The following is a 144,179-nucleotide window of genomic DNA, read 5'->3' as shown; positions in this document are numbered from 1 at the left end:
TTTCAAATGTGGTCATGTAAAGAGAAATGTGCGTGACCTAGTCACACAAGACTAGGAATGGAGCATGGCACATTCACATGCTTCTGAACATAGTAACTGTGAAAATTTCTTCAGCAGTTTTTTTAATACCAGGAATTTACTCACTCCACCCTGACAACTGCGCACCTATAAAACCATGAAACACAATGAGCAATGACGGTTTTGTAAAAGTGGACGGACAAATCAACACCTGTCATTATGTGAGAACTACAGTACGCTGTAGGTATAGAAGACATCCTGAAAACATTCCTTGTTTTGCACTAAATTGATATTTTTCTCTCTTTCTGGCAGCCATGGACGCACCCCTGAACCTGACAGCCAGTGAAGTGAATCACCGCAGCGCTCTCATCTCCTGGCAACCCCCAATCGCAGAAATTGACAACTACATGCTTACCTACAAGTCAACCGACGGCAGCCGCAAAGTATGTAGCACACATGGCTTGACACCTGTATCTCAACTCACACACACACACACACACACACACACACACACACACACACTGTTGACATCCTATATGCTGTAATTCCATGTATGTTAACATTTTATCTGCAGCCAAAATGTGTTTCCTTATTTACTCTTCATCTACTCAAATCCTGTTGAGTATTCATGCTACAGTTGCAAACATGTGTCAGGGAGATAAGATGTACTTTTTTTAATCCACACACCTGAAAATAGAAATGTAATTCTGCAGATACTGAAGGGCATATTGAAATCCCTTCTTGGATTTCTGCAAAGTATAAAAACATTTCCCAATTTAATCAACTTATTGTAACAGAGTTTAACAATGTTCAGGGAAAGAAACTGAATGCAGAATCAAAACATTGACAAGCCCTTCAAAATCCAAATTTTATCTTTCAATCATGTAATCCCTTGATGTTGAGCATGCAAGCATTTGGAGGAAATACAAACCCACAGATTGATGTACACACAAGGGAACTGTGCAGTGAAATTGCCTGTCTAATAGAGATATTACTTTAATGTGTCTCAGAAGAGACATTGTTTATTTTGATTAAACTTTTTGATGTGGCTGAGTAATGGTAATAAAACAGATTAGTAAGAGCTGTGTGGAACGCAGCACGCCTGTTAACGTATTGACTAGAACCATTTCCCATGATGCTCTGCAAAAGACTCTTTTATTGTCAATTAGGTGTCTTGCACACAGGCGCACACATGTAACCAGATGCACACAGACTCTCGCTTTCAATGCCCACCGTAGTGTCATGATCTTGTAAAGGAAGAGTAAAAAAAACACTTACACATCCATACTGATGCAGTGATGGTGGACAAGTCTCTCTCTCACTGACACATACACACACACACACACACACACACACACACACACACACACACATACACACTCTGACCTTGAATGTGTGGTACTGCTGTGTGGTTGACCATCGGGTGTCACTCATGCACAAAGAATGCAACGCTGAAAATTCAGATTATCCCATTTTTTTGATTTCACTCGATTCCAGTGCAAACAGACTTCTACCAGCATTGTTCTTAAAATGATCACTTTCTTCACACTGTTGATCCCATGTTCTGCCTTTTCATCCATGTCCCTAAAACAATGGTTTGTTTCTAAAGAAACATTTGTCTAGAAATATTATGGCTTTTACATATGTAATATTTAATTATTACATGTTATATGCCATTTCCTGGACATACAGTATATTTGCATGTTAAAGTCAAACAGAAATTCAATTTTTTTATAATTATGTTTCTCCTACAGCATACACATCTGCATAATACATACACAAAATTATTATTCAATACTGTTTGATTTCTTTATGGCGCGCCCTTTTTTAGCATTAAAGCATTAAAACCACATTTGCATAAACCAGTAACTTAACTGTTCTATCATAGGCAGATGGTCATACTGACTAACAACCAAACAGCAGCCTGCTACACAAAACAAGAGCCACAGACTTTGAACAACAACAAAAAACATTAGCTTTCTTGCTAATGTATCCTTTTTATCCAACTTACAAATACATTTAGCTTAACTGTCTAACAAACAAGGACACATGTCTTCGGTTGCACTTTGGGTTGCTGAATGAGCGACCAAACAAACATCCACCAGGGAAATGTTCACCGACATCAGTTTGCAGTAGTGTTAATTTCGTCAGATGAGACAAGACTAAATATGTTCGTCAACTACCTTTTTTTTCCATGACTAAGACGAGATGATGACAAGACTGCACCAATGTCCAAAAACGCTGACTAAGACTAAATGAACATGCATTATTGTTGACGAAAAAAGACAAGACTAAAATGTTTTGCATAAAATAAAAACTAAGATAAAGTCTCTCTTCATTTTCGTCTACAATCCTCTGTACTTTTTCATCATGAGATAGAATATTCAGCTGTTACTAGGTTGGGTACCGAGACCCGGTGCTAATAACGACCGTTATCTACCGGACCGAATAACAACGCAGATTTTAGTGCCACTTAAATGCCTGCGCTTCTCTCTGATGCTCCTAAACGGATGTTAGAGGCAACCGAAACCTGGCTGCACGGGACGCTAGTTAACACTACACTTGGCAGCAGGTAACGTTAGCCTACTGTTAGCTAGCAGCTGGATCAAACACTGTTAAAATGCTGAAAGCTAAACGGTGTAAAAGTTTGTCTGTATTTCACTGTAAAGGATTCCAACACTGAGACGTACGACAGTCTGTAGCTGCCGTTGTCTGAAAAACAACACATATGTTGCATTCACTTGAAACTCGCCTCGCCAGCCTCGTGCTGCATTCAAAGTTATTGTAAAATATTCCTGTCGTTTAACAGGAATTTACTGGTGAAATAAGGAAGAGGCTCGATATTTATATAACTTTATATAATTTATTTTTATATAACTATTTGACTGAAATGGTTATCAGAAATAATCTCAGAAATAATTTGTTATTTAAAAAAAGACTAAAATGTTTTGACTAAAACTTGACTAAGATATATTGAGTTTTCTTTTGACTAAAACTAGACTAAAATGACGAGACTTTTAGTCGACTAAAACTAAAAGACTAACAAAGATATGTGAATGAGTAAATATGACTAAAACTATCAAGGACATTTGGCACAAGACTAAGACTAAATTAAAAATAGGTGACAAAATTAACACTAGTTTGCAGTCAACTGCAGGACATTAAACAGCCTAAAAAGTTAACTGTGAATGTAATATTGGTCTGTTGTCCCTACTCCTCACTACTACTGCAAACAAAAACACTGTTGGCCCATACTGTAGCTATTAAGCAACAAGGGACACTGACATGGCCCTTTTAGAGGCTTAGAGGAAAAGGAACATTTTTGATAAGTCTTCAATATCTTTTTTTCTTATTTTTGTAATAAAAATATTAACAGCTGCTTATATGAATTTTCTTCATTGTTAATTACATACAGTTTCCTATTAAATTAAATCAATTTCATTTTTCATTCTTCTAGCCAACTTTGTTCCTTTAGATTTTATATACATCTTCGTTCACGATGATGAGCCGCCTCAACAAGTGCCACATTTTGAATTCATATCGTTCAACAAGAAATGAGTCATATCACAGCTCAGAGCAAAAAACGATCGCTGCGGAAGAGTGAAGTACTCTTTGTGAGATTTTCCTCTGGTTGTCTGTACCTGAGGTCTGACTTGGCTGTAAATATTCGGCAGCGTTACCTTGGCTGTAATCAAACCACATATTGGTGAGCCTCACAGGTGTTCAGCCAGCTTCCCCTCTTACAGAGATAATGGACTTTCGTAATTTACACACAGTAGCAGTGAGATTAATTTCTTATCTGATTAACATTTACTTACCGGTTTGTAAATGCATGTATCACTTTGGTTATGTTCGTGCCTGGAATAATAAAGATCTCCCCAGTCAAACACACACCAGGATAAATACACATCCAACCACTTAACCACACATACACACACACACACACACACACACACACACACACACACACACACCGATTGCAAGCTTATGAAGGTATGTATCATAAAACAGGGCCTTTTTTGCTTGCAATAAGAATCTTGACCCTGGAAACCTGGTGGCGCTATGTCAGATCCTCGGAGACCGAGAGACATCATTTACCAGCTGTCTCCCTGCATAATTCACATAAACACATTGCCCGGAAATGTTTGATTTGATTTTTTTTTCCAAACTGGCTGAATATTTCATTTTTGCTTGTTCATATTTAATGTGCATTCAGGGCAAACTGTAACACACATTCAAAGACAAGTTCAAGTTTCTGTTCATCAATTGAGCGTTCTGTCGGTGTCTCAGAATCTAATGTCACAGAAAATACTATGTCAAACGTCTTGGCTCCTTAAGACAGGCTCGATGCAAGAAGTTTTGTCAAATACAAGGGAAGTAACTGTACTATACCGTTGTGACTTCTTTACCAAAAATAGAAATGTTTGTTTCCTGATTGCTTCGCAGCTTGGCTGTCCGATAAGAGTCTTTTATCTTGTTCTCTCCATCCCCCCTTCTCCTCCCCTTCTGTATTTTAAATGGATACGTCACTTTTCACATGGGAAAGAAAACCCACAGGCAGACAGACTTGTTCTGCAGTCAGTTGAAGAGTCATTTTTACTACTTAGTTTTTATTTTTTTAATTTTTTTTACAAAACAAAAGAATGTCAATTATGACATTATAAGTTCTTCTTTATACTGTGCTACTGGAACACAAAGCAAGCTGCCATGCTTATCCTGAACAAAAATAGCTTGAAGGTTTCTTTGTTGCCATAGATCTTTTAAAAACTCACAACTCATTCAATGTTTTATCAGTGACTTGTGGGGATTCTGATGTAATTTTACCCTTAGGTTTATACTATACACATTACATCATTGCTTTTATAGAAGACAATGTCTTTATGTAATATCTTTTAACTTGTATGTGTGTGTGTGTGTGTGTGTGTGTGTGTGTGTGTGTGTGTGTGTGTGTGTGTGTGTGTGTGTGTGTGTGTACTAGGAGCTGATCCTGGATGCAGAGGACACCTGGATTCGACTGGAGGGACTGGCTGAGACCACAGAGTACACTGTCAAGCTCCAGGCTGCAAGGGGACTTGACACCAGCGCCGTAGTCTCCACTACCTTCACTACAGGTACAGTACACACACATTCACTCACATACATTACACACACACACACACACACACACATGTATTTGTATTCTTTGATTTAAGTTTGTAAAGAGATTTTAACCGGTTGAGTTTTCTTGGTCTAGCAGATATTTTTTTCCCCTCCTGCACCGCGTTTCCCATTACAGACACTATAACAAAGGTACACAATAATGGGTTTACGAAGTCAGGCATAATTTTCATCTCTCTTCCCTCTAGCATAGTGATGGTGACTTCCCATTAGGCTGCACCTGCAGGGTGGCTGTCTACAATCCTAGAGCTATAGGGTTCTCTAATCTTCAATGTGCCCAGTGTGTAATTAGATGCAGGATGTGTCACTCAAACAAGGGTTAGGAAGCATCACCTGGAGTATATAGTATGTGAACATGCCAAAAGCATATCCATCATTTCAACCCAGCAGTTGACATAGCAATAAGCTGTGCAATAAAAGTTTTGCAAGTTGTCAGTTTTACTTTCATTTAAAAGTTTCAATTGATATTTTTGACCACTTGGAGGCAGCAGGAGAAGCTGGAAGCACACTATTGGAATATTATCACCTTATACAGTTGCAAAACCTTCATTTGGAGTTCTGTTTCTGGTTGCCTGATGAATGTAAGGTCAATATTCACTCTACTTTCAGCTCAACTTTCCTGAGGAAAATATTTGCTCTTTAACAGCTAAATTATATTGCAGCTAATTTGGTTTGTCTGCTGTATAGTGCTGGGCAGATAGTGTTATTTATTCCATTGTTGATATAAACATATTAATAACTGAAGCTTTGAAGAAAATCCTGAATGTTGCCAAAGTGCCATATAATTTAAAGTTCTATCTATGCAGTCTACAGAAATCTCTACAAACTGAATCTGTTTTTGTCAAAAGATGGACAAAAACAATCATCATATTTGTCCTCATACCTCCTCTGCTTCTCTCCAGGGAGTCGTCTATTTGCAACACCTCAGAATTGCGCCCAACACCTGCTGAATGGAGAGACGCTGAGCGGCGTCTACACCATTTACATCAACAGGGACCCCAGCCAGGGCGTGCAGGTGTACTGCGACATGACCACTGATGAAGGAGGCTGGATTGTAAGTCACTGTCAAGATTACTGACACTATTTCTTTCAATAGCACTTTTGTCATATGTGCAAATGTAAGAAACTGTGTCAGTTAGGGTTAAGAGAAAGGAAGAAGAGTAGGGGAGATTTTGTTGGACCACAAACAGTACTGAATTATCTCAGCTATTTAAGTCTGAACAACCAAGTTGTATTTTTCAGAATTTTGACGCATTGTGGTGTTTCAGGTATTCCAACGTCGTCAGAACGGCCTGACAGACTTTTCCAGGAAGTGGAGTGACTATCGGGTTGGCTTTGGAAACCTGGAGGATGAATTCTGGCTTGGTAAGAATCTTAACATAATTACTCTGGAGAAAAAAACTGTATAGAGTGTAGTGTTAAATACAAAGATTTACCTACAGTAAGTCCATCACCATGTCCAGTTTTTGATGTCTAGCATAACAACAGCTGCTGTAGATCAAAATCTGTACTATCTCCCTCAATCAAATAAAAAGGTAGGAACTGGGTAGTAGTCGCTTCTTGATAAACCTAAAATGATACTTATTGACTAGTAGGTGTATTAGAAAACTCACGTCAGGTTTGCTGCTGCCTTATTTCAACTTCCTGTCACCCTAACCAATATATTTCCGCTGCATTTTATGGGCTGCGGGCTGATATCAAGCTGCAGTCTGCTTCCAATTTTGTTCAGTTTTGTGAAAGCTGTATTACCCTCTTTATCTACACACCATCTCCGTGACTGAAGTGGATTTAATAGGTGCAATCAATAGAAGGTCGTAGCTTTCACTTGGTTTCAATTGATATATCTATTTTATGGAGAGGAAAGATGTTTCCAATATCTTGCGCAGGCAGTATAGCCTTTCTTGTAAGATTTTTCACTGTGTATGAAGATGGAGAACCGTTCTGCTAGTCTTTTTTTCTTTTTTCGTCTTTCAGCACTTGACTTCACAAAGTCTATGCGATTCATTACTGGATTCTCTGAAAGCTCATCTCTTCCTGAAATGACTTGGTAATTGTTTTTAACATCACTCTGATTCAAAGACAAAACAACAGATCATCCTCACTGTTTTGATGGACTGCTGAATATTTCTTTCCCCTTCCCCCCAAATCTCATTACGAAACAATAATTATATTCATCAGAATGTGCAAATGAGTCATGTTTCTTCATGGGCCAGTTTTTTGTGTTATTGTTTTGGTGCAGATGATTAAAGGAAATATTACATGAATATTTCATTAAGTGAATCAGGACCATGAGATGAATGTTTTTGAACTTTCTGATTAGAGAAATGAAATAACACTGGGGGGAAATTTTATGGCATTGCATTATCACAGAGGGAAGGCTGCTACTTTGCAGCTGAAAAATATTGGGTCATAACATAAGATAGCTGTAGCACATTCTAGTCCATTAGTGACTAAGCACACTGTAATAGGTGAAAGCATAAAGAGATTTAAGATCCAACCCATCATGAACAGGAGCTGACAATATAATGGAGTCTGGTACAAAAGCCTGCAATTCTTGTCGAGTCTGTCAGATTTGCTAGTTATTTTTAAAGCAGTAGCTTGCGGTGTTGTCGAATTGAAAAATAATGTCACCTGGTCACAGTGAGGTTGTTCAAAGGTAGCACCTAACATTTTATCACAACAGAACAAGTTGGATTGCTGTCTGCTGGTATAAATTAATAATTTGTTTTTGTATTTCAAAAACGAGTAGAGGAAAATACTCATTGAAGCACAGGAGGCGTGATGAAAAATATTGGACTAACATCTTTGTACAATAGCACTACACACACCATATACTGTAGGAGAGAAATCCCTCCTCTGTGCACTACACAGTATAAAGTATAGATAGTGAGCTAAACTATGACAGCAATGTGTAAATGGTTTCTGACAGAGACATGATGGAATCCTGACACACATTTGCCTCATTTCCTGCAGATTTGTATTGTACATTAAAATCTAAAAGCACCAAAGCATATCTGGTTCAGTGAGTACAACATTTCATCTGACCCGTTTCCACTTCAGCTGATTCAACAATAATCTGCCCTCTCACCACTTCTGGATCTATACTAGTCGAGGGCACCTCCTTCTGTCTTTAGGGTCTTGCTTTATTTTTTTAGTGCCTCCTAGGTTGTACTTTCCCCCATCTTTCTTCTATCCTCTACTGTACTCTGTCCTCTTGGTGCATAAAAGCAGCTTAATGTAACCTCAGGGTGTGGCGCATCAAGAGCTGCTCTTTGCTCCTGTGAAAGCTTCTCTCTGTGATGCCAGATTACAGATAACATGCCAGCAGGGAACACAGCACAGAGTACAGCACAAAATGTTGAGCCTGCTGTATCAAACTGACCTGTTAGTCCGTTGATCTATGTGTTGTGAGCACTGGCACATTAACAGTGGCTCTGTTGAATTTATTTGAAATGTCTTCTGTGAAAACGGTCTATTAGAGCATTATCTTATTAAATACATGATATCAGCAGAACATGGCAAAGGGCAATTTAAAGGGGAACTATGCAGTATTTTTTAGCTTAATTTACCTTAACTGAACAGCTTCAGAGTCATTGGAATGGTTATATGACTTTTTTCGAGTTGAATGGTGGTCGTCTCGCTCCCCCCTAGCACCTGTGAGTGGAAAAACCACCCTTGCAACTTTTGGCCGGCGAGCCGCCGGCCTCAACGTCAGGAAGTATTGCGTGATATCAGGTCTCGTGATGTAACAAATTGCTTCACGGCACTGCACACATACGCCCATTCAGGAACCGGCTAACAAGGTAGCGATGGAGTTTTTCACACTATCGTCATGGCTGAGCCGGCAAAAAAGAAGCAGAAAACTAGGAAAGCATTGTCGGAGGAACAGAGAAAGAAGAAACGGCAGACTGACCGAGCGAGGAGTCAGACACAAGTAAACATAAGAGCTGCCAAATATCTATTCCGAAGCTGTAGGGGGAGCTCTATAGAGAAACCTGCGAGCAAAAAGCGAGAAAACAGCGAAGAAATGGCCAAAACTGCATAGCGCCCCTTTAATAACAAATGTGTGTCCTCGCCAAACAAAAAGCCGATATTAAGAGGCCATCACAACGGGACATTCTGTGGGTTGCACAACACAGCTAATACAATAGCTTCTTTGATTTTTAACACTTCACATTTCTTTCGCGATTTCATCAGAAAAGTCAGCACTGTCAAGACAGCTTGCAACAGCTTTGCAGCCCTAATGGTCATACAGATGGTCACTGAAACCATTGGACCTTCACGTTTCTTTCTACAGCTTAGGTCGCTGTCATAGCCCATTGAGAGCTATTATAGTGAACATTTAGCTAATCACCGCCTCTACACAAAGAACAGCAATATATTGGACAGTATATTGGACATTGATATTAAACCCACTCAAACTGAAAAGAAAAGGCCCTTAAGAGGTCAGCATTAAAGAATATGGAAATGAAGCTTTCATTATTATCTGTTACAGTTTGAAAACGGTCGTTTTTACTGCTGCTCTAGGGCAATCTATTCTCCCTAGACACTGACCTCAGCCAGTTTTCACGTTCGACACAATGTCAGTTGATGATTTAATAACAGAGAGAAACCAGGGTGGCTGTGTGCAAATATTTGATCATTATCCCATTCTCCTTTTTTTAATTCCCCCCCTTGCTTCTGTGTAAGTGAGAGAGAAAGGCTGGTAATAAAATGTGACAAGATGGTAATATTGGTTGTATAATAGGGTATGAGTGCAATAGTGTGTCAAAATGCATTTTTAATCGCTGCAGTTTGGAATAGAACAGTCTGATCCCATAAAACTGTTGGAGGAAAAAACTGTAAAAAAAAAAAAAATTAATTTTAAAGATTAATTGCTGATATTATACGATGTCAATTAGAAATGACTGAGTGTTAAACACAATTTTATTACAACAATTGCTTTTCCCCTGTCACCTTAAGTGCCGTTGGGTTGTATCATAGATTGTATCTGCTTTCCAGAGTTCCCCTGCTCTCTCGTATTTCTACGTCTTACTCCTTATCAGCGAAGGCTTGAGGATTTTTACTTTTCCTTTGGATTTTCCCAGAGCGTTTTTCAGCGTTTAAAAAAGTGTGCAAGTTTGAGGTTAAGCAGCAAAAGAGACTCTTTTCCAAATGGGTGCTTGTTGTAATCTGATAGCGAAGGCAGTTCCAATCTCTCAGGCCGGTGTGTGGTCTTATCGCCTGTCAGGGTTCCAATGAGCCTCACATCTGCTACCTTGGAGATAGAGAGCAAAGCCGCATATCTCAGAAAGTGGAGACAGTGTGGCATTTGCAGGGGGGGTTGGTGGTGACAGTGTCCACTGCTCTCGATAATGTCAATCATACACATCCATACAGCCAGCTGACAAAAACGTCCGACATAGTGCTTATCAGGATTCAAACCTTTAACCTACAGAGCTGCCGGTGGAAACAAACTATCTCTGTGTATGTACAGGGGGTAGAATGTCACTGTGTCACAAAAATCAATATTTAATTCTTTGTGTAATGGTGTTATGTCTTCTTATCAATATTCTTATACTGTATATGTTTGCATTTTATTTACTTAATATTGTCATTGTCATATTGTCTGTCCTTCCTGAAGTCTCTTGCTTTTCTCCCCATGAAGGGTAGTTTTTTTGTTGAGTTTTTCCTCATCTGAATCAAGGTTCTGTAGATAGTTTCATAATGCTGAAAAGGCCCTTTGAGGAAAATTTGTGATTTGTAATTTTGGGCTGTGTACATTTTTGTAATCTCTTGATGTTTGTATATGTTGTAAACCTTTCTTGGGCCAATACAGTCATCTGTGCAACAACAATATTTGAATGTATCTTAAAAGGTGCCTTGTGGGGCTTTCTTCAATTACTATATGAGGATAATGACTTTCATATCAGTATGAGTGTGATGACTTTTAAATCCACTTTTGGAGCTCTAACAATATATTGTAAACCCCAGATCTTTCTTTGGTTATTAAATACAATATGATGTGTGTTGTTTCTCCACAGGTCTTGACAACATCCAGAAGCTTGCTGCTCAGGGCCGTTATGAGATGAGAATTGACATGAGAGACGGACAGGAGTCAGTCTACGCCAATTATGACAAATTCTCCATTGGAGATGCAAGAAACCTCTACAAGCTCAGGATAGGAGAGTACAATGGCACTGCTGGTACGTGGTTAAATACATTACATTGACTACAATACATTATGTTTACATTTGTTTAAGTTAACATTCATTTTTTTGCATTTTACTTGGCTCTTTGGATGACAGCCTTGTGATCAACCCATATAAAAATGGCCTGTGAGGATATCAACATCGAAAGCTTTTTGTGATATGAATCGTTTTCTGAAGTCAAATAACTACACTATATGCTATAAGTGTGTGCTTTCCCCAACCTTTAAGTGAAAATGCTCTCCCATCCCTATTCTGCCATCTGCTATTTTTCCTGCCTCTTTTCCCCTCTGTCTTTTCTTCTCCCTGATGTCTGAAAGCCGCCTCTGCACTACTCCACATTTCCACTTTTTTCCTCGCTCTCCATGTATCTCTCTGTCTGTCAACATGACCATATACCAGAATTACCTGTCATCCCCTCATGTTTATAATTATAATTTTCTCTCCCTAAATAAATTCAGAGAGCCTGTAGCAGGACTTCTTTCCTCTTCCCTCCCTCTCATGTCAATCCCATCCTGGTCGTTTATGTCCCCTCATTCACCGCAGCCTATGCGACTGTTGCCCAGCATACCCTAATGTCTCTCTCTCTCCTCTGATCTCAGGTGACTCCCTGAGCTACCACCAGGGCCGGCCCTTCTCCACAAAAGACAGAGACAATGACATCGCTGTCACTAACTGTGCCTTGTCTTACAAAGGAGCCTGGTGGTACAAGAACTGCCACCGGGCCAACCTCAACGGCAAATACGGCGAGTCCAGACACAGTCAGGTCAGTCATCCAATAAATACGCTAGTTGATCAAAGAGTGAATGTGACACATAAAATAGTCAGTTAATCTATTTATCATTGATTCAAAGAGCTTTTGTGTTGCAAGTTAGAAAAGAATTATTGGTTTGTTCATCCAAATTCCAGGATGGCTGGATCATGGATGGAACATGGCAAAATACACAACTGTCCCAGGACCCCAGAGCTCCAGGCTTGTGCTAATCAAATTCAAATTTTGTTTGGGAATATGCAGCACTAAAGCACAATATCAACTGACATGATAAGGGCCTTACACCCGGGCCACACCGCCTACCTGTGCGTGACGGCTATCTCGCTGAACTGCTCCGGCTTACACACGTGTGGTTTCCACTCAGACAGTGTGCTGCGGTGCTGCCTGCCAGCCTTATGTTTCCACATTGAGTTTGCCTTTGATCATGGCCATCAATCATAGAATAAAAGCCTTGTGTTACCAGACGAAGGGATTCCACAGAAAGGGCTTTTAATTTGAAACGGAAAAAGTGTTGAGTTAACATTTATATTGTTTTCGTGTCTGCAACATATTCTACATATGAAAGGTGTAATGTTGCTGGTATGACGTCAATATGACTATCAACACATAATTTGTACTGTCTATTTTTGCTGAGAACCGTGCAGGGAAAATAGGCAACTCTCCAAATCTCTAGATGAGCTGCAGCTAACCTGTTAACATGGGCACCCAAATAAACAGCAAGAGGTCGCAATGCACTCACGCTGCTCAGGTAGGCGGTGTGGCCCTGGCCTTAAGGTGGGTGAGCTTTGTTACCTGAACTTGTGGTCCAGGGAGTATTTCATCTTAAAAAAACTGTAAGCACAGCACAGACAGTGGGAGGAATGAAGCTCATTTTTGCCCCGGGGTCTCCTGGATAGTTTTGGTTGATTTCGGCCACCACCCCAATACAATAGGGGTGAAATTCATCTGTGGTGTTCACATGACTAAAGATTTACATTTAAATTAAAAATTCCACAGTAATGTGTCTTTTCATAAACAACGTCCATTTGTCACCTCACGATGAACTCTTCAGTGGAACTACTTCATTGGTAGAAAGTAGTTCCAATGAAAATTGCTGACACCAATTTCTAAGGATTATTCAGAGTAACGTGACATTGTTTCTGGAAATACACATTGATGTTGAATTTGCAATTTTTCAAACCGTTGAGCACCACAAATGTTCCATTCACCTCCGAGGTATTGATGTGCCAGCAGGATGCTGTCACTTGAACAGGGTGGCATTTTGGCACTGCTTTTTGGCATAATTTACAAAATTCACATAAACTGGCTCGATTATGACAGTATGATTAAAGGTTAACATTTCTCACTTTTAAAAGGCTAATCATTTGTAAATTACATTACATGAAACTTCCTACAGACATCCATCTCTATACTTGGTACACTGATTGGCCAGCTGGAGGAGCTGTAATGAAAGGCCAAAAAACAAAACATAACTGCTGCACCAATTATAATCAAACTTAGAGATAGAGAGAAAATTGTTGGGAATGACACTTATTCAGCACCCATTCTCACATTGAGAAGTGTTTTTTTTTGTTTGGTTTTTTTGCTTACTGCATTTGAGGTGGGAGTGAGTGTTGAAGGCTTGTCCGGTCCTTTTTGACAAGTGTGATGTAGCTCTCTCTCAGCGTGATGCTGTAATGGCTCGACAAAGAGAGTGAGGTGTTGTGTGAAGCTTTGATTAGGGTGAACTACAAAGGCTTTGGAGCCTGCTTCTCTCTCTGTGCTCTTTACCTTTCTCTTTGTTGTTTAGCGACATGAAATGAGACCAGGTGGGAGCAGAGATGGACAGGCACACAGAGAGAAACTGCCTCTCAGAGCAAAGCTGCAAATGGGAAGGTTTTGACAGGGATTAGCAGGGCTGGAGTGAGATTATAATTACACTAAATCCATGATTGTGCCAGCTATTAAGTCAGTTTTTTTCCCCTCTTGCTTTGAATGCTTCCTTCGGTTGAAATGTACTTTAATGAATATATAACATTTTATTTTACATTTTCTGTCATTTTATTTCAAATGCCCTGGCCTTGCCTAAAAAGATTGATTCAAGCTGCTTCTGAAATCACACGTTTCACTCTTACAGGGTATTAACTGGTACCACTGGAAAGGCCATGAGTTCTCTATTCCCTTCGTGGAGATGAAGATGAGGCCATTCAACTTCCGTAGCATCAGCAGCAAGAGGAGGCGGTCTGCCCCTGTATAAACAAAGCGCCTCCACCCAGCCCAGAGTCATAGATAGATGAGTTCGGACAATGTTCACTGATGAGTTTCTGCTATATGTGAGCCTCACTGATGTGCTCTTTGTAATGCCTTTTAGTGAGGCTGCAAATAAAAAGAGGGTTGTAACAAGAAAGCTACTAATATTTTATTAATATTCAGTTGTAAAATAATAAAACCTATTATTATTAATATACTACCAATACACATTATAACCATGGATGAGATCATGAAATAGCAGAGAGGGTGAAACAATGTCCGAACTCAGGTTGTCTCTGCAGAGCTTTAGCTGTCTTTCCCTGCTGTACTTCTACCCAGATGATAGAGGACACTGTATGTAATTTATTAAATACTTTGAATGGCAATGGTTTTATTTCCTGAAAAAAAAAAGAAAAATGGAAAGACAAACCAAGCTTTTTTTCTCTCTCCTTTAAGTCTGTGATTTGCCTTTCCCTGGGATGCGAGGAAATGTGCTCAGAAATGCCCTTAAGACTGCGATAGCTAACGTTATTTTAACCGTTACGAAATAATAACACTTTTAACAAAAACTATACTGTATATGCCCTTAAAACCCTTACATGTAAGATATATATATTTTTATAACTGATATTGTGACAAAAGTCCATCTATTTAATATGATTTGATGCCTTGGTTTGTGAGCCCATATTAAGGTAATGTTATCGTAAAACATGATGACAAATACTGGACATACGAGATTAAATTAACATCAAAAAGCAAATTGAACATCCAGTATCATCAATCAAGCCGCTTTCCGACCAAGTAATTACAGGAACGTAGTTATAGGAAAAGTCCACTTCTAAACAGATCTATTAACTACTTTCCCCCAAAACCGTTTTTCCAAATGCATTCGCACTGGCCAAGTGGCCATAGGGACTATAGGAGGGGTAAGGGAGTGATGCAAGCATGGCAACGGTCTATAGCGTTAAAATCAGAAAACAAATACACCAAAAAAAGTATGAACTAAATACTAAATCTAATGTATATAGCATATTTGTCATAATTTAAACAAATCTCCCAAAGAGAAACGGGTATCTCTCTCTCCCCCGCCTCTGCCTGCTGCGCTGTGGACGTGTGTGTGTGTGTGTGTGTGTGTGTGTGTGTGTGTGTGTGTGCGTGCGTGCGTGCGTGCGTGCGTGCGTGTGTGTGTGTGCGACGGCTGGCCAGCCACAGGACACACTTGTGGAGTTAAACTCCGAAAAGACACAGGTTCCCATTAATGTTATGATGGACATGTGTTGTGATATTTAAACAAACAAACTGTCAATGGCGAAATAAAAGCCTCTTATTTACGAGAGCGGTCTGAGAGACCTCCAGCTTACAGCGGGGTCTCTGAGCATGACTGGCCGAGCGACAACCTAGCGGCCGGGGCAGGCACCTGTCGCCTCACTTCATGGAGCTTCTCAACTCCGAAAACTTTGAAGCAAATTGTCAATTCAGCATAAATTTTCGCAAGACTGCCGATATTTGAAATCTAAAAAGTTCATTTCTCGCCTAAAACGTTGTCAGAAGTGAAATTAGTGATGAATAAGATGGCAAAAATTGTTAAAATTGTCCCGCTGTTGGTCTGTCTGTACCGGAAATCCGACCCTCGTTGACCTAGGTTCATATGCTGAAAAGGGAAAAGAGAAAAGAGCCTGCCCTGAAGTAGTAGCTGAAAGAGTTACAGGAACTGCGGCCAGAGGGACTTAAAAATCCCCAAATTGGTCCAGTCAGAACACGAGAAAAAAAGGGTTCTAGGAATTTTATGTTCTAGGAACTGCAAAAATCCCTCTGGTCGGAAAGCGGCTATTCACAAAGCAAGTGCACCAGCAACAGCTTCATTACCATCTATTTTATTTTTCAACGTCTGTGTTATGTTGATTCTTTTGTGTTAATTATGAAATCATCAATTTTGAACTTTATTATTATCGGTAGCCACACTGGGACAGTATTTGCACTACGAGAGGGAGCACAGCAAAGCTATTGTTGTACATTTAATTCAATTATTTCTTTAGTAGTTCATGGGCATTTAAATATTTCCTGGACTTCGAGAAAATTACAAATGCTTAATATCTGTGTCACCCCTGTTGTAGATGCTGTGATTGCTTGCAGAGATGGTGCTGATAGATGTACCATGTAACCAAAGATCTGCGTAATAAAGAAAGTGGATGGAAAGATGCCAGTAAGTTCTGTCACCAAAGTCACTGAAGCATCTTTTTCCTGAATTAATAGATTCTCACTTTTCAGGGACTTTTATGGTAATCATGTCCCCTGGCGTTATGCGTTTTATGCAATGTGAACACTAAATTCTATGCTAAAGAAAGTCAGGGTGGGCATAGTGCATATTTTATTCTGGCCTCCCCACACACACACACACACACACACACACACACTGCTAGCTGAAGTGAACTTAACAAAGAAAGCAGAACAGTTTTTGGAGTGGAGCCAAGTCTTTCTTCTGTGCCCTTTTACTCGCTTCGCTATTTAAGCTCCCCAGTGAAACAACAAATTCAGCAAACATGGCAGAGAATGTATTCTTTTAGTAGGGCAGGCGTAATCTGCAGCATGCCCACCAAGCATTTTGTTCCATTCAACGTTCACACTGAAAGTGTTCAATGCCAGTGTATTTAGTTGACTGCAGTTTTCTGGAAATGGTTTTGTTTTAGTTTCCTGCCTCCTCTGTTGGAGGAAAATTATCTCTGTGGAGTCAAACCACATACAACTTGCTAAATCTCCTCTCTGGCTTCATATTATCCATAAAAACTAAATGTCAATGGAATTTAATACAATACAATGGAAATTAATGCCACCATCACTGCAAGCAACATTTGTTCTCCTATATATTCAAATCAAATTGAAATCTCAATCTCAGTTTCTTCATTTCAGTTTAATGTTTGAAGCAAACCAGAAAGTCTGGCTTGTGTCATTGGACTGTGTATATTTTTAGTTTGTGTTTTTTGTCCTTTTAGACTTGAAAACAACGGTGACTCTCCCCTCTATAAACTACTAATATACTCATGTAGATATAGAGTTGAAGGTAATGTGACTATTGAAGTGTTCCCTCCTTAGAAGTATTCAGAAACTTTCCCCCTTTAACCGCTCTATTTTTAACCATTGTTGTGTTAAAGGGCAGATGGAGCCTACCGCATGTTGACTGAATTGCAATCAAGAGCCTGATAGTGAATGACAAATGTCATAAGAATGTGTGACATACTTCTTTGCTGATCTGGATAAAAGGTGCTCTTGAAATAGTTTGTAAGATAGAAGATGGAGATAATAGAGATTAACCAGGCCTCTAAGCTGTTGTGGAGACAATAAAATTGCCCTCAAGGGCAAAATAAAAACAACATACATAACCTAAAACATAATTTATAACAAACTGTTTCAACACGTAACCTTTCCCAGGTCTGATTTATGTTTCAGTGTCAAAGTGACTGTTTCAGAGCCTCTCATGCAATCCATCTCCCACAGTGACTTATAGTAGACTAGGGAATTCTCCGTGTACTTATTTCATTAACTACGTAGATGAAGTTTGCCTCGGTGCATTTTTGTACAAGGAACAAATGTCATGAGGCTTTGTAGAAAAGCAACAGAATGTTATTTGTATTGTGAGGGATTTCTCTCATGGCAAACTATAAAGGTGCTTTTAAATCTTTCAAGAGGAAAGAATTTATTTTGCATATTTTTCCAATCATCATTCATGAATTCAAGCTTTTTCTGTCAATCAGTGAGAAAACCACAAGAAGAAAATTGTTTGAGTGGAAACGTCTCTATCCTGCCTTTCATTTCAGGTTAATCATTTTAATGTTAATCATCTTTTTCCATTGGTAAAAAAAAAAAAAAACGTAACGCTTTGAAGTTGAGCAAATGCAACTGTCTTGTCATGGAAACAACATGCTGGAAAATTACAGAGACAAAAGAGCCTGAATCATTTTCTTACATCAAGATAGATCAAGTAATTTGTTTTCCTCATTGCAAGCCAACTAAGTACTTTAAAAAAAATCTTTTTTGGAGGGAAGGAGGTTTGAAAAGAGAATCTGCACCATTATTTAAAGTTAAAACTTAATCTGTCACTGGAATACACACACTGTATTACTATTTATTTCTACTGAGCTTCTTACAGTAAAGGAAACTTGTTACACTTATTTCACCTGTATTTACTTTATTTTCCAGTTACTCTGTGACTGACATTGCAAAGAGAAATTACATAATGACACATGGTCCTCTATGATATGAAAAGAAAAAAATGCTTTATTTCATGGGTTTACTTTTACAAGTAAATGAACTAATTTAACCACCGTGTTATATAAGCCAGAAACTGAAACTGATTTGATTTGAAATCTTGCCATGAAATGTAAATGTTGACAAATGTGATCTTGACTGTTTGAAAAGCTCATAAATGCTGAAAATAAGGATTTGTTGTTGGATAACCTTGGATATTACTGTCAAATTTAGCTCTAGTTTGACTTAAACATGTACTATATAGTTCCTTTTTTTAATACATTTTCTACATATTAATAAAATATTCAAATAGTCTGATTTGGTGTATTTTGTTTCCTTTTGTGTAGTGTGCATGATTGCATGCTGTTATATGTCAAATGTATGGTGAACTGTTAAGATGTGCAACATCTTTGCATAAACAAAGCCTTAGTTCAGTTTATTCACTTTTGGAGTCAAGTTATTATACAATTATATAATTATTTATATAAAAGAAGTCAAGCTGTGGTTACTGCAACTACTCCCTTTTTACTCCTATGAAAATATAGAGTACCAAGTGCCAACTGACTCCACACACTTTTCAGTATTTTCACCTCTAATTGGAGGCCATTAGAAACCGAAGTCAGGCCAGCAGCAGTTCAAGTGAACAGTAAAGTACAGTCATAAAGGTCTGCCAGTGTGGTTCCAGGACCTCCAATTTGTGCTCACACGCAGAGACATAGCAGACCTGCAGACATGAAAACTTTTCTGAATATATTGGCTAAATTGGTTAATTAATTCTACGTATGTTTTCATCTTCAAAGAGAGAATATTCTGTCGGCAAAAGCCCGATTTTAGGTCAATCCGACTGTCAGGATTACAGAAAATGCAGAATTTTAATTCATGAAAATAACATTAATTGGCTGAAGAGCAGATAAGGAATTCGGTTTAATGGAATAGTATAGTATGTCGGAAAAACATTCATAGTATAGTATGTCAAAAAATTCATAGTATAGTATGTTGAAAAAAGTGATAAAATAGTCATAGTATAGCATTTCGAAAATAGTAATAAAATAGTCATAGTATAGCAAGTTGAAAAAAGTGGTAAAATAGTCATACTATAGTATGTTGAAAGAAATGATAAAAAAGTCATAGTATAGTTTGTTGAAAAAAGTAAATAAAAGTCATAGTATAATATGTCAAAAAAAAGTGATAGATAAGTCATATATAGTTTGTCGAAAAAATAAATAAATATGTCATAGTATAGTATATCGAAAAAGTGATGAGAAAGTCACAATATAGCATGTCGAAAGAAAGTCATAGTATTGCATGTCGAAAAAGTGATAAAAAAGTCATGGTATAGTTTGTCCAAAAAACTGATAAAAAAAAGTCATGCTATAGTATGTAGAAGAAAGTGACTGATAAGTCATATATAGTATGTCGAAAAAAGTGATTAAAAAAGTCATAGTATAGGATGTTGATAAAAGTAATGAAATATTTATTCTATATATAAAAAATCATAGTACAGTATTTTGAAAAAATCATAGTACAGTATGTTGACAAAATCATAGTATAATATGTTGAAAAAAGTGATAAAAAGTCATAGTATAGTATGTCAAAAGAGTGATAAATAAATCATAGCATAGCATGTCGAAAAAAGTCATAGTATAGTATGTTGAAAAAGGCATAGTATAATATGTTGAAAAAAGTGATTAAAAAAAAGTCTTAATATAGTATGTCCAAAAAACTGATAAAAAAATCATGCTATAGTATGTCGAAGAAAGTGATCGATAAGTCATATATAGTATGTCAAAAATAGTGATAAATAAATCATAGTATAGGATGTCAAAAAAAGTAATGAAATATTTATTGTATAGCATGTCGAAAAAGTCATAGTAAAGTATGTTGAAAAAATCATAGTATAATATGTTGAAAAAAGTGATAAAAAAGTCATAGTATAGTATGTCAAAAAAGTGATAAATAAATCATAGTATAGCATGTCGAAAAAAGTCATAGTATAGTATATCAAAAAAAGGCATAGTATAATATGTTGAAAAAAGTGATAAAAAAAGTCATTGTATAGTATGTCGAAAAAAAAGATAAAATATTTATAGCAGTATGTCTATATAGTATGTCGAAAAAAGTCATAGTATAATATGTTGAAAAAATCATAGCATAATATGTTGAAAAAAGTGCTAAAAAAGTCATAGTATAGTATATCAAAATAATAATAAATAAATCATAGTATAGCATGTCGAAAAAAGTCATAGTATAGTATGTCAAAAAAAGGCATAGTATAAAATGTTGAAAAAAAGTGATAAAAAAAGTCATTGTATAGTATGTCGAAAAAAGTAATAAAAAAGTCATGCTATAGTATGTCGAAAAAAGTGATAAAAAAGTCATAGTATAGTGTGTCAAAAAAGTGATAAATAAATCATAGTACAGTATGTTGAAAAAAAAGATAAAATATTTATTGTATAGTATGTCGAAAAAAGTCATAGTATAATATGTTGAAAAAATCATAGTATAATATGTTGAAAAAAGTGATAAAAAAGTCATAGTATAGTATGTCAAAAAAGTGATAAATAAATCATAGTATAGCATGTCGAAAAAAGTAATTGTATAGTATGTTGATAAAATCATAGTATAATATGTTGAAAAAAGTGATAAAAAAGTCATAGTATAGTATGTCAAAAAAGTGATAAATAAATCATAGTATAGCATGTCGAAAAAAGTCATAGTATAGTATGTCAAAAAAAGGCATAGTATAATATGTTGAAAAAATCATAGTATAATATGTTGAAAAAAGTGATAAAAAAGTCATAGTATAGTATGTCAGAAAAGTGATAAATAAATCATAGTATAGTATGTTGAAAAAGTCATAGAATAATATGTTGAAAAAAGTGATAAAAAAGTAATTGTATAGTATGTCAAAAAAGTGATAAATAAATCATAGTATAGCATGTCGAAAAAAGTAATTGTATAGTATGTCAAAAAAAATGATGAAAAAGTCATAGTATAAGTATGTTGAAAAAGTGATAAAAAAGTAATAGTATAGCATGTCAGAAAATGTCATAGAATAGTATGTCTAAAAAAGTGATAAAATAGTCATAGTATAGTATGTCGAAAAAAGTGATAAAATAGTCATAGTATAGTATGTCGAAAAAAGTCAGAATAGTATGTCAAATAATATTTGTCTCTTTTACTTAGCATATTGGACCTCAAAACATACACAAGTTTAACACTCAACCTTCTGTCCTCCAATCACTCTCTTATCACTCTAAGCTATCTGACCTGACACACACTTTCATGTGTTTGTCATATTTGTCTCTTTCACTTAGTGTTTTTGGACCTCAAAACTTCTTAAAAAATATAAGATTTGAACACTCAACCTTCTGTGGTCCAATGATAATCTTATCACCCTAAACTATCTGACCTAACACAGAGTTTATGTTTTCATAAAACGTGATAGTGTCGTATGGCATAAAAGTTATAGTATAGTATGTCTAAAAAAGTGATAAAAAAGTCATAGTAAAGTATGTCGAAAAAGGTGATAAAAAAGTCATAGTATAGTATGTTGAAAAAGTGATAAAAAAGTTATAGTATAGCATGTCGATAAAGTCATAGTATAATATGTTGAAAACATGATAAAATAGTCATAGTTTAGCGTGTTGAAAAAAGTGATAAAAAGTCATAGTATAGTATGTCGAAAAAGTCATACTATAGCATGTATGTGGAAAAAAGTGATAAAAAAGTCATAGTATAGTATGTCTAAAAAAGTGATAAAAAAGTCATAGTATAGAATCTCGAAAAAAGTGATAAAAAACTCATTGTAAAGTATGTCGAAAAAAGTGATAAAAACTCATAGTATAGTATGTCGAAAAAGTGATTAACAAGTCATAGCATAGTATGTCGAAAAAGTCATGGTCTAGTATGGCGAAAAAGTGATTAAAAAGTCATAGCATAGTATGTCGAAAAGAATCATAGTATAGCATATCGAAAAAGGTCATAGTATAGCATGTCAAAAAAAGTCATAGTATAGCATGTCGAAAAAAGTCATAGTATAGCATGTTGAAAAAAGTGATAAAAGACATATTTTAGTATGTTGATAAAAGTGATAGATAAGTCATATATAGTATGTCGAAAAAAGTGGTACAATAGTCATGGTATAGTATGTCGATAAAGTCATAGTATAGTATGTGGAAAAAGTCATAGTATAGCATGTATGTGGAAAAAGTGATAAAATAGTCACAATATAGCATGCTGAAAGAAGTCATAGTATAGTATGTCAAAAAAGTGGTTGAAAAGTAAGAGTATACTATGTCTAAAAAAGTGTTAAAAGTCATAGTATAGAATGTCGAAAAAGTGGTTGAAAAGTCATAGCATAGTTTGTATGTGGAAAAAGTGATAAAATAGTCACAATATAGCATGCTGAAAGAAGTCATAGTATAGTATGTCAAAAAAGTGGTTGAAAAGTAAGAGTATACTATGTCTAAAAAAGTGTTAAAAGTCATAGTATAGAATGTCGAAAAAGTGGTTGAAAAGTCATAGCATAGTTTGTATGTGGAAAAAGTGATAAAATAGTCACAATATAGCATGCTGAAAGAAGTCATAGTATAGTATGTCAAAAAAGTGGTTGAAAAGTAAGAGTATACTATGTCTAAAAAAGTGTTAAAAAAGTCATAGTATAGAATGTCGAAAAAGTGGTTGAAAAGTCATAGCATAGTTTGTAGAAAAGAATCATAGTATAGCATGTCAAAGGAACTGGTAAGTGAGCTTGGCACAACTTTTCTCTTAATTTCATTATACTCTTCATCGTACTGTAATGTAGGCCTTGAAACTACCTGGAGCCTATAGGATTTGAACACTCAACTGTCTCTCTTACAAGGATTCTCGCATCACCTGAAGCTATCTGAACTGACACAGATGGTCATGTTTTTGTCATATTTGTCTCTTTTACTTAGTATATTGGACCTCAAAACTTACCAAAAGATATAGGATTGGAACACTCAACTTTCTGTTTTCCAATCAAGCACTTATCACTGTAAGTCACCTGACCTGACACACATGTTTATGTGTTTGTCATATTTGTCTCTTTCACTTTGCATATTGGACCTCAAAACTTACTGAAACATATAGGATTTGAACACTTAACCTTGTGTCTCCCAATCATTCACTCTGATTCACACTGATTTTGGCAAATTGTTCTTTTTCGCTTGGTATATTGGACCTCAAAACTTCTTGAAACATATAAGATTTCAACACTCAACCTTCTGTGGTCCAATGATAATCTTATCACCCTAAGATATCTGAAATGACACAAAGTCTATGTTTTTGTAAAATGTGATAGTATCGTACTTCAAAAAAGTCATAGCATAGTATGTCGACCAAAGTGAACAAGTCATAGCATAGTATGTTGAAAAAAGTGATAAAAAAGTCATAGTATAGTATTTTGAAAAAAAAAGTCATATTAAAGTACGTTGAAAAAAAGGGTTGAAAAAGTCAGTTTAGTATGTTGAAAAAAGTCATATTATAGAATGTTGAAAAAAGTCTTAGTATAGTATATCAGAAAAAAACATATTATAGTATGTCGAAAAAAAGAGATAAAAAGTCATAGTATAGTATCTCAAAAAAGTCATAGTATAGTATCTCAAAAAAGTCACAGTATAGTATGTCTTAAAAGAGTAAAAAAAAGTAATTGTATAGTATGTCAAAAAAGTGAAAAAAGTCATAGTATAGTATGTTGAAAATGTCATAAAAAGTCAAAGCATAGTATGCCAGAGAAAGTCTATAAGAACTTGCAAACTCCACAATAATAGGGCTTGCCTAGACTGGAAATTGAATCTGGGTCAGAGTCTGCAGTGCTTGCTAGTTGGTACAAGTGGAAGCAGTGCTGACCACTGAGCCACTGTGACAAAGTGATAAAAAAGGCATAGTATAGTATGTCAAAGTAAGTGATAAAAAAGTCGTAGTATAGTATGTGGAAAAAGTCATAGTATAGTATGTCAAAGTAAGTGATAAAAAAGTCGTAGTATAGTATGTGGAAAAAGTCATAGTATAGTATGTCAAAATAAGTGATAAAAAAGTCGTAGTATAGTATGTGGAAAAAGTCATAGTATAGTGTGGTAATATAGTGTAAAAAAGTGATAAAAAAAGTCATATATCGAAAAAAGCCATAGTATAGTATGCCACTATCAGGACAATTAGCATACAAATCGCACTGATTAAGTGTGGCATAGGGCTGGACTTATGTGCAACGTTTGGTGAGTTTTCATGCATGGGAACATGGATTGCTTAGGCAGAAGAAGAATAATACTGGCACAAACAATATAGGCTCAGCCCCTAAAAAAGTCATAGTATAGTATGTCAAAGAAAGTCTGGAAGAACATGCAGACTCCACACAAAAAGGCCCAGCCCATACTGGGTTAGCTCTGACATCATCCACACTGAGCAGCCCTTAAAAACAGAAAAAAAGAAGAAGACGCACTAAACTTAAACAGTGATAACACAAAAACTGTAAAAGATATCAGATATAAGTTTGAATGACATCTGTAGGTGAAAGTGGGAAGAGCAGCATTTACAAGTGGAAGAAGCCTGAAGAGGATTTAAAGATTGCTCTATTGACTTTCAATGTAAAAAGAAAAAAGCTTAATATTTTAAAGAAGTATAAATGGTGGAGAAAAGTTAAATACAAGCACAAATGTCCTTAAAAATTGAAACATTTTGATATTTGAATGATTTTTGTAGCTGAAAGTATGTAGGTGACTGAACATTGTACAGAAGAATCGGATAACAATAATGTGAATGCTGCTGAATTCACACAATTAACAGTTAGTTACTTAAAATGATGCTGGCTAAATTGATAGCTCGGCTAGCATGATACAAGATAACAGAATTAATTAATTAATCATAAAACATCCATATAATACTCCAGCAAGAGCATTTGAGGAGCAGATAAAAGATGCCTTTCAATACGTACCTGGTCCCAGAGCTGACAAAATGGTGAACGTAAGAATGCCAGTTTAGCTACTAGAAGGGGTGCCAGAAGGGGTTGCTATAGCAACAAAATGTTCAACTCATGGACTGTAAAAATAGGTTCAACTAGCGCTGTGCAATTAATCGAGTTTTGCTCGCGATTTCGGCTCTTAACAATTACAAAGACAATGTAATCGAGAAAAACAATTATTTTGCACAAAAAGTTTAACGGGAAAAGTATTAAGGGAAATTTTACAGTTCAAGGTGTTTTCACTGTTGATTTGTTTAACTGTTTCACTGTTTTTGAAGTTCAACGACTGCACACAACATTTCCAAAAGTCAATGAGTAATTGTGTTAAATAATCGTGATTTCAATATTGACCACAATAACTGTGATTATGATTTTTTCCACAATCCTTAGGTTCAACTGCATAGGTTGTGTTTGGCTAAACTTCAGTTGTCAAATGTAGGCCTTTACTAAGAAAGTTGAACACATTTGATGTTAAGACTGTTGGAACAGTGCCCCAGTTTAAACTACCAATAGTTAGTCAAGCTTGAATAATAATAATAATATGTTTTAATAAAAAAAAGGATATACTGTACAGGACTGGTGTGAATAAACTCATGCCTTAAAAATATGCAAAACTACACACACATGCATTATAGCAGCTGCAGATATGATCACAAAAAAACAGAAGACAAACCCTCAATTCAGCAGTTTTTAGATTTATTGTTTAATTACTGCATGTTCAAATTATCCATTAATTACACATTCAAATGTCTGGTCAGCAGAAAGAACTTGATAAATAATGAGCCTGCATGAAGTTTGTGAATATATTAGAGTCAGACCCTAATGAGCAACACAGCACTACTAGTGTAGTAAAGGTCAGATAGATAAACTCATGTTCAGCCTTCATCAAAACAAAACACTTCCCATGAACGGCTGCGTCATGAAAACAATGCTCACAGTTTGGCAAGGTTCTCTATCAGGCATGTGGAGGAACATGTTTTTTTCCTCTTTCTCTGCAATGTTATAAAACTTTTTAATAATTGACCCCACGTTCTGCTAAACACAAATGCACACTGTGCCTAACTCGTCCTTTAACCAATGCCAGAGCTGCATCGGAAGCAGTGGTTTGAATCTAAAACTGGCCACATTTATCAGGATGCCCAACTGAAAAGACACAACATGATTACTGTATAATTCATTTATGAGACTACAAACCCTGCTGTGTTTATGCTGCCATGGTCTGCTGGGTTGTGTGGGCAGTGCAGGGAAGGCTGTGTTCATGACAGATATCGCACACCGTTGCCTGTGCATAAAGAGTGCTGTTCAACTTTTTCCATAAAATATATTATTTTCTTTTCTTTTCTTCATGCAGTTATCATAAATTAGTACACATGGACTACAGTAAGAATATTGCCTTGTATTCCACCCAGCAGATGGGGTAAATTGACACTTTCCTCCCTTCTTCTCACTTGCTGTAGCCTGAACGCGAACCAAGTTTTTTATGTTGATCCAGGGTAATCTAGTAAACCAGATGAGACCTGGGGCAGCTGACCCTGTCGGCATTACAACTGTTTAGATTAATTCTGTTCAAATAAATAATGTATTGTATGTGTTTTTGTGGTGACTGAGCATGCAACTTGCTGTAGTGATATTCCACATTACAGCTGCCAGTAATTAGATCTCAGACAGCAGGAAGAACATGATTTTGAAACAAATCCACAGAACACACAGTCAGCTGAACCTGCTTGCGTGGCAAAAATGACTTGAACCTGTAATCTCATCTCGAAACAAATTAGGAGAAGTTGATTTGAACGTGAAAACAATATGTAATACCACAAACTGCATAAAAAGATACCTCTTACATGTTGATTTTCATTAATTACATTATATTAGTTTACATATTTATTTTGTGTAATTAATTTGGCATGATACAGTATGAGTGTCACCTACTGCCATTTACAGTACAACGGCTGTCACTCACTGACCAATTAAACAGAGTTGAAACTAAAGGTGTATTCTGTGTTTTTATTCTGTTAACTCAAACTATTCACATCTGATATTATTAAGAGCAGCATTTTTATTAATTTGAGTCCTTTAACTATTTACATTTTACACTATTTAAAACTTTACTTAACTTATTTCCATTTCTACTTTTAGGCTATTTGGAACTACATTAATCCCTTATGGGCTTAAAAGAAGATTGTTCAAAGAGAAAGTGTAGCTCGACATAACTGACAGTGACAGAAGTATCTTAATAACAACATGATTTCAACACTGTATTTTCTATGGTTCATCATATGAAAATCTTGGCCTACATTGAAGAGAAATATAACACTTTGGTTAAGAATAAAGGTGAGGTTAGACTGAGGTTTAATCTGCAGTCTATTCAAATCTGACCATTGTCATACAGTGCTTGTACATTAGCAGCAGTAATGTAGTCTCTTAAATCATGGGTAGTGAGATGTGCAACAATTGTTTTGTAGGAAAGCATACAAATTATATATTTTAGTATCATTATGTAAACATAAGTGGGAACATTGGCAGTGACTGTACTCCAGAAGAGCTAGAGCTACAATAGACTGAAGCTACTATACCAGGGCGTCCGTGCCATCACCGTCCAAATCTATAACATGATTAGTTGACTCCAGTAAGTCAGCTTTCTCACTCTGCTAAATGCAGTGTAACCTTTCTCTGCTTCATGGTTTTTATTTTTTTGGTGCATTCGTGGCTTATGGTGGTTTCTCTGCAAAATCGCCTGAATCATCTCTCCAAAAATGCTTTAGGGCTTTGTTGTAAGTCTCCCAAGCTGCAAAACCTACTCATTTTCTATGAGCAAATGAAGTACAAAAATTACTTTTTTTATTGTGACAAAGGTACATCCAAAACTATAAACTCATGTAAAATAAATAATATGTTTCCACAAAGATGAAGTAAGATTCCTTACATACATTAAAAATGCTGCACAAATGTCAGAAAATGTGATTTAGTGCAGCTAAACACCAGTATTTCCCTTTCCATTGCCTTCCTCATTGAAAGAAGCAAAATATTTTATTTATGTTATTTACATATTTTTGTGTATTTGTTTCATCTCAGCTCAGTGGGAAAAGTTTACTGGGTTTTGCTCATTAGGGTCACACTAGTTTCTCTCATCTTCTCTGCTCTCACTGAGGGCGGGGCTTAGTCCCTCTACTCACACACAAACAAACACACACACACACACACACACACACACACACACACACACACACACACACACACACACACACACACACACACACACACACACACACACACACACACACACACACACACACACACACAAACACACACACACAGAGCGAGGCAGAAGACAGGTGAAGTGAAGAAAATATCACTCGAGTTGACAACAACTCGTTACGTTACTGTAACTTTTGTACTGTAAGTGCAACAAAATTAGAAATGGAGAAATGTCTACGTCTAAAACCAAAGATGGACAGACCCCATACGTCTGAGAACAAATATAAATGGAACGTCGTCGACACCGATACATACACACATACATGTCACATACATCTCTCTACAGGATTAAGCACAGAGCTGGTGACGGGGTAAAGCTGATGAAAAGCAGCGTTGTGAGCCATCCCCAGCCTCCCATGCGCTCCTAGAGCCTCTTTACATCTCACTGAACCCAGAAAGTTAACAGGCCCTGACAGGCATCTGAATAAGAGGGAGGTGCAACCCAGATTTCCCAGTTACACTCTCTCTGTGATGGGGTTGTAAACACTGGGGCTTAATAGGGAAACCGGTCGGTGAGCAGCTTGATTTTCATCAGCCATTTATTGATGCTCAAAACTCAGGGCCTCATAGAGGCTCAAAGACTTAACTATTCACAACCTCAGCAGAGTCGAATGTGAGGTAAGACTTGATGTGCTGGTTGAGCATCACATTCTAAAACTTAAGCCGTTTTTTTTGTTTGTTTGTTCATTGTAATTAGAGGATCCCAAGTGAAGAAGAGAAAAACGCCTATTGTAATAATCTGTCCAACCATTCATTATGGGTTTTTTTAGCCTTCTGGAACACTTGTAACGGATGAATGAATGCATGAATGGAGACTCTGTAGCCGTAATACGGCTTAATGAGACTTCTTTGTTGTACTCGACTAATACTGATCGACCAATTAACCCGTACACTTACATATATTTTAGATTTAATCTCCCTTTGAATAATTATTTATTTTCTGCAGATGCTCAGGCTTTATCCATCAACAAACCCAACCAGTACAGCAACCACTAAATGCATCACACTCATGACTCTACCTCTTGAATGGGCCGGCCTGTAAATGTAGATGTGAGTTGACATGGTTCAGATGTAAGTTTATGACTAGAAAATCAGTCAGACTGACAGCTGGGGGGACAGAAATTATCCAAAAAATAAAGCAAAAGCAAATGATAAAGAAAAAAACTGGTTACGCAGTTAATGTTATTTTAAGATGATTTTAGAATCCTAGATGTGGTTTTATTTATTCTGTTAAACATTGTTAATAATCTTCTTCTTACATTTTGTATGTTGTTATATTTGATTTATAATTTATAACAGGGGTTTCCAACCTTTTTTGTCCAACATACCCCCATGCCCTATCAAATGGGCCCAAGTATCATAGCCTTTGAGCTATGGTATGGCTTCAGTAAATAGTTTGATAGTATTTCCCCAAAGATAATAGTTAGCCGTATGTGAATCCATAGCTAGACATCCTGGTATTGTTGATGAGGCCTGGTCTCTCTTTTTTCTTTAGGTAAAGTGTGCATTTGTACTTATACCATTTGGAGAGCAGCAACTGGATATTCCCACAATTTACAGCATCTATTACTTTTCTAGCTTTGTGTTGTCTTTTCTCTCTTACTTTTCTCTAGTCTTTGTTGTTTTAATCAGCTTGCAACTGTCTTATGTTGTGTAGTCAGACTACCTTAGTCGATAAGTTATTGTGAATACTTTTGTAATCCTATTTGTGTGATCACTTTTCTCCAAAACACAAATATGTGATTATATATGATCAAATCAAAATATCTATACATCTCCACAATGTTACTGTGAACTCCTTGGTTACTGCAGAAGTACCCTCTGGTCTCACTGATTTATCTCCACAGCGCTGCGGAGGAAGATCTGGCTAAACCACACAACATTACGGGATGGGTGAAAAACGTACTCTGGTTTATTGGCGTTTCTTTAAACCAATCACAATCGTCTTGGGCAGCTCTTATCGTCGGATGGAGCAACGATGCCTCTGCAAAATAGCCTCGGGAAGGAACTTGTTTTGGTGGAACGTGTACGTTCAAAGGTTGTTTTAGTCGTGCAAGAGAAAACTCAGATTGGTATTAATATTGATAGTCTAGCTTGCTGTCTCTATATACCCTGCAAAAAATCTGAGGAGCAGTTAACCGTAGTCAAATAGTAAATGACTGGAGTTTAGAATGCCAACACAAAGAAAGCGGAAGGTGAGGAACATCCGGCCGAAAATGAGGGACATCCGGGAGAACCTTCTAAATAAATGGAACGTCGTCGACATAGACTAACATAAAGTCAAACTATCTCCTGCTTTGATGTGGTGTGTTTAGCTAACTGTGTTCACCTTCTGGACTATGTTGTGAGAGTTTGTCTCCATTTTGTTTGCCATTTTCTATTCATGATTTGAGGCCAAATGGGAAATGGAGTTTGATTTTTGCAGTGTGCCAGCAGCGCTCCTTAATGGCCCCCCTCTGCATCAGCTGAACTACATTGAAGTCCTCAGAAGCCATTCAGATATGAGAGCTGACACACATATGACACTGTCTCTCAGGGCTGCAGTGACCTGAGGGTTAAGCTCAGCAGAGAGTCTGTACTTTATCACATCACATGTTACATGCTCAAGACTTTGGGATTTTTTTTGCAGAAGGGACAGCGCAGGAGTGTGTGTTTAAATGTGTGTGCTTTTGAGAGAGTTAGATCACATTCGCTGTTTGAGAGTGCATCACAGCGTTAATTCAATGCACACACACGCATTGATGCACAGTTTGAATTGAATGTAACTGAATGGAAATCATGCTGTAATGGTATGTGAGTAAGACTGTCAACTTTATTTGTTTTTGGAACCTGGAATAAACAAGGATGGCAGGAATGTCAGTCTGAATGCTTAAAGGGAAAAACTCTCGGCAAAAAAAGATTTATCTCATCATCTTAACTTCAACCAAAACCACGTGCATAATCATGGCTATCTTATGCAAGTTAAAGTGTCACACTGTTTGGGTTGAGAAATTTCTTCCTCGAGGCTTAGGACACTTTTTTCATAACTATCAGGGAAAAAAATGTAAAAGCAAGTTTGTTTTAATGTTTCGGTTTAGCTCAGTGAGTAAAAAGTCAGGTTTTCTTCCTTACTGGAGCCACTCATACAAACTGAAGCCCAGTGCTCCGGCTGAAGGCAGGCACCAGTCGGTTTTGTTAACAGGGGACATTGATTAACAGCAATTACCTGGGAGAGAGGGGCTACTGAGAAAACACAGAGATGAGAAATTGTAACACAGTGAGGAGAATAATGCAAGCAGAAGATTTTAAATACTGCCATGTTGATATGAATTGAGGTTGAAAAGTTTTCTTTTTTCTCACTGCAAGGGGAACTAATTAGGCTTGTTTGCTGTGTCAATAATATGCTTCAGACTGAATCATTTCTGTTATCGTTTTTACTTAAACGGCTGTGACACTGCATATAAGTCATTTCAAAAACTCACAACAACAGAAACGGGAAAGTGCACTATTGTACTTCTTGGTTACCCCATGATCACATGCCACTGTCTGTCTTGTAAGATTATTAGACATTTCTGTTAGGAGGAAACAGCAGTCAAAGTCTGTTTGTAAAAGATAATGACATAGCAAATATTATGTAGCATTAATCTGCCTTAACACGCAACTGTGCAAATCCTGTCTGAACTCAGAGACTTCTATCTTTCTATCTATCTAACTTTCTTTCTATTTATCTATCTATCTATCTATCTATCTATCTATCTATTTATCTATCTATCTATCTATCTATCTATCTATCTATTTATCTATTTATCTATCTATCTATCTTATCTATCTATCTATCTATTTATCTATTTATCTATCTATCTATCTATCTATCTATCTATTATCTATCTATCTATTTATCTATCTATCTATCTATCTATCTATTTATCTTTCTATATATATATATATATATATATATATATATATATATATATATATATATATATATCCATCTATCTTGCACTATCATGTATATCACTCACTCTTTTTAAAAAAAATTCCACATTTTGGAAAATATGTTTTTTTACAAAGGTTAGATGATTAGATTGATACCACTCTAAGTGAGTAAGTATATTTCCCAGAATTGCTTTAACACTCAATTGTCCGTGTCCTGTTTGAACTCAGAGACTCTCTCAGCTGATTCTATCAGTTTATTTATGAGTCATCTATTTTTTGTCCTGTGTATTTCTTCCTGTTTTTTTCTTCTTCTAAATGTTAGCTAGCTTGAGTGACTATTTTTTCCCACAGTGTCTCATTTTGCTATGTAGTGTAAGTACTGGAGCGCAAAGAGGAACTTAAAAGTCCCCACTCATTAAATGTAAGCACTTTGGAAAATACCTCATTTACTACAAGCTTACAGTGTCAACCTTTATTTATTCATGTAGCAGACTAATTTAAGATAAATTCTGTTCTTCATAAGCTGAGAAAGAAATGTTTTATATAAATGTCTTGTCCCAGAATACAGCCTGCGTCATATGATAACTATGCTGAGATTATTACATAATTAAATGTTAAAATAGTTCAGACTGACCTCATAGCTGGAATGTGCAATTAGGTGCTCTTGTAAAAGCTTTAAGTTTACATGCCAACCAATAGCTCTTGTTGGCGTTTCTTGAGGCAAGAGGCAATTCCTTATATAGACTAATCAAGTCTTCGCCCGTCTTGCTCTCTGCCTGTTTTCACGGCACTGGGCCCAAACATTTCACAGGACTGAATCACAGCTAAGGGTTGCCTCTGGGGGGGGGGACTGGTTTTATTAGCAGACTATTTTTGGACACTTGTCAGATTCCACTACAGCAACCCTTTAGTCACTTTTCATTAGCGCTCACATTCAAGAAGTCACAGAGTACACTGTGTTAGAATCATACCCACTCATATTTCAGTGTGTGTTGGCAGAACCAGTAGGTCGTAGCGATTTGTAATGCCCTTTTGCACAGTTCAGTAATTCCATGAGGCTTTCTTTAATGCTACTGGTAATGTCACAGTCACTTTTTTTGCTGTCATGATTGTATCAGTGATCCACTGTGAGTTCACTGATCTTTCATGCAATTTGTTCAGCTACACACCAAGCTGGATAAAGGGATATATTGTTTGAGCTTTCCTTCATAGGTGAGCTCAACTGAGAATAAGGTTCTTATAAACCAGATGGGAGGCTGAGCTACGCCCATTACAGTACAACTAAGTATGTATTGAGTAAGGTTTCCATGGAGGAAATGAGACGCACACAAGGGTCACTGCAGTGTAATTTGAACACAAGGCATACTTAGAGGAAAGGGAAGGTATAATAGGGTCCTTATAATGTACGAACAAAATAAAGTCAGACCTGAAAAGGCACATTGTTGCATAAAATCCGACAGCTTTTTCAGATCATTCCTCACGTCTTCTCATAGTTGAAACTCATGCAGGTATGTTTGCAGAAGCAATCAAAAGCAGCAGGTGAAATATATAGTGAAATCATTTTCATATAAACTACTGTAAAGAAGGATTTCCATCAAGGAAAGTGCTGCAACACTGAGGTCATTAATCAACACTTGCTCGAGGTGACTGGACATTGTAGTGCCTCAACAGCAGCTGTGATATAGCTTCACCGTGTAGCACTATGCGCCCTGCCAGTCTGTCTGTGTGTGTGTGTGTGTGTGTGTGTGTGTGTGTGTGTGTGTGTGTGTGTGTGTGTGTGTGTGTGTGTGTGTGTGTGTGTGTGTGTGTAGGCGGGTGTAAGATGGCACAGATACACCTGCAGACATGGCAAGGCTTGTCTCATCAATTTTCATGTAACTGGCATCACATTTCATTATTATGAAAAAAAAAACCTAACTACATTTTTGAATAGTTGAATTTGGAGGACGACTCTGTAAAAGAAAAAGCCTGACCTCCTAGAAATATGAATGACCACGACCGCTTAACACAGTATCATGTGGTGGTGGCACAAAATAGGTTTAAAAGAAACATCAGAGAAGGATTTTACAAAAGGAAATGAATAGTGGTTACGTGACCTGTCTATAAGTGCCCACATATACCACTTTTTAAATTATTATATGTTCACAAGGACACATCCTGTTGTTTGTGAGTACAGTATTCAAGCCAGTGCACTAAAAACGTCCTCTTTTCAGAAGAGGAGAATAAATAGACTGCTACTTAATGTCAGTAGAACACTTTTTTTCTTACTTGAATAAAAATCCTCTTTTGCTTGACTGAACTGAAAGGGCACTGACCACATCGCCACAGGCATGGCAAGTGTGTGTGTGTGCAGTTCACATTACCTCACTCTTCCATACCTCAATTGCATCTTAGGCTCTCACACCTGGTGGTACTCACAACACACACACACACACACACACACACACACACACACACACACACACACACACACACACACACACACACACACACACACACACACACACACACACTTTAACAGCTTTCGTTTCCCCTTTTCATCCCCATTTTGGGACTCTGAGATGGGTGGAGTAGTTGTTTGCTGTAATTTAGTGTTATTATGTAAAATGCTGCAACCTTGCCTGCAACTTAGGCTGGTGGTGCAGCCGGGTTTTCAAATCTGTGCATCTACTGTTAGAGGAGCCTTTCTATTAATATCCTAGCCAAAGAGTTTGTTTTGAGACACAGTTAATAAAGGCTTCTTATGATTTCATTTCATATTCAGTTTACCTAAATTTCCCTCGCTCTCTGACATCATTCAGTGCTTGTGTGAGTGAGGTAAAGCAACCACAAGAATCCAGTTCTCCATGCAGGAAACACATAAGCAGAGACAGAGGGCCCATTCTTACACAGAAGTGGGCTGGGTGCAGTGACGCTGTGACCAAAACACACACTCACTCAGAGAGAGGAGGAGGAGGGGAAACAAGGGTAGAGAGGGAAACAGGAACAGAAAGTGAAGACTTGTCAAGATGTATGGGTGAGGGGGACCAGATCAGAGCAGAAGCCAGATGCCAAACCAGAAACAGTAGAAGTTTGAGCAGCCGACTGGATTAAACAGGCGGGGTGAGCTGACCTGCCACTTCACAGTAAGGTAAGCTAGGTAAAGAGATCTTGAGTGCCAGTAACTTGAAATACTCTGAAACTGTTGTGAGTGGTTCATATAGGCTATTGATGCTTATTGTTGTGTAACAAGTTGAAAAAATAGAAGCAAAAGGTGCTGCTACTGTGACAGACTCTTATTAAAAATGTGTTGTTTTGACAGTGATTCGATTTGACAGGATGTTTGACAAGTTACAAAGATATGGAGATAACTTTCTTCCTGCCTGTGAGTGCTGCAGAGTGTCACTAAAACATACTCTTCTAGTTATTTTCTTGACTTTTTAAAATAAACCATTTGATTTAAATTTTAGTTCACAAAATGAAGAAGTTTCTCACTTGTCATAATCTCTAAATTTGCTGCATCAATCACTTAGAATAACTTTCCGTTGCTCCGTTCAGTGGTTCTTGTTTGGCTTAAAAATTTGCTGATGTTGGTTTAAGTTTCCTCCTCATGCTCAGTCAGGATCGAGTTGACACAAGTCTGAACTGTAATGGGCTTGTGCACTTGCACTTGCTCACTGTGGAGAACTGCACTCCTCCAGACTATCAGCAGGCCTGTAGCTATTCAAGCAAAACAGCTGCACTTATGAGCCAAGACATTTTCAGCAAAAAACAAACAGACAAGTACGGCTTTAGTTTTGTTGGTGGCTGACTCAAGTCAAACTGAATGTGAAAGTGTTGTGTATTAATGTTGACTGATGATGCGGGATCTGCTCTGACCGTGTGCTCTGGGGCAAGTCATTAAAGATTGCTGCCTTGCCTTCTGTCACAACATTGTCTTTTGGGTCGCACATGTTCCTTAAAAAGCAGCAGGGGCTAACTAAGTGCAATCATAACATTTTTCTCAGCCCCTTCCTGGCATTGTGTGCCCCAGGAGTGGCCTTTTCCTGTATATAGATAGTTCCAGGAGAGCACAATGTCATGAGAAAGTGAAGTACCCCGTCAGTCTTAGAATGTCATCTCAATGAGATAATATGAACCAAGGAAATATTTAAATGTATTTAGAGTCAATGTTTTTGCATTATAACATGGCTATACTGACTTTAAAAATGTTCTGCCATAGGGTAAACACCCTCTTTTACTCTCACAGTACTGCAAATGGCCTGCTGAGAAAGAGACTCTTGGCTGGCAATCAAAGTGCTTACCTGAAGAAAGGTTTGAACATAGTTTGAAACCACCTGAGCCGGAACATATTTTATTTTAATACAATAAAAAACATATTTTTCTTGCCTTTGTATGCGAGCACATAGCAAAGATAAAATTAGATTATAACATGCTCTAACATCCTGTTTCACATTTTCTCTGCCGGTGAGTGTGAAAACGTTTTAGACATATCTCACAGTGATCATTCTTTCTGGCCAGAGACTAAAATTATCACAACACTTGGTGAGTTATCCATTTCATTTGATGACTTAACCATTGATGCATTGTTAGTCATCTCTAGATCACACCTCTTTGCTGCCCCCAGCCTTTGTCTCTCTCCTACAGACTTATTGCTCAGTGGCTCTGGCTTGTCGTGCTGACATTGTTTTCTTAATGTGAGGGAGATCAGAGCATACACGTAGGCGCTGCTGCTCAGCCAAGCTCATCACAACAAGATGTACCTACAGCAAAGGAAATTACCAACGATAATGTGATAGGGCCATTATGGCGCCCAAAAATGTGCACAGTCTTCATTATAGTTTATAGTCACGATTCTATCCAAATTTAGCGCAAATTTTAATGGAAATCTGCAAAAGAAAATTAATCAATGCCCGTTTCCATCCACTACTGTTAATTCAAGTGCATTCAAAAAGATGATGGTCCACACATATCTGATGTTTTTGTATTTTTTTCTCGATATTTAGATTTAGGGGGGGGGGGGGGTTCCAAGTTGTGAGCCTTTCAAGCTAAGAGTAGCTGTGAACCCAAAGTCATGTAAGGATTAAAAAAGATTCAATGGTAGCTTGCACCTGAAATCCAAGAACAAACATGTACTTCTATGGTTTATGAGGCCCGGCGATGCTTGGCCTAAAATGCACAGCTGTGTATGTGCCCTTGTTTTTAACTTTAATATAAAATAGGCAAAGAGAAAGCACAGTGTCAAATGTGGTTATTTATTTTAGATCAGTGAGACAGCTATTTCTCAACTCTCACTTTGACATTTCAAATGACTCTTGCCTTCTTAGCTTTAAGCGTTCAGCTTCCTGTTGAGCAAATGAACAGGATGGGAAGTTAGCAGGCTGTCTGCGGGCAAACCAATTTCACACATGAGACGCAACGCACACCGACAGCCACACCAAATCTATTTGCTCTCCACTTGCAGGTGCATCTTTTTCTCTCTCTCCCATCTCTCTGCCTAAGAAGCAGCCAAATGTGAGATGAAAATCTTTTCTCCCTCCTGCATCTAGAATACAAAGAAGCTGTAGCCGTGACTACAGAGAATCTAGGGGACATACTTGAGTCAAATGATGTTTGAAATCATTTGAAAAACTGCAGATGTTTAACACCGTTTAAATAAAGACGTCGCCTCAAGAACTCAGACTTAATCAAACAGTCTCAGAGAAAAAGGAAACAATACGACTTAATTTTCTTTTGCAGACCTACTTCTCCCACTGAAGCACCTCGCCTCGTGTATTCTTCTCCTGGAGAGCTATTAGGAGGAGATTTCATCCGAGGCCAGAGGAAAATGTTACAATCAGACATTTATGAAAACTTAAGCCAGACCCCATCTACAGCATCTCCTCCAATGGGAGCCATTAGCCAGGTATATTTAGATGAATCTCCTGCAGCAGGTCTTTCCCCATCCTACCTCTCCCCTGTGTCTCTTTTTTTTCTGACACTCTCCATCTTTTAGAAAGATTGGTTACCTCTATCTCGGTCTGGCCTTCCCTCAGACACAATCTCCCTCTCCCCCTCTTCTTCTTCTTTCTCTCGCTGCCCCTTTCTTTCTCAGGGGGACTCTTAGACTGATCTGCCCTGAATCCTGAATGACTCCTATGCAGTATTAATGAGGGGAAAGCTGAAAATCTAAAGCTGACACTGACAAGAGGGAGAGAGAGCAGGAGTAGAGATGTTAAAGACAGAGACAGAAAGATGGATTGGAGGCAGGGAAAGCAGAGAGGGAGGGAGGAAGAGCTGTCTGCTGGAAACCAATGTTCACTTTCTCTTTCTTTTGTTCCACAGACACACCCAAATTGAACTACGTCTCTACAAAATCATACTGAAAGCCAAAGGGCAAGAGGACAAGTGAAGAGTGAAGTAGACAACCAGAAAGAAAACAGTTAGAGGAATGCTAAGCAGCATAAACAAACTTGGCTAAAGTGCAGATTTGGGCTTTTTCATCTTGCATCAAGATCATCACAACTGGGCAATTTCAAAGAAAACCTTGTTATAAACAAATGAGCTTTTGGTCTTTTGGATTTGTTCAAAGAACGCTCTGGCTTTGTAACCACCTCACAGGGCATTTCAAGGAAGGAGGCGTGCATGAAGTCAGCCTCCATGCTTCCAGTGTTTCCATTTAACATAAACAACACAAGCCTGAGCGCATACACATGCCTCATCAGATAGTGCCGTAAACTCTGATCTTTAGAAGGAGAAAACAGAAGCACATGAAAGTTCAATGTCAAGTCACTAAAATTATCTGACGTGTGACAGCTGTTGGCTTGGTGGATGTTTGAGGTTTTCGTAAAAGTAAAACTTCATAACATACAACTTTAAAGCTGGAACCAGATTCCGTAAAATTACTTAAATGAACACCATATCTTAATTAGCTGGGTGTCTGCAGCTGCCTAACAGGCACATTTACCGACTTGCAAACTTCACAACCCTCTAAAGGATTTATTAAAACGTTACAACTGCCAGACAGACTCAACTGAAAGGATTCACAGCTCCGTATCCGAACGCCATGGATGGAAGAACAGACAGCATCCAGGATTTTTTCAACCAACTTTGGAGTTTTGCTACAGAAAAACACAACCAGGGGGTGTACAACACAGTCTGCCTGGTGGTCCTCCTAACTCTTCCCCTGCTTGTCCTCCTCACCACTTTGGTGGTGTGCTGCCACTGCTGCTGCTGTCGCCATGCCAACAGCTGCTGTTGCTGCTGTGGCAAAGATGCCATGGCAACCGCAAGGTCAGAAACAAAGAAGAAAAAGAATTCCACTGAAGACTTGTGGATCTCTGTCAAGACGGGGCCGTTGACACCTGACAGGGTCGCCCTGGCCATGGAGTAGGAAATTATTTTTCTTTTTTTCTGATCCTGGGTCAGTTGGTGCAGTGGAGCTGATGGAGTGTCTCAAGAGTGTACAACTCAAACCAGCTTGGACTCAAAAGACATTCCAGGGGTTGATGCATAGACTGTATAAGTGAAGCCAAAACATCTTGATCGTCCCCTGGTGGCTGGCTGCAGTATGGGCGGGATTTTGATACCGTGGCTCCACCGCCGGATAACTAGTGCGCAGATTCTGGCTCCAAAATAATAAGAAGGCACTTCCGTACAGTGGGAGGAAGTGGAGATGCAGGGACCATTTTTATATACAGTCTATGGTTCAAACCAATGGGACGACACATTGTAATGGGCACAGATATGGTTGAAACATATAAACAGTCAGTGTACTTGTCATTTTGTATCCATATGATGTTATGTGTGGAGAATGTTTACAACATTTTGTATGAGCTTTTTAGTGAGTGGTACATAAAGGAAGCATATGCAGAGGCATATATACATAACTGAAATGTGTTTGTTTATATGAGTGAGTTAGAGAGAAAAAAAGAGAAAGAGAGAGAGAGAGAGAGAGAGAGAGAGAGAGAGAGAGAGAGAGAGAGAGAGAGAGAGAGAGTGTGTGTGTGTGTGTGTGTGTGTGTGTGTGTGTGTGTGTGTGTGTGTGTGTGTGTGTTAGAGCACCCATGTGAAATTCATTGCGTCTGTATTTGGGAGAAAGAGCCAGTGTAAGGTCTGCCCAGTGTTCTGATGGCTGTAAAACTGCACATTGTTTACATTCAGGCTGCAATCTAGACTCATGATTCACTCTCACTTTCTAAAAAAAGCCACTGTCGTCCAAAACATTTAAAAGAAAACTATAAGTTTGATTTCTTTCCTCTTTCCTTACTTTATTTGCTTAATATAATACAGTCTAGGCCACAGGACTAGTTTTGGTTTTTGAGTGTTGCAGTAGGCCTATTCAGGTCAAGTGTGCCTTAAAGGAACACGCCGACTTATTGGGACTTTAGTTTATTCACCGTATCCCCCAGAGTTAGATAAGTCCATACATACCCTTCTCATCTCCGTGCGTGTTGTAACTCTGTCTGACGCCCCCACCGCTATCCTAGGTTAGCACAGATCCTGGAGGTAACTCGCTCCATCTAGCCTACTGCTCCCAATAAGTGACAAAATAATGCCAACTATTTCCTATTTACATGTTGTGATTTGTATAGTCACATCGTGTACAAATAACAAGGTCACATGAGACACAGACATCTTCTAACCGTATACAAACTGGGAACTATATTCTCAGAAGGCGAAGCACTGCTACTTGGGCGGAGTGATTTGCTCGCAGCACTTGAGATGCCCCGTGGTGAGTAGCAGAGAGTAACAACCGTGCTTTTCAGGTGTTGCGCTAATGAAGGGTATGTATGGACTTATCTAACTCTGGGGGATACGGTGAATAAACTAAAGTCCCAATAAGTCGCCGTGTTCCTTTAAAGGCACAATTCATAATCTAAATGGAAGGAAAACCAAAAAAGTAAAAAATAAAAAAACTTGGAATATGTTATCCTTCCCACATTGATTGACATAACTGTTAATGCACTGATTACCACTAGACAGCAACCATATGGAAGTCAGTCATGTTTTCTGGGCCTGTATTTATTAAAGTTTTAGATTTAAGTAAAATAATTGTCACTTTTACTTTACTTTTAATAAACTTAAGAGTAAAAGCTATTTATCAGATTTCTTACAACTTAAATGCTCTTAACATTGTGTGTGTGTGTGTGTGTGTGTGTGTGTGTGCGTGTCAGCGTGATCCTATATTGTCTGATGTACATTTCCTATTATTTCACCCCTATACATCATAGGATTGTTGTTGAGTTGTTCATTTCACATGTTTATTGTTAATAGAGATATTAAGGATGTTAAATATATCATATCACTGAGTAAAATGTAAAGATCTTTTTAAACAAAGAATAAGCAATTTGACAGATCCTTGTCTTTGAGTTCTTGAGTTAACTTGTCTCTAGAGAGCTTTTGAGCAAATTCTTAGAAGTTTGATTAATACGGGTCCAGGTTTTTTTATATCAATAATGTTTACAGTAATTATGTTAATTTGAGAAAAAAACACAATGATAATTTTATCTCTAAATCAAAGTTAGTTATGTGGTCCAAAAAATTTGGAACTTATTCAACTAAACATTTTCAAAATATTCAAAGAGAAACCTTGAAATAATCAAAGATTTGGGCTTCAAGTGGATCATTGTGATTATTGTGTCTGAAGGCTCATATTTTGTGTTTAAGTGCGTGACATCTCAAAGCCTCTTGACGTTCAGGCATTCAGGCAGCTTACACTGGCACTAAGTTGATTTTGTTGCTCAAGTGCTGCTGGGAAAACAGGCTTGCAACACATTTCATTACTGCTAAGACAGACACAGTCCCATGTGGAAATTAATGTCTGTCTCTTCTGCGTCATGTTCAGAGAGAGAAACTGTACTTGCTGAGCTTAATTTTGAAAAAGCTTCCCCTGCAAAATAAAAGCCTACAGTATGTAGTGTATCACTAATAAGTGGAATCACCCACACTGAAAGGTTTGCCAAGAAATGACATCATCAACATGTTCAGGTGTTGGCTGAACATGTCAATGTGGTTTGTATGTGCCAGAGAGAAATTTGCAGTCAGTTAACAGAGTTTCTATTCATCATTACCAACAGTGACAGGCTTTCTTAACAGCATAACAATAATGATAAAAAAAATAAGGAGTATGAAAGATTAGGAAATACTCTTCTTTGCTTTCTTGGCGAGAGTCACATAAGAAGCTTAATACCACTCTCATGTCTGTATTAGTGGTGGGGAATATATCAATACTATATCGATATTGTGATATGAGACTAGATATAGTCTTGGATTTTGGATATCGGAATATGACAAAAGTGTTTTTTTCCCCTGGTTTTAAAGGCTGCATTACAGTAAAGTGACAGTAACTGTTCTAGCTGTTCTATTATTTGTCATTGTATCCACATAATACTGATGATTATTTATCATAAATCTCATTGGGTAAATATTTTGTGAAAGCACCAATAGTCAACCCAACAATATCGTCGCAATATTGATATTGGTATTTGGTCAAAAATCTTATGATATTTGATTTTGTACATATTGCTCCGCCATAGTCTGTATGATAAATATAACTGGTTAGCTTTGTTTAGCACAAAGACTGGAAACGGGGAGAAACAGCTGTCTGGCTCTGTCCAAAGCAAAATAATAATTAATAGCTTAATTACCATGTAACATCTTGTTTGTTTAGTCCAGTGGTTCTCAAGTCATGTTTACGACCCCCTCACCCCCCCCCAATGAGAGAAAGAGCGCTGCAATCCGGTGTAAACAGCTGTTTCTACACGCCTCCTCCCTGCTGATTTTGAGTGATTTTTGTGAATGCTCTGATAAATACATGTAAACAAATAATGCTTTGGTTTAACGACAGTTTAGTTTTAGCAGCTAGCACCTAGCCTTGTCCAATCTGCTTCAGGATCTGTCGATTTTTTATGCGTTTGTGACTTTTTCTCTCTCCCTGACCCGCCCTTATTTTCTGTGTTCCAGGACCTCCTGATTTACAAGTGAAGCTCTACATGAAATGTACCAAGCTAACACAGTAATGTAAAAAAAATAAAAAATAATTCCCTAGACTAGAATATGGTATTACATTTGTTTCTCCCCCCCAGAAATTATCTCGCGACCCCCAGGTTGAGAACCACTGGTTTAGTCCATAGAAAATCGAGAAAAAAAACGAAATTTTCCATTATTACAGGGATTATGTGATTTTCTGTTTTTACTAAATACATTCAACTAATATTCATACATGAATGCTTGTATTTTTTTAATTCATTTAATCTCAGTTGCCTCCCTGCTGCAATCATTTACCAGCTGACCATGAGTTACTGACACTCATCATTAGTTTTCCAATCCATCATACAGCCCTGTGATATTAATGTGTATCCTGCTAAAGTGCTGGTTGCATTAAAAAGATCACTTTGTTTTCTGTTAACACGTTGACACCATCCACACTTTTCTCTTAACACCTGTTTAGCAGTATTCGACATGTTGAGCCTCGCTATGTTTTGATTTCTCTCACTTTGAACAGATTATTATATATTTTCTAGAGGAAGTATGTAAATCCGCAGCAGGGGTCAAAGGGTAGAGAATATGAAAAAAACTAAACATATTTTGCTTTTTCCCTTTATCAGTTTGCTGTGATCAGAGGGAATGGAGGTGGGAGGATTTGTCATCTGTTTGAACAGCAAATGTGCCGTCCTTGTTTGATCCCATCCAATTATGCATGACATTGTATATTTAGGCATGTTTTCTGTTGTTCCACAGTTGAAAAAATGCTGAGGTGATTCTTTTTTTTTAATTATATGCCTGGCTGGACTTTGTTCTGCATGCATAATTTATCCTGACATATAGATAAACAATGATAAAGAACAGCACAATGTGGAAGATGAAAGGGAGAGAAATAAAGTATTTTTTTAGTTGTAAAATTTCATCTTTCTGTTTCTGACATAAAGTCATTATCTTTGTGTATGAATATATCATCCATATACTATTGCACAGGCGTCTTCATCCAACGTGGCTGCCAAGACTCAGACAACATGCTCACAAAAATGCAATTTATACAGCCAATGCAAATAGGAGTCATTTTTGCAGAATGGTAAGACACTGTGCTTATTCAGACCACAGGGACTGTGACTGACAATGAAATGTGAGCGAAAAAAACAACAAAGAGACGCAATTGTTTGTGGGGCCTTCAAATACAGCAATTCTACTGCACTAACATCCACGTTTACTGCAGTGAATTATGGAAAATGAGTATATGAAAGAGGCAGAGGAAGGTTTCTTATGGTACAAATTGTTTTAATAAACAAAACTGAAAGCTGCAGAGGCAATGCAATTAATAAGCACTTGTGCCTCTAGTGATCTTCATGAACATGTCATTTTCATCATCGCTTTGATGGCCGTAGCAGAGCAATATTTGATGCAAGTAATCAGTTTGGCTTGGGGAGCAATTCATCTTTGATAATTTCAAGGCTCAGACATGTACTTTGGGAAATGGTTTTGTCTCACGGATCCTGATTCTTAACCTGCGTGAGATATTTGTCAAAGTATTAGCATAACTTACATCTCAGCATGTAAATGTGCGTTTCTTTAATTCTTTAAGGCCTGGGGTGGGAAAATATTCTTTCACAACTTGTCATCTTTTCACTGTGACGTGAAAAAAAAGAGTATGGCATCTCACATTCGATAGGAAGTGTATCCTCCTCCCTGGCCTGACGTGCTTAGCCCAGGTGTGATAAATTGTAAACAACAATCAATGTGTTGACTGCATTTTTAACACTTTGAGTTGCTTTGCTACTGCATAGGCTGCTTGAAGATGTGCTACTTGCAAGGCATGAAAGGAGAACTAACTAAAGAAGAGGGGGAGGGAATGCTGAATACTGATATATGATAATACTGTTAAATTAAAGAACACCCATAAGCTACACAATAAATTGCATTAATGTCAACTTATACACAAATGGAACAGCATCACACCACAGAGCCCTCATGTCCAAACACCAACAGTAAATTCTCTTCTATAGACAGCACTTTACAGCTGATGATCAATTATAAATACACAACCAACTTCCTCTGTATAGACTCTCAGAATTAACCATAAGAGAGGACAAAAGCCAAACAGTTAAACAAAAATGCAACAATAAATAAAACGTGTAAGGACACCACGGCGGGTGCGACAAGCATTATTAAGCCACATAGATTCGATAACCTGACATTGAAACATATATATAGCAGAATAAAACATCACCAAGGCAGAGACAGAGATGTACAATAAATCAACAATAGGCCTATAGTCCACAATCACAATTCCATTTAGGCAAAGGAGAAACTGTGAGTAGCACACACACACACACACACACACACACACACACACATACACACACAAAACGCTATGATGCTATGCAACATAGTGGTTGCATGGGTTTGATTTGGGTCACTCAGCTGGGTGGTGCATTGAACCATAGACAGTAAAAGAAATGGACCAACAGATCCCGTTGCTCTGGACGTTACTGCTCCAACTGAGCTTTAAGACGTAGATGTGACGTGAGCAACCTGTCTTAAAGTTGTAAGTCTTCTGGTAGCTGTGCCAAGAGAAATCTCAATCATTCCCAATCTTGCAGAGACGGAGAGCGTAGGTATATGTAAGGAGATAACATAGGCACAGGCTAATTATTGCTAACTAAAATGCTAGTTAACATTAGTAATTACACTTAAACAGCTAATGTGAGACGAAACTGCCTGCAAGCTTCTCCTGTACTGTACGGTAATTTCTCTACCGTGCGACAGTAAGTCGCGTGGTTATGACACAATCGTTAGCCTATTTTTACAAAAACGCCTGCTACGGAGCCATAACGTGAGGTACAAGGTAATGGAGCCTTTTATACATTGTCGTGTTTCTTTAGAAATAAACAATGGACAAATAAAGTCTTTAAACGCTTCAGATGGCGCCATAAGAGCTATGCATTGTGGAAACAGGCTTACCCCCTTGCATTAAACCAGTGATTAATTAAAGTAGATGCAACATTGCTAATCTTAACCCATGACACCATCCTTAATTTGATTGCATTGTTATGCATTGATAGTACTGTTCATTAACTGCAAGCCCCAGCCTAGGTGCGACTGCAACCCCCGACACCCATCCATGCCCACAAGCCATATGCCCCTAACACTTGTCCATGGATGTATAATGAACATGTTCAGCGAACGTAAACATTTACATTCGGCCACAGATGGTTTAGAAGATCTTTGATTTGGCCTATAACTCTCTGGAGCTCTGCCCTCATGTGGCCAATCAATCAATCAAACAAAAAAAATCAAGACAAATCCATAAACATACGGTAGGCCTATTTATTTCAAAAAGCTCCCCTGCAATGCCGACAAGGGCCACTAGGGGCGCATGGATCTGGTTGAGAAACTTTGTTTAAAGGCCCAGACACACAGAGCCTCGAGTCTGTTCGGTGCGTTCCGTGCCGTCGTCCGTCCGAGGGGCCGTCGGCCTTCATTTTGGCCGATTTGACATGTATAATAGATGGGGCGGGCACTGCCGGCAGTCGGACTCAAATGACCCATCTGATTGGTAGAGTGCTAACGTCTCTCAAAATCTGACGAAAATCTTTTAAACTGACCTATGTTGATCTGAAATGAAGACAGATTCAGCAACTGCATGGCCTATTTCTCGCTTAAAATGTTTTCAGAAACACGTTTTGGTGAACTATTTTACTACAATATGAGATCGTATTCTGAACAAGCTGCCATGACAGTCTGGCTTTGAATTTATGGAGAAACCAGACCCACGTGACGCGTTCGTCCAATCAGCTGCTGGTTTTCACTTTTGGGCGACAATACAGATTAGCGCCGCCTGCTTTTATGGAGACATATTACGTCTCGTCGCTTTGGTCTGTTCCGAGGCACTTTTTTGACCAATTTGGGGAGACTGATCAGCCCAACTGCCTTTTCTGCTGACGTTTGGCCGTCGGCTCTGTGTGTCTGGGCAAGTAAACTCACACCTGACCTTGTCTATAATGCAAGACTTTGCACCATGATCTTGAGGTAAGTCAGTGGTATCTGTTTGTTTGAGTGACAATTTTGAAGCTTTAGCGTGTAACTTCTTGATATTAATGAATGTCTGTTACATTCAAGCCATCGCCAAATGAGTTGCTACAAAGCTAATTAAGGCTATCAGCTCCACACAAATCTCTAAGTATTTCTCAGTATGGCTATGTTCAGAAGATTGTGGCATCTGGGGACTTTCTCGCGTAGAAACTCGAGTGAAGATAATTTCCATCATGTTTTTTTAATCCTCCATGTCCTCCTTGACTACTAGCAACTGCGTGGAGGAGGTGGGGCTGTGCCCGATCACGGAAGGCTTGTATCATGTGCACGTGCTGACAGTTTTGTTGTCATATCTTAGAATTCCTCATGGGGGTGGAAGAAACTAAGCACTATAGCTTTAACAAACAGAAGTTAATTCTAAAGTCTCTTCTCTTCTGTCTGGTCTGTACTTCTCTCTTTCCATGAACAGCTTACACTTCACCCCTTAAAACAAACACTCCCTTGTTACAACATTACCAAGTTCTCTCATGGAAACACCACATCACCCTGAACCCAAGGCTAGGTGTCCACCAAAGTGACACTGGCAGACAGATGTGTAAGTCTGCAAGCTTATACTGTACTGTCCTGTATGTAGAGGAGACTTACAGACACTAAGAGGGCTCTTTGTGCCCTCTCTGTTTATGCTGGTACTAAGCAAACCACTTGCCTTGCAGAGCAATGGCAGGAACCAATCTCCTTAAAGTAATTTGCCATCACTGTGGCTAAAAAATGCCCTTTGCATTAATGAGCTTTGTGAAACATTTCATGTCAAAGTTGAAAAAGAAAAATATTTGCTGCCAAATTTTAGGCATGCAACCTCCTCACACTCTCACTTGATATTGATGAATAAACACACACAAAAAAAAAAGAATGTGAGAAAGGAAGGCAATTTCAGAAGTGGTGCAGTGTTTGAATAGATAACTTATATTTGTAACTTATTTTATGTTATAAATTGTGTAATTTGCTTTTTACATGCTTTTCATACACTTTTAGCAGCTGTGTAAAAATGGTCCCCGTCCAGACAGCCAGTGAGCTCATCTACAGATTATGAGATACAGAATTCTGCAAGTACAGTTGCTCAATTCAGTATGATGAAAGTGTTGCACGGTGGGAACACTGCAGTTCTAGATAGTGAAAATCAACTAAAGAGTGTCAGCACCCACTGAGCAGTTTTATTGTAAGGTGTCATCCAAGTTTCATAAGAGATTATTAATGTGAACTCAAACTGAGCAAACTGCTGATAGATACTGGGATGTTGTTGAAATATCAGACAAAAAGCTAATAAACTGATGATTTTGTCAAATTAGTAATGCAACTGAGATTTATGAGGAGACTTTGACATGTAGATCATTGAACTTTAGATATGCATAGTCTGTTAGTCCACCACTGGTGTCAAAACTGTAATAGTTGGACAAACACAGATGCAAATGTCATCATGGTCCCCAGAGAATGAATCCTAATGAATTTGGTAACTATTGGATGGATTGCAATGCAATTTGGTACAGGTTTCTTCCCACAATAACTTGAATAACTTTGAGGATCCCTTATCTTTTTATCTAGTGCCATCATCAGGTCCAAATTTCAATTAGTCCAAATAATATTAAATACTTGCAAACTAATGACATCCATTGGCTTTAGCTGATGCTAACACTAAAGATGATAAACATAGTAAACATTGCCTGCAATCAGCATATTATAATTGTCATTGTGAGCCATGGATGTATTAAAAGATGGACTTATATGTAAAGTACATCAAAAGGGTTACTGGGTGCTGTAATTGCTTCTCCTGCCCTGACTGGCTGTGAAGAGATCCCTTCTTAAAGCAGTTTCAATGAAAATGATTGGGGACAAAATTCAGTTCAAGTACAACGGAAGCTAATATGAGGCTTTCAACAGTCTACAGTTATGTTAAAATTGCATAAGGAAGGAAACGTGATTCTATTCTTTAAGAGAGCTCTCATAATAAAAGGATGTTAGCCTTTAGCTCAGATTGCCTATAGTGCAGCCTCACAGACCTGCTAGCATGTCTGTAGATGCTTAGTCTTGTGTTATCTCAAGATGGATCAATGTGGTGATACAGTAATATAGCACCACAGTAGTAGTTCATATATAACCCCCCCCTCCTCCGGACATTCCCATGGTAAACGTTTAACTTCCACCTCTGCAAAAAGATATTTGCTTATACATTATTTTGTTTATCCTGTATCCCTTAAGGCCCAAAAATGACAATGTCTTCATATAACAAAACCTTTATTTTCTTATTGTGTGAAATGTGTGGCACGAATATGAATGACCACCTATAATGTTAGTCGGACAATACAATTAGTAAAACTAAAGTCTCATATACAGGTTTTTAAATTACTTAGTGACAGTCCTCATTTCTGACTGAAACTCCTGATTGAGGATTTGTTGGAATAAAACCTTATGGGCTATGAAGGTTTAAATAGACATTTTAGTGAACACAAAATTTATGAGGAGCAGGGCCAATCAATTCTGGCAGATCAGCAGAAATGTTGATTGATGTACTCCATACTTGTCTCATAAACCAGCAGTTCGTAATAAAAGTGTAGAAAAACGTAATTAAAGTCAAAGTCAAAGCAGTATTAATAACCTTTTTCAGCTTTCCATATTGAAAACAAGAGTTTGGTCATTAGATCCCTGGAGATGGGGTAAACATCATCCTTGTTGACGTTTGATGTAGGCACATCACATTGATTGATATGCTCTGTCCCTATAATATGAATGTAAAGCAGGAGCAGTATGGCCATCCATTGTTATGCTCTGGCTTGTCTGACACACACTAATTTGATGTGACCGTGTTTGCCACAGTGACAGCTGAATGAGACACAGCCAGATAACTTCATAGTCAATAAACTCACACTAACTGATCTTAAAACAAAACACACAAGCCATTTTCACATTGATGTTGTTATGACAATACTACTATACACAAGAAAAGCTGCTACTCAAATTCTTCATAGGACATAAAATAAACAAATATAATACAAATGACCTGGGCTGCTGCCCTGAGGTTTAAAAAAGAAAGTTAAAATGAATGCAGGTTTCCAATTTAACTTAAATCTACGGTTTCCTGAATTAATAATTGAGGTTACTACCAGAATCAGTGAAACAGGAATTAAAAAAAAACAAAAAAACATTTGCATTATAACTGATAAGACTAAACTTGTTAATGTTCAATTCAAAACCACTCCAAGGCAATTTTCTATTCACCACTTTCCCACAATCACACTAAACCAAGGAATTTCTGATGAATTTCATTGTATACAGTACAGATAATAAGTTACTATTGCTTATGAGTATTTCTCTCCTTGCCCAAAGAAGTGTACATACTGTCCAATAGTTGAGACACAGAGGCATGTAGACCAGTGGGGACATATACATATGTACAGAAACACCAAAATCTAGCGTGATGGCAGGTTAATGGGACTTATGACGACTGTTGTGCTCTAAGTGGGAGGTGCTCCATTATTTCTTTTGGAGGTTTGTGGTTCTGCTCTTCTCTCTGGCCATCAGCGATCGCCTCTTCCTGCTGGACAAGGCACCCACAGGACGGATCTTCATCTCGGTGAAGTCGAGGGACACCAGGTGGCCCTTCCACGGTTCCCAGTTCACTCCCTGAGAGCAGGACAGCAGATTTAGCGAGAACGAGATTGAAGAGAGGAAAGCAAAGTATGGTTAAAAGGAGACGGAGTGATGAAAGAGGAGGGAGAGGGGAAATGAGAAAGACAAGAAAAGGGTGAGGGACAGAGTCACAGAAGAGGCAGGTGGCAATGACAGACAGGCAGAATGACAAACACTAATAAACACCAGCCTCAGGCTTCATTTCGTGTGAGTACAAACTTGTTTTGACTGTTATTGCATTTCACCACCAAACAGTGCGGGAGACATCAGCAGCGGCAATATTATGGATGAAATCAGAGCAGAGAAATCCCCTGGCATTTTCTTTAGTAGCACACTCTCATAATAACTGTTGTTGTTACCCTATCATCCTGGTAAAAAACACTTATGGTTTATAGCTGGTGTGAGAAATGTGTTTTCTTATCACTGCTGATGGATTCAGGTGATTTCTGCGACAATCTCGACAATCCAAAACAAAACAAGTAAGAGTGGGCTGGGGTGAAGATGTCTTTGATTGCAGACCAGGGAACAGACTCTTTTTTAAATTGTTTTTGTAAGAAAGAACCCCAAATAATGATGAATTTATCTGACTGTGATAATTTTAGCAGTTTCAAATGAATACAAGAGAAGCAATTTGTTGTGAGTGGTAGATTTACAACTACTAACTGTATTTCCTTTAGCAGCTAGAGGTATGCAGAGTAAAAATGAATAGAAAAAAAACACAGCAGAACTCCTCCTTGAAACCCCTAATGACTGCTGAATTAATTAAGAACACTGAAAATTTCATTTGCTACATTGACATTTTGAGCTGAAGGGGACTCAGCATGGCAAACACAGGGGATCCACTTATTATTCACGGACACAAAGTCTCCAGTATACGGTAAACTTAATGAAGCAGATTTAAACTTTAAATTAATTCAATAAATAAAATAATTTACTAGCAAGGATGGAGTGAAGGCATGATGTTTGACAGCCTATAGCCATCTCAAGGATTCAAAGACTGTTAACTGGTAACTTGGGTTAGTATAAATCTGTCATCACATAATACTGCCAGTGCCACCTATTGGTGAGAAGGCACATTACACCAGAAGAGTTAACGTCAATACTTTGCCCTTGATGTTAAACCATCAAGAGCAAGAAAGAGCATTACTGTCAATGACAGAACAGTATGACTGAATACACTTATAATTCATTGTGTACTGGATGAACCACTACTAGCTGCCCCTTTTTAAAACCACATTGGCAGATCCAAAATAATGGCAGGATAGCACCCTATGACCATCATGCATAATCCAATGCAGGACTGCCTTCCTGCTCACTCACCAAACTGTGCCTGTTGTCTCCCCATTTTCCGTTGGGGTTGGCCAGGTGACAGTTTTTGTACCACCAGGCACCGCGGTGGGTCAGGGCACAGTTACCCAGGGCGATGTCATTATCATTATCAATAGTAGTCCAGGGTCGGCCTTGGTGGTAGGTCATAGCATCACCTGGGGATCATTAACAATAATTAACAAGCAATAATCATGCTCATTTTCAGGTTCATACTTGAATTTTTGGTTTCTACTTTTGCTTTGTTGTTCAAAAAGCACATTATTTTTCTTATATTTGTCTGAATATACCCTATATTCACCCTCTGTCTGAAACACCCCATTTTAGCGCCTGTCTATATAAGCCCCCCCCTCCTGAAAAGCATGCATTAGTCTGCTCTGATTGGTCTCTTTAAGTGTTTCCAGGTCTTCTGTCTCTGCACCATCATTGCAGCCAGGGAATGACTGTAACGCCACTGTAGCAGCACTTTCTACCTATATATAGTATAGTTATGACATCACAACCGTATGGAAGACCTGACAGATCGTTTAAAGGCACAGTTTCTGAATGCGGGCTGTGGAATTTCTCTGTGGATTGAACATTTTGATACTTTCAGTCTCTATAGCATGGGCGTCGGAAGCAAAAAAAAAAGTGGGTGGGTCCTCCCTTGCTAGTCAGTGAAGATTACCATAGAGTAGCAGCTTGGCTTTAATATTAACACATAGCACTGGTACATCAACTAGCTTCTCTCATTGAACAGGATTCAAAGAGCTGCTGACACTGGTTGATTGATGTTAACATTACTGTACCTAGCATAAATGTCAGATAACTTTTAACTTTTATAACAACATCTGTAAGTGTACTGTAATTCAATTCTGCACCTAAGACTACATGATGCCTTCAAAAGCAACAGGCGAACAAATAATGAACATTCACTTAAATACCAGCATGTTTACAGGGTTTTTACTGGCTCAGAATTGGCCTCTAGGGGAGACAGAATGAAGTGGGGGGTCTGGTGGCCCTCCCACATGAAATTTTGAGCGTCAAAGACTACATTTCCAGGCACACATTTATGGGGAAACGTCTTAATTTATGTAAAAGAAATTTTTATATTTAATGGAATATAACGCATTAAGGGAAGGAGTCTTCGCATTTGACTACAATTGACCACAAAGTCCAGTTCCTTTGATTAGTATGAACAGGGCATAACCATATCTTCTTCCCAAGCAGCACGCTTTGCTCCTTAGTTGAAAAATGTAGGAGTGACTTAGGTAAGGTAACTGCTCTTACTGTTGTAGCTAATTTGTACAATAATACAAAAGTGTTATGATTACAAAACATATGAATGAAGTGTAATGTTTTCTATTTTTAAATATTGATCAAAACATTTCAGTGATGTTGAATAGCCTGTAGGCCTACGGTGGTGTAACGGACAGCCCCTACGGTTCGGCATGCATGTGAACCCAGGGTCACTCTGCAAACGGAGATATCATTAGCTCTATACAGTTAATATTTCAGTTTCAGTTCAGATCCAGTCAAATCAGCGCCAGCCGCATGTGTAGATACAGTAGTGGCTGTAGGTGAGAGGGAGGCTGGCTGCTGGAAATCTAACTTTTTACAATATAGGAACTTTAAATGTTAAAGAATCTGTATGCAATTCAACCTTCCTCTATCAACAATATATTCTTAGATTTTGCTGATCACTTCTTTTTCTTCCAAGTGTTCCCAGATGGAAGAAATTTAACAAAAGACCAAAAATAGAGAGATACTGTATATGTTGTGCAGCACACTGTGGTATATACAGACACAGCGCCCCACTTGCTGTGTGTCTGTATCTATTTGGCTCAAAAGCAAACTAAAACCCTGCCTTCTTCAGAGACCACCTTCCTTATATAGCTCCTGTCTATAACTGACTGAACAGAAGTTTCTGAAACAAATATCCCACCTACTGTTGGTGTGTATTAGCTTTCTCAGCACCCTTGAGAATTATGGGTGTCCTCCATTCCCACTCCGAGCCTGTCTCCTTACCATTCTTGCCCTCTTTTTTTGTCTCTATACCATCTTCTATTTGAGTAAAGAAAATGTAAGTTTTGAAAGCTACACATGCTGTCTATTGTATTGCTGGTAGTTTGGAAAGACGTTAGGGGCAAAAGGCCTACCTGCTGTCCCACTGTATTTGCCGATAGTGAGTTTGAACTTCTGCTTGACCGGTGCAATCTTAAAGTTGTCATATACAGCATAGGCTCTCTCTGCGCCCAGTCCCAGGTCAAACCTCAGCTCATACTGAGTAGGAGTGTTGGTGAGCTCATATATCTTATCCAGACCTGAGGGAACAGCCAGACAGAGAATGTGAAAGCAAGAATAAATACTTTAGTACTGTTCATATGTTGATGTTTTAATGTCTGCAGAGAAACAGTGCTCACCAATCCAGAACTCATCTGTCATGTTGCCAAAACCGACTATGTACTGTTTCCAGCGTTTCATGAAGTCCAGCTTGCCAACAGTACGTCGTTGGAGAACCTGAAAGCATCGAACACAGGATGTTCACTGACAGCTGTTACTCAAATGTTTCATACTATCTGCTTTGGGATGTTGGTTATCATCTACATCACTAAAATTCCAGTGGCAATAACTGTCATCTACAAACCCCAATTCCAATGAAGTTGGGACGTTATATAAAACGTAAATAAAAACAGAATACAGTGATTTGCAAATCCTTTCCACCTATGTTCAATTGAATACACTACAAAGACAATATATTCAATGTTCAAACTGATAAACTTTGTTTTTTGCAAATATTCACTCATTTTGAATTTGATGACACATTCCAAAAAAGCTGGGACAGGGGCAACAAAAGACTGGGAAAGCTGTGGAATGCTCAAAAAACACCTGTTTGGAACATTCCACAGGTGAACAGGTTAATTGGTAATGATTGGGTATAAAAAGTCCATACAGTCCATAATATCATCAAATAGCAAAGTTCAAAAGCCAGCATCTGTGATGGTATGGGGGTGTGTTAGTGCCCATGGCATGGGTAACTTATAACACATCTGTGAAGGCGCCATTAATGCTGAAAGGTACAACTTTTGGAGCAACATATGCTGCCATCCAAGCAAAGTCTTTTTCAGGGATATCCCTGCTAATTTCAGCAAGACAATGCTAAGCCATATTCTGCACGTGTTACAACAGCGTGGCTTCGTAGTAAAAGAGTGCAGGTACTAGACTGGCCCGCCTGCAGTCCAGACCTGTCTCCCTTTGAAAATGTGTGGCGCATTATGAAGCGCAAAATACAACGGAGATCCCGGACTGTTGAGCAACTGAAGTCGTACATCAAGCAAGAATGGGAAAGAATTCCACCTACAAAGCTACAACAATACGTGTCCTCAGTTACCAAATGCTTATTGAGTGTTGTTAAAAGAAAAGGTGATGTAACACAGTGTTAAACATGCCCCTGTCCCAGCTTTTTTGGAACCCGTTGCAGGCATCAAATTCAAAATGAGTCAATATTTAAAAAAAAACAAACAATCAAGTTCATCAGTTTGAACATTACATATCTTGTCTTTGTTGTGTTCAATTAAATATAGGTTGAAAAGGATTTGCAAATCATTGTATTCTGTTTTTATTTACGTTTTACACAACGTCCCAACTTCATTGGAATTGGGGTTTGTACTTTCAATAACTGGATAATCCAGCAATTACACTGCATTGCTATACAGTTGGGGGCCTCAGACTTAAAAATGGTCAAAATCAAAGCATCAGAGGTCGTTATCTTGACTTTTAGTTATTAGCTCCAAAAACAAAACTGGATCCTACATTAACCATGTTCTTGACTTTTAGTTATTAGCTCCAAAAACAAAACTGGATCCTACATTAACCATAAAGCAACCCAACAGCATGTGGACATCATCAGGATAAACTTCTAGACTTTGAAAAGCCAAAGAAGACATTATATAATAATTGTTTTCACAGGAGGAGTGCTCCTTCATTATTTACTGATATAAATTCTGCCCACATAATAAACATTACTGTAAATAATAATACAAAAATAAACAGTATTTATAATATCCTGAAACCTTATTTAAAAGATAGTTTTCCATATTTTGGTCTGTGCAGTTTATCAGTAATTTGTACCAGCCAGCCGCCTCCATCAGTCTCCATGTCGCAGTAAACCTCAATTGGTTTGGAGCGGTCGTTGTTAATATAGACGGTGTAGATAGCACTCTTCTTATTGCCATTCTTCATGATCTGAACGCAATCCATGGGGAAGGGGTACATCAGGCCAACTAGGAAAGAGGTGTGACAGCATTATTATTGTTGAATACTCATGTGATGCAATGTTACAGCGTAGAATAACATAACCTAATAAATGTCAGACAAAGTGACACAATGCAACGATAAAAAAAGAAAAGACCGTATCAGGAAAGAGCAGAGTAGTGCACAGACCTGTTCTGAAGATAGTCTCTACCACCTTGCTCCTCTTGTTCTCCTTGTAGGCGATGATGGTGACAATATATCTCTTCCCCATCTCCAAACTGGACACAGCAAAACTGTTCTCGCTGGCTCCAAGCTGCTTTTCAACCATCTGAACCCAATAAATATCAATTTCAGCTAATCTTACTGAACACTTACTGCATGAGAGATTACATCGTCTTGAGCTTCAATTAAAGACAGGCATTAAGTGTGCTCCTCATTATTTATAAAATCTTAAAAAAGGTTTCCAGTAAAAGATCAATCACCTCATCTATGTACTTAAAATACAGTACTTCCAGTAGATTCATTTTAATTCTGACCACAAGAGGTCAACGTTCTACAGAGCTTAAATTGAACATACACCTTTACTGTCACCTCAATCTATTTTAAACAGTAAAAAAAAACAGTTTTCCAGGCTGCATCTGTATGCTTGTAAAGACAGGACTTAAAACCCTGCACTGTATAGTTCAATATCCATATAATATATTACTCAAAGGAACTGCAGTTCTACCTAATACAGAATAAAAGGGTTTTGCATACTCCTACACAGTCAAACTCAGTTTTCCATATGAGGGTGTTCTTCATAATTTAATGTAACAGCTGTATAAAAAAATAAATGCAAATATACCCAGATACAGAATACAGAAAGCTTATCTCTGTATTAACAAATTGTAAGACAAAGAGCTTAATACTTCAGTTGTGGCATATGTGAATACATTTGGGTGAGAAAATATGGCTAAGTTACCTCCATGTTCCCATCCTCATCTCTGTAGCTGAGGGTGTACCCCTCAATGTCAGCGAGAGGAGGAACCCAAGTCAAGAAAGCAGACTCCAGCGTCACATCTGTCGCCTTCAGGTCCTTAGGGGCATCAATATCTATGGATTGGAGTGTAAATCGAGTAGATTACAGCACAAGAACATGTTGTATACTGTATGTTCATTAATACATCTTATCAACTCGGGTCTAGATTGGGTAAACAGAGGATTTTTGGTGCTGATCTTACTTGAGTTTGTTCACAAAAACTGGGGCAAATAATCAATTGTGAGTGAATATATTCTCTTTAATTAAACAGATGTTTTAAATGTTTTTGTTAAATCATGATTTTAATCAAACACTTTATTTGTGCTTCAGTACAAACCGTTGTCATACTCACATGCAAAAGCAGTGTTTCTCAAACAGACATAACTTTGCGGGGAGTATTCATCCCTCTTTATTCCCTTTCTCTACCTCAATTACAAGGCCAAGATTCATGTATCTGACACTAGCTTTTCAGCCTCTTCACCTGAAGCACGACACCAGATGACTACCAGCCGCCTGCAAAGTTACAATTTGCCTTTGCAGATAAACTGGCAGTTATTCCTCTGCCATATTTAAATGCTTAGAGGTATGACCTGAGACACACGCTGAAATAATTTGTCTGACACAAAGACGGCTGCTGTAACAGTGGGAGCCTTAACCTCCCATGGCTCAAGAAATTAAAGAAAGCATATGTCACCATGAAGTACAAAATCAGCCCAAGCAATTTACTATTTATTAAAGTCAAGACTCATACTTTCAGTCTACTTCTGGTAGAAACACTGCCTTCTGTTTATATTCAGGAATCGTCCAATTGTCAGTTTTACTATCACTGAAAAAATTAAACCTCTTTATCTAGTAATTACAAGGTAATGGGAGAAAAGTGTGAAAAGTGACACATTAGTGCATATCGTGGTATCATTAGTGGAAAGCAATGCAGCTGTTTGTTTGAAACAGTTTTAACTGACGCATTAATGGTGCTTGTTACAAGGTCCAATAAAATCTCAATTGTAATAACACATACTTTTATGTGTCCCAGATGATATCTTTTGACACAATGGCTTTCCTATCTGAACCGAGCACCACGTTGGTCTGTAGCTACCACCGTTTCTAATGAGTTACGACGGGACAAGTTTATAGATCAAAACTCGGCCATTTGCTGCCTAACTGAAAAAGATCCAGCTTTCACTTCACCAGGTGATTTTACAGATCATCTGGCTCACACAAAGATACCCTGTTGTAACCCGTTCAACATGTGCTGCCGCTGCTATTTTTACCCCACACTAAGTTCACAGACATACCCGGTGACCTGGGGTGGCCTATGGGTAACATTTCCTGCCAGAGCAGGAGTTTTGGTGCTTTTGAAGTTTAGAGTAAACAAATTTTGACTTTGTAAGACATTCACAGTTTAATAAATCAAAGGTCATACGACGTAAGAATGGATTGCTGTTTTGTGTGCAAACATAACATTTATCAATAAAGTGAATAAAAAAGAAATTTCCAAGTTAGCTTAGTAAGCAGGTGTCTACAAAATGTCGTAGATTATGACTGAAGTACTATCAGCCGTTTTGAAAGTTATATTGATATATTAAAAAGCTCCACATGTAACTTTCTGTCCCAACGAAACAAGCCAGATGTATTCCCTGACCTCTAATACTTAACCCTCGGCCCCTGGGAATACCAGTGTATCCAGTATTGTCACATAAAACAATATTAAAGTAGGCTAATATACACCCACAATTGCAGAAATCCACAACCCAATTCAATGCCGTTTATCAGCATTAATTAAAATAATGGGATTCTTTAACAACTCTAAAATATAACTGTATTCTTGTCCTCTTTATCTGAAAGGCTACAACTTTTCTATATCTGTACATAACACTGCTCCAGATAGTGACCCGTTACTGCTGTTATAGAACCAATAGTCCCCCAAACTACGGACGCTTGTACAGTAGGAGACCCTGACTGACAGAAAGTTCTTATCAGCATTAAGAATCTTGGAACTCGTTACTGTTAGACAACTTTGGGCTAAGATAAAGGCATTTTTAAAACACAGTGGTGGTGCTTATGGGCCATGCACAGCATTTTTATGCTTAATAAAAAAGATAAATTCAAAATCTGTCCAAATGACATTTTTTGTTACTTACGTTTGGTATGTATGCTATATAAGATTTCATCTAGACTGCCACTGTCAAAAAATACCTTTTATATGATGTTAAACTGCCATTTCCAGAGAGAGGAGAACTTTATTATTTACCAAAAGAGAATCCTGCTTATTTGTTGTGTATTAACCTGTCTCAGCTTTTGTTGAGCTCTTCCTGCTGGCTTTGCTCCCCTTGATGGCCCAGATGTAGACAGTGTAGAGGACACCAGGCCTCAGGCCAGTCAGCATGTAAGACCTGCTGTCAGACCCGACTGGGATTTCCTCACTAAAGCTCTCAGAGGAGCTGTAGGTTAGGATGTAGCCATCAACTTCTGCCTGGACTGGATCCCATGATAAGCTGAAGGTGGACTCTGTTTCATCTCGGGCTAAGAGGTTAGCAGGAGCGTCCAGTTCTAGAGGAAGATGTTAGTGTAGGTGGTTAATATACTACACATGCAAACTATAGGAACTACTGATGAAAACTACAAAATGTATTGTTTCATTTCTCACCTAAAGGCAAACAAATGAAATCTTTTGGCATGCATTGGCTGAAAACATTCGAAAACATGATGGTAATTACAAGGAGAAGAATGATGTTTACCCTCATATATCGCATCATAAAAAAATGAGATACCCTGCTTATATATACGGCATATGAGATGCAATATGTTTAAATCTTCCCACTAGCCTTGCCCACCCTCACTGCCGAAATGTAGATGATGTAAAGGACACAAGGACTCAGATAGTAAGCTTTTAAGAGACAGCATGGGATCCAAGAGGTGTCTCTGTGCCTGAACTCTCATCAGAACTGTAGCTAAATTTATGTCCATTAAATCTAGTCTTATCTATCCTGGTTTCCCCTGGTGGATGGAGTCTGGTGCACTTGAATGTTGCAGGGAGGAAAATTAAGATTGGTCAGAACATTTGGCATTCTGGGTTTGCTAAAAAAAAAGGCCTGGTATCTCTGTCCAACATAACACTAGGCCAAAATTTCATGAATAGGTTCTATACATAATGAACACTGTGTAAATCCCTATCATGGATGCAGCTGCAAGGAGCTGTGGTTAGAAGGTGAAGAGTGCTCACCCCAAGAAACCTGGTGGACAGCATGAGTGAAGAAGGCTGTCAAAATGAGGAAAGAGTCTTTCAAGGCCTTCACGTGTCCTCTTCTGGTAAAAGGTGTCTTGTTATATTCAGATAATTAGGCAGTTGCTCTAAGGATCCAGGTAAATTGTGATGTTACACACAAGTTAGATTGTAGGGCAACAACAAAACAGGGGAATTGAGTGCAGCAATGCAGACAATATATCAGATCATGAAGAGACAGCTGAGCCAAAGAGTCACTCTTCAAGCCATCTTTCATCTGTGGCCACAAACGTTGGTTGGGTGGTAAAAAACAAGAAACTGAACTGATCATATTGTTGGATGAGGTTGAGATGAGGTTCCCTGACATGTTGGCTGATCTCAGTCTGCATGACAGAGAGAAGACTCTATTGATCTGAGAGAAATATGAATACAGCAGCTGCTCTTCCAGAGTAGCAGGTAGAGGTGTTTTGATCACTTGAAAAGAATGGCCCTGAGTGCCTCCTCATGTACAATTTATTAGAGGCTGAGGGGAGACTGCAGGGCAGTCGCAGGACATGCCGGAGGGATTACAGGGATTACACCTCGAAGCTGGCATGGGACTGCTCAGGAAGAGCTGGAAATGGGCTATTGGGGGAAAAGGATGGGCTGCTTTGCTCGCTGTGACACGCATAAGCAGTTGGCAAGAAGGTGGATGAGGTGGGGGATGAATACACTGGAAAACTACTTTAAACAAACAAGCTGATTGGTCTACCAAGTGAATAACACATTTTTCTTTTGGCGTTTACAAAAATAACTACAAGATATGATGCTAAACATAAACATTGCCAAACAAAAGAATATGTGAGATGCGTATTTCAATCGAGGCATGGCTTCAATTGGTGGGTTTAACAGACAATGGTAGATTTGAGACCTGTCTGAGCTTGCGTCGAGATCTTCCTGCTGGCTTTGTTTCCTTTGATGGCCCAGATGTAGACAGTGTAGAGGACCCCAGGCCTCAAACTAGTCAGCATGAAAGAGGTGCTGTCAGGCCCCACTGGGATCTCCCCACTATAGCCCTCAGAGGAGCTGTAGGTTACGATGTAGCCATCTATTTCGGCCCGTGCTGGATCCCATGACACGCTGAAGCTGGTTTCTTTCACGTCTCGGGCTAAGAGGTTAGCGGGAGCATCCAGGTCTAGAGGGAGATGTTAGTAGAGGATATTAATACATTAATGATGCAAACTACACACTACAGACCAGTCCATCAACTTATTCCAAGAATAAATATATAGAGTTGTGGTGTTTGTAATAGACTTATAACACAATGGTTGAAAGCTACATATCATTTTTAGGCAGCACGGTGGCTCAGTGGTTAGCACTTCTGCCTCACAGCAAGAAGGTTCTTGGTTCGAATACAAGTCGTTCCGGGCCTTTCTGTGTGGAGTTTGCATGTTCTCCCCATGTTTGCGTTTCCTCCAGGTGCTCCGGTTTATACCCACCATAAAGACATGCATGCTAGGTAATTAGGACTACAGTTGAAAATTAGCAGACTGGCTAACACTGGCGCATTTACAGAAATTTTGATTAATATGCATTGTCCTAATCAAATAAACTTACAAACTTAAACAACCAGGTGTCATGTTACCATCTAAGAAAATAAAAAGGTTTTGAAACATATGGGTTAAAATAGTTTTAAGATGCCTAAACATACTATTGCATGTAGATGAGCATGTAATCCCAATCGTTGGCATTAGCTGGCCAGATAATTAAGTGCTTTGGATTTGAACAGAATGTCATAGATTTGAGACCTGTCTCAGCTTTTGTTGAGATCTTCCTGCTGACTTTGCTCCCCTTGATGGCCCAGATGTAGACAGTGTAGGGGACACCAGGCCTCAGGCCAGTCAGCATGTATGAAGTACTGTCAGACCCGATTGGGATTTCCTCACTTGAGCCCTCAGAGGAGCTGTAGGTTACGATGTAGCCATCAATTTCAGCCTGGGTGGGATCCCAGGACACCCTGAAGCTGGACTCTGTTTCATCTCGGGCTAAGAGGTTAGTAGGAGCGTCCAGCTCTGCAGGGGAGTTATGATTAGTATAGAATACTAAAGAACATTACTACATCCAGTGCAAACAAAAAAACAACTACACACAGCTGATCCAATTCAGTAAAATGTGGTTACCACTTACACATAACCTTCGGTCAATGTGTAAGAGGGTAGAAACGTCAAACTTGGATCAAGGTGTTGGAGGGGTTTGACTGTTTTTTTTTGTCTTTTAATCAAAATTAGTAATTTTCTCTCTCTTTCTGTTGACAAGTGATAAAAAAAAATCCAAGTTTGATGTCTCATCAAACACATTGTTACGTAAGCAGGGCTACTACAGTATGAGTATACTATGAGCTATGTTAATTAGAACATTAGAACATGCAAACTACTATTGCAAACAATAGATTGTGACAGGACACCATACACTTCAAATCAGAACCATTGATGTTGTAAAATACTAGATGAATCCCCTATGTATCTTGTGTCTTTGCTGCTCTGAATGTTCGTATTCTCCCAAAACAAGTAAGGTAGCGTCCACTTAAAAAAGTGCAACCCATTCAACACTGAAAATGTGTATACAGCCAATAATCTGACACATCTGTCCCTCATCAATAATAATAATAATAATAATAATAATAATAATAATAATAATAATAGTTACTCTTCCCCATATCACTCATGTTATAGGTAATTGAGATCACAATTGCTAACATCACCAGCTAGCAAAGTGAGTTTCAAGCCACTTCAGATATTTGCGTCCAGAAGCACTCCCACTGGTTGATGTATGAGTGAGGTTATTGGAGCTAAAATGTCTGCTTCCCTCATGAAAAGAGACCAGGAGCAATGAAAAACAAATTTAAAATGTGTATAAACATGAAGAAAAAAATGGAAAATGACGTGTTTGTTTGATGAATGAGGTATATTCATCAAACAAAAACTCAAAGCAGTAAACCATTTTTACCCATCTCTCTCACACACACACACACACACACACACACACACATAATAATAATTTTTCATAATAATGAAATGTGATGCCAGTTACATGAAAATTGATGAGACAAGCCTTGCCATGTCTGCAGGTGTATCTGTGCCATCTCACACCCGCCTACACACACACACACAAACACATCTCAAAACACATCAAACATTTATACTATTGGTATTTAACAGTCACATCAATACAAATGTGAGAACTATCTCTTCTTTTACTGCCGATATATAAATGTCTCAAAGGTTTTGGTTTCTAAAGCAATTTGGATATGCGCCAGTTGGTCCACAAAAGCGTTCTTCTGCTGCCTCTTTTCAGGGACATAAAGGCAAGCAGACAGCAACAGCTGCTACCCTTCGCAACAGCAAAGATGAAGAGACAGGAGAAGCAAAATCGCTGCCTTTGTTAAAGCAAAAATGGCTCATCTCAAACTTCTTTTAAGACATTCAGCCCCAGGCTAAACTAAATGCCTTAAAATGAGGTGCCTAATTATGTTAAATAGTCTTTTTTGTGAGAGTTCAAGTTTCCATGTTGGTAGATAGCACACTTACCCCTCTTTGCCTAAGTGTAAAATGTCTATTTTACTTTTTGCTACCACAAAATAGACCAGGAAAATGTGTAGAAAACCAACGCACAGAAGATCAAAGGGAAATGATTGGTTGCATTGTACAAAAGGGCTATTTGAGATAAGAGCGTTAGCTCAAAGGAGCGTAAGAAAAAGAGCCCTTTGCTCGAAGGCTGTAAATAAGAAAGAAAAAAAACACACTGCCTAGGAACACTTGAGATATCTGAGAATCACAGGTTAAAATGTTTGCTTTTTACATCTACAACTCTGTTTAAACAAGTGTTAGTAATTTATCTCTTCATCTTATTTAATTATAGACACACAATTCCCATTCAGGGTCCCATTCAAAGTTTACCTGTTTCAGCTTCTGTTGAACCCTTCCTGCTGACTTTGTCTCCCTTGAAGGCCCAGATGTAGACAGTGTGGAGAACTCCAGGCTTCAAGCCAACCAGCCTGTACGAGGTGCTGTCACGTCCTACAGGGATGTCGCTGCTGGAGCCCTCAGCAGAAGTGTAGCTCAACATGTAGCCGTCTATTTCTGCCTGGACACGATCCCACGAAACTGTGGCAGTGTCCTCTGTTACTTCAGTGGTGACCAGGTTGGTAGGAGCATCAATGTCTGAAGAAGAAGAGATTAAAAAAAGGAATAAGAGAAAAGCAGACAAACAAAAAACGAGGACTTCTCTAGAAACTCAGTTGAGCAAGAAGCACAATCTAACAGCACCCACGGTACAGAAAACAGAAACTAGGAAACATATCCTTCTAATAATGTACGGAAAAGATCATGGGTTGGGTTAAATAAGTACTTAGTTAAGGTTGCCGAACCAAATGGTTTGGGTTAAAATGACTTAGTTAAGGTTACGGGACCTTCATCCTTATGGTTAAAATAATGATCACGTGGTTAAGGTTCGGGGACAATCATGTTCAAGCAAAATAATAATACTAAGGCCACCCGTGGGCTTTGTCACTTGAACATAAACATACGTTGTTAGCTAAAAAGACTGATGCAGTTGTTTCTCATGCCCCGCATAGGGCAGGATGAGCACATTATAGCAATAGTTTAATGTAAAGTGTGGATAGAGTGGGTCTGAGGTTGGACTCTCGCTTACACAACATCATTGAATTGGTGTGTTAGGAAGAAGCAAGTGAGGTGAGTAAAAACTAGAACCGCAGTTGAGCGTAAGCAGTAGTCTGCAGCAGTGTTTGGCATGAAGGAACTATGGAGAACTTTGAAGAAATGTCACTGATTGTTGTTTTTCTTTTTCAATCAGCTGTCAGAGTGCATATGCGTCAAGTTCATTATCAATATTTTCTTTGTATGGACACTGAAGATGACAAATGAACCAATGTATCAAAGGAAGAGCTCTGTGAAGCTCTTCAAAAGAACATCACCAGCACCCAGCCCATGGTCTGGTCAATGAGCTGCACAGGATGAGCTGCAGTGGGACAAGGACACAGGAGCACAGCAGAGAACACAGAGCCCCTGTTTGTACAGACAGTGGACTTAAAGAATCACAGGAGACATATGGAAGACACAGGCGGAGCAGTGGGTGGTGCATGTGCATGGATGGGTGTTAGTCTTTGTCGAGGGAATCTCAATGAAAGCGAAGAGAGAGAGCAACAAAGAGAGGAAGGGAGAGAAAATAAAAGAGTCAAAGAGGCATAGTACGAAACACACAGAGGAAGTGAAGAGCAATGTAAAAGCAATCATCATTTAGGATCATTCCTCTGTGGCAGCGGCTCAATGGAGGTCAGTCTTGTGTCAGTGCGCAGTCTGCATCATGAAAACTGATTGATGATGCATCCAGCAGAAGAAAGGAACCATGCAGCTGTCTAACTCTATACCCCCTCTCTGTCTCTCTTCTCTTTTCCTGTTGTCACTTTTCTGTCCTTGTGGCTGCACTGCTTGACAGTCTGTCATGAGCTAAACCACAGAAAGAATTTATAATAGCCGCATTTTATTAGGGTTGAGTGTTTCTTCCAAAGCCTAAAAATGAGAGGTCAATCAGTGGTCTAAGTACCTTAAAGGTCCAGTGTGTAACGTGTTTAGTTGTTCATTATCAAAATCTGTATTGCCCATTCACAAACTTGTCCTTTTTCATGAATATTTACCACCAGCATCAATTCCAAGTATTCCTATTGGCTTGAAATTTTACATTTGCATTCGCATGAACTGGGGTAGACGCTCCATATTCATGCGCCATCTTGAAATACGTTAGCCGGTAAGGGACATACAGGACATGCTGCGCCACCTTTCGCGTTTTTGCTGTCACATGATAAACTCACAGGATCTGCTAATGCTGCTAATGGGTGTCGTAGCTTCCCGGCCCTGGCAAGTTTGAAGAAGGAAACATGGAGGACCACACGTATTCAAAATCCAAATTTCAGGAACAGGAGTCTTCTTCGCCAAGAAAAAGAAAAAGGATATTGAAAAGAGCAAGAGACCGGCTTTTTGAGGTGTGAAGGCTACCGTAGCTGTAATACGTACTTTGAACTGCGTGGCGCGAGAGAGTTGATTGCGATATATAATCTCAACGCTAGATGAGAGAAATTCCTACACATTGGACTTTTAAGTGAGTGCTACTAGGGAGCCCAAAAAGTGTCTATCACTACACATACACAATGACACAGCATATATGCATCCATCTATATGTTTGGTTTCTTTGAATACTATACTGGAGACTATAAAACACAACATTACCTCTCAATATACAAAAAGTTTATATCACGTGTACCAAATCAATCTAATTATATATAATTTCAGTGGCTTTGAGATTATATTTAAAACTTGCACACGTAATAGTCCAATAGCCAATATATTAAGGCTGCCAAGGCAAAACTTGCCCACTTCACATTCTAACAGTCGAATCACCACACAGTCTTGCCCGCAACATCCATAGTGGTATCGTTTTTTCTATACAGCCAGAAATAGTACATCCACCAGTGCTTTCTGTCTGTATGTCCCCAGTGAAGGAAACGCTGGACTGAAACAGGCCTGAAAACAGCAGACCATTTTAACAACCACTGATAAATCTTAACATTTTACTACAAATACTGCTTTGCTACAGTCAGTCTGAAGAGCATGATCCCTGCTTTTTATTTTTTACCCAAAGCAATGTTGGCTACTCTTAATTTAATAAAAGTAAATTCAATTAGTGGGCTGTAAATTGATTTGCAACAGTCAGACAACCCAAATGAACTATAAAAGTTAAAACCGTTTGACAGTTTCAAGGACAGTCTGCTAATGCTTTTTATCCCTCACTACAAATTAACTTAAATTTGGTTAGTAACCATCTGAATAAAGCTTGTATGCCTTGTTTCCCTCTCCCTCTTTGGTGCTACGTTGTTACCCTCTGCAGTTCCTTAGGCTCTTATAGGCAGTATAGCTGCTGTCTTGGCTGTCTGATATATTCTATATGTTATATTCTATATATTAGATGTTTTTTCCAAGCACCATTACTTTCTGAGGGCGCCTTGCACTTGCTCTGAAGTTACAGTGTGTGATGGATTGAGTTTCTCCAGACGTTCTACCCCACTAGCTGCATAGCGACAGTGGCTACCGGTCTACAGAACACGAGCTGTGGCTTTGGTCATTTGGAAAACAGCGTATCCATTATGGGTGGCATGTTTAGCAGAGGCATCGACCACAAGGCGCACAGCAACATGCCATCTTTCATCATTTATAGCCTCACTGTAAAGTGGAAGCCAATCAGTATGTCTGCGGATGGAGCCGAGGGAAAACATGTGTTAATGGACGCCATTATTTTAGACACTACATTATGTCAGGTGTGACATATGTTTTGTTGTGGAGTCCTCTGGCTGCCACGGGCTTTTGGTTATGTTTATCAAACAATCTATTTGTACCGTAAGCAGCTCATAATTCTTTATGACAGAACTGACGTGTCTATTTTGCCACATCTACATTTAGAAGTAACATACAATACGGATGATATGAAAGGCCCCCTTTGCCATCATAAATTATCTGCTCATTATCCATTTACTGTACTATCAGGCATGCAAATTTTGTTTCTTTTTTCAAATCAAACCATAGTAATGCTGTCAAATCACAAAGGCCAATCCACATTACACAAACATTGTGTGTCTTCACAATTCAAACATTCATTGAAGCATGTTAAGTTTAAAAATGTAAGTATATTTTGTTGCATTTATTAATAACTCTGGGATTAGAAACAGAATATTTTATTTTACTTTTAAAATCTTTGTGGGCCTTAATTTTAAGAGAATAATAACGAACAGCTGTTGTAGTAAATTCTGTGGAGGACATGGTAATTTCAATTTTCAAAATGAATGTGTATTGCGATACGTATCGTGGCCTCCATATATCTTGAGGTTATAAGCCAGACCCAGCCCTAATCAATATATTATTACCTCTGAAAAAAAACAATGCAAAAAACTAACTTTTGAGGAGACAGAGCTGTTACAGCGTGTATCCATAAAATAGGGCAAAAATGGCAGAGCCTCCTCCAAATGCCACACACGAGAACATAATCGCTCCTGTACCTGAACCTTGCTAAATACATATAGATGTACATCTATATAAGAACAGGCCAATAGAGCTGTCTCTTACCACACCAAATATAATGAACAGACAAAGAAGGGTTAGAGTTCTCATCATTAGTTTTTTTAAAAGTCCCTACTCACATTTTCACTTGTCATTTTTTTCTGGCACCTAGTCTCGGAAAACATTGATGGACAAGTCTGAGCAGACAGGGTACTCCCACTGGGCCACATGAGGTGCTAAAGTCTGTCCAGATAACATAAAGGCTAAACATTCAACTCCTCTACCAAAGACAAGTCCATCTGCTTTTAGTTATACAGGCCTTGGTGGGGACTTTACTGAATCTGAATCAGCAGTAGCAGCCATAGTATGTTGTGTTTATACGCCTTATAATCTTTTGGCAGGTTAGTGACTGTTAAACGTCTGCTCCAAGTAGAGATCCATTTGACTGTTTTTCTAAATGTTAGCTGTCATTGAATCATTTTACTTTGGCAGTTAAAGGACACCCACAGAATCACACACACACACACACACACACACACACACACAAAATTACTACACGAGTAGATGGCACACTCACACACAGAAAGATTAGCTGTGACAGGGGCCCTTGAATACCTGACCGGCTGCAAAAGAAGAGAGGTGAGTTTTGAAAAAAACCAAGCTAACACTGATGACTAAAAACCATTATATTGGCTGCCTCAGGGTCTAAAAACGAAGAGCCATCAACCTGGAGACTGCTTTTGTGCTGAGTAAGCTCTGAGGGTGGATGAGAGCTAAGGTAAAGGAGGCGAGGAAGAGAGATGAAAGGCAGAAAAGTAAAAAAATATATATATATAAAAACAAAGCATAAATGAGCAGAATAATGGAAGAAACTGAAGACCTGTCGTGCCATTGTGGACCATTGGTCAGTCACTTAAATAATAACTTTAAAGCAACAGAAAGTCATGACCAGCTGTTTAAGTGAAACTGTAAAATGAATTTCTCCTCACATCATAAAACCAAATATTAGACCAAACTCAATGCCACACCGCTAAAACCCAACGTTACCAGATGGACTCTGTAAATCACGGACCTTCTCACCTCAACCATCAGGAAGCATCTTGTAGTCGTTACACCATTCATATCATGTTTCCTCTTGGTGAACCAGCTCACTACAGCCATTACAACCCGTCCAGATTAGGTTATAAATTCAAGCACTCCATCATTAACCCATAATCGTGCTCCTTGTTGGCTGTATTCATTATGCTATTATCATTGGCTGTGTGTGGAAGGTAATACCAGGTTGTATCATACCATGTCAGTATTCTGTATGACAGATTATGTGTTTTTCCTATTAGGTTTCTGACCACTGGTTAATTACTGGCGGCTTGACAAGAGCTAAGAGCTGTCTTTGATGCTGCACCCAATTCAAAAATAAATGGAATATGGATATCCTCGCTGTTTCTTTAATGTGTTTCACTTGCACAAGTCGCTGATCTATCATTTTAAGTGTCGTCCTATTCAGACACAGTCAGTGGTAGCACAAATGCAAGTCTCTGCAATTTCTGTCCAGCGGTAGTCCATTTGAGGAAAGTTTTGTGCTTACTAGGGGTGCAACGGTACACAGAAGTCACGGTTCGGTTCATACCTCGGTTCAGACATCACGGTTCGGTACAATGAAGGGAAAAGCAAAACAAAAATGCAGAAGTCAGTTTTTTTTATTGTGCATGTCTCAGGCTGTACCACCTAGTGTCATACAGTCTCTCCCCTGAGCTAGCTGCAACAGCCTGAAGTGTGTAAAGTAAGATGTAAACAGTAAACAATAAGTACCCCACATCATCTCCAGACTCCATCTGTAACTTGTAAACAAAATAAGACAATCAGCTATAAAACTGAAAATACAGCATCTCTTATTTATGAAAGTGCAAATTACATAGAATAATAAAAAAATAAAAAATTCTACTTAGGCGAGACCTTTCCCCACAAAAGATAAAAGAAAGTATTCTTGCTATTAAGTGCGACAAGCATACCTTTGCCAACTGGCCACGACCTCCTGTAGCTCCTCAGCTAGGTGTTTGTTTGTGTGCTGCTCATACAGGGGCAGCGTCTGTAGAACTGACGCTTTCATTTCCCACTCAGAGTCAATAAAATGAGCAGTCACCGTGAGATAGCTTTCAGTAGCACGAGAAGTCCAACCATCAGTCGTTAGTGAAATGGAGAGTGCAGCTGACAACTCGTGCTCCATTAACGTCCGTGTTTGGTTGTATATGGAAGGGACTACAGTTTGCCTCATGTGTGGATGCGATGGCATGTTATAACGAGGTTCGAGTACATACAGCAAATACTTGAAGCCAGGTTCCTCTACGAGTGAATACGGGCGCATTGAAGATGACATGTAAATTCCGATTACTTCAGTGATTTTTTTGGCCCTATTTGTATATAAAGGCTGGTTAAGCCCTGTAGGGAGGAGAAGTTGGACAGTTTTTTTTTTGTCTCGTTCCAGTGATTGGCACATCTGGGTGATGGCGTCAGATATGCGTTAGCATGTTAGATGTATTTCCACTCACAAACCGGACAACTGCTGAACAATGACGACACACGTCTTATCCACCACTCTCTCGCCTGTACTACTGTAACTGACTGGAGAACCAAAGTCTTCCCAAACTTGCGATCTTAAAGAGGCTGGCGGGTCCTCTAACTGTTGTGGGTCACCACCACTCGCCATAGGCTAGGCTACTTGTCCTTAGTGCTGCTAGCACTGACTCACTCACTGGACCATCGACCTGACAAAAAACTGCATGTAGGTGGAGGTTGGGAGCTTTAGAGCTAAGGCGGGGCTACAGATTAGGTGTCCCTAAAGAAACGCGTATCTAACAGTAGTTCCGCATTACATTAATTAATTTTCACACAAGTTTTATTTATTTTTATACCGTGTATTCTCCGTGTAAATTCATGTACCAAACTGAGACGCCCGTACCGTTTCGGTTCAATACGAATACATGTACCTTTCCACCCCTAGTGCTTACTGATAATATACAGAATTTGCACTGAGTAACACATGAGGTTAAATTGTTCATGGATGCGGATGTGTTGACACTGACCTGTGGCACCAGTGACGGAGGAAGGTTTTCCCTCAGTTGTTCCTTTGATAGCCTGCACTGAGATTTGGTACTCTGTTCCTGGAAACAGACCTGCAGGATGACACATTTTTTAATCTCCAATATATTTCTGTTACAACATTATACCACGTTTACTTTTCTTACTTTTATTCCTTTGCAAAAACTGGATACTTTTATCTGGTCAGGCCTAAAAATCCATCAAATGTACTATCTGAGAAGGAAATTCACTTTTTGGTTAACCTGATCATAACTTGTGTCCACACGGCGGACATAATCTATGATGAAGACTCTCAATAGACATTGCTTTGTTTTAAGGGCTAACAAGAAAATTCACAAGTATATTCAGGGGCTTCAGGGTTTTTGCGTGTATTTAAAACCCCTTCTGTGCAAACTTGTGTTCTATCTATTACAACACTTACCAACAATAGTGTGTTTGGTGCGGGCCTCTTGGCTCCTCTTTACATTCAGCTCCTCCTCCTGTCCTGTCGGGTCAGTATGTTTGAGCCTGAAGTGATCCACCTCAGCTGATGGGTTCTTCCAGTCCACCTGGATAGAGACTTCTGTCTGGCCAAGAACTCGGATACCATCGATAGCGGAGACATCTGGGAAGGATACAAGTGTTGGACAGCAAGGTGGAAATGAGAGTAACCTACAGACGGGACCCTTAAACTGGAAAGCCTGCATTAAAGCCCCTGTAATCACAAGCATCTTCCATGCTATGCTACTATGTCCATGGGCTAGACAATGAATCCCTTTTACCCTGAAATGTGACCTTCCAGGGGAGGTTATATCATAACCAAACGTGATAATAGAAAATTTGTATTTTACTATATAAAAATTAGGGCTGTCAGCATGAACGCGTTAATCGCGATGCGATTAAGGGCCGAGCATAACGCGGCAATTTTTATTTTTTTTTTAAATCACATTAATCACACGCCGCCATTTATTAATTTATTTTACACTTCACTCTGCTTCGCATCGTGCCTAACAGGCTACTATTTTGACCCTTTGCCGCACCTTTACTTATCATCAAGCTGCCATGCATCTTCGTAACACATCCTGCTGTTGCAGGCTGCAGGCATGATGGAGACAGACAGCAGAAAACACAATTCTGAATGGCGCTTTTTATTTCCCGTCGAAAGCCACATGCACATTGTGTAAAGCCAAATTAAAATGTCACCGAAGCACGTCAAGCTTGAGCTACCATCTACAGAGCTAAGCATATTAACGTGACTCAGGTTGATGCTAGTGGGCTCAGGCAAAGCACTATTTTGGAGAGTGCTACTCGCCAACCTGTTGATGAAACCAAATCCAAAAAAATTACTACAGCTCTTGCGAAATGGGTGGCAACTAACTGCAGACCTGTCAGCATCGTAGAGGACTCGGGTCTTAAAGACGTACTACGGTTGGCATGTTCTGACCCGTTTTATACACTGCCATCGAGGGGGACAGTAGTTTCACCATGTACAGCCTGTATGACACGGAGAAAGCAGCCAAACTGGAACTGCTGCAAAGTGCAAACGCTGTCTCATTAACCGGTGATCACTGGACGTCAGTGAGTAATCACAATTATTTAGAAGTTACTAAACACTATATTGACTCTGGTAAGGACAGGGATTTTTAGTTTTTTAGTTAGGTACTTGGAGGAATTGTGCAATAATGACAGATTCACACATTGTTCTTTTGTTTACAGTAAATAAATAATAAACAAATACAAATCTTAAAGTCAAGTTCATAAAGTAACTTTCTTTGCATTCATTTGATTCCCACTCAAGATACACTGATAAGAATTGCTTTCCATTGTTATTATGTACTTAAAAACAGTTCTGAAACGCAAAATAGAATTTTAATGATGTGATAAAACATGTGATTAATCGCGATTAACTATAGAACTTCAGCAATTAATCGCGATTAAAAAAAAATTAATCGTTTGACAGCCCTAATCAAAATAAATAAATCACACCTTGTCCTACCTCATACTGTGGATAATATATTCACTTAAATTTCAGGAAAACTGCACACTGAAGTTTATGCAAGTATGTAAAACAAATGCCAGCACAGAACGACTCAATTATTAACATGTTAGATTATGGAGACATTGTGATATAGAATAATTATGTAAGCATTGCACATAAGGATGTGAGGAGAGACTTAGCTCACGAGATGAGACACAAGATTGGGTTCACGAGAACGAGACAAGATTTTAAGAAAACTTAAATGAAGAAATATGACAAATACTCATTTATTCAATCGAAAGTCACAAAATGAAAAAATTAACACTGTGGAAGTTTTTGCCACAAACTCAAATGGCTTCTCTCCTGTATAACTAACCTCTTCAGACCTAATAACTGCAGCATCCCTCTCTTCGCCCAAAACCGTCCCTACAACCTATTAATCAAAAAAATATTAATTTCTTACACTGCATTGTCACTTTAATTCTTGTATTTGTTTATTCTTTTTTAGCCTGTTTTATTTTCATGACCGTTTTTAATTGCTCTTTAATGTTTTATGTAAAGCACTTTAAATTGCCTCATTCCTGAGAGGTGCTATAGAAATAAATAGTCCAGTCATTTTAAGCAAAAATGGGGGTCAACCTTGAACAAATTGCAACAGAAGCAAACTCAACTGATTCTGTATCCTCAATATGTCCCGAGTAAGGAAAAAAAGCCCCGAAGAATCCCATTAGGGGAAAGTAAAAGACTTAATGGTAAGGTCTGAATGGAACCCATTTAGGCTACCCATGAGCATTAATACATAGAGGCAGGAAGAAGTACTTTAAACCAGCCTTTATTAATTATTATTGCAGAGATGGGGAACAGGACCTACCTTTTGTCTTCTGCATTCTCCTTACCCTTGTCTCCTGTTCTTCCCTCTAACTCATCCCCCAGAAACAGTCCCACTGACCCAGCCCCAAACCCCATCTCTGCAATAATAATTAATAAAGGCTGGTTTAAAGTACTTCTTCCTGCCTCTATGTATTAATGCTCATGGGTAGCCTAAATGGGTTCCATTCAGACCTTAACATTAAGTATTTTACTGTAAGATGTCAACAAGATTCAACAAGACATTTTCACCTGGCTATACCCAATGTTTAGATCTGTTGTGGTATTTATGCAAATTAGCACATACGTAATTAGATTATGCACCGTTTGCCCATGTTAACAAACAATTTAAAAAAACTTGTAATACATTTTTTGTCTGTCTTGGTGTAAATAATCAACTCAGTAATTTTCATGGTGATATCTAAAGGTTAACATTTTTACCACATTCACGTGAAAAAAGGAATGAATAGGCGTGTATGAATAATAAGCTATATTTGGGTCTTTTTCTAAACTTTCCCCTAATGGGATTCTTCGGGGCTTTTTTTCCTTACTCGGGACATATTGAGGATACAGAATCAGTTGAGTTTGCTTCTGTTGCAATTTGTTCAACCTTTTTTCATAAAATGACTAAGTTGCCTTGCTCTACAACATCAGCCTGTCAGTCTGTCACCAGGACATATAAACACTTTTGTCTTGTGCCTGTCAGACAGTCCCCAGGACAATATGAGAACACCTGTCTGTCTCGGAAGTTAAACAAACTGCACGGTGATCTCGCTATTATTCTATATTGCAGCTCGTGGAACGAGATCTCATCACACCTCTAATTGCTCGTCTTACATGATTTAAAAAAATACTCCATCTCGTTTAATAAAATTCTTAAAAACTGTAATAGCATAGACAGTGTAAATAATAGGGTTGGACATCGAGAACCGATTACTACTTGGAATCGTTTCAAAAATTACGATTCCATCGGAATCGTTTGGAGGATTTGGTTTCAAATCCAATCATCACTTCCCAATTTAATATGCCCAAGTTTTGGTTTCCGAAGCAGCCAGGCGCTTGTTGTGTTGCAGCCTTGGAGCACAGTAAGCGGCGCTCTAGTGTGGCTTTATTTTACGTTGAAAAAGCTGTAAAACTGCAAACCACCATTGAATCAAAATAAAACGTTCCTCTTATTTGTGAAAATAGGCATGTGACCCGTTTCAACTCCACCCCTCAAAGAATCGGAATCGATAAGAACCGGAATCAAAAGGAAGAATTGGAATTGGAATCAGAATCGTTAAAATCCAAACGATGCCCATCCCTAGTAAATAATGCACTTGTATTATTGTTTTTCTGCCATGTTTTGGCCCATGTTACTAAAATTAAAGTCAAAGACGTGAAAAATATGCACATATTCTAAGCACAGGTTATGTGGTATAACACATTACCACTGGTTTAACCTATCTCTATGACACTGTGAGTCAGAGTTATTATACATACTGTACCATACCCAGACAGGGGTATTTTTCTAAAGATTAGAAACACTAAAGGCTTTTTCACACATATGCCATTTGATAAATATTGATGAAATACATGTAACTGTGTGAACAGATAGGTACCATTTAGGATACTAGCATAGCCAGGAGGGATGAATTTCAGCACATGGTGAAAAAAGACCAGAACCATCAAACAAAGCAATTGGTACCAAATGAAAAGGGTTAGCAATTTTTTATACCAGCTATTGGGTTTTTCCAAGGGAAAAAGAAAAACGTTCACTTAAACCCTCTTTTGAAGTAGATCATCTTTTGAAGTTTAACTATGTAACAGTCTGCATCATGCTGTGTACTACTCACACAACCAAAAGCCAGATGATGGCGTGTTTTCGCATGGCCATATGGGAATGCCATGCTCTGTGAGGTTTTCCATGGCTAACCAGGCTAACCACACATTAGAGTCAAACTCAATCTCGCTCACGCCCAGCAATGACGTCTATTAATCTCTTTCTCTTCACATCTGCCGCTACCACATCTGTGAGCATGTCCAATTTCCATTAAACACATCCGTGAAGTCATTTCCTTGTAATTACCTTTAAATGTAATGGTTAACAAACCAGCGCTTAATGAAACACTTAGTAATGACAGGCTTCAGTTTGTTCTTTGCTTTTTAGCATTGTATTTATGTAAAAAAAACATTTACCGTGGATTTACATACAGGAAAAAAAATCTTCATCTTGCACAAGTCACTGCAAGTAATTTAGCTTAAGTGGAACAGACTGTTCATTTATGCATGAATATATAGCTTAAACATGTGACTGCCCTTATCAAGCCTCAGATTCTTGTCGTGTACTTGCCTCTTTCCTAAAATCTAGATTCTTAATCTGCAACACCTCCTTCCTCGAAACATTTAAGTGTTTTCATGCCTCAGGCGTCATCACGAGTGCACTTAAATTTGACCTCAAATCCCCCAGACCTGCAGACCATACCTGGCCTCCCTGCCACGAGTCTTAATTTTAAGGCCTTATTGTTGTTTTTTAGTCCTGCTCACAGCGGTCTGTGCTCACCTGTGGTAGCTTCGATCGTGTCTGCTTCACTTTGAATTTCTTTGATGACAGCATACACCTGGACAATGTAGGTGACCCCAGGAGTGAGTCCTGTGATGAGGTAGGAGTTCTCTGTGTTGGGAACCCGGACCTAGGATACAGTGGGTTGAAACAAAGGTGTTTCAAAATGAAAAATATGGTTCTACGCTACTTCCGTTATTCAATACACCTACAGATATAACAAAAAGGAAAAACAAAAACCTACCTGCTCCAGGGCACTCTTATCATCTTTGGGATGATATGTCAAAATGTAATACTCTGCCCCATGGACTGACTCCCACTCAACCAGAAGAGAGACGTCGGTAAGCTGGACCAACCGCAGACCCTGAGGGCCGAGGACTGAGATAGAAAGAGAGGTAGTCACAGACAGAGAAAGGGACAGAGAGAGACATTTTAAATTGCTTTCTTGACTGCTTCCGCTGTCATTTTCTCTGTTGTAAGTCTTTATGTCTTTCACTTAATACATTTACTTTAAACCGTGACAACCTATGTTCTCTGTAACACTTTAAGTCCCCATATTAATCACGTATAATCAGTATGTAAATGTAATAAATGTAATAAATGGAAAGGGAAATGTTGCTGTTGCAGCAGTACAAGAACAAACAAAAAAATACGGATGAGTATGTAAAGTAACATACTTCAATAGACATATTCAAGACAAATAGAGGGGACAGCACTGCTGTGAGTCACTGAATGAGGCAACTATGGTTAGTTATAGTCTGTAACAGCAGGACAGTCAAGTGTGTTATCTAAACTGCTAAAGTCAGTTGTGTTGCATTGCCAGACCTATCTCCACAGCGCTGATGGATTTGGTGATTTTAGCTGAGCTAGACCAGAAAATATTCAGTTAACACAGATCGGTGATGCTGTTTTGTCTGTTTTTCATCTCAATTTAGTGGAAATCAGCTTGTATAGACTTGAAACCTGCTTGAGATACTGTAGGTAATACATCTTAATAAACAATCCTTAAGTTTCTGGTCACAGTTGGATCAATATTGTTATTTTATTTGGCAAGGCAGTGCAGCCTTTTGGGAAAAAGAATATTGCTTTTTAGTGGTTATAAAAGGCCAAAGGGCTTCAATGGAGACCATGGAAAAAATATGGCAGGGGTGCGAATCGGAAGGTATAAAACTATGGTGGAGTACAATAACAAAACAGCAGCCAAAAGACAGCAGACAGACAGAAGACAGCAAGTCAGCAGTGTTGGGGAGGGAGGCTTTCCACAAACAAGAAGAACTTTCTGTGGGTACTATGAAGGGAAATAAATGGTAGATGGTGGTACATTTCGAGAAGTACACACAAATGTAAGCAAATTTCAAGGGGAAAATGTGAGCTGGGTGGTGAGGGAGGCCACCATAACTTTGGCAGAGAAGGAATTCACAACAGGTTCAGATGCCGTTCCACAAGGCGAAGTCAGGAAGCTTAATGTTTTTTCTTAAATGTAGCAATCCTTTTCCATCCAGTAGCAGTTAATATCCCCCTGTTACTACTCTAGGCACAACTATCAACAATCTTTACCCTCAAATAATATCTCAGAACAGCTGGGGTGAATATATTAACATATTAAGATTGGAAAAAGTAGAAACTAATAGTGATTTGTGTCTTCTCTGAGAAAAATATGACTGAAACAAAATGTTTGGACTTCTTGAATCTGCAGTGAGCAGGCACAATGAAAGTATCAATGTTAATGTGGACAGATGGAATAGTAATTCAGTCAACATTTTTGTTGTTCCTCTGTGTCCTATTATCTATCCCATCCATTTGTAAATGTTAGACATGTGAATCAAGTCTCTGAGAAAATTCACTTACACACAGAACTTGAAAACAGAGCCAAATATGGTTTTGAGACAGTCAAAGGAGCTACAATAAGAACAGCAAAAATAGCATCTGCATTGTGTTGATAGAGCTCTAAAGAAGTTACTATGTACGCTTTTAATCCCACCCCCTTTATATGAAGATTATCTCATTAGATGCAGTTTCTGCTTCTACTTTCCTCTTTTTTACTCTAAGCTGACAAGAGTTCAGGCTACAACAATATTTTCATTGTTAAAGCCTCACTGATTCTCTAAACCACATGGCATCTGCCTTTGATAGTAGAGATCAAAATAAAGATTGAAGCTATCTCAACATTCATGGCATGGAATGAAACTTCACTATACATACAGTATATATAACAGTCATGTCATCACCCAGGGAGCAGATTGACATCCATCATCAAGGTGCTAAAATGGCAAGTAGCCACATAAAACAAAAAAAATGTCTATTCTTCTCTCGGTGCTTATTACCACTACTATTACTAACACCTAAAAACAACACTTAGGTATTTTTCTTACCTCCCACTTTTCCTTCCTCCCTGACTTTTCCTCTGACTTGGTGCCACTGTTGATGTTGGACTCCATTCAACAACACCTACACACAAAGCTACAGAACTGTCTCCAGTTTTGCTCTGCCTGTGCAGAGCAAAACACAGCTTGAAGAAACTAAATCACAATCGAGGGTTTGACATAGCTGACCTGCTACTGTGAAGGACCTGAAATTGGTTGTGGAGCTTTTTTAGTTTAAAAAGCCCTGCTTTAAAAATGTGCTCTGTACTCTGGGTTAAATGTAGAGGAAGAAATGCCATAGACGTATAGCCAGAGGTTGCCATATATAGATTATCATTTTAAAGTTTCTTCTTTGTAAAAGCAAAATTTTGTCTCATTCACCTGTACTGAATCTTCAAGATATCCTTAGAAATAACTGTCACAGTATGAACTCAATGAATTAAACTGCCCATGCCTGGCTGCTGCTGCTCAACTTTCTGCTTGCGTGGCCTTAAATTGCCATAAAATGCAATTTTCTACTCTGCTCCTGAGGCAGTCCTGTAATAGCAGTTTGGTGAGCAGTGCATTTAGCAGGAAAGGTGATGATTCTTCTAAGGGGTCAAAGCCAGATGGAGCCCCAAAAGACTAATGGGTGTTTTTGTATTCCTGTGGTATTACTGTATGTGACCTGATGTCATATGTTGCCCAGAGACCATAGCAGTCAGTGGTCATGGTCCGCCTACTGAAAAGGCCCCATCAGCTGCTCTATCTGAAATAACTGTTGGAGCGATTCTTTGAATGTCCCAGAAGTAGGTCACTATAGCCATCATAACTGCCATAACTTTAGGTTTAGTCAGAAACACTTAGGACTGCTCTTTGAGGGAGATCTCAAAGTAATTGTATTATCATAATCATTATATATTTGCCTCAAAATATAAGAAAGAGTAGGGGTGGTGGAAAGCAGCAGCAGTATTATTGGTTCAGTAGGGTTCCAGTAGCGCGGTTCATTCTGGATTTATCTTCCACTGGGCAAAATACCCACTAAGCTTGGATATTTTATTGAACCTTTTATCTCTCCTTGTTCTTTTTTACTTACAAAGAGCAATGTACAAAACAGTTAGGCTAGATATAGTGTAGCCCAACAACACAAACAGAGGGGCAACTCTTCTCTAAAGAAATTATAGAGCTGATCGTATTTCAGGTGAGACTCCCAGTTTAACTTACAGTATCTACATCATATCAACATTTTAAGCTTATTATCTTCGGTTTTTCTCTTTAAATGTTGCTGCACCTCCAGTATTTGGAGCAAGTAGCTTATTAAACTAAGGTGTAAAAATAAGTAGGCTTCAGCTGTTAATTCAATATGTCTGAAACATTTTTTCAGCATTTTATATCTTATGCTTTTGTTTATGTTCATCTCCTTTGCAGATTATCAACATTAGTTAGACTCAAAACTGTAATGTTTAAGCAGATTATAGAGTTGTAGTTATTTATATGTTATATACTTGCAAATGTTAAAAGCAAAACCTAAGTGGATTTAATAAAGGCTGAATAGAATTTCAGTTAGCTGCTTTGGTTTCAGGGTTATGGTAGCGAGCAAGCTGGCCCACTGGGTCATTGTCATGGCTTACTGGAACACTTGAATAGAACGGAGCCATCATTAAAGTTATTAGTAACACTTTTCTACTATGAAACTTAAATGGCTGCTGTAAAAGAGGCCTATTGCTGATCAGTTGATAAGCCAAGGTTGTTGCATGAATCAAACAAATGATAGCAGATAAGCTGATACAAGCATGAATTGATTGCTGTAAAGGCCGTTTTACGGTTGTGCGTAAACTCCACACCGTCACTCCTACGGCGTTTTGACCCTTTCGGAGTTCTGCGTCGGGGTTGAACGTGTTTCTTTGCATCGCGGTGCATTTCACCGCCAGAACACTAGGGGGTGTGTGGTTTCTGGAGGGGCAATCGCGAAACTCTTTGTTTACTTGTGCTTTGGTGTGTGCCTCGAGCCAGCATGTGTGTGTGTGTGTGTGTGTGAGGGTGAGTGGGTGATAGAGCGGGGAGAAAGTGAGAGAGTGACGGAAATTGTCGTCGGAGCAAGCTGTGACTCTAGAGGCATAGTGAGAGAAACAAAGTGTCTCCCCTGGGCTTTCTGACCACGGTGGTAAATCTGTAGCAGGAAAAGTTAACCCTCTCCTTGATTTCATGTTGTTTATGGAGAAGGAGAACCAGGATATGAGTCGGGGAAAATGCAACGCTACCAAGCCACGGCCGAGCGACATGTGTGGCTGCGACGTGTAGTTACATTTTTTCGAGAGGTGCGCGTCAGGCTACGGCGTAGGGTACAGCAGATGGTAGACGTAGATGGGTCTGCGGGGGTACGCCGTCGATTCTACGCAAAACCATAAAACGGCCTATAGTCTTTAGAATGAATTCCGGGAGATCCTAAAAGTTTTTACTATATGATATAGGAAGAATATTTATATGAAGGTGAACTGGGCTTTAGGGGCAAGTGTTATATTGTCAATGGTCCCAGAGCTCCTTGTAGCATCTGTGTTTTCCATTAGATGGCAGTTAACATTCACAGCTTAATGTCAGCATAGCCATAGAGGTGACTAAATAAAAAAGATGAAATGTGAATCTTATTCTCATGAGAAACACAGTTCAAACTAAATGCAAGAATGGGTCATAAAAAAGCATTATGCTGCCTGCAGCCCAGATATATAATCCACCCATAAAAAGACTATGGTGGAATATGCTTACTCAGAAACCATTCTTTTCTACGGGACATATCTGAAATGTTGCTGGTAGCTATGATAAGAACAAAACCTGCAATGTCTGCAGGTATCAATTAAATGGGCTGCGAAATATGCTAGTTCATTATGATTTTTCCCCCAAAGTGCAATGCAAATTTAGTCCACTTTAAGACCCGGTCACACCAACATATAAAACGGAAAAATGCATGATGAAATAATTTTTTCATTTATTTATTTTTTATTGAATTTCATTCACACACAAGGGGCGAAGTGAATCTGCATGAATATTTCAAGTTCAACTTCAGGAAGCGCCATGTTCTTTGAGTGAATAGATAGCCCAAAATGGAGCAGCTATCATAGTTTATAAGCTCACTGTGTTGCACCGTTCACTTTATTTTGCACCATTCACTTTATTTTGCCTAACCCTCTTCGTCGGGGTGTTCCACAAAAAAGGTTTGTTGATAGTAATGAGACAGGATTCGATAATAAACATAATGTTACGTTTTTTGAAGTGTGAACGTATTGCCCATTAGCGACCCAGCTAACTTAACATTAATGACCTTGCTAGCTTAACTTTCAGTTAGCAAGCTAACCAAACCTGCTGTTTGTCTCCCTTTAATAACTCTTTATTGAGTGAGTTTACTTAGCTACAATCCCGATAACAAAATTGAAGTAAAATGCACAATACAGAGAAAATATAGCTACGCTAACTGTTGCGACGTAGCTAACGTTAAATTATTGTGACTGACTATTGCTAACGTTAGCATGTTTCTGTCTTAGCTAGTGTATTAGCGCGTGAGTTCTATCAAAGAGTATATAAGTACCTCTACTTCTAGCTATACTTCTATGCTCTTTGGTTTATAACGTTAACGTTAGCTAACCTAGCAATAGTTCACCAACTAGCTAGCTAGCTACCCCTGCAGTACTCCCTACACATTACCAAGCCTCGAAAACACCAATTTCACAAGTTAGAGACGTTTGTGTTATTAAGCATTTAATAGCTTACCTAATGAACAGTCTTCGCCATAAAAGCCTTCTTCACAGATGCACTGGCCGTCCACACACTGGCCATTACCAATGCAGTCATTGGGACACTTCTGGACGCTGCAATCCTCGCCGGTGAAGTGCGGGAAACACACACATTTTCCATCCACGCATTGTCCCTTGTCATTGCAGTTGTCTGGACACATCAGCTGGCTGCAGTCCTCTCCTGTGTAGCCCTGATGGCACACACACTTCCCGTCCACACATCGGCCGTTGTCATTACACTCGTCAGGGCAGGAGGACACTGAGCAATCTGGGCCTTCCCATCCTGGGTTACAGAGGCAGCTGCAGGTGTCGGGTTGGTAGGTACCATAGCCACTGCAGCTTGTGTCCACTCCTTGAGGAAGATAAGGGTGAAAAAGCTGTATTTGAATTGTTATCAGGTGAATTATTTATAAGGTATACTTTATTAATCCTGCAAGGGGAAATTCAAATTTGTTTTATATAGTATAGGATATAATCAATGACTCTTATAAAATATACTGATATCAGGATGTAAAATAGGATTGCTTGCAGCCTACTGCAAACTCCTCTTTCCACTTGTTTACCCTATGACTTGTGGGTCAAGCACAGCTTACCTGCAGCCCCACCACTTCCACAGCATCCCTGAGTACACTGGGTCTTTAGGTAGTTGACTTCTTCCTCCAGCCCGTTGACTCTGTACAAGAGTGACTTGAAGCTTTCTGATTCCGCACAGTCACACATCGGTGTCTGCAGCCTGATGTTATGTTTGAAGATGATGTCGTTCTCTCCATTCATAGTGGTCTCTGTCTGCAGACCTACAAAATACGAGATATATTCAACCTTTTCATTTGTAGATACTGCCACGGGTCACAAAAAGGGTGAACCATAACTTTTACAGTAATGTGCACCTGTAAAATTACTAGTAATCGGTAAAATACTGTATGGCCAATACCAAACTACATTAATTTAACATAATAATCTTCCCAATGAAATACATAACATTTAATTGTATATCTCTGTGTTGAAAATTACAAAAACAGTTAACTTTTTCCACTGGTTCTTTTCAGATTTTCATCCAATATTCTGAGCTTTCTGCATACACATTCTCATGCACCACTCAATTCCCTTCTTTAATTATTCTCAGTTGCATTCTCTCTCCCTCTAATTCTCATTTTTGTATATGACCTGTTTCATCCTGGGTTGGCAGACGCTCAAGTTTACAACTGGAGCTTCCAGGGATGTCGATTTTATAGACGTGGCTGAAGGTGACTCCCTGCTCTGGGGCTGAGGGGTCCGGGTGATTGGTGGCGGAGCCGAAGGGTGACACGGTGCAGAGTAGGACCAGCAGGCACAGGGCCCTCCACAGGAGTCTCGTGGTCATGGCTAGAGGAAAAGATAAGATAATTGTCAATCTTTCTGAAAAACACAATTCTTTGGTGTGGAGGGGGGTATTTTCTGAGCCACAAGGTTTTTTTCAAGTGTAACTATGTAATGCAATAAATTATATCTGTCTAAAAACACCATTTAGGTAACCTCTTTGTAATGTCTTTTTAAATTGGACAGAATCTCTGAGCATGCAGATCACTGACTGGAAGGTAATCCTTTAAAACTGTGATAACTCAAAGAAAGTAGGGACTGGCCCCTTTCCAAACTAAAAAAAGAGTATCATAAGTTTCCATGAAATAGTAAAAAGGAAAGATGGGTAGTTTGTGGTTTGAACAGCAGTTATTGTTCCAGGATAGAAAACAAAATTGTGGTTGAAGGTAAGCTAAGCTCGGCTAAAGAACTGCTCACCTCATAAGCACATTTCCCAAAAGGAAGGTTTATTCATTTAGATAAAGTTGTTTTTACCTTACACATTAGAAACATCAATAGGAACAAAACTAAACTCCTCACTGCTGACTGTCAAATGAAATTCACTTTCAGATTCACAACTTCTCATATGGAGATGAAATAAGTATCCCATCTGTTTTTTTAGTGTGAGTTCATACATTTTGTAGAGATTGGATCTTTGGCATCAACTATGTGTAACAGACTACTGAAACTGTAGATGTTTGTCGTCACGGCTGACTGGACCTGAGTCTCCGGGTTGAAAGAGGGTCATGTTTGTACTTTCCAGTCAGTTTTATAGGGTTAGCGCTGAGGACAGAATTACAGTCTGGACAATGCATAAGTTACATTACATTCATTGGGGCACGCTGCTGTATACCTAATCTCAGGAAACCTGAACCATTGTGTCACTGTGGTGTGTCTGTGTGTGCATTGTGCTCTCATTCCTCAGTATGGCAGCAGAAAGTGAGCTGTCATCACTTTGCCAGAGATCGTTTTGCTCTAAACCATAAATTGTGCTCAGTCAGGCGTTTCAGAGCTTCAGAAACTTGTCCTCGGTGATGATGTCATTGTGTCTAATGACAGTGATGTAATGTGAACTTAAAACCTTTCAGCAGTAAGTGGCTTCCCCGAGAAGCCAAATTACATGCTTTCAAAATAGTAGGCCTGTTTAAACCTTCAGAAGGTCTGTTTTTGGACTTTGGTCTGAATTTAACATTCTGGTGTGAAAGTTTGAATTGCGGCAGAATCAACTTCAATCAAGTGTGCTGAACTTGTGTGGTCTATGAAAACAAACCCTAATAGAGTGGCTGAGACGAAAGCTCACTACTAAAATGTGGTCCCTGCTGTGATGCTTGACAGTTGGAAACTGCATAGCAGTAGCAGTATACAGTAGCATACATGCTGAAATAAATATGTTGGATTTGTTTGAAATCATACACGATTATATGCATGCTCTGCAAAACCCCAAAGTTCTAACAATATAGCACACATACTGTATATAACCATAGAAGACAGAAACAGGAAAGAGAAACAGTGTTATCCCAGACGTTATTAACATGACATGGTGATGAAAGACGAAATCATTTGCTCATTCTTTCTTATTTTAAGCAAATAATGTTTCAGTGGGAACTACAAAAGTTGAATAAAATAGTTTTGTAATTAAGTAAAATTATTCTGATGTTTGCTGACAAGGTGCAACTTTGAAGAGTAGAAATTGACCAATTGGAAACAAAAACATTTGCTCGTTGAGCATCAAAGACTAAAACAGATGGAAAAGTAATGTGCAGAGAGAGACATACATTTTAAAAATCCCACTAGACACAGTAGCATTCGGCAGAACATTAAAATGTCAACAAGTAGATCTAAACCTGCCAATCCTCCAATGATACCATTATCAGATTAACAGAGATTCTGAGTAAGTGAGAATACCTGATCTTTTGAGTATGCAAAGTTTTTTTTTCTCTACATAAGGTGGAAACCTACTTAACTTACTCAATTGGACACAGTTTGTATTCAGTAAAATAATCTTTGGCTTATGAATCCTCTCTCTGATGAATTGCACAGGTTGTAACTCAAGTAGTTCTGTGATTCAAAAGTCTTAAGTCCTTTAAATAGACATGTAATTACCATGACCCATTTCTAACTTGTCCAAACTCAATACAGCTGACCTTGTTTGGTTATTTTAACTGTCTATTTGATTACTGCTGGTCAAAAGCTTGAGGTCGGAGACTGGTGCCTGTGCAAGAAATCCAAGCTATGACATCACTGGGGAATTGCTTTTTTGACCCTATATGTGGTGGCCAAAACTATAGTGGGTGTTTTATCAATAGCCAAGACTTTGGAGGGCAAACCAGAGATGAGGTAAAAGAGACATTAAGAGAAGGAGATGGAGAGAGACAAATGGAAAGTAAGGGAAATAGAAATGAAAAAACTGTAAAGTGAGAGAGATTAAGTAAGTGAGAGAGAGTGAATAGGTGAGAGAGGGAATGATGGAGAGACTGTGTTTGAGTCAGTGACAGTCGAGCAGTTATTATAGACAGTATACTATAGCCATGTGAAATGGCACTGAGCACTGGCGCACAGAGATGCTTAACAAGCATGTTTATAGCTCCCTGTCAAGGTTTTTATTTGATGCTTGCCATTTTCAGGCCCTTTTCTTATTTCTCTTGGAGACGATAGCACTGTGAGCTTCCAAGCATAGCACAGGGCCGCTACTGAGTGCTAAGTATGTCCTGGTGTGGAAAAGAGAGACAGATGGAGGGATTGATGGAGAGAGGAAATGGGGAATAGAGAGTGAAGTGGGGCAATCACATTTGAAAGTTACTGCCAGAGAGATAGATGATGGCTGGATGGGTGATGGATGATAAATGGATGGCAGATAAATGTATGCATAGATAGATAGATAGATAGATAGATAGATAGATAGATAGATAGATAGATAGATAGATAGATAGATAGATAGATAGATAGATAGATAGATAGATAGATAGATAGATAGATAGATAGATAGATAGATAGATAGATAGATAGATAGATAGATAGATAGATAGATAAATGGCTGGATGAGTGATGATGTGTAAAAGATGGATAAATAAATCAATGAATGGGTGGATAGATGGAGGGCTAATTGAATGGATAAATATACAGTATGGATACATAAATTAAGAGATTGATTGATGAATACGTAGATAGATGGATGAGTTGAATAAATAAATGGGTGGACGTGGGATGGATATATGGATTAATAGTTTAAGGGATCAATGGATGGATTAATTAGAGGAAGTATGGATGGGTACATGGGTTAATGGCTGATGGATGGATGGATTAGCAGAAGGGTTGATGGATGGATGGATTAGAGGAAAGATGAATGGATGGGTTCACGGCTGGTGGATGGGTGGATGGAATGACGTGTATCCTCTAGTATATTATGCATTCTATATTCTTCTTGAAAATATATATTAAAGGATGAAGGGGAGCAGATGGTGTTTGGACAGCGAAATGACATGAAAGATTAGGTACCACTGAATGAATGTATGCAGCATTAATTGACTGTCATGACAAAGCAGGACAGAAGGTTTTCCCTCAATTATTATGAAAACAGAAGGCATTAACTGGATGTTCTCCGAAGGACCAGTAACATAAAGATGTTAAACTCTGGTTTGGCATCAGTGTCCAGCACATTCATGATCTAAAAGCAGTTGACTGTCATTAGTCACTCCAAGTCAACATGCAGAAGACTAAAGCAGGAAAAATAATTGCTTCAGTCCAAAGGACGCTCTCACTCAGCACATCCATCCAGATAGCATTTCAACCTGGCTTCCAAACTCTCTCAAGTAAAATTCAACATGTCCATAAAGACATTTAAAAATTCCTTCCTGACAATAACTCCTCTATGTCAAAGCAGAGCTATGTCAATGGGCCTGTAAAATGTTTGTTGACTACCTAAGATGTGTTCAGTCTTTTATATGGAAGAAAGAAGCCCATGTGTGTACAGTATTCGTGGGAAACCTGTCATTTATAGCTTGCAGACGAGGGGGGATTGCCTCCACATGCAACAACAGCAATTTAATCACTGAGAGACAATGCTGTCTGGATCCAGACACCTTTCACTGAAGGCTTCTTGACAAGCTGTAATTGTGTTGGTGTGTGTTTCTAAAAATCTCTGTATTCTCTAAGAGATCTGGAAACAGTAAATGCACTTAACATTAGGTTGAGCTAAAAAGGGAATGGAGGGGATGACCATGAGTCAAAGCAGCTGTAGAAAAAAAAATACTTGTATTGGGAATACAGATACGCACAGAGAGAAATAGGCAGAAGAAGAAGACTTGGTCAGTCTGGTCACATTTACCCTATCCTCTCTAGAGAGTCATTAAGCCTCAGACAAAAGGCCGACTGTTTCGCCATGTTCCAACTTGAGACAAATCTCATTGGACCAAACCAACAAGCCTGAGGATGAAAAGAAGGGAGTTTTAAAATGAGGAGCAGCTAGGTCGAGACTTTACGTGCGGTTGCAAACTTGTGGACGTTCCTTTCCCTTCCTCTTTTCCTTTCTTTGCAGCAGCTTGCAAACAGAACAGGGAAACTAAAATGAATAAAACAAAGCTGAAAGCAATTATCGTCTGAGAGCAGAGCTCATATCTTCACAGTTCTGTCTGCCTCCCGCTGCCTTACAGACCACAAGTAGCCCTTGATAAGGCCCTCGCTTCATCAGAACCATAGAGGCTCCATACCCCTTAGTGGGGCTGTCAGATGAAAACCTAACCAACTGAAAAGAAAAAACAATAACGCAATCTGAGCATTAATGAAACCTAAGCCTAAGACAGAGATATGTTTTTAAAATAATAAAAGTGTGTTTAGAGTAGCTTTCATGTGCCCAGGGGCCATTTTCAATCAGTGAAAGTAAATGAAAAAACTGGAGTTGTGAGGTTTCCATGAAAGCTGTCTCTCTCTCTATCTCTCTCTCTCTCTCTCTTTGTATCCCTCTCTATCATTTTGCATGGCTGAGGGCCCACATCTGTAGCTCATTTTGCGAGGGCTTCTGTGTATTCCCTGAGCCAGCACAGTAGCATTAAAGGTAAATCTACTGGATCGGCAGTCCTGTGAGAATATCTATCACCCCGGCTCATAGTTATTATAAATATTTATGTTATTATCATAGAGGAAAATTAGTGTTGGTAGCTTTGTTGACAGACAATATAGGATTATCTACAATGTGGAACTGGATATACAAATCATAAATAACTCAAATACATGTTTGCAGAAATTAAAAGCTGTCACAGCTGCTCCCAAGGGAAAATAACTCAGTTGATTTACGCAACATTGCCTGAACATTTATGATTAAGTTCAAACTAGATTTAAACTGATCCAAATTTCCAAATGTTTTCAGAGTTCCTAACTAAAATTGAAACTTTTTAAAATACCCATTTGTATTTTCCTTATTTTAATAGTCTACATGACTCATTCAGCAAACACACTCTTAAAACAACATCAGTGGTGAAGGAACTATTATTATTATTTATTGCAGAATGTATTACTAATGCATTAACAGGTAGTGGTGCTTTAATGTTGTAGTTGGTTGAGGTTGAGCAAATGTAAAGTGTTTCACACTGTTGAGTAGTTTAATCTACAACAAAACATATTTTATAAAATAGTTTTGTGTTTTGTAAAGTAATTAGTAACTACAGCTGTTAAATAAATGTAGTGGAGTAAAGAGTACAATATTTGCCTCTGAAAGGTGGAATAGAAGTATAAAGTAGCATTACACAAAAAAGCTCAAGTAAAAGTACCTCAAATTTATACTTAAGTGCAGTACTTGAGTAAATGTACTTAGTTACTTTCCAATCCACCCCAGAACAATATATAGCGCTTTCAGTGGATTTTGTGCATGCAGAAAAACATGTCACACTTCACAACATTACACTTTAACGCTCACATCATTTCATTCAGTGTGTCAAACTCCATCACATATCAATATTTATCATTGACCAAGAGTTCAACCCAAACTAACATAAGAACAGCTTCAGTCCCTGGACACTTATCAATTCCAGGTGTCAAGTTAAACTTTAGACTGTCATGTAACTGACGGCAGAGTCAGGGCGAAAGGCTGCAGATATGGACTGTTTCATTCAAGTGCTATCACCCATGTGTTCAAAGCCCGGTAGATATAGAAAAAACGAGGTGAGACATGGGATGAAGAGAAAAAAGGGAGAGTGATAGATGGATGGAGATGGGAGAGAATGAAAAGCTGAGAAAAAGCTGAGACGGAATTTGTAATGTGAAATAAATGGGAAGAAAACACGTGATTGGTCCTTTTGGGATAAATAAACAAGAGCACTTTCCTAGCACAACAACACTAACAACTCTGAATTAACAACTGTCCGCAAAGTTTTTTTATTTTCTCTTTATAGTCATTGTTTCCATTTGGTCTACTGCATGTTTAGAAATGTCATCAAATAAATGACTTTAAACCTTACTGTACATTGAACTAAACAAAACCTACCAATACAACTTTAAATCGTCACACACCTACAGGTTAATTGGACTAATAACTAAATCCTTCAATTAAAAGACATATTGAGGACAGTACAAATGAAGTCCCATGCTTAAATCACTGAGAAAGACAAAAGGAAAAGGTTGCCTTACCCTTGAGGGATTTCTTTAACTTTCTCCTCCTCTGCTCTCTTTCTTTCTCTTTTCTCTGAAGGACTGAGCGTCACCAAGCCTCTCCTTCTGCCACCTGTTGACAGGCCTGGGCCAATGATTCAAAGACTTCCACGCTGCCAGTGACTTTTGCTCTCTCCCTCCCTCTTCTATTGCTACAATCTCTCCCAAATGCCTATAGGCCAATGGGCAGTTAGTTTGGGAGTGTCTCTTCTCCTCCTCTTCTCAAGTGATAGAATGAAAAAGGAGAGAGATAATGAGCAGCATTTACTACTCTTTTTGCCTCTTACTTTGCTTCTTCATTGTAACACTTTTTAATATTATTGTTTTATAATAATAACACATTTTCCCCTCCCTGTTTGTGTTTGGTTACTGTAGCAGAGGATGTTGAAATGAATGTATGTAGCAGAAGGAGTATAGGGTCTTAAACACAGTCACTGGATAAAGGTTTGATTCAAGGGAGCAAGACTTAAGCCAAGAAAAACGCAGAGTCTGCTTAGGATGGAGGGGACCATTGGGGAGTTATATTTGACAAAATACATTTTAAAAATCTGCATAGGAAAACACATTTGATAAAAATCACATTTTTTTCCTGGAATAAAACCTTCTGGGGGTGTGGGTGTTTTGAAAATGGTGATAATTATCATAAGATTCCTTTGGAGCCTTTATTGTTTGGTCGGATGAATGGCACTGAGAAACCAAAAAGTCTTAATTTGATTTAATAATATTTGCGTACTGTGATATCAAAGTACAGGCCACCGCTGTGGGGATGCAGGCTAAGTCCTTTAAGCTATGAGAAAAACCACCAACCTCCAAGCGTCTCGATCAAAAATCCCCTCAGACTGCATTGTATGGTCACTTTAAAGCACGCAAAGAACAAATATAGAAACAAATATTCTACCATCATGACTATCACCAAAGATGTCAAGGTTTGCCATACTTTACGCTGACAGCGGCTGTTTGTCTCTAAATATAAAAGGTTTCGGATTTCTGTGGAAACAGAAGTGAAACTGGAGCTGAAGCTGAGGGGCCATGTACAGAACAAATGCTGCTTTAACTTTTCACTTCACTCTTTGACATGTTAGTCCATGTGTCATTTTGTCATTTGTGGCATAGAATTGATAGGTCATAAATACAAATGAATGCAAACTGGTTTACTTAATAGGGCACTTGGACATTTTAGAAAATATTCTTGTTTGCCTGTCTCGAAAGATGGATCTTTTCTAATGGCAGTACCCAATGATAATTATTTAAACCTGAAATGATCCATTTTTTGGCCACTTGTGGGCAAGGCAACAAGCTGTTTTCACAATATTCACACACTTTCACAAAGATGATACTGCTGACTTGTTGGCAAACTGTTGCTCATTTAATGTTAATTTGAGTCCTATTTTTGTCCAATATTCACTTTAGGTTTAGTTCTGTTTGGTCTTTGACTCCTTTGGGAAGTACAAAGTATTTGCCTCTTTGCAGCAAAATGCTACACTACTTTGACTAGTTGCTAACTTTATCTGTCTGCCTTTTGGTGTTGGGCAGACGTGATGATGGGTAAGTCATGGATTCAATTTGTGTTTTAATAGTATATTTGCCAGTTTTTTTTAAAAAAAGCAAAAAGAGCAAGGATTATATTGTTTGCACTGAGAGGCAACATAACTCCTGAAAGATAACATCTGTCATTCTGCTAAAGTGTCTGCAGTGATTTTAGACGCAAACTGCTCCTTGGACTGAGGAAAGAGATGAATGAATCACCGGATGCTCCATAATGACACACTCATTACAGAGGTTTAAACTTCCTCTAGAAGTTAAGCTATAACCTTGGAACATTAGTGCATGTAATGTTCAGCCTCAGATTTGGTGTTGCAGCAGAGCTTTCTACCCATCCTACTAATGTCCATGATCAGAGAGCTATGAAACTAGGGCACTTTCAGTTATGCTGTACTGAGAGAATACAGACTACAAAGATTAATTCATTTGCCTTGAATTTTCATTAGATCTAGAGATTCTTCTTCTTCTTCTTCTTTTGAACAAGTACAAAGCTCGTTGGTCTTTCTCATTAGAAAGATGAATGTGGAACTGTATTAATTAACTTTGACAAATTGGAGGGTACAATCACCTGGAATCAGACTTTTATGAAAGAAAGAGAAGAAGAAAGGAAGACGACTGATCTGATATCCCCATTACTTAAGCCTCAAAAACATTTTCAATGACTGAAGTTATATGGCATTGCATTACGTGAAAACTGCTTTCATGTCTGTCTGAGGCCCATAGCCCTCCCATAGAGACTTTGAATGGGAGTCACATTGTACATTAACAGAAGTATGCAGTATTTCTCATCAATACTATGACATCTACTACTACTACTACTACTACTACATAAATGCTACTACATGCAACAGTAGGAGGTATACTGATAGGCAGCAAGAGTTTGCATGTCCGGAATGTTTGTATGTTGGTTTCATGGTCGGCTTGTCTTTTTGCCAATACCAATGTCCTTCATGTCTGTGTGTGAGAGTAGAGATGTGAGATGTGTGTCACTTGCTTATCTGAGATCAGCTTCAAATGTTTAGACCCAATTACTGTCTCTTTTTGATTTGGACATAGGCAAACTGATTCCAGCACAGAGGAATGCAATAACACACACACACACACACACACACACACACACACACACACACACACTGACCAATTACTCAAATAGCAAAGTTGTCAACATGTTTGTCACAAATGTCAACGAGCATTAAGTTTCTATTTCAGCTGACAACTTGTCCACAAGTGTTTTTACTAATTTTGGGACCATTCGGTACATCAAAAGATCTGTTACTTTGGCCCTTTGTGGATTGGTAGAAAGTATCGACCAATCACAACCTTAAAAAAACAACATCCTTCTTTCCACCTTTCTTCCGGAATTACAACTTCACGACTGTAGTTTAATAGTAACCCAATCCTCACTTGCTTCATTCATGCTAAATCAATCCACCTCTTCATCGCTTAGGGCATACCTATCCATTCATCTCTCCTTCCTCATTCAGACTTCATCATTGCTAACAAAACAAGAATTATATCATCTCAGTGAACATAAAGGATACACAGAATGTGAAATCGGCACATTGAACTTCAATCATACACTCGTCTGTTGCTACAACATGCTGGGTGGGAGGTGATGACATTGGAAACTATCTCATGCATGTTACTAAACCTTTAGGGGAATGGGACTGTTTCCCATTGTTGTTGGTTTCAGCCCATGTCGGGAAACATACCCCACATTAGCAGCAGATGTAACAGAGCTCCCACAGAACTCACAGCAGGTTGAATTTTATGTGTACTGTAAAGTGATGCATGTCTGTACTCTGTTCCCTCTCGCTGAACTCTTTTTAGAAGTGCCCACACACATTCAGTTCATTCACTTTCTGTATATCTGGTCTACTTCCATTGATCTGGCCTGTACCTAATAAGCAGGGTGTGATTTCAACCATCTTCATCTGTCAGTTTATTTTACTGTCTTTTGCTGGCTTGGAGTCCTCATTAAAACAAAGTTATAACTATCAGCATGTGAGACAGAGTTGGATCTGCTTCCTCTCCCCTGTGACGCTTTCCTCTAAAGTTGAAATACCTTTACTTTGCATCAGCAGCCTATCTTACTCTTTGTGATGGATAAGGCTGCCTTATTTTATTAGTATGCATTTGCTGTTACATGCTGGATGGAAAACATCTCCATATAAATTAACACTTTCAGTAAGAGAACTTTTGGTAATAGATATTGACAGATTTACAATGCACACATTTAGGAAAATGTCTGGAAATTACTGGTGGGCTGACAATGACAACAACACTTTATTATGATATATTCCCTTGGTTCTTGTGTTCTCTTGATGACAGTGGAAAATATTGGCTCAGACAACACTTCAGCATCTACTTTTCAATTATGTTGGGATCTGGTTAGCAGGGTTGGTCGGTTGTGGTTTACATTTTTCTCATGTTCTTTAGTGAACTCAGTAAATACAAAGCCATGCTGGATGTACACCAAAACCCTTCAGTTGCCTGTAAACTGCAGATAGCTTCTCATAGCTGTTGTCTTTAGGTATTGCTGCTAGCTGTTTGCTATGCTACAGTTTAGGAAGCATCCTGCAACGCTGAGTTAAGACTTTGTGGTAGGGAAACAATAGTTACAAGGTTGCTGAAAACCATCGTTAAAATCCTCAACATGCCACATTCTTTCCTATGAGGCTACGAGGAGAGCAACATCAACAGTTACAATAAAACTAGAAGCTTCACTTTAACTGTACAACCTCATTACAAAAGGGCAATGCTATTTTCAAATTATTTCCATAGCTTCTCGGTCATTTTTGTTGTGTAAAAGTGTAATAACATTTTACAGTGCATTCCTGTCTCAGTCATCATGAGCTCTAATAAAAAAAATCTCAACAAAGTTACATCAGACTCTGTTAATATTCTCAAATGACTGTGCAGTGATTATGATAGAATTAATGAAGCGATGAGTATTGCTGACATACCTTGATCTTCCCATGTTCTCTTCAGCACGTTTTGGATTTGAGTTTGAATGCTTGCTAAATAAAAGAAGTAATTTATTGTCCACTCCTCTTCGCCTGCTGCAGATCTTTGCTATCCTCTTGTTTTTCCTGCCAGCTAGGATAAATAGCAGCCCTCCTGATGCTCATATATTTCTAGTTAGATCAACCATGTGTGAGAACTTGCAAGCATTGTTTACAAAAGGAATTTTAGCTGCCTAATGTCCTGCCGTTATTAACATGATACTTTAGTACTTGGCATTACCGGCTACGCCAAAGATGTTATTAACAAAGCTAACAACTGCATTATTTATTACTGTGTGCCATTTATAACAAATGTGTGTTATCATTATGAACTTTTACCTTAAATGGGAACTATGCAGTTTTTTTTAGCTTAATTTACCTTAACTGAACAGCTTCAGATGTAACAAATTGCTTTACGGCACTGTACACATACAGGAACCGGCTAGCTATAAGAACAAGGTAGCGATGGAGTTTTTCACACTATCGTCACGGCTGAGCCGGCAAAAAAGAAGCAGAAAGCTAGGAAAGCATTGTCGGAGGAACAGAGAAAGAAGAAACGGCAGACTGACCGAGCGAGGAGTCAGACGAGTAAACATCGGACCTGCGTTTTCAGAATGGGGAGAACTGAGACAAACAGAAGCCTGCAAATCTGATGCTGACCTGGCGTTCTGGCTGTTGCACATGTAAGTATCTTTGGGATAAATTGTCTAATCTTTGTATTTCTTGTTATAGTGACAGGATGTTTGCTATTTTCTGTAAAGGTTTTTATTATGATCGCTGTCTGTTATAGGCTTACCAGCTAGCTTACTAGCTGTCTACCTCAGTGGACATGGCTCCGTGCGTTCACCGGCGTCTTTGAAAACAAATGCACATGACCAGAGGGAGAAGATGGGAGGGGGGAGAGTCGCCAATGACTTTTTACAACTGTGTTGCCAAATATCTATTCTGAAGCTGTAGGGGGAGCTCTATAGAGAAACCTGCGAGCAAAAAGCGAAGACAGCGAAGAAATTTGCCAAAACTGCATAGCGCCCCTTTAATGTTACTATCTCAAAGCTCTCTATTTAGTTTTCTTTGGCGGCACCTAACGCGATAAGTGGTAATTGCAGGTGTGTTTTTGGATCTCACTTTTTTTGAAAAGGGGAGAGAGAGGAGAAAGACATGCAGCAAAAGGCTGTGGGTCAAAATCAAACCCGCGGCCACAAGAACTGAGCCTTTGTACGTGGGGCGCACGCTCAACCAGGTGGGCTACGCCAGATAGCCAAACATGTTGTCTGTGTGACATCAGTTAGTTGTGAGTTGAAGTTGTTTTGCGGTACCTCCGCCTACTCTTTCCGGCAGACCAACCACTGCCGCTTGTGATTTTTCCAGGGAATGTCGCCCCAGACACCCAGTTCATTAAACTGCAAATGCAAGGGCTTTCATCACTGACCCATAGGCTCAATCATCATTGTGTTAACTCCTTCAGACATTTGTTAATATTACAAACTACTTTAAAGAATTAAGTTTTCAGCATTTTCTTACAAATATCTTAATTTGTACAGCAAGGTGCCGCAGCACCTGCATCTGTCACACACAAACCTGAATCGTTGCAGTTTATTATGTAAGTTACACATTTGCAAACTAGAAAACCTATTACAATTTTCAAATAGACATTATGGGTTAGAAAAAAGTGTTGTCATAGCCTATTTTGATATTTCTGAGTCTGGTATCAGTTCTCAGGAGTACTTCAACATTTTGAGAAAAACACATTCATATTTTTGCTTAAATAAGATGATTGATCTCTCATGTCTGTATGGTAGATAAGAAGCTACAGACAGCAGTCGGTTAGCTTAGCACCAAAACTGGAAACTCTTCAAAGGTACTGTAACACAATTTTGATTGCATCAACTATACATACAGAAACTACTGAATGTCTACTGTATATGTGCTCAAAGAACCACTTTTAGTAACTTAAACATGAACCTTCATTGAATCCTTTCACGCAAACATGCAAAAAGCACATTAACTCTTGAACCACATGGTATATTTAATCTGTGGTAAGGGGAACTGAACATTACTGATTGCATGTTTCCTTGTGGATCTGGAAACTGTTGATTGAGAGGGCTGATTTGATCTGAAAGGGAGCTGCACTATAAGGGGCTTTGTGCGAAATGGGAACTGACGGATGGATCCAAATAGCACTCGCCGATATCTAACACATGAAATATGTTTAAAGACTAGATGTCTGGCTCGTCTCGGGGTTATTAGGCTAGATTAACACAGCACAACTCAAAGCTGACACTTTTCCATTATTGTGGTAAAAAGTAGATTTTTTTCCATTCCCGTCTGAACATTTAGAAAGAGGGACAACATCTTTTATCGTTGTTTACGTGGAAATGACAAGATCAGATCAGTGGAAACTGGGCCAAAGCTGGCGTCAATGCTACATTCTGCATGTTTACACTTGTGAAATGTCTTGAAGGCTGTTTTTATTTTTTACCGGTGTAAGCTGAACATGTGTGACCTTGGTGGAAAGCAGATCAGATTGGAGGCTGCAGTGTAGATAAAGCCTAAAGTTATTTAGAGAAAACAAACTAATGCCACATGGAGGTTTGATGAATGTGTTTCAAAGCCCTTATGTGTGTGTTTGGCGTTCTTTGATGCCTACTACACTGTGCACATACAAACAAAGTTGTGGGCACACACACACACATACACACACACACGCACACACACGCACACACACACACACACACACACACACACACACACACACACACACACACACACACACACACGCACACACGCACACACACACAGATTATATACATGTTCATAAATTATGCACTGTTGCCCTGTCACTAGTTGACTTTGATGCAAAATACGGTTCAGATTTTCATTGTTTGTTAGTTAACCACACAGTATAAAAAAAGGCAGAAATTGTTTGTCTATGTCGTGATTATCTGCTAATGTTGTTTAACTACTGTGAGCGGTCAACACATCTGGCTTTCAGACTTTCAAAGATCATTTTTAATGTGGGCTATGTTTTGTTAGACAGCATATGGTAAAGACCAACAACAAAAAAATATGACTGATATGAAACAACGGCTGTGGTCTAGGGTCATTAATACAGTACACATCTGCTTTAGATCACAACTTTAAAAAGGTACATATACATTTGTTCTCTCAATTTTTCACACGGAAAAATGAACTACAGTGAAGAATTAAGCCACTTAGTTAGGCATTTATATACACTACAATTCACAAAATGAGATGAACCTGTCATCACAATGATAATTAATGAGTCCTTCAATTTGTGTGCATGAAGTCTGTGCAAGCACATTAATTAGCAAATGAGTTAATTGGAACAGACAAGGCAAGTCAAGCAACAGTCTGACGGATGAGCTGGTGTCAACAGCTGTTACAGAGCTTCCTGCCTGGATGATGTGAATACCAGTCCTCAGGCTCGGGTCATCCTGTCTTTGGCGCCATGTGGAGACCTGACCCCCCCCCCCCCAACGCTACTGCTTTTTTGATCTCAGTGACTCACCGATATTTTTTTGTTTGTTTTTTATTATTTGAATTTTAGGGGCTATATAACATAGTATTACTGGAATTACAAAGCATAGAAACGTAACATGGTTTATTTTTGCCTCAGAGAGGAAAGACAACGTGAGAATTTAAAAAGAGACAAGCTCGGGCAGGTAAAGCTGCATAACTTTCTGTCACTTCCAACATTTGTGGCTGATGCTCGCTTTACAGCGTCGATGGAACAAATGGGCCGCTTCCATGAAAGTAACTACCCATGGAATTTAGATTTCCAAAAGAATGAAAATAAATATGTGATCCCCTCTGTGTGAGATAGCTGATTTCAGCTGACAGTAAAAACAAAGATAACCTTTAAACCGACAGGCCAAGACCTTTAGGGTCTCCACTGGAAACTCCAAGTACTCGGTTACAGACGGAGCGACAGTGACAAATAACACACTATTCATGTCATCTTGTTCTTTTATAGGGAGTTCTAAATAACTCATGTACTTCCTGTATTAATGTGATTCATACAAAAACATGAAAAAGTGAGGCCAAACGATTAAACACAAACTCTGACGAAAAGGAAATTATTTCAGCTTTGTAAAACGGCACCAGGAGTTACCCTTCACCTGATTCTCTTGGGTCAAGAAAGATTTGTTTTCAAAGCTTGCGGCCTACACTTCCTCAAGCACTGGTGGTCCTGTAACTAAGTATAATCACAGATGTGTCTATCCCCCCCTCTCTCTGTTTCTTTCTTATTCTCTCTACACTCCAAAGTAACTGGTCTCGTTTGAATTCAGATCTCATCTTAAAGTACTTCTGTTCTTCTGCTTGACAATGACATCAACACCTAGCAATAAATTCAAGGGACTAATACAGTTTGGCTTTTACACATATGTCTTTATAGCCTCTGAAATGGGCAAAAACAGAAGTGGCCAAAACACAAACCAGCTAATGTTTTTCTTCATGAGGTTGTGCATCAAACATTTTATTTACAAAGTGGAGCAGCTCTTGAATCTGGGAGGAAGAGTGGTTGGTTTTATAAAATCCTCCCCTCAGAGGGGCATGAGTGAATGCTGCATATCTGCAGATGGGACTCATCATTTTTACTTGACCCAAAAGACTCAGTTCCACGTCTTACAATATTGTGATTGATAACATTAGGTTGGTAATATATCTGCCAGAAAATGATAAAACAGATGCTATGAGACAATCATGCATACGACTGATGGCCACACTATTCCACTTTAAAGTCTAATGTGTTTGATAGGCACAATTTCCCAAATGTTAAAAATGAATGTACTTTGTGCATTTTTTAAAACATCATAAATCATAAACAAAAGCTTTAAACGTCAGACTAATTCATCAAATGGTTTCATTATTGCAGTCTGGGAAAATAAGTATTCTGAAATCCAAACAACCAACAAACTTTGCTGTTATGAAACCCTTATAACCTCAATAGAAACATGTAATCGTAAGTATTGCATTAGTGATGACCAAGTAACAAAACAAAACGTGATGGTCAGTTTTGTTTTTCTCATCTGCTTAAAAGTTTCACCTGACATTGGTAAATGTATTGGTATGAGTAAGTAAATTATTTACTCATTGTCCTTTCATAAAATGTACATTTTAAGACATGACATGTTAATAAATTGACTAAATTTACTAATTATAAAGTATTAATTTGTACATATTAGTTACTTAAATCACAATACAAAGTGTCAGTTGATCTGATGATATTATTCATTTGTATCCATTTATTCAATTGGTATATCATTCTAAATGTCATTTTTATTCATGGGGAAACTGCTTGTATCAGTCAGAACAGTCCTAGCTCTGGGAAAGACCCTGTGACCTTTGCACATTTGCATTTGCAAAAACATGCAGTGAACTAAAGAGGGTTTTCTTTGAAAGCTGTGATAGGTCTGTATTCATGTGCGCTTCTCAGCCTTTAAATGTATGTGTGAATTCATTAAGGATGTGAGCTTGCATGCGTGCCATAAATTTGACCAAGCTCTCTCTTTCCTTTTCTTTCTCTCTCTCCTCTGGGAAGCATTCCTCGGGTCTGGAAAGCAGAGACGGCCCAGTCAGCCAGGTCATGGCCTCACATTAAATGAGCTGTATCTGCTTCAAATGGACACTGATTACTAAGAGGAGAAGGAGTTCCCATGCTGATGTGTCAGTGAAGGTATCGTAATGGCTAAAGACTGCTCATTCAGTGTCTGTAACCTAATGTCAATGTGTAAGATGCAGTTTTAAAAATCAAGACATTAAGACATATTTAAATGTAGCATAAAAGTCAAACACTGCATATAGTGTGTTTAGTTATAAAGTGCTGGAGGGCCTATAATATTTTTTTCTCCCCTAATTTTGCTGACTCCATTTCTCCTAAGGTACACTTATACAGGGTTTAAATAAGAGTTTTCCATGTTAAAAAAAATCTAGTCTGAATGGTTTGCTTTGTCAATGATTTATTAATTCACCTTTAAATACTGTAACATGTGCTTGCTTCTTTTCATTTGGCAAAAAGGTTTGTCAGAGACGTCCGTAATAAAACAACGGTCCAGTTGAAGGCTTAAAAAACTGTGGCTCCGCTTGTGAAGTTTACGACATCTCGAGGACAGAGAGAGTTATTTATTTTACCCAGCGAGAGAAATACAGGAAATGTCTCACGGTTACGTTTTTTTCCTCTTTGCACCAGGTACTGCATGCATTTGATTATGGTCTCATAGAAAGAGTGGAATGTTTAAAATGGACTGTAATCACTTCACCACATTTGTATAGACTGGTCTGTCAAGACATAACACTTTCTTGACATTAAGTGACTATAATGTGCTTGGCGTAGATAAAAATAGGCACACGCTGAACTAAAGTAAATAAATATTGTGAGAAAAAGAATAAACACGTTTTGTAGATTGATCTAACATGAACACAATCGGCTCATTTACAGTACTAAATAGTGTATCTGTCAACAAGTCAGAAATTCACCCTTTAAACCAGGGGTCTTCAACGTTTTTTTAAGCCAAGGACCCCTTAACTGTAAGAGAGATGGAGCAAGGACCCCCTATTACATATATTTTATAAAATGAAGTTTAAATTAGGCCTACAATAACATGTAGGGTGGCCTAAAGCCTTAATACATACATTTTTTGCATAAAATACTATGCTATTCAAATAGCCTAATAATTGTTGCCATGGTTTTATAAATCATGTTTAATGTTAAACATACATACATGATGCATGGCCTTAGTGACTACCTTGACTATAGGCCAGTGACCTATCATCAGTGGGGATTTATATTTGCTAATAATATGTTGGATTCATGTTAAGACTTTTTAAATTTTGAAAAAAGGTCCCCCCTGCATTGACTCTGAGGACCTCCTAGGGGTCCCGGACCCCATGTTGAAGATCCCTGCTTTAAACAATAACACATTAAAGTAATTTGTCCCAAAAAAAGGTAAGAAAATGTAGGAATGATATCTGGATAGTCATCCATTTACATTTATGAAAATAAACAAACATTTGCTTGTCTTAGAAATCGTGACTTGGTTATATAAGTTTTATAATATCAGGATCATTGCCGGCTATACAGCTATACATATATATACAGCAAACATTAGGTTGTCCAAAGTTTTTCAAAAAGGCATGACACCTCTGTTTTCTGTGCCAACTTCCATCACATTATGGCCCTATATAATATTATGTTATCCATCCATCCATCCATCTTTGTCCGCTTATCCAGTATCGGGTCGCGGGGGTATCCTGCCCAGGGGGCATCCTTACCAGATGCCCGAACCACCTCAACTGGCTCCTTTCGACGCGAATAACGCAAATATTATGTTATGGTATAGAAATATAAGCGGCTAAAGATGAATTCACTCAAAACTGCTTTCAAATATTTGATCTACCAGAGGAATACATGCTGCGATGTGATGCTATAATCTGGCCTTGAGCCGTCTAAAGTGAGATCCCATTCCCTCCCAGATGCCAAAGTTAAGCTTTATTAAGTTTTATTAATACATATGTCACTACTTTTTTTTTCCTGACTGGTACAGTAATTATGTGGGCATGATTTATGTTCACAGGATGGTCATGTTGTACAGCGTTTGGTCGAGAGAGGGAAAGCCAACCTAGCAGCTTGTTTATTGCTCACAAGTTGAATTGTAATATAATGATGTCATCCTGAACAGAGGTGGCAGACACGGTCATGTTTACCCTGGAGTTTGTTGACATGTGTGTGTCTTTGTTTCAAACTGCTCAGCAGCAGTCATATAAGAACATTAGCAATAATCAAAAGTACATCTACATTGTGTGTATCATGAGTGTGGACTGGTAGCTGGAGAGGTGCAAGATCACGTCCATGGGCACTGCTGAGGTGCCCTTGAGCAAGCCACTGAACCCCCAACTGCTTTGACATCTCTCCATTTGATGCATGTGAATAGGTCCTGTGTTCCGGCCCTGTGTGTAATTTGTATAATAACAGTGAAAACACTTCAAATCCCCTGGCGGATTAAAAAAGTATGTCTTCTTCTTTAATAGTCTTAGCCTCAGTTACATCATTTTGACTGTTCACTGCACTGCTGTCATTTTTATGGATGAGGCCACTTGTCTGCTGTGTCCCTGAGTAATCTTAACCTATCTGATGATGCACAAAGAATTTCAGCCTTGGCTGACAATAAAGTTGTATCGTATCGTATCTCAGAATCAGATCAGTTTTCTATTGCGTGGCTTTGTTTCCAAATCTCCCAAGTATTTGCTATGATCCCACCTGAGATCTTGATCCCCTGGAAGGCACGAAACTGCACTGCTGTTAACACCTGTCTACATGACAACTTTATATTCAATTGCTTCTTTAAAGCCAGCTGACGAGACTGCACTAGTTGTTCTACTGTCATTTCTATTATCCACTCGTAATGTAAAAAGTCCGGGTATCAAGGATTTCCTTCGATGCTCTTTCTCCATTGGTCCCTTAACACAAAGCACTCAAGGATACACACACATGATTCTGATAGCCGTTGTCATTGAATTCAGTTTGAGCCACAGTAACCCTCATAAACCCATTCTTTACATTGTCAAAAAGTAACACTGCAGAGCTGTTCTGTAAATGGGGATAAATAGAGCCACCACGCTCTTCCTCAGACTTCGAAACGTCACTACTTAAAGCATTAATATACTTCTAACGGGTGTGCGGATCTATTTGTGTTTTTCTACTGTAGAAATATTTTTTTTTTCCAAGTAACACTTGAAATGATAAAGGCACTTGCAGATTACCAATCCCAGTGGACACAAGATATGTGCGTGTCTTTTCTATTGTTTCTAACTGGGGATAGATACCTTGTTCAAAGAAGCATTGGTGACACTTAAAAATACTGTTCCAGTTGCTGATGCTAGTTGCTTATACCACATGTTTGCTCAAGTACAGGTACTCCATACTGCATGTGCCAATTTTGAACGTACTCCTCCAGCAGAAAGGTATTTTTGCCAAAGCAACACAAAGACCTGGCAACCTGGCATTTATCATCATTTTACAATACATAGAAATGTAGAAGGTCACCTTTCAGAACCTCTCAAGTCTTTGACATCTCTTTGCTATGGAGGTAGAAGAAATTACAGAGGGAATGATTTTGCCTTCCTGGTGATCTTGGAACAGCCACTTCAGGGGTTTGAACTAGAATGCAAAACCAACTGAGGACCAAAAGCAGTTAAACTATACGCTGCTGTCAAATGACAATGCTGCTCGAAAACTGAACAATAACTTTTTTCTTGCTTGACAACCATCTAGTTGCACAATGCAGGGATTTGAAAATATTTGTTGCCTACTAACTGAGAATATAAAAGACCTCAAGTTATTTCATGCAACAACAAATGTATTTTAATACTTTGCAGTGTTGGTCTGATGCTATATATTTTTTTATCAGGTTTACAAACACCACTATCTGTTATTTATGCTCTGTAGATGCACTTTGTCTGCTATCGTTTTTCATTTAATTTAAACCTGTACAGATTTCGCAGCCTGCGTCATAATGTTGCTCTTTATAGAGGAAGCAGTGCGTGCAGTTTGTCATGTGTTAATATTTAGCCAAGAACGCATCAGCTCAAGGCTCCAAAATAATGGGGATTGTTTAAGAAAACTTTAATGGAGTCTGGAGCGATTGTTAAATTGTTTCTATAAAATCTTTTTAGGACAATGCCCCGCTGAACCATATGTTGAAAGAAGACCAACCTGTACTGTTTTATAGATGTACTTCCTTAAAACAATTTTAACTTTAATTGTTAGTGGTGTCAGGGGAGACAAGATGTGTCTGGGTTTCAGATGATTGAAGAATAGAATTTCAGTCAGACATAAGGTTTAGATTCAGCATCAAAAAGACCCCACAGATCCTACTCCTTTTGGGTGGTGAGAGAGTATGAGCTTAAACTCATGCAACGACACTGCCACCTGTTGGTTCTTACGTAGTACTACAAGGGTCTAAAACTGCAAGTCCCAACCTGGGACTCCTGTTGGTCAAGTCACCTAGTCAATTAGTCTCGCATTGCCAGTCAAAACTGCAAAAGGACACAAAAGTGGTGTTGAACTCAAGTATGCCATCACAAAATCTAATCTTGAAATCAAATGTCTCAGAATAAAGTTGTAGTAGTCACATAATCAGTTTGTCCAACAGTAGGTATTATGATCTTATTAGACTAGGCTAACAAATAGTTTCTTGATTATTCATTATCTGAAATTTCAAACTCTAATAAAGCAAAACATAATCACGTAATAATAAGATGATTGCAACGTTGAATGGAAAAGAAAGAGATTGATCCACACAACTCTAAGATGTGTTTCCATTTATCATTTCACACTCCTGGTCAATAGGTGGCGATGTTTCAGTGTGTTATTATCTTGGTGGTTTTGCTCAACATCATTCAATATGGCAGCCCACAGGATAGCATGTTTCGGGTTAAATGCCCTTTATTCCACTGTCTGCGCCCCAAAGCAGGTACTTTACCCATTATAACGCGATATTTTGTGTTTTAAGTGTTTCTCATTCAGACTGCATTGCATATCATTGACAGAAGAATGGCGAAAGCATCGTTTTCAGTGTAAGCTAGTGGTCTTACTAGTTGCTAGCTAGCTAGCTTTCTGGCGTTAGCTTCGTATCTAATGCTAGTTAGCCTACTTAGTGACAAACGTTGCTAAGTAACTTAACTATCTATTTAGCGTAATAGCTAATAGCAAGGGAATTGTCTGACCTGTTTGGATTAAAATTGAAACGTTTTTTTTTATTTTGCAACAAACAAAACTTGTAGGAGCAAAGTGGAAATGATTTTAAAGTCATTTCTGAAGCTAACGGTGTCTCGACTCTTGACATACTTCCTGCTCTGTTACATCCATAGGTTAACGTCACACCACTCAGTCTCTGTAATGGCGGTCTGTTTTATGAAGGTGAACGAAGGTATATTTGATGAAACTGATGCTACAATGAGGATGAGTAGCGAGGGGATGCTGAGTTGAGTCCAAAAGCCCATGCTGCTGACCTTGTACTTGTCCGTAGCACAACAGTGCGGATGAATCCAAATGATTAACCTTGTGATCACAACAAAAACATTGGTAGGAATTTAGTATTCCTATAAGTTTGTTGGAGCTGCAGTCACATTATCTCTATGTAAATCTACACCTATATGTCAGTGACCAGTGATTTCAATATACTAAATACTAAAAGGCTTTAAGAATAGCCTGCAACGTTAGGCTCAGATCTTGAAAGAAACTCAGCTCGAGCTATTTACTCTTGTGTGTGGTACCCAGGGGCCTAATATTAGCTGTCAATAACAATTGCTGTAACACTGTGTGCAGGCCCTGAGGAGCTGCTGGGGGGCGGTGGAGCAGGTGAGGGGTTACTACGTTGACTGGAGGATGCTGAGGGATGTCAAGAGAAGACAGATGGCTTTTGACTATGCTGATGAGAGGCTGCGGATCAATGCACTACGGAAGAACACCATCCTACCCAAAGAGCTTCTGGTACAAAGAAATATTTCTACTCAAACTATTTTTGTCAGTGTTTCGTAGAACTGAGAAAAAATGCAATGTTATCATTTATTACATTTCACCATAATCAAATATTCTGTGATCATTATCGGAGATGTTTCATTAAAAAACCAACATCCAAGATATAAAAAAAACACTGCATTCTTAAACTGTTTACATTTTTTTTGCAGGAGGTAGCAGATAAAGAAATTGCAGCATTACCAAGGGACAGCTGCCCTGTGAGAATACGCAACAGGTGTATTATGACTTCCAGACCTCGGGGAGTGAAGCGGAGGTGGCGCCTGAGCCGGATTGTCTTCCGTCACTTAGCTGACCACAACCAGATGTCTGGGATTCTGAGGGCCAGGTGGTGACGGGGTCCATTGGACACTGCAGTCGGATTGGATCATGAAAACAGGCTGTTTCAGTGGTTATTATGAGGAGAGCAGGACATCAGCATTCAATACAGACTTGTTTTGGCCTTTTAGTGTCTGGAGTTTTTAGTGGTATTGACTGTAATGAAACAGTTCCACCACTACCCTCAAAAGCCAGGAAGGTGTTAATGTGTAAAGTGAATCCACTGAGATCACTGCAGCATACCTTCAGAATTTTGTATGTGCAAAGGACATGAATATATCCATTCTGTAGATTATGTGTGTCCCAGTAAGTAAGTTGCTTTTGCTTTCTTATGGCACTTCTAAATATGAAAAACAACATAATGCATACTATTTAAAGAGCAATGATAATGGGACTCCTCAGAGGAGCAACTGTCAATGGATGAATAAATATTATTGTACATTACGAGCCTTTCTTTACAAGTGTCTTATTATTTATTTATTATAGTTATTGCAAAATGTAGAATTTGATACAGAGACTAGCTATGTTTTATAGTCTTATTAATACAAATGTGGTTAAAGAAGTTAGTTACCCCACCACGGAATCACCTAAAATAAAGACTGTTCAAAATGTGACTCGAAATTAACACTTAATGTCTATCCATTATATAATCAGAATAAAGATGATTATGAGATGTTTACTCTGAAAGGCATAACAACTACTTAGAAGAACATGTAGTGAAACAATGGCAGTGTATAGGCTGGCTTGCCAATCGCCACTAATCAAAAAGGAAGAGGTCACAAATTCATCATGAAATAATGACATCTTGGCAGGAAATCTGGAATAACGACAATAAGGGCAAGTCAACTTTATTTATATAGCACATTTAAAACAACATAGGTTGACCCAAAGTCCTTTACAACCAATGCAGATGGTTTGAAATCTGCCTCAATAGACGACATTGCATAGAAAAAAAGTACATTAAAACAACACAGAATGTAATACAAAACAACTGACATTAAGACACCAAAGTCAAGTTGAGAAGAAGGAAGTTAGAGGGAATTAAAATCAACAAAAGATGAAAAATCAGTATAAAGAAATAAAAGATGAGTCAAGCGGTAGAAAGCAGCTAAAAGCAAGTGAAGAAAAGGTGGGTCTTTAAATGAAATTTTCATTTTTCAATCGTAGAACAACCTAATGTGGGATGGGAGGTTGTTCCCAGTTAGTCACCTTTGGTTTTGCAGTGTGAGTGAGGGACTAGGAGGATCCGTTGGATGACGGATGACCTGAGTGACTTGGGGGCAAAATATGGAGTGAGCAGGTCAATAACATATTGTGGAGCTTGTCCATTTAAGGCTTTAAAGACAGATAGTAAGATTTTCAAATCAATTCTGTTTTTCACTGGTAGCCAATGCAGTTGAGCCAGAACAGTGTGATGTGTTGTCTTTTCCTTTTAGGCTGTGTTTTGGACCATTTGGAGTCTGGAGACGGTGGAGTGGAGCAAACCAAAATACAGCGAAATACAATTATCAATCCGAGAGGTGATAAATGCATGAATAACTATAATATAGAGATAGAGATTATTACAAAATTCAAAAGTCTGTCAAAGTGAGAAATAGAGGTGCATGTAGGAAAGAAGAAGCAGTTTTTCTAGGCTAAGATTGGGACCATAAAAAATGACATAAGGACATACAGGACAGGAGGTTTAACATGCTGAGAGGTTGTAGGAAGTTCAATGTAGAAAGAGAAAGATTGAAGGACAGGGTGGTAGATATAGAATGGGAGTGGAGCATCGAAGGACTCTTAGAGACACAGGTTGAAGGGATTTTATTTAATTGAAACAGGTTTAATAACCAGAATTATTTACAATGTTTTTTTTGTATTACTGTTTTTTGTACAACTATGATGTTACATACCGGTACACTAGGTGGCGGCATGTTCTCTTAATACAGCCATGCATGCACCTTAATCATGTTTGTAGCCCGCCAATGAAACAAAAGAAGAAGAAGAAGAAGAAGAAGAAGAAGTAGTAGTAGTAGTAGGAGGAGGAGGAGGAGGAGATCATCTTTGGTGAAAGCAAGTTAACGTTACGTGCAGACTCACTCAGGAAGAGGACACAGTCACATTTCACATTCTGAACCTAGCTAGCTAACATAACTGATAAAGCCTGAATGGATCTTACCGAACAGGTAAACAACATGTTTTGATTCAGTTTAGTATACGCCGACAGGGCAAAACTAGGGTTTGTATGGTATTAGCTAGCTAATGTTGACGTTAGTTGAGGTGGCCGAATTTAGCTACAACTAGCTAACGATATGTTACATGATTCAAGTGACGCCCTTAAGCAGTGTTACGTTAGCTAACGTTAGGTAACTTAGCAAATTAGCAAGCAACCGCAAACCGGAAAAGTGGTGTCTGTTATTTTTAAGAAGTATGTTAATGTTATGTCGTTAAGAAGAAAGCGCATTTTTAATCAGAACGTACTTAAACGCGTAACGTTACTTGCCAAAGATAACGTGCATGTCTGGTGGCATTGTGTCAGGAGCTAGCTAGCTAGCAAGCAGTAAGCTATCATTGACTGGAGTAGATTCTAGCATTCTAGAACATTCTAGCAACGTAACGTACTGTCAACATAACTAACGTTAGCTAACGTCGAAGCTCATTATTTGGAGAGATTCACTGAGAGGCTAACGTTTGGCTGAAATTCAATACAGTGACAGCCAAGAGTGCATCGGGTAACTAAGGATAGGGGACAATCTATATATCCTGTCAATCTCGACGTTAGTTAACGTTAGTTTAGTTAGTAATTTGGCATCTTATGACTACCATTTACTTCAGCATCCCTCATGTGTAGTTAATGTAATCGAACTTCTTCCAGCTAACTGATTTCACAAGGCATAAATATCACTATAAATAATAATAATGTCAGTGTGATAAACGCTTGAGTGTAGCCATACTTTTACATTTCCAGTTACAGGGTGATTTGCATTAGATAGCTAAGACTCTGGGCAGAAAGAGGAAAATACAAAAAATAATTTATAAGCAGGGCTGGAACTAGCTAAGTTAAATAATTGTTTTAACAATGTTATTTTACTAACTTGTTGATCAGCTAATAGCAAAACACTTTCAGTTTTGGAATGTAGACTGAGGTAAAATAATCTGTTTTGGCTTCGACACATTATCTAAAAAAAAATGTTCTGTCCAACTGCCTTTTTAAATGGTCGAATTTAGGAACGTGCATTTCTCAGTGGTCTAATTCTTTCCCCAATATAGATCAACCAGTTGGAGGCAGATTTGCTGGAACTGGGGTCACTCCTGGAGAAGGCAGAGAGGAAAAGAGTGCAGGAGCTGCTAAAGCAGGAGCAGCAGAAGGTGGAGAAGGAGCTTTCAGTCAAACGACAACAGAAAGAGAAACAAGCCATGAGAGAAGCAGACCGGCCTGCTGCCTCTAAAGCAGCGTACACAGTCAAGATCAACAGCTATGGTATGGTGCCGTTATTTAGTAAGACAACCACTGTCATTTGTGAGAAAGTACAGTTAAGATGTGTGCAAGAGCTGAAAAGCATTTAAATGTTGTTCACACTTTTGCCTTCTTCTCTTTAGCGTGGGACCAGTCAGAGAAATTTGTCAAAATTTACCTTACATTGAAGGATGTACACAAAATTCCATCAGAAAATGTGGAGGTCAACTTCACAGAAAGGTACAGTTTTATTTATATATATATATATATATATATATATATATATATATATATATATATATATACATACATACATACATACATACATAGTGTTTATTATTCATCATGTACCCAACCATACAATTAATTGTATTTGGTCATCCTCTCTTTTGCAGGTCATTGTCTGTGTTGGTAAAGGATCTCGATGGAAAAAACCATCAGATGACAATTCTCAACCTGTTATATGCAATCGATGAAAAGGACAGCTATAAAAAGGTTTTTTATTATTTTTTTTTATAGAAAGTGGAAGCAGGAAATGGGCCAGAATAATTAAAATATTTAAGCCTGCATCTTAAATCAATTTCAGAATCTTGATAGTTCCATTACACCTCTCTCGGAATCATTTTTTTAATAAAGATTGTTAGCAGGTTTTTTTTTATTAGTGTCATCATCATGCAATTATTTGCATAAAGCTTAGGCAAGGCAATTTATTTATATAGCATATATATATATATATATACACACACACACACATCTATTTTATTTTTTTACAAAGGAAAACTTGGAGGAGCAGTTGGTCAGTTTTGTGTAGCTGGTCCACCGTAAAAGTCAGCCCATCTTAAGTTAGTGAGCCTGTGCTGAAATTGGCTTACCCCCTTCACTTTGACCAGCAGGTAGCAAGCAAGACACAAGAACTTGGCTTTGGTTTGAGAAGTGTTAGCATTTATTCACGACACAAACTGTACACAGACTGCACTGCTACGTTCACAGCTATAGCGTTTACTGCTAACTTCATACTCGGCGGCAAACGCACCTCCCTCGCTCTCTCCACCGCACACTCGCTAACGGGCTGCAGCTTTCGCTGTGTGTGCACTACATGCGTGGTGTTTGTGTGTGGCTGTGACACTGTTTGTGACACTGTTTGTGCCCCTGTGTACGCGAGTCATCGGCACGTGAGCAGAAGACAACGAGTAGACGCCCGGCCCGTGAGTCAGCTTGTCATCCAGATGCTCTCCTCATTGTTTTTACGTTCATACGCTTAGGTGATGCGCAAAAAAATGCTTAGGCGGTGCGCATAAGTCATGTAATGGCAGGGAAAACCCTGAGCACACACTAGAACCTGTTCTGGTATTGTTTTGTCTGTATCAGAAATGTGCATTAAGCAGTTTGTTACCACTACACAGAAAGACTCCAAAACAAACTTGCCGTAATAATCCTTGATTTACTACATTTATTTATCAAGTGCTTATGGCTAAGTACAATCGCTAAATGTTTCTTGTGGCGCGTTCACACCACCCGCGTTTTCGGCAGCACCGTTGCATACAAAGTAAATACAAAGACGCAAATTTGCGGCAGCATTTTTTTCATTACGCGAATAACTTAAAGATGTGAAATTGGAGAAATGTGGGCATCTAGTAGTCTCTTTTCTTACCAACTGCTGAATTCAGGCTCAGTGTTGACTTGCATTGTACCCTTGGTTCAATCTGCTTACTTCTGGGAGAAAATAGAGCAACTGATTATTGTTGGCTTTTGAAAGGCCTGTGACCATCTTTTCTCCCTTCAACAGATAAAAACAGACATGGTCCTGGTCATGTGCAAGAAACGGGCAACAAAGAAGTGGGAGTGCCTAACAACAGTGGAAAAGCAGTCAAAAGACAAAGAGTAAGTTAAAAGAAAATACTGATTCAATTTAGTTCAAGTAATTTGTACAAGGTATTGTGCAATGTATATGACGACAAGTATAATTCGTACCACTGCTACTACTACTGGTAGCTAAGGACACAACCGGTGTGAGCAGTTGTGTAAAAATACCATAATGACCGTCTTGCCGGTTTCTCATACACATCTGGCCAATCACACCAAACAACACTCCTGAGACATTGCAGTGCAGTACCATATCTGTGAGCCAGGTGTCACTGTATACAATGCAGCCGGGGTGCATGCTACTGAATGAGAATCCTAGCTATAATCCCAGCCGTTAAACTCATACAAATTTTCTTTGTACCTCAACAGTAAGCCCAATATTGATGAGAGTGCAGACCCCAGCGATGGACTGATGACCATGCTGAAGAAGATTTACTCGGAGGGAGACGACGAGATGAAGAGAACCATCAACAAAGCCTGGTCAGAGTCCCAAGAGAAGAAAATTCGAGGAGGAGAAGACATGATGGACATCTGAACTGCCCTCACTGCATGTCCACAGCAGGACCAAGTGAGAGCTGCCAGGGATGCACCTGACATGACTTGAATATTAAATGTTGCGTGGACATTTCCACGAAATCTATAAATTCAGTGTACAGCTCATAAATAAAGGTTCAGGATTAATGTCTAAGCCCCAGAAGACCTCATTTTGCCCCTGCTTTGAAAATCAGGCTGCCGATGTCCTGATAGTGATAGACCTTGAAGGCGTGGAAAATATGTGTACAAGCATAATGGCAGTGTCCAGCAGATGGCAACCTAACAGCAAAAGATATACACATTTCATCACCTTTTTTTTTAAATGTCAGATTTGATGGGTTAAAGGATCACAATGCAGTTTTTTTTGGTTTTTCTTGAGATTAATGTCTGTTAGTAATTCATAGTTCAAATTGGACCTGGGTAAATTAACTGTGATACATCATGTTAATATTGCTCCCGTGCAGAATTCAGTGCAGCTAAACCAAGCTGATATTTAAGCTGCTTCCAAGTGTACATTTGCCAAAGTCATGCTCATATTCCTTTTAACCAAGATAACCAAAGGGCTCTTCTGGATTCTTTTAACGTCTTCATATCAGCCTTTTTTTTTTTTGTCATTCCATAAATAGCTCAAATGATAGCTGCTCACGCATCATTCCAGTGTAATAATTCACATTACTGCATAGGTCATAGGTGTTTGACAGATTTAATGTATCTTACCCATTCCTGTTGCATAGTGTAATGCTCTAAAACACATTATTTGTAATTATTTAGTATGACTTGGATTTTCATAGTGTTGGACAGTTTCCCACTATAATTCCTATTTACAGCACTGTTGAAGTTGCCCATTTCCCTCCAGCTTTTGTGAATATCTAAAATGTATGTTTATGTTGATTATTTACCCTGGCTTTTGTCATTGCCTTACATGTATTGTTGTCTGCCCTCAATTTGTTCATGAAGTTCTCACAAATATAGATCTTGAACTGATTTTGCTTTGCCTGTGTCTGTTGTCTGGTTTTGAGGTCAGAATATGTGTTTTAACTAGCCATGCATTAGACTTGCTGGCCCCACTATGCATGCTGTCATGTCTTAAAGAGCTATTTTTTTGTGTAGTCATAATTTAGATATGCCTTCACAGAGGCCTGCATGCTCGTAGAAAAGTTGGTATTTTATTTCAAGACCATGCCTACCTGAACTTATTCTTATAGTATACATAGTAAAATGAGCAATGGTCCAAGCACCTAGATTTTTTTCTGATGCACTACAGCTTTCAATGGTTCATGGCCCTGTCTTGCTTTTACAGATAGTCATAGCACAACGTCACGTTTTGTCCACCAGGTGGCAGCAGTGATGAGTAGTTGACATGGGTTTCTTCGGAGATTTCACACAGCCTACACACAGAACCAAGATTTTGTTTTGAATTTTTTTTTATTGCTCTTACTTTGTAGGATTCTGAAGAAAAAAACGCTGCAGTTTTGCTAAATTATCAGACTCGTTGCAATATATTTACGATTTGTAGGTCCTAAATAATTTATATATATATATATATATATATATATAATGATTATTTTGGACCTTCCATTCCTACCTTCCATGGTAGTATGGCCGCATGACTGCTCGGGATGTGTTGTGCAATGTCTACATTAGACCTGTTTAATTAATATGTTTAATTCATTTGTAACATGTATGGGCTACACCTTGCAATGCATGAGTGAATGAGGTAAACAGGAACTCATTCACAATTCATGTTATGGACTCTTTAAGATATTATTTCTTGAACGCTTTACATCTTCATTACAATCTCCTTTAAATAATGAAGGACCATACAGTAGAGAGCCCAGGTTTATAGCCTAACAGTAGGCCTATATTACTGAGAATTTAGCATTAGAATAAAGAGGGGTCACGCTCTACGTCATCACATCAGTCCCATGGACCCATTCATAAACAATGAGTGTAAATTAAAGATGACAAACATTGAAAAACTGTTTGGGTTACAGCGTGGCATTGGCCTCATAGCAGCACTGACATCAACGTGACTTAAACCGATTATTTTTTCATGAGCTGTTTGATTCATATTTTCTTACATTCCAGATGTGTTTTTGTTGCATTATTGAGATTTTGTCTGAGCAAATCATCTGAACTTTCTCCGCCCCCCCGCCCCCTGCTCCGTGACGTCGCTGCTCGCCCATATATATAACTGAGAACTCCGTCCTCAGACACGCCAGATGGATACAGTTGGACGAGACGGGCGAACAGTTACGCACTAGACAAACTACTGAGAAAACGAGCGAAAGGGGATAGCTACACGAACTGATTATTTATACCACTGTATTAAATGGATACCGGTTGTTTCACCGCGGCGCAGCGTCTTTCGTGCCACGCCATGAATGCGGATTTATTTAAGCCTGCTCCGGAGCGTGGACCCCAACAGTCCTCTGCCCCGGTGAAAACCAGCAGGAATAAACCCGAACAAATTAAACCAGAGCTGGCCCAGGTGGTGACCGACTCCAAAACGGGAAGATCCTACAGTAAAGGGAAGCTTTTGGGAAAGGTACGAAGATTTTAACTGTACATGTGCTTGTCTCGCTTCACCACAGGGCTCTTTTTGAGGCGAAAGATGGATATAGACGCTTACGAATCGCTGTTTTAGTTCCATACGGAAGCTGTCTATTATTAAAATGAATTATTAGCCATTTTCCAGGTGTGACACTTATGCGGGAAAAGGGAATGACCTCGTGGTGGATGTGGCAAATCTTCCCCCCTGCTGTGAGCGTCATCGCTGAATGAATCAGGCGCAAGGTGTGCCCCGCTCATGTGCTCACACATGATTGGCAACACCTTTTTTTTATATAAAAACCGAAGAATTGTTACAGCCTAGACAAGAATCCTCGCATTTTAATGACATCTCAGATGACTGTTAACCCCATGATTTGTCTGCCAGACTATGTCATGCCTCCCTTCCTTTACAATACCGTATGTGCATGTGTGAATGGAGCGGCTGTATCAACATGTTGCTCGTCTTCGATACGCTGCGTCGGGAAGCCAGCCAAGTCTTTTTTTTTTTCCTCCGTTGCCTGCCGCAGAGCTGGAAACGTCTGTCAAATTCACGGTTAATGAATGCAGCAGCTCTGTCTGCCTCAGCCTTCATGTCCTCGGAACATATGTATCCTTGAAAAGCATCTAGAAATAAGCGTGAATAATAAACAGCAGTGAACATATTAGGGGTCGGTTGTTAGACGCATGAGCATCCAAGGCAACAAAATATGATCATTATCTTGATTATACAATGATGCAGCTACATAGATTTAATCCTGGATTGGTTATTTCCTCTAATTGAGCTCCACAGCAGCCTTTCAGAATTGGCCTAAATGATTGTTGAATCATTGGGATTGCTGTACAGCTATTCATCCTCATATCAAGATAATGTGTGGCCATTGCAGGGTTTCAACCTGCTGCTTTTTTAAATTTTTTTTAACTGATCATCCCGTTTGTCTCCCCTAAGGGTGGCTTTGCTCGATGTTACGAGATGACGGACCTCTCCAGCAACAAAATGTATGCCGTGAAGGTGATTCCACAGAGCAGGGTGTCCAAACCACACCAAAGAGACAAGGTACAAGATCAAGCATGTTTATTATCCCAGTATGTCTCAGAGGCCCATGGACTTCAACATCTGAATTGTGTTAGGAGTGAAGTATGCACACAAACTGACAGATTGCCACATTGTTTTTACAGATAACGAATGAGATCGAGCTCCACAAAACCCTTCACCACAAGCATGTGGTGAAATTCTCTCATCATTTTGAAGACCAAGAAAACATCTACATATTCCTTGAGCTCTGCAGTCGAAAGGTGAGACTTTGGAAATCTCTAGAACAGTCTGTACAGCCTATGTGATTTCCTTGCTTATATGCAGCTTGCCATGTATTGCTCCTCAGTGGTACAGTAGAGAATATACACACTATGTATTTAACTTACAATGGTTAAAGTATACAAAGCTTTCAGCCTCATTATTGATGAGGCATCCACCTGACTTACAGCAGCATGCAACTTCTATGCGGCTGTGTGTGTGATACGTGTTGTGCTGTCAGACGGACGCGGGGTTGACAGTTCAGTCATTGCGCTCTCTCTCTCTCTCTCTCTGTGTGTTTGCAGTCCCTGGCACACATTTGGAAGGCGAGACACACGCTCACAGAGCCAGAAGTGCGATATTACCTCAAACAGATCATTTCTGGCCTCAAATACCTCCACAGCAGAGGGATCCTGCACAGAGATCTCAAACTAGGTATGTGAGCATGTGACCGAATCGTGGCTTTCGCACTCAACAAGCATCCCAGGAATCTGCTGTGACTTTGGGGCATGCACATGTTATCCATGGAATGCTGACTGGATGTTTTTGTCTCTCAGGCAACTTCTTTGTCAACGAGAACATGGAGCTGCGGCTGGGAGACTTCGGCCTCGCGGCCAAGCTGGAGACTGTCGAGCAGAGGAAAAAGTGTGTTTTTGTTTTTTTAAACTATTAAATACTTGATGAGCGAGATTAAAAAATTAGAGGTAGTTTTTGTGAATAATTTATACACTTATTTGATTGTTAAAATGTAATCAGATGATAGATGGTTAACAATTTGTGAAGTGATTACAAAGGTCTGGTATGGAGACATATAACATCTAAGAACCGGAACATCACAGTCCTAACCATTTTCTGGGCTTGCGTAATGCACAATGACCTAAAACCATCATGTCAGTTGCTAAGCACATTCCTTCTCCCACTACTACCCCCACCACCCCCAAAATAAAGTACCTAACTAAACTGGTTTCCAAGTGGCAGTTGAATGTAGTGCTTAGAGCATAGTTTCAGTACCAGTTTGACACCTTCCTGTGGAATACCAGAATGACAGCGGCAGAAGAGAAAAAATGCTTCAACCACTACTTCCTTCTCTGCAATGACGCAGCTACAGGACAAAAAGTAGTTTGAGGCATTGCTTTTATCCTGTACTTGTTTTTCTCAGAACAATCTGTGGGACTCCTAACTACTTGGCCCCTGAGGTGCTCAACCGACAGGGCCATGGCACAGAGTCTGACGTTTGGTCCCTCGGATGTGTCATGTGAGTTATTTCGCTTTGTCCAGTCGTGTGAAGTAACATTGTATCTCTTGTTTATTTTAGCTCAATCCTATCTCAAATTGGAAGTGAGGACATTGTACCTAACTAAGATTGTTTTGTAGTCTGAATCATTATTTGTGTATCTTTTGCATTGATTAACGGTTGCCTTGCTTAATCCCATTCAGGTACACACTGATGTGCGGCAACCCTCCTTTTGAGACTCTTGACCTGAAGGAGACCTACAAGTGTATAAAGGAAGTTCGGTACAACTTGCCATCCTCGCTTTCCCCCGCAGCACAGAAACTCATCTCAGGCATCCTGCAGAAAAACCCCAGCGACAGACTTTCACTGGATCAAATCCTCAACCACGAATTCTTCACCAAAGTACGGAAAAGTCATGCTAATTTAGTCAGTTTAAAGAAACCATTAAGGGGTTTAATGCTTTCATCCATTAATGGTTAAGATCATGTTTGTTTTTTTGGGGGATAGGGGACAATAATGGTGCTTCGAACTAGAAAAGAATATTGCATGTCAGCGCTTGATGTAGCATGTTGTCCCTCTTACATCCTCCTCACCCTCTCTGCCCTTTTTCTTCCTCTAGGGTTTCACCCCTGATAAGCTTCCCCCCAGCAGCTGTGTGATGGTGCCAGAGCTCCACCCCCCTAGCCCTGCCAAGAAATTCTTCACTAAAATGGCAAAAAGCTTCTTTGGCAAGAAGAAAGCAAAAGGTAGGGCAGCAGCACAACAGTCAAGTGTCTTTGTAAATCCTCTGGTTAATCTGGTTTGGTTCATTGGAACTGAGGTTTAAACTTAAGAACCAGCTTGTATTCAGTTGGCTTGTATTCAGTTTCGAGTACTGTAGCTATCACTCCTGTGGTAAAGCATTTGTTGTGACTACAATGCAGAAACCTTTTTGTTTACAGTGGAGAAGATTCCATGCGAGGAAAAAGATGACAAAGACATTTCCAAGCTGGTGTCTGGCATCGTTAAATGTTCCATCAGCAGGCAGATCAGCTACAAGACAGTGGGACCCAATGAGGTACATATTTTTAATTTTTGTCCTATGTCTGGAAGAAAAATGTTGGCCTTGTTTACTTAAATAGGATAGATTCAGGTACTAATACGGTCATAAAAGTCCCTCTGTAGTACAGAAGTACACATTTCCATGGCAGATAATTGCTTTGCATCCAAATAAATGGCACTGCAATGGAAATGGGGTGAATAAATGTTTTTGAGGGAGAATACCCCCTCACAGTAGCATTGCAAATACCAGCTTTGAAGACTAGCTTAGACTGACTGAATATAGTTATGCTTCTGATTATACAGACCTTTCAAAGGAATTATCCTTACAGATTTAGAATTGTTTTTCTGGCTATTGAGCTTTGTTCATGACATTGCAGTGTGTAAGATTCTGTATTGTGCCGAAGTCCTTTCAGGGAAAATGTTAATGTGTTAGTGAGAAACTGCATTAGACTTATTATTGAGGCCAGCTCTTCTAGCATCTGAAAACTGTTACTGCATACTTGGCTAGTCTCAGCTGCGTACATTTAACCCCATGGATGTATTCATTTTGAAAAGTTCAGAACCAGAGCTGAGACCAAATGCCGCAACAGCAGGAAGCTCAGTTGGCCAATCCCTAATGCAGACTGGTCTAGTTGTAATTTATAGAGCCCAATAGGCACATTGTTTGCTCTTTGGTGTGAATGTTTATGGCCGCTTGATAATGAGCCTGTGCTGAGAAACCAGGTTTTAGTCAAGAAGCATACGCGGACTGCGCAAAGTAGTCGTCAAAAGAACCTGTTTACTTTTAGTTTTTTGAATGGGCATGTTCGCAGAAAAAAAATGTGACCTGCTACTACGTGACACCAGATTATTTCAAAAACACCTTTGTGTGGCAACATGACATCAGAAACTACATCTTGCAGCATGCTTGCAAAGCACACATAAGGAAACGGGTGCTGAAAGTAGTTTCACCCCAGTGCAATGGCAGTAAGATGCACAAGATTAACGCATTCAACAGCCATAAACACTTAAAACTGTAACTGCATACAGTAAAATAACTTAATTTTAGACCCGCAAGTGTGCAAGCATCAATAGAACACATTGCCAGAGTCTCATGCAGTTCTTATTTTTCAGCTTTTTTTTTTTGGACATGTCATGTTTTCTGTCCTCTGCTCTTGCTATAAAAAAAATTTTAAAAAATTTGTTAATCAGATCTTTTGTGTCATGCCAGGTGCCCTGTCCCATCAGTCAGGTAGTCAGCTCTGTGCCTCTGGAACCAACTCCAGCTGAGGAGGAGTCCAGGAAGTCAATCTCTCGCTCCTTCAAGGGCACCACGGCCAGCAGCACTGAACGTAGGCCCCAATAACTGTTCTTTGAGTACATATATACATTTCATTTTTATTTTTTGTCTTATGTGATCAATGTTTCACGTAATTCTTGGTTTTCTCTCCAGCATGTGAGGACGCCCTGACGCCTGCAGCTGTGTCTGAATCAGCTGTGAAAGTTCTCAACAACTGCCTGGCCACCATGCCTGCAGGTAATGGAGCACAAAGCAGGCAGAGCTATAAAGACTGCAAAGGCAGTTTTGGCCTACAGTATAATGATGATAACTTATGTTTAGCAAGTCAGATGACGTGTCAAACCACAAGACAATAAATGGAAATTCTGAGTAGCATCTTTAAACCTGCTGTCAGTGAGATTTGGCCACAGGCTGCTGAAATGGCACACCAAAGAAATGGGCTGCTTTCTTCAACATGGACCATCGCTTTCTTTCTGTTGCATTAAATTACAAATTATGCAGAATCATTCAAGTTTTAATCAACTAGCCTCAGCAATTTCTTCACATCGTCTGAATATCTGCTGAGTCATGTAAGCCCAGAGCAAGAAGTTTATAGCTTTCTCTTTTTGGAAAATGCTGACTCTGGAAATATAAACATTACTATTTGTGTCCTCCATTTACTCATGATTGATATTAATATGCTGTGAAATTGTTCCATAATCCCTCATTGTTTTTTTTTTTTTTTTTGGTCCCTTATCTCTCCAGCCACTAGAAACCCACCGTGTTTGTCCAGGCCCCAGTCCTTCCTGTGGGTGACTAAATGGGTCGACTACTCAAACAAATATGGTTTTGGCTACCAGCTCTCGAACCAAAGCATCGGTGTGCTCTTCAATGAAGGAACACGTCTCAGTCTTTGTGACCAACGCAAGTAAGTACCTTAAGAGCCACAGTATTTACTTAGGGTGTCGTGTAAACATTTACATTCTGCTTAGAACTTCCAAGTAACTGAATTGGGTGGAGTATGCGTTCCAACTATATTTGCATAGCGTGTCCACATAGCCAAACTAGACATCCTTATACAATTTCTTTTGCTCAATTAAAATTAAATGACTATAACTGAGTTTATTTTTTTTCTCTTTTCCCTCTTACTAGGACAGTCCACTACTGCTTGCCTGACAACAAATACTTCACTTTCCCTGCCGACTCTCTACCGGAGCAGCTTCGCAGCCAGAAACAAATTGTAGAGCTCATGGCCAACTATATGGAGCAGAACCTTATGGAGGTATGAGCAGTTAGCGGTTTAGAGTTTTTAGCTAGAAGGCTGCATTAGTTAGCTTTTGGATAATCAAATATTAAATTACTTTATGCATCAGATTTCATAACGAGTTCAAGACGAGGCCCTTTTGTGACTGAGTTTTGTCTAAGAACAAATTGGATGACGATTTTAACATGACAACCTGTGATCTGAACTTTAATGTTGTCTGTCCTCTTCAGGGTGGAGATCTGCATTGTGAGGATCAAGTATCAGGTTGTCCTCCTCTTCTGCTCCAGTGGGTGAAGACTGACCATGCTCTTGTCATGCTCTTCAACAATGGCACTCTACAGGTTCGAAAAAGCTCATTAATTTTAGATTTAGTCATAGATACCCATTTATAAAACAAGTGTACGTTTCAAGAGAATCATTTACCCTCTTTGGTAACACATTTTCTTTGTTGTTTGGGATTATGAACCTCTTCTTAATTCACTCTGTTTTTAATCCCTTCCAGGTTAACTTCTACGCAGACCACACTAAAATCATCCTGTGCAAGTCATCAGATGACTCCTACCTGCTCACCTACATCAGCCGGGAGCGCGTCTCGTGCACTTACCTCCTCAGCATGCTGAATGAGATGGGCTGCACCTCGGAACTGAGACACCGACTGCGATACGTGGTCCAGCTGCTCCAACACCATGCTGACGCCTGATAGCACAGCTCCGTGCCTCCCAGGCTGCCTGATTGGCCGATGCCATAGAGGTGACCTGACTGGTTTACACCTCTTCTAAGGCAGCCTGACTGGTTGGTTGATAGAATTTCTCAAGGCAGCGCTGGGACGAGTTGACGGATGAAAGGCTGCTCAGAAGAGTAAATATTCTTGTCTAAAATGGTGCTTAGGCAGCTGATTATCAAATTGATTGACGTTGATAAATATCAAGCAGTCAGGAAGTTGCCCAATGCAGCATCTGTCTCAAGGGTTTGTGCCTGTCCAGCTTATGCCTCAAAGGTATCCACCTGGAAGGTATTGATGCCTAAAATAAGAGACTCCTACCTGTCCTGAAATGATGGATCCCTCACAGGCAGTTAGGATGCCTAAATGGAACACCCAAACTCCAAATTACCTTTCCTCATTCACCCACTGCTTCTTGGCTGGATCTTTCAAAGCCACCAACCAACCCTGCAGCTTTCAGCTTCCCCATGATGGCCAATAATCCAGGCATGGTTTCTCAAAGGTATCTAAACACTAAAATTGTCTTATTTGCTTGCAACGAAACAAGGATAATCTTGCCGCTGGAATTCTTTTCAGCTCTGTTTTCTGAAGTATTTTAGCAGCAAGGTAATTTACACTGACTTGCAGTGGAACCATGATCTTACAGCAGAGATGCTTTTGGGAAGAAGTGGCGAGAGTGAGAGACCATCCTAACCTCGGTTGGTTTCTGGCCCGTTTGGACTATGGTGCGCACATTCAATTTTTAATTTTTTTTTTTTTTTTATTATATATATATATAAATGAAAGAAGAAAGTTGAGCCAACTATTGGCTCACACTACAATCTTGACCTTACATGCACAAATAACATTCCTGGCCTTATTTGATGGTGATACTAAGGTTTGGAGAAGGATAATTTGCTTCTTCTGATCCAACATCACTTTGGTCGTTTGTTGTAGTTAGAAACAAATTTCACTGATGTGGTACACAGCATGCTAAAGGGGCTATGGACAGTATATAACACAATCTTGCACTTTTTTTTTTTTTTTTGTTGTATAAATTCATCTGGAAAGCAAAACCTTTTACTACCACTTGTCATATTTTATTTGTTTTTAACCAGATACCAAAAGGCTTTTTCTTTTTTTTTTTTTTTTTTTTTTTAAAAGATCAGTTTTAAATTCACAATGCAGTAGGTGAATGTGTGTTCCACACATGCTGGTAAACAGTTTGTTTGGTTGGAGAATTAGGGTGGGGAGGGGGGGATAAAAGTGCCTTTCTGAGGGATGTCTGTGCAATAACAACCCTTGAATGTCAAGCTGGATACAAACACGATTCGAGAGATGGGTTTTACAGGTGGGATTTACATTTGTACTATGAGCAAAGTTTAAAAGTAAGTCCAATAGCACTACACTCTCAATACCTGGTATAAGCTTTTAGAACAACTGGTATCATAAGTATATATCACAGTAATATCTACTATGGGGGGGGGGAAAAAAAACATTGTACTCTGTTGTTCTGTAATCCTTATTGGTTTACATTGCTTTCTCGACCCAGAGTTGTATCCTAAAAACTGTGACCTGGAATGCAAGTATTATGTAAATGTCTTTTCAAAAAACCCAACATTGTGAAAGCCATCTGCCAATTCAGAAGAGTCTTTATTTTTTGGCACATAATGTCCTGTTTATTTATATTTTATTTATACATGTTTTTTATTTATTGTGTAAATGTAATAGTCTTGACACAAGATGTTTAATTCCAATCACCTTTTTGTATGTAACATTTGGGGGAAAATGGGACAATAATAAAGTTTATTAAAATGATCTTATGCACTTGTTTTGAAACCTTTTTGATTTCTTAAACTGGAGAAAATCATTGATTTTCAAAATTGGCGTCTTGCCTTTACCAGATAATCATGATTGAAGTTTGCACACCAAATACTGATCATGCTACCCTCTTGCTATATAACATTTGGTGCATAATTTCTCTTTGAAACACAACTTGGCTGTCATTCTTATCTACTATAAAAAGTCGTTTTTTGACATCTCTGATAAATAGTGGTCGGTGACAAGATGTCAATCTTATGTCGTGATTAAAAATCACAAATGATGACATGCACTTTATCCTATTTAGTAAAATTAGTTTTTAATTAACAACCTAAAATGGATGTCAGTGGTATACGCCTCCCCAATGGCTTACAGATGTACTGAACAGGGCTGTCCAGAGCTCTACAGCCATGTTTAAAGTTATAGGACACTATGCAGATGACACTTGTTTTAAGAAAACCGGCATGATCTGTCCCTGGTTTTCATTTAAGTTATACCAATTAAAATAAATGTCTTTCCCCCCCCCCATCTTCTGTATCCTCTACTATCCTGCTTTAGTATGGACATCTTGGCAAGTAGCTTAACCCTTAAGTGCAATAAAACCGTGTACTAGATCTACTCAACATCCGTCAGTCAGTCTTATCGGTTAGCTAGGCTTACATACCGTTTAACTGTGGTTTCAGTTCCACCTCATCGTTGGTCCAAGCAAATAAATCCCTGGTCTTACTTTTCACCATTGTTCTTTCTCCAATGTATGTAATCAGTTGTAAATCCATGACTTTCAACCGCAGAGTAAAGTTAGGCAATTTGCTTCCTGTTTGCGGAGCCTAAACGCTTGTGTGGATGGACATTGTTTTTGTTTCAAAACGCTGCTCAAAAAGGAAAAAGTAGTAGTGTGGATGTAGCCAAAGAGTCTTGCGTCACTGTTTCAAACTTGTTGAACAAGTTATATTATCTGTGCAAGAAAGGGACACATTTATTTCCACCATGTTCTCGATAAGTTTCCATAGACATGAATACCTTCAAAAGGCAAGTGCAGGTTTTTATTACAAACAAAAGAAAGGCTTCCTATCATTGATTTTCTTTGCAGGCAGAATTCTGGGATAGTGAGAAGGTTGAAATATGAGAAAACAAGCACCTAGCAAATGGAATACCAAAATATGGACATGGACATACTGTAGACCTGTGATTTCACATGTGGTCATAAACACGAATATTTCGCATTTGGACGCACATAAACAAAATTTACTTATACACACATAGAGTACAAATGCATAGAAATCACGCATGCACGCACACACACACACACACACACAGACACAGCCTGGCTCTCTGCCACACTGTTAGCTGATGTAATGATGCAGCAGTGCTCTTTTTTACCGTGAACACAGTCAGAGAGGCAATGCAGCCTTGTTAGCGGGTTGTTTTGCATTGTGTGAGTGTGTTTGTGTGTATACCATAGACTGTATAAGGTGTATACAAAAGAAAACGGCCTCAAGATAGTCAAGACTCACTTGGCAGCTAGAGAGGGAGAGAGAAAAGCATCATCAAACATCCCTTTCGGATTGCACGCTGGAAACTGGAGCAGCAGCAAGAAATCACAAGACTCCTTTGATGTGACTGAAGCCAAAATGTGCTGATTTCACATCTTTAATTGTTCACTTACCTCAGAGATGTAAATGAGAATCTCTACTGTTAAATTATTTCTGAATTCTATGCTATTATACTCCACACGGTATGCCTTTCAGCACTGCAAATCTAGGTATGACTGTTTTCAATTTAGCAATATGCTTACACAAATGGACAAACAGTAACGTTACATCACAGAGAGACATGCAGATACAAAAACAGATGTGTTGATTTGTGCCCATGTTAGAGAGAGTGAGAGAGAGAGAGAGATAGTGAGGAAAGTTTCAGTGTTGAAAACAGAAACTGTTATCTCTTCCTAAGTTACTGATGCAATCTGCTGCTCACACTGGCAGGTACAAATAAAGGAGGGAAGCTTGCCATGTTCTGAATATATTCCCAGGCCTTCCTCATCCGCAAAAATGAAGAACTTCAATGTGGGTGAAATTAAAGGATAGTTGCTGTTATTTATCCCATTAACTTGTGTCTTACTTTTGTATCTGTTGGTTACGGTAACATTCTACTCACCTCAAGAAACACAAGCGGTCAGGTGATCACACAGCCAACAGTTTAGCCACTCTATCTAGCACTTTATTTGAGGATAAAAGAAAGTCAATGCACTGAAAATTTTTGTGATTATCCCCCATCGCAGCGGAAATCCATGTGTACACAATTACTGCAAGTAGAGTAAGTCAGAGTTGAACATTGGTCTGTAACTGTCATGGATGTTAACAATGGAAAGATTGGGTCATAATTTCACTTTTGAAAGCTTTTTGTCTCAAATACATTTGGCTAACATTTTTGCAATGCCGTTGTGCTCCTAGATCTCAGCAACGTTTTTTTTACAGACTTCCGTTCACATCTCCACACTCACTGTTGTTACATGTCAAAACAGTTTTCAAGGATTAATAACCTTTGACATAATCTGTGACATAAATATCCCTTTTGCTTCTTCCTTCCATAATCCATACTCAATTTATAAAAGCCTTTACATTTGTTGCCTTTAAATCCCCCGGTTCACAAGAAGTAATGCGTTTTACACTTCCAGCAACAACAGCAGCTTGTTTGGACTAAATAGAAGCTCTCAGTAGACAGCATGGAGAGGAGACAACAGAAAAAAACAATGCCATGCAAACTTAATCAACAGGGATTCAAACATATTACAGTATGGTGTCTCCAAGTGTTATTTCTAGGAAATGCAGGACAAATAGACAGTTCAGACGCCAACAATATCATGAGCATCTTGTAATATTAAAGTTGACCACTTCAGTTATAATGTTAATTTCAAGTGTGCTTTTCTAAAGCACAGTGTATGAAGAGAAAGCAAAAAAGATGCTGAAAAATGGTTAAAATCAGATTCAATTGTAATTGGAATGTGGACTCTGGGATACATCCTGGACATATACTGCATCACCTCCGCAGCAGAAAACACAGTATCAGTAAGATACTGTACAGCAATACCTACTGTACCTTAATGGCAATATGCCCACTCCCTTCAGCAATATGATTGCATTATCAGCGTCTTTCTTTCTTTCTTTCTTTCTTTCTTTCTTTCTCTTTTATTCTGGTCAAATTATCATACCTGCAAATAGTTCACAAAATTATGATTAACAGAGTTGGATGGGTCATCAATTACTGTATTACTAATGAGAGATTAAAATTCAGCTTTTTAAATCTGAGTTTATCGAAATAAGGTCATGTTGTCTTTGGAAAGTGATTGTGCAGTGTGTGGGGAGGGAGACTATGACATGACAGAACATGTCTGGGTCAGCTTGGTGTCACTCAATGGTCACAGACTGATGGCAAAAGGAATGCAGATCATACATATTCTAAGAAGACAAAAAATGTTTGTCGGAAATCATCTGAAAGGAAACTTTATAAAATGATGATAAAATTGTTATACATATGCAAAAAGGCTGTAACTAAAGGTCTTATGACATGCTGCTTTTTGGATGGTTTTATATAGGCCTTAGTGGTCCCCTAATACTATATCTAAAGTCTCTTTTATATAGGCATTAGTGGTCCCCTAATACTGTATCTCAAGTCTCTTTTATATAGGCCTTAGTGGTCCCCTAATACTGTATCTGAAGTCTCTTTTATATAGGCCTCAGTGGTCCACTAATACTGTATCTGAAGTCTCTTTTATATAGACCTTAGTGGTCCCCTAATACTGTATCTGAAGTCTCTTTCCTGAAATTCAGCCTTGATGCAGAATTACAGCCACTAGAGCCAGTCCCACAATGAGCTTTCCTTAGGATGTGCCATTTCTGTGTCTGTAGCTTTAAACGCTATTGAGGAGGAGAGAGGGGGGGCAAGGTGGAGGGTGGGGGTGTGGTCTTGACCAACTGCCATGCTTCGCTCATTTACAAGCCATGATGTCTCTCTCTTTCTCATGGGTGGGCCAAATTCTCTGGGCGGGCAAAGCAGAGAAAGGGGAGGTAACCTTTCCCCTTATGACATCATATAGGGAAGATTCCAGATTGGAGATCGGAGCAGGATACCCAGGGCTCGGTTTACACCCATCGCCATTTCTAGCCACTGGGGGACCATAGGCAGGCTAGGGGAACTCATATTACATGTAATGTAAAAAACCTCATAAAGTGAAATTTTCATGCCATGGGACCTTTAAAAGTTCCCAAAGAGGCAAACTCCCCATTATCCTTTCTGAAGTGATGTTGAAATAGGTGTACCAACAGTATGAGGGAAGGTGAAGAGTCTGTCAGCAGACGTCACAGAGAGTCCTCTCAATACGCGTGTGGGAGAGCATTTACTCAGTATTCTCAAATTAACCTTTTATTCCAATGTAAACTGTGAAATATGTTGTTGTCATACCTTACACATGTTTACAAGATGATAAATCCCCCTACCATGTTATATGACATCATGTTTTTATGGTGAGGTCACCCACCCACCACCAAGTCTGAAATGATTTCCTGTGTAAGGAAACACATGTAACATCGAGGCCAGCAAAGCAAGGCAACTTCATCTGTACAGCACATTTCAGCAACAAGGCAATCCAAAGTGCTTTACAGAAAACATTTAAGAGAAATTAAAAATAATTAAAAACATTCATTCAAGAGAACAGAAAATAAAAACAAGCTAAAATAGCATCAGGTATAAAATACAAGAATAAAAAGTTACAGTGCAGTGTAAGAAATGGACAATTACTTAATTTAATAAAATGCAGCGTTAAACAGAAAAGTCCTCTGCCTTGATTTAAAAGATCTGAGAGTTTTAGTGGACTTGCAGTTTTCCGGGAGTCTGTTCCCGATATGTGGAGCATAAAAACTGAACTAGAGTTTAGAGCCGCTACTCCTTTGCGTCGAAAGGAGCCAGTTGAGGTGGTTCGGGCATCTGGTAAGGATGCCCCCTGGGCGCCTCCCTAGGGAGGTGTTCCAGGCATGTCCAGCTGGGAGGAGGCCTCGGGGGAGACCCAGGACTAGGTGGAGGGATTATATCTCCAACCTGGCCTGGGAACGCCTCGGGATCCCCCAGTCGGAGCTGGTTAATGTGGCTCGGGAAGTTTGGGGTCCCCTGCTGGAGCTGCTGCCCCCGCGACCCGACCCCGGATAAGCGGACGAAGATGGATGGATAAAAACTGAACTAATTATATAGTCTCTGCAATTGTCTTAACGTCACTTCAAGAAATCATCAATATCTATTACGTATATTTAAGTGTGGGCTTCCTTTTTAAGTCATTCTGTTCTGTGGGGATGCTATTTCTAATTCCCATAGCTGCATTAATATTTATGTATAATAGCCATGATACTGCGAACCGTCTCCCCTGTCTGCCTGTCTTGAATGGTGGTTGACAGCGGCAGCCAATCAGCATAAAGATCTGAGCCTCTGTTCGGAACATAGACTGTATAATATTAATGGACAGAGCATGTGTGACGTCACCCATTGGTTTGTAGAGATCTGCTGTGAGTCGTCGAGTTTGCCGCTACGGGCGCAGCCATCCTGGTTGCGGATGTGACGATTTTAGATGAGAGGGAGGAGTGAGGGAGGAGCCCTTACACTCTGCGTTACGTTACACACTTTCACTGGCAATCACATCATAGCCACGCCCTAAAACACCCCCTGCTTTATCGCAGATTTTAAAATTAACAAGACCGTAATTCATCATTCTGTGTTGCAGAAGACTTAAAACTAGCGATTGAGACCATAAACTCATTATGAAAATGTTTACTGAGGTAATAAATCAAGTGAGAAGTGGGTCACTTTCTCACAGACTTCTACAGAAACCGACCTCCTTTTGCAACCGCAGGTGTCGCCCCCTGCTGGAATTCAGATAGAATGCAGGTTTAAGGCACTTCCACATTTGCAGCACTTCGCCGAACCGGATGCGTTGTCCATTAATATTATCCAGTCTATGGTTCGGAACTAAGTCATCCATTACACTGGCTTTATTTTTTCATTTCCTTAACAGCAGAGTTAGGTAGCAGTAAATCCAATCAAAATGAATGCAAAATTGTATTTGACATTCTCTAAACCCACCTGAAAGACCTGCTGATGCATTTTGTTGAACATGTTATGTTTATGTCTCTGTAAAAAAAATTCACCAGAAAACTCAACTATTTCTTCCGGTCCCCCACTATCCTGTACCACTCTTCACTTACGAGTGTTGGTTTTGTGAGGATTGCTTACTTTGTGGAACTGTTTTTTTACTTACATGTACGGAGGGGAAAAAAATCATAATTTTTACTGTGATCTGTAAGATTTTAGAAAACGGAAGTGTGAGGCAAATCCAAGTGGCATGGAAAAGCAGTCAAAGGAGGGGACATCCTTCCCTTCCTCTGTTACTCTTCCACTGACCCTTGGCCATTTCTTTTTCTGGCTGTGATGTGAGTGAGTGTGTGTTTGTGTTGGCTGTGGCATATCCTTCATGCGGGATCCTGCTGCTGATGTCACGTTCCTGCCTGTTAAGGCAACAAGGAGTGCATTACACACACTTATGCACGTCACACACCAGTCTAACAGGAAGTGTGTTTCCTTTTTACGATTCTCCCTCTGTTTCACATTAAAAGCACAAAGGAGAATGTCATCCACTCTTGTGCTGCCAGACTGAAATTTTCTCTCCACGTTTCACTGAATCAGTGAGCACACCACAGTGACTCAGCAAAGAAGGTGCAGTTGTTTCCGAGCATTTCGAAATCAAATCGGGCCTTCTTAAAGGTCCCATGACATGGTGCTCTTTGGATGCTTTTATATAGGCATTAGTGGTCCCCTAATACTGTATCTGAAGTCTCTTTTATATAGGCCTTAGTGGTCCCCTAATACTGTATCTGAAGTCTCTTTCCCGAAATTCAGCCTTGGTGCAGAATTACAGCCACTAGAGCCAGTCCCACAATGAGCTTTCCTTAGTATGTGCCATGTCTGTAGCTATTGAGGAGGAGAGAGGGGGGGCAAGGTGGAGGGTGGGGGTGTGGCCTTGACCAACTGCCCCTTTGCTTGTTTGAAAGCCATGATGTCTCTCTCTCTCTCATGGGTGGGCCAAATTCTCTGGGCGGGCAAAGCAGAGAAAGGGGAGGTAACCTTCCTCCTTATGACATCATAAGAAGCAAGATTCCAGATCGGCCCATCTGAGCTTTCATTTTCTCAAAGGCAGAGCAGGATACCCAGGGCTCGGTTTAAACCTATCACCATTTCTAGCCACTGGGGGAACGCATATTAATGTTAAAAAAAACTCATAAAGTGAAATTTTCATGCCATGGGACCTTTAAGAAAGCCAATCTAGCCAACATTTTTGGAGCTTTAAATACAGTTTACGGTCTTTGTCACACTTCAAATGATATTAAACAAAAAGACAGATCTGGAGACACATGCCTCACTGCAAACTCCCTGATGTTTCCATGAGCTGCCAGCCACCAGTATTTTAAAAACCCCTAAAATAATCAATAAGGAGAGTTGTTTGCTTTTAAGCAGACGCAGCAACTGCAATTGACCGCTCACTAACCCACCTTAGTTACTGTTTCTACACCGTCCATTCTAGCAGGCACATAGGCCATGCAGTTTACGATGATACCGGTGACAGACTCGACCACTCGAAGTTGAAAGTAATTTCTGAAACATTTCACACAGAAGCAAACAAAAGCAAGACTCACATTCAATGTTTCCTGCTAATCCGTTGTAAATTCACAAATGCACATTCAGGAAAGTTTGTTGAAAAGAGCATACAGGGACATTAAATATCCATTTCCTGGTCATTTTGGTCTTTTGTAGACTTCCTGTTCCAAGATATTCTATATACAGATAGAGGCCTTTGAAATCTGTTTAATAAACCTATTCTGTATCTCATGTCTCCTCTTTAACCCATATGTCCTGTTTTTCTGCCGTGTCTACCTCTTACTCTTACAGCTGGTGTCATTATTCATCCTCACTAATGAGCAGCCACAATACATCCTGCTGTGACAACAGAACATGAAACAGCACTAAAACCAAAGTCAGTGTACCAGGAAGTCAAACATCTGGAGGGAGACAGATGAGGGGAGAGAGAGAGAGAGAGAGAGAGAGAGAGAGAGAGAGAGAGAGAGAGAAGCATTCCTCCAGACATCTAACTGCTGAGGGCCAATTCTACCTAATTAGTAACTTCTGTTTTCTCGAGAGCTTTCTCTCTCCCCCAGCCCCATTCAGTGTGTGTGTTCATGTGTGTGAGGCCATTGTAATGCTCTTTCCTCATATGAATTCCAGCCAAGGCCACAAGCCAAGGCTTGTGTCAGTGTGTCCGGGTGTTTTTTTGTTTTTTTTTGCTTTTAAAGGGTTTCTTAGGCTAACACTCGTTTCCACTCAGGAACAAGCGTTTCTGAATCATTTGCATCAGTTTCATCAAACCCTTTCCCTTCCCACGACTCTGCATTCAGACCTGTTACATCCTAATGCATTGTTCAGACTTGCACATTCATTTCCCAGATAGATTTATTATGTTTATGGCTTCCCCGGCCACATCCTTAACACAGAAAAGTATGTCTCCCTCAGGAGGAACACAAAAATAATCCCAGTCACAGCATCTCAGGTGTCCAGTTTCCTGGTTTCCTTCTGCTTTCCCCATTTTCGATCTCTCTTTTTAATTATTCTGTTCTTTCTTTTCAGAAACTTTATTTTAACGTTAAAAGTGTACTTTTAACAATGTGCTGCAGATCCTATCCCTTCTGATATTTTAGCCTTACTCATTTTCAGTTACACGTGCCGGCTGGATGGTCTTTCCTCCTCCTCTGCCGACAACATGGCTGTCAGTCAATCATAACCAGTGGTGGATGTAACTAAGCACATTTAAGTACTGTACTTAAGTACACATTTGAGGTACTTGTACTTCACTTGAGGATTTCCATGTTATACTTCTTTATATTTCAATTCCACTTCATCTCAGAGGCAAATATTGTACTTTTTGCTCCACTACATTTGTCTCACAGCTTTAGTTACTTTTCAGATTACAGTTTTTCATCCCCTTCCCCATCCCCATGTATTTCCAGATGTGTTGATTTTGATGAAGTGTTCCTGTATGTGTTGAAAACATTATCCTACCTCTTAAGCTAAATAAACAATTTTAAAAAAACCTCTTGGATCAGCTGGCAAAATGCATAGTCACAAAGCTGAAACAGGGCTGTTTTTCTGACACCATGAAAAGTTGACTTTTTAGAGATACGTGGTTCTCACAGGACAGCGCCGCTACAAACATATAATGATCCTATAGAATATGATACATTGCTGTAGATTAAACTACCCAACAGTATATAAAGGATAATTAGCACAACCTTAAACATCTACAGCAGTAAAACCCATACACATTAATGCAGCAGTAATATTAATCCAAAAACATTATATATAATAGTAAAACACTGGCAGGGAACATTTAGCTGCACAATGAATACTTTTACTTTCAGTACTTTAAGTACGGTTTGGAATGCAGGACTTTTACTCGTTTTGGAGTATTTTCACAGTGTGGTCTTAGTACTTTTACTTCAGAAAAGGATCTGAGTACTTTTTCCACCACTGAGTATATCTCATAAATCTTGGCTGAAAACTGTGGCGGCCAAACTGATTCACCACTTCTGCAATTTTCACAGATTCTATAATGGGTCTGAATTGTGTTAAACGCACTTTCAGTCAATTACATTTTTTTTTATTACAGTTTACTTTTAAAAGTTATTTGGATAAAACTTAATCTCATTTTAAAAAGTCAACCAAACAATCAGATTTTGATAAATGCTATATACGTTTCAGTGCAGTTATGAGCTCACAGTAACATCAGAACATGGCATGAAACAGTCAAGTGGTAGCAGAATGTAAACAGTAAGCCTACAGCAGTGTAGCTCTTTACTTCTTTGATATCCTATAAGTGTGTTGCTAATGATAACATAACTGTCCAGATGGCTTTCAGCCCTTTGAGCACAGAGCCAAGTCAGAGCTGTGACTGCCCTTCATTTATGTGTGTATGTGTGTGTGTGTGTGTGTGTGTGTGTGTGTGTGTGTGTGTGTGTGTGTGTGTGTGTGTGTGTGTGTTGGGGGGGGGGACCATGCGAACATGTGGAAACTGAGACATAAACTATTTATAGAGTTGAAAAGTCATGGGGGGGAGGAGGACTACAATGGGTGTGATGGAAAGATCAACTATGATTATCTTACATCCTGTGGTAAACACACACACACACACACACACACACACACACACACACACACACACACACACACACACACACACACACACACACACACACACACACACACACACACACACACACACACACACACACACACACACACACACACACACACACACACACACACACACACACACACACACACACACACACACACACACACACACACACACACACACACACACACACACACACACACACACACACACACACACACACAAACAGCTTCCTGTTTGTCAGGTGCAGAGGAAGCCAAATACAGCACCCACGCAACAACAAACTTTTGAGACAGAGCTAAATAAAAACATTTCCATGGTGATTTTTTCCATCAGTTATGAACATCAAAGATGCAATCAGCTGCAGTTAGAGGATTTCAGTTTACTTCACACAGGTGTGACCCTAACACCTCTGATGCTCTCTGAATTAACTAATCTTGTGAATTCACATTGAGCAGGGAAAACATTGAAATATGTAAAAATCCAACATGCAAATAGATTTATTCTCATTCAAAATCTCTATCCTGCCTTCAGTGAGGTGAATCAGAGGTGCATCTGACTTTGTGTCTGACTTTATTTTTCATACTTTGCTGCTGCACCTCAGGAAAAATGATTTAGCAAGATGTAAATACTGTATGTTGGTTTTATATGCAAATGTTTGCCGGGAATATCACTGTTAACTGCAACGTGATTCCTCTTCTCTTTTTTCATTTGATCTTTTTTATCAGCAAGCTCAAGGATGTGAAAACTCAAGAGTTAACGTCTGCACATATACTTACTATACTGTATAGTCACTGGACTACTGCTATTATTCCTTCAATTTAGAGTTTATTTCTCTTCGTCAGCTTCCCGTGAGACAGCATTTTTTTTTTATCTTCTTGGAAACAGCGTGTCCACACCGTTGAATAATGTGGAGACACCTTGTGTGAGAGACTGTTAATCCACTAATGTCTTTGCTAAGAAGAGACTCTGCTGACAAGACAGAAACTCACTCAGCCTGGAAACAGATGGCCAGAAGATGCAGAGGATGCACTGAGTCTCCAGATTAAGTTTTAAAAGGGATTTATTGGGCTTGCACTGTAACAGTATCTGTATAGGCACTTTGAATCAATTATCGAGTATGTGCTCGAGTATGAGAATGATGTATGGATGTGCTTCATCCCAATAATAACTGCTTTATTGTTTTCAGGACATGTGCTTTGTCATCAATCGTCATCCCCACCATCATCACTGAATTAATGTACTGAAAGTGAAGTTTAGCACATGAGAAGCACAAGCAAGCGTGTGGTCAACAACACTTGTGATAGAAAGCATAATGGCACGGACAACTCACCCCCCGACTGAATGAGATCATTGAGAATGGACAGATCAGCAGCTCCTCCACTCATATGACAGCTGAGGAAGTTCATTCAACAGCCAGGTCAACTGCTCACATGACAAACACCAAAACAGAATAAAAGGAATGAGCAAAGTCATCAAAGAGACAAGCGAGGCAGTAAGGTTGTCTGCATTAAAGCAACACCAAAGCACTTTTCATCTTCGGTCCCCCTACAGGTTAGAAGCGGAATTGTCCATTACCGCTGTTGTAATGTCTCATTATTAATATCATTCGAACAACAGATCCGCTACCCCATCTGGCAAACTTGCATAGTGCGGTTATAGCCGATAGAGGATCGTTCAGGAACCGGTATCGAAGTCTCAGTATCGAAAATCTTTGAACGATACCCAGCCCTTGTCATTTGTGTGACTCAAACTGTTATTGGTTTGGCTTTGTTGAGTTTATTTCGACAAAGAAATTCCAAGTACCTTTTTCTTCATCAGCTGGCAGCCTTTCATCAGTTGAGAGATGGATCTGCAGATATGTGAGTTCAGTAGCTGCTTACAATTTCATCCATAGAACTTTGCACATGTATTATTTTTTCTTGATCTTGGAAATAGTACTTTAAAGGTCCAATGTGTGGGAATTTCTCCCATCTACTGTTGAGATCATATATCGCAATCAACTCTCTCACGCCACACAGTTCAAAGTACGTATTACAGCTACGGTAGCCTTCACGCTTCAAAAAGCCGGTCTCTTGCTCTTTTCAATATCCTTTTTCTTTTTCTGGGCGAAGAAGAAGACTCCTGTTCCTGAAATTTGGATTTTGAATATGTGTGGTCCTCCATGTTTCCTTCTTCAAACTTGCCGGGGCCGGGAAGCTACGACACCCATTAGCAGCATTAGCAGATCCTGTGAGTTTATCATGTGACAGCGAAAAACACGAAAGGCGGAGCAGCATGTCCTGTATGTCCCTTACTTGGAACGTATTTCAAGATGGCGCATGAATATGGAGCGTCTACCCCAGTTCATGCGAATGCAAATGTAAAATTTCAAGCCAAAAGGAATACTTTGAATTGATGCTGGTGGTAAATATTCATGAAAAAGGACAAGTTTGTGAACGGGCAACACAGATTTTGATAATGAACAACTAAACACGTTACACACTGGACCTTTAAAAAAACAATCCGAACACAAGCTCCCTTTGACCTAGAAAAGTTGACCTGACAAATTAAACAACTCTCTTGAGTTGGGATTGTTTTGTCACACTACTGTTTCCAAGATCAAAAATGAACTTTCATGCTTAGTTTCCCATGCGATTCCTGGTCAAAATCTCTACATGTGATGATCATGTGGTATGATCACATGGGAAATATGACATCATAATTTGAAAAACAAGGTTTTGGAACATTTTCATCTACGACAAATAATGACAAAACGTTATAAAGTGTCAAACATAAAATCACATGGGAATTTTGTGCCTGGAATTTTTCTAAAACAAAATCTCAATTTTAATCTCTGTATAAGCGTAATTACTCCTTTGATCTAGCAGATCACAAGATCATTAAGTCAGATTAATATGCCCAGCCTCTTTCAACTAAATGTTTCTCCTTTTCACTGAGAAGTGTTTTTGTAAGCCTCAAGACAAGCTTTTTTTTTTTTTTCCTTTTCACCCTACAATCTCTGAAGGCTGCTTATTTTGTTTGACAATGTAGACACTGAAAAGCCTCCTACTACAAGTATGTTTGAGCTACAACTCCATCTGTTGTAGAATAAGCGCTTGTTGTAGGACAAGGCACCCTGGGCCCTCTCACACATCTCAATGGGACACTTTGTGCTGTGTCCATTTCTATGTGGGGGTTGTCTGAAAACTCCCCCAGGAGGCTTCATTAGCTCCTAAATCAAAGTCAAGACTTTGGTAGAAAAATACAACTGGCGAGAGAAGAAAAGGTCTCAAAGTTATAAAATAATACTGCTTTATTGATTTATTAAAATTAGTACAGCGCCCGTTGAAAATGTGCCTGTTTGGAACGGGCCGATTGATTGGCCTGTAGTATTGCTACTTGTTGAATTCTTCAAAACCAAATTGTTTCCCAAAATGACTTACAGAAGGACCCCAAACCATGTAATATGCAACTCCACTGTATAGCCTACTACTGACTTACAGAGTAGGCTACGTCTACATCAGACATTGTACTACTACACTTACCTTTACATTTACCTGACAGAGAACGTTGCAGATTCAGAATGTAATGTGAAGGAATAATCTCCGAGATTACATTATATTCTGCCTCTGTTCAGAAGTGAATGTAGGCTACAGCTCAAAGCAGCTTAACACTATATAGTGTCTGGCTTTAACGTTGGAAGCAGGAAAAGAGTCAAAGGCGGTAACACCCCCCCTGTTGTAAAGCGTTCTGCATGTGGCGTCTGCGTGTGACGTGCAGGTTACCTTCCCCCCCAAACATGCCCCCAAACATGGACACACATACATAGACTACATACAGATACGTCTCGCTTTATTAGATAGATGATCTGGATGCAGCAATGAAGGAAAAAAAAAGAGGACAGAGAAAATGTAAGATGACTTGCTGAGACATTTTACTTTTTTTTTTGTCTTAGTCCCTGTTTTTGTTCCCCTCTCTCTCTTTTTCGTTCACCGCTTCTCTTTCCGCTCTCCACAAACCCAAACAAACATTAGCGCTGAAGAGAAATTCCAGACCAGACCAGACTGATAAGAGGGTAATTCCCACACTGTGGATCATTTGACACACACGTGTTCACACACATACACACATCATACACAAAGAGCCAAGGTTCACCATGACACAAAGTGTCAAAGCTCAGATGAAAAGTGCATGTTAAGACTTTAAGTTCAGCAAAGATTTATTTCTGCATTATAGCTTTAATTTTTGGAAACATGAAGGGGAAATGTTTGATTTACAACACGGGAAGTACCTGCAATGTGATTCCCCTACGTACACAGGTAGTTAGAGTAAAGAAAGAAGACTTGTTTATGAGATAGAACTTCTGCCCATAAAATCCCCATTTTTCTGTGAATTGACATAGAAATATGAATAGGGAAGCGATTCTCTTTTAAAGGTAAACCAACTATTAATAAGGCTCAGCGTTCAGATGTCATGGCATACGGTACTTGGGAATCACATTTTAAAACCTTGTGACAGAATTGCGTACAGCCAAAAATGGCATTTGGTGGCCATTGGGACAACATACAACTGTCTACAAATAAAACCCCAAGGCAAGCTGACAACTATTCACATAAAGAGATAACAAGTTTAATCTAATCCAGGATGAATGTGGGGGAAAACCCAAAACCTGGCTGGAAGCAAACTCAGCGAGCTGTGATAATGGGATTATTGTGCTATATTTCAAGCTGTCCTGTGCCGACAGCTAGAATAGTTGTATGACTTTCTTTACTACAAGAGAGGTCTTGGAGCCCATGAGCCCCTAGAGCTGAAACCGGCTTGGAAACCACTATAAATTATTTTTCTGTCTATCGCCCATTTTGGATCCCATCCCGAGCTCATTGTACAGTATATGAGAAACAGGTTGCTGTAGATCTTTACAAGGATCAATATTCCATGGCCATCACATGAGCGAGTACCATAGTTTAAGTTTTAGTAAGGGGGTGGTGTACAAAACAAAAACCTCACCTGTAGGTTTTTTTTAACATTATTTTTGGTAAATACAATTTGTCTAAAAGCTGAAGGCATTTTCACTTTTGCGTTTTAGTTTCTGTAACTTATTTGACTTTATTTGTAACAGCACCAGTACTTTTGGAACAGGGACATTCTGACAGTCACTCTGTCATTTAATAACATGGTAAACAGTTGTCACAAACAGTGAATGTGGAGGAGGGACAACAATAGTTCTATTAGTCAGCAAAACACCCAGCTACCCAGCTCTGGATCTCCCCATCACAGCCTCCACTACTTTTCATAACGGCCTTCGATGTATTTCAATAAACTGCGGGGCTGTCCCACGGGTGCCACCTTCATCAGAACTACCCATTGTGTGAATTCATAACCAATCTTTCAATAAGGGGATCCTAGAAAACCATCTTCCACATCTGAGCTAGGCATATGTGTTTGTGAAGGTGTGTGTGTTGGCGTGTGGGTAAAACCAAAATGAGAAGTTTATCTTGAAAGTTTTTGCTTGAAAGAAAAGGTTTCTCTGCTTGACGTTGTGGGGTTTACCTCTTTTCCTGTAATCTCTCTTCAGGTTTTACCAGCATGCATTTCCTTATTTAAACAAAACAGTGTGCCTCAAGGATAAATACTGCAACATCATGGTAGGAAATAACATTGAAAGGACAATTAGCACCACCATAAAAAAACATAAATGCAATCAAAACAGCTCATATAACCCATCACTTATCTTGGCGTCAGACTTAAATACAGCCGACTGTAAATAGCTGAAGTTGGCAGGAGTGTATTTTATGATAGCTGCCAGATAAGGCTGGTATTTCATTTTATAAATGTCTGCTGATGTTGTTTGCTCATGAAACTCTATGTCTGTATCTCATGAAAGTGTGGTCAAATAATGTTAGATGTTAGATTTTCGGACATTTTTCATTAAGCTTTACATTTCTGGTTCGTAGTTTTTTATGTGACGTATATGACCTTTTTCAGATAAAAGAGATTCCAGGGAATGAAAAAAGGGAAGTGAAAGGACAGTGAGTGGGTAGGAAAAGACTGAGTTAGTCACACAGTAAAAGTATTTCAACTTTAAGGGAAGTATGAATGTCACCAAATCTAAATTAGCTCCCCAGAACAAAATCTGCAAACACTGAAATTACAGTATTCACTATAAACACCACCACAAACATCCCACACAAACTTGAATTTGTTTTACTTTTGTGAATCAGAAGGACCTCATTTGAACTTGTGACCAGAGGAGAGAAATATCCTATGAAATGACTTTGGCCATGAGTATATTTTATATTAGCTTTATATATATTTCTTTATATATTGACTAAATTCTGTTTTCACCAGTAACATATGTGAATTCAATGGAAAAGTACCTTTACACGAGAGTCAGAGGTCTCTTAGCGAGGTATGCTCAAACCCACGTAGTTTGTAGGAACTGAAGGCAAAAGGTGTTCCGAATGGCAACACATAACGATGGGGAGAAAAACTGGCCAACATATAGATGGGCAAGAAGCAATAATCGATTGAACATGTGGATAATGGTGCACTTTATCTGACAGTCTCTCATGGAAGCTATTTATAGCAGACTGATCTCATGAAGTGGCGTATGTATGACACGCCAATTCGTATGCCATTTTTGGCGTGTTATCAAGACGCATACTCGCTTTTTAGCTTGTTTATCAATGCCGTTTGGCCTCCATTGACTTACATTACCTTGCGATTGCGTGTGAATTGCCACCTGTGAATTTACACCGTAGCGAGTAGTATGAAAGGGCGAAATCTGCATAGGGAGGTTTGGTCGAGGTGGAGGATGGGTAAAACACAGGACTTCCTCCCAGGAGACAGGGGATCGTGTCCCGCGTGTCACGTTTCCTTCGTGTCCCGTATATCCCAACCGGTTCTTCTTTTCCTAAACCCAACCTGTCCGCTGTATATGGCGCTCAAAATGCGTACAGATAACACGCCACTTGGCTTTAGAAAGTGGCGTGTCTGTTACGCGATAACACGCCAAGTGGCGTGTATGTTTACGTCCGCTGTATACAGTGTAGACATACACGTGGATAGCTCAAAATGCGTACAGATAACACGCCACTTGGCTAAAGAAAATGGGCGTGTATGTTCACGCGAAGTCATGATGTCATGTTGTTTATAGTATTGTACTCATTTGTACATACGAAAAGTGGAAGAAATAGTTGTGTAACAAACGGAAAACAGAGATCTAGAGAGAGAAGTTCAAACCCTGCTTATTTTCTTACCTCGGATTGTTGGTTTCGAAAAGTTGAAGAAATTCCCACACGCAGACCCCACATTCTGAGGTCCGAAATGTCTGGAAGGAGGGGGGGTTGTTTGACCATCCGACAAACACCTGTCCTCAGGCAAGGCATGAAGGAAATGAGCAATAATAATAATAATGCAGCATTATATGCCAGAACATCATTATTATAAGATAAATATAATTATAGTTTTTATAAATATTTTTATAAAATATATAAATATAATTTACAACACAAGTACAAAAGGCCTACAATTCAAAGGTGTTTTACACAATAATTTAGTAGGTCGCGAATAGCCAGCAAAATATCAGGAGCGTATAATATTTGCTGTCACTAAAAAACACTTTATGGAGCTCTCATTCCCATAATTTAATGGGTTATTTTCTAACTTTGATTTTTCCCGGGAGTGTCTTTGTAAGCACACAATGGATTACACAATTATTATCACATTGTTGTTCACACAACATTGAAAGAGAATGTCATGGCAACTGCTTTTATGAAAACTGAAAGGACTATTAAATCATGTTAATTATACTTCTTTTTTGTTCGTCCGCAAAGGTAGGTTGGCTATTTACAGGCATACAGATATGTATCTCTCTATAAAAGTGTTATAAATTAACCCTGAGTCCGAATGTAGATTTGGATCAAGTTCAGTTCAGGGAGTTTGTATCAGTCTGTGTCATGCTGTAAATGTTCTCTTGCACTGTTTCCTGTCAGCAGTTAGCACTCCCACTCTGAGAGGCTGCAGAAATTCCAAGCCAAACTTAGATGGGACGAAACTCAGGCCTGCATGAAAGACTGTATTCTGATCTGTTGTTAATATTTGTATCCGTCTTTAGTACTTGTATACATCTGTTATATGTGTGTGGGTCTGGTGTCAGTAGAGGTGGTCATCAATTAATCTGTTCTCAGCAGCGCGGTAGTTAGAAGTTTACCTTGCACGGCAGCTGGATTCTCGCGATATCATGAGATCGGGATCACGGGATCACATTTCACACAAAATCCATGTTGTCAGGCTTCAAGTAGTCTCGCTTTGCCAGACCCCCCTCCAAAGCGCGCTGGAGGAGAGTCTGGCTACTCCACATAGCATTCGGAGATGGGAGGAAAACGTGCTCTGGTTTATTGGCATTTCTTTAAACCAATCACAATCGTCATGGCTGGTGCAAAGCACCGGAGAAAAGCCACAGTGCCGCTGCAAAATAGGCTCGGAAGGAACTTGTTTTGGTGGACCATGTGCGTTTAAAAGTTGTTTTAGTCGTGCAAAAGAAAACTCAGATTGGACAGATAGTCTAGCTAGCTGTCTGGATTTACCCTGCAGAGAGCTGAGAA

The 144,179-nt window shown here is 39.0% G+C and overlaps 6 protein-coding genes across 8 annotated transcripts in view; 5 read left to right on the top strand and 1 right to left on the bottom strand.

Annotated features, from left to right (window-relative positions):
- Nucleotides 1–14,371, top strand: part of tnr (tenascin R (restrictin, janusin)) — an 83,918-nt gene extending 69,547 nt beyond the window's left edge. Inside the window, exons 24-30 of the mRNA XM_078263661.1 lie at nucleotides 331–461; nucleotides 4,997–5,129; nucleotides 6,078–6,229; nucleotides 6,444–6,540; nucleotides 11,199–11,360; nucleotides 11,966–12,129; nucleotides 14,252–14,371. Coding sequence (XP_078119787.1) covers nucleotides 331–461; nucleotides 4,997–5,129; nucleotides 6,078–6,229; nucleotides 6,444–6,540; nucleotides 11,199–11,360; nucleotides 11,966–12,129; nucleotides 14,252–14,371 — 959 coding nt within the window. The remainder of the gene's footprint in view (nucleotides 1–330; nucleotides 462–4,996; nucleotides 5,130–6,077; nucleotides 6,230–6,443; nucleotides 6,541–11,198; nucleotides 11,361–11,965; nucleotides 12,130–14,251) is intronic.
- A 21,340-nt stretch (nucleotides 14,372–35,711) lies between these two features.
- Nucleotides 35,712–42,075, top strand: kiaa0040 (KIAA0040 ortholog). 2 transcript variants are annotated; one of them, XM_078263782.1, is made up of 3 exons: nucleotides 35,712–35,888; nucleotides 38,477–38,642; nucleotides 39,062–42,075. In XM_078263782.1, the coding sequence occupies exon 3, from the start codon at nucleotides 39,783–39,785 to the stop codon at nucleotides 40,107–40,109; it is 327 nt and encodes a 108-aa protein (XP_078119908.1). In that variant the 5' UTR covers nucleotides 35,712–35,888; nucleotides 38,477–38,642; nucleotides 39,062–39,782; the 3' UTR covers nucleotides 40,110–42,075. The 2 variants fall into 2 exon arrangements, with proteins under 2 accessions (XP_078119908.1, XP_078119907.1); XM_078263781.1 differs by lacking the exon at nucleotides 38,477–38,642 and having other exon boundaries at nucleotides 35,714–35,888.
- Nucleotides 42,076–50,018: 7,943 nt separating this feature from the next.
- Nucleotides 50,019–92,027, bottom strand: tnn (tenascin N). Of its 2 annotated transcripts, XM_078263778.1 has the most exons (19): nucleotides 91,872–92,027; nucleotides 85,083–85,280; nucleotides 84,512–84,712; nucleotides 83,896–84,270; nucleotides 78,036–78,169; nucleotides 77,792–77,921; nucleotides 72,847–73,029; nucleotides 72,410–72,499; nucleotides 65,163–65,426; nucleotides 63,015–63,278; nucleotides 62,138–62,401; nucleotides 60,291–60,554; nucleotides 57,948–58,078; nucleotides 57,176–57,314; nucleotides 56,864–57,015; nucleotides 55,156–55,252; nucleotides 54,892–55,056; nucleotides 52,748–52,911; nucleotides 50,019–51,421 (listed from the first exon to the last, which is right to left on the bottom strand). In XM_078263778.1, the coding sequence occupies exons 2-19, from the start codon at nucleotides 85,276–85,278 to the stop codon at nucleotides 51,272–51,274; spliced, it is 3,363 nt and encodes a 1,120-aa protein (XP_078119904.1). In that variant the 5' UTR covers nucleotides 85,279–85,280; nucleotides 91,872–92,027; the 3' UTR covers nucleotides 50,019–51,271. The 2 variants fall into 2 exon arrangements, with proteins under 2 accessions (XP_078119904.1, XP_078119905.1); XM_078263779.1 differs by lacking the exon at nucleotides 63,015–63,278.
- A 14,808-nt stretch (nucleotides 92,028–106,835) lies between these two features.
- Nucleotides 106,836–108,758, top strand: mrps14 (mitochondrial ribosomal protein S14). The gene is made up of 3 exons (XM_078263528.1): nucleotides 106,836–106,932; nucleotides 107,787–107,951; nucleotides 108,149–108,758. The coding sequence occupies exons 1-3, from the start codon at nucleotides 106,864–106,866 to the stop codon at nucleotides 108,329–108,331; spliced, it is 417 nt and encodes a 138-aa protein (XP_078119654.1). The 5' UTR covers nucleotides 106,836–106,863; the 3' UTR covers nucleotides 108,332–108,758.
- A 1,560-nt stretch (nucleotides 108,759–110,318) lies between these two features.
- On the top strand, nucleotides 110,319–115,134 carry cacybp (calcyclin binding protein). Its single transcript, XM_078264328.1, has 6 exons — nucleotides 110,319–110,482; nucleotides 111,567–111,777; nucleotides 111,897–111,993; nucleotides 112,149–112,248; nucleotides 113,540–113,634; nucleotides 113,986–115,134. The coding sequence occupies exons 1-6, from the start codon at nucleotides 110,465–110,467 to the stop codon at nucleotides 114,149–114,151; spliced, it is 687 nt and encodes a 228-aa protein (XP_078120454.1). The 5' UTR covers nucleotides 110,319–110,464; the 3' UTR covers nucleotides 114,152–115,134.
- A 1,238-nt stretch (nucleotides 115,135–116,372) lies between these two features.
- On the top strand, nucleotides 116,373–125,318 carry plk3 (polo-like kinase 3 (Drosophila)). The gene is made up of 15 exons (XM_078263774.1): nucleotides 116,373–116,698; nucleotides 117,650–117,757; nucleotides 117,880–117,996; nucleotides 118,300–118,429; nucleotides 118,552–118,639; nucleotides 119,154–119,249; nucleotides 119,432–119,630; nucleotides 119,848–119,974; nucleotides 120,170–120,285; nucleotides 121,480–121,600; nucleotides 121,702–121,785; nucleotides 122,293–122,455; nucleotides 122,680–122,809; nucleotides 123,022–123,132; nucleotides 123,294–125,318. The coding sequence occupies exons 1-15, from the start codon at nucleotides 116,483–116,485 to the stop codon at nucleotides 123,489–123,491; spliced, it is 2,004 nt and encodes a 667-aa protein (XP_078119900.1). The 5' UTR covers nucleotides 116,373–116,482; the 3' UTR covers nucleotides 123,492–125,318.
- Nucleotides 125,319–144,179: the final 18,861 nt, after the last annotated feature.

Source organism: Sander vitreus, chromosome 12 (assembly GCF_031162955.1).
Source record: "Sander vitreus isolate 19-12246 chromosome 12, sanVit1, whole genome shotgun sequence".
Lineage (NCBI taxonomy): Eukaryota > Metazoa > Chordata > Actinopteri > Perciformes > Percidae > Sander > Sander vitreus.
Note: the sequence above shows the minus strand (reverse complement) of the source record. Positions and strands in the feature narration are given on the sequence as shown.

Coding starts and splice junctions, on each gene's coding strand:
- cacybp (XM_078264328.1), top strand. Junction 111,994..112,148: donor GAGGTCAACTTCACAGAAAG/GTACAGTTTTAT, acceptor TCTCTTTTGCAG/GTCATTGTCTGTGTTGGTAA. Junction 112,249..113,539: donor AAAAGGACAGCTATAAAAAG/GTTTTTTATTAT, acceptor TCCCTTCAACAG/ATAAAAACAGACATGGTCCT.
- plk3 (XM_078263774.1), top strand. CDS start 116,483: ATGGATACCGGTTGTTTCACCGCGGCGCAGCGTCTTTCGTGCCACGCC. Junction 118,640..119,153: donor ACTGTCGAGCAGAGGAAAAA/GTGTGTTTTTGT, acceptor TGTTTTTCTCAG/AACAATCTGTGGGACTCCTA. Junction 119,975..120,169: donor TGGCAAGAAGAAAGCAAAAG/GTAGGGCAGCAG, acceptor TTTTGTTTACAG/TGGAGAAGATTCCATGCGAG.
- mrps14 (XM_078263528.1), top strand. CDS start 106,864: ATGGCAGCCCACAGGATAGCATGTTTCGGGTTAAATGCCCTTTATTCC. Junction 106,933..107,786: donor CTGTCTGCGCCCCAAAGCAG/GTACTTTACCCA, acceptor CACTGTGTGCAG/GCCCTGAGGAGCTGCTGGGG. Junction 107,952..108,148: donor TCCTACCCAAAGAGCTTCTG/GTACAAAGAAAT, acceptor TTTTTTTTGCAG/GAGGTAGCAGATAAAGAAAT.
- kiaa0040 (XM_078263782.1), top strand. CDS start 39,783: ATGGATGGAAGAACAGACAGCATCCAGGATTTTTTCAACCAACTTTGG.
- tnn (XM_078263778.1), bottom strand. CDS start 85,278: ATGACCACGAGACTCCTGTGGAGGGCCCTGTGCCTGCTGGTCCTACTC. Junction 60,555..62,137: donor CTCGACGCAAGCTCAGACAG/GTCTCAAATCTA, acceptor ATCTTCCTCTAG/AACTGGACGCTCCTGCTAAC. Junction 55,057..55,155: donor GACAGATGAGTTCTGGATTG/GTGAGCACTGTT, acceptor CTGTTCCCTCAG/GTCTGGATAAGATATATGAG.